General features: G+C 44.1%; 1 protein-coding gene across 1 annotated transcript; it reads right to left on the bottom strand.

Moving 5' to 3' along the window:
* Positions 1 to 50,651: 50,651 nt before the first annotated feature.
* On the bottom strand, positions 50,652 to 139,101 carry LOC122927566 (AP-3 complex subunit sigma-2). The gene is made up of 6 exons (XM_044279510.1): positions 138,916 to 139,101; positions 138,748 to 138,839; positions 111,159 to 111,270; positions 78,835 to 78,906; positions 68,739 to 68,846; positions 50,652 to 51,876 (listed from the first exon to the last, which is right to left on the bottom strand). Exons 1-6 carry the CDS (start codon positions 139,036 to 139,038, stop codon positions 51,748 to 51,750), a joined length of 636 nt encoding a protein of 211 aa, XP_044135445.1. The 5' UTR covers positions 139,039 to 139,101; the 3' UTR covers positions 50,652 to 51,747.
* Positions 139,102 to 144,179: the final 5,078 nt, after the last annotated feature.

Here is a 144,179-nt window from a genome sequence, read left to right as displayed (position 1 = left end):
TTTTATTTTTATTTTGGGAAAAAGGGTGATTAAAATTTTTATGTTTTTTTATTTTTAAAAACTTTTTTTTATAGTTCCCATAGAGAACTATAATATGCAATCATTATAATGCTATTATTATAGACTCCAAAGCACTTGCATTGGAATCTATAATGATTTTACTAGTTTCCTATGGAGCCCTATTACAGGCAAGGGCTCCATAGGAAAAATTATGCAGCAGCCTCCTGTCATTCACAAAGATAGGGGCTGCTGCATACACATTCCGGCTCCTCCGATTGCCACACGGGGGAGCCGCAGCGCGCACTTTCGGGTTTTCAGCTCGCACAGATGCCGTGGTCAGGAGTTAAATGTCCGCAATCAGCATTACTGCCGGTTGCGGACATGAGCCGCGGGTGTCTGCTATATAAGAAGCAGACGGCCACCTGTGGCTATGGCGCCTGCAGCGCTCAGGAGCAGGCACCATCTTTAAAGACCCCGCCAGTGCCGTACATGTATGTCGCTGGGCGTTAAGGGATTAAACTAATAGTGGTGTGCTGGGAATTTTGAGGTTCACTTGCTGTGCTCCAGGTCCTTACTTGGTTTATAGAGAATGGAGGGGTGGCTGCATATTTCCAAAAATAGCCATGAATGGAGACAGAATTGAAACCCGCACCTATTGGAGATTTATAGCATACTCTGCGAATAAGCCAAAAATGTCCAGATGGGAATTCCCCTTTAATTAGAGGTAATCTGTTAGCTCCAAAACAACCCCAAACTAGAGTAAGCGGGGTATAGTCTAAGTGACGGTGGGGCTGGTTATATAATTTTTATCTTCATACTCACTTGCATTCCGGCACTGTGCTTCAACAAACCAACAGTAAAATGCACATAATGGAGAGGACTTGAAGAGGAGTCCTCTCAATGGATTTTACAGCTGGTTTCTAGGACCAGTGTCGGAAAGCAAGTGAGTATGAAGATAAAAATTATATAACCAGACTCACCGTCACTTACACTATAACCCGCTTACTCTAGTTTGGGGCGTTGTTTTGGAGCTGAAAGTTTCCCTTTAATACTCATATTTGACACTGTATTAATATAATATTTTAACACATGTGATAGGTTTTGATATGTTGGTTTAGCAACAAAGTATCCCTGATAAACCTTGACCAATTTAAAAAAAAACTCAGAATAGTGCTAAATAATAAAATAATTCATACTCAGGTTACTGATCCCCCCACTGCACTCGGACAGATATTTCCTTGTCCCTCCAAACACAGAGGAATGACCGCATACCGCATAGCAAACACTGGCTATGGTACTGTACATCAGCACTGTGGTTAGTAATTGGCTGCGTGGTCATTTCCTATGAGTCAAGTGAGACCAGGAAGCATCAGAGCAGCTGTGGATTCGTAATGTGAATATGACTTTTGCGATTGTACACAGTTCTAAGCCTATAAAACATAATTATCACTTGGACAACTCCTTTAAAGGGGTTGTCCCGGTTCAGAGCTGAACCCGGACATATCCCCATCTTCACCCCTCCAGCCCCCCTGATATGAGCATCACAGCATGCGCTGAATTGCGTACCGGATTCTCCATAGGGACTGCTAGGCTGAGGCTTCTGCCCAGCAGTGAGCCCGGAGACATCACCGGCACTAATAGGCAGGCGCTAAAGCCTGCCCATCAGAGCCGGTGACGTCACCGGGAACACTGCTGGGGTGCAAGCCCTTGCCCTGTGTGATACAGCGCAGGGAAAGAGAGAGCATCGGAGCATGAAATACTCTGAAGCTCCTGTCAGGGGGGCCACATGTGTGAAAATGGGGATATGTCCGGGTTCAGCTCTGAACCCGGACAACCCCTTTACGGCTGAGGTCTTGGGCTCCAGATATTTTAAGACTTAGGCTACTTTCACACTTGCGCTTGATCGGATCCGTTCTGAACGGATCCGATCATATTAATGCAGACGGAGGCTCCGTTCAGTACGGATCCGTCTGCATTAATAACTTAGAAAAATTTCTAAGTGCGCAAGATGCCTGAGCGGATCCGTTCAGACTTTCAATGTAAAGTCAATGGGGGACGGATCCGCTTGAAGATTGAGCCATATGGTGTCATCTTCAAGCGGATCCGTTCCCATTGACTTACATTGTAAGTCTGAACGGATCCACTCGCCTCCGCACAGCTGAACGCTGCAAGCAGCGTTCAGCTGTCCGCCTGGCCGTGCGGAGGCGAGTGGAGCGGAGGCTGAACGCCGCCAGACTGATGCAGTCTGAGCGGATCCGCTCCATTCAGACTGCATCAGGGCTGGACGGAGGCGTTCGGGTCCGCTCGTGAGCTCCTTCAAACGGAGCTCACGAGCGGACCGACGAACGCAAGTGTGAAAGTAGCCTTAAACAAGAAACTGTTCAGAAAGGGGGGGGGGGGGGGGTAATGTTAGCAGAGCAGCTGATCATATAGAAGTAAAGTGTAGCAAAGCAGTGCCTAGCTTTATTGCCATAAAAAGCGCAGTTTCTCATGATTTTAGAATCATGTTTCCTAATGTAAATTAGTGTTGACAACTCTATAATAAAATGTTAAGCAACTGTATCAATTTCAAGATCCTGCTTTCTCAGGTAATAATAAAATGTTTAAGTTATGTTTCTGCACTGGTTTTTTAAGCAGTTTTTGAGGCCAAAGACAGGAGAGGATCATAAACTGAGGACACGTATAATGGAAAAAATTAGTTATCTCTTTTTGGATCAACTTCTGGCTTTAGCTTCAAAAACTGCAAAAAAAAAAAAAAAAAGGGTGACGGTACATGTTCAGGATTTGTTCAAATATTTTGAGGAAGTTTTGAAGCCAAAACCAGATGTGGGTTGTAAATGGAAACTATATAGAAAGATTCTACTTCCATTTCTTTTAGATTCAAAAACCCCAAAATATACTGGCAGCCCAATGCTAAACACAGACAAGAGAGTTCAGTGCTAGAGACTCTGCATGTGGCAGTGTTCCCATTCTGAACTCTGCTCCTCTGAAAAGAATCACATGGCATTACAATGATTTATAATGTGTCCCCCTGAGAGACCTGGAATCTTTTGAATTACACTGACAGAATTCCAAAATCACTAATGCTGTGCGATCTTTTTCTGAGGAGCTGAGTTCAAAACGGGAACTCACACTGCCACACACAGCGAGTTGTTTTTTTTTGCACTGAACTCACTTGTCTGTGCTTGGTATAAGTAGGTTAACATGTGTCCAGACCTGGACAGTACTCTGTGAGTTAAAGAGTAACTAAACTTTTGTACTAACTTTGAATATGTTGTCCCTAACCCCCTAAAAAAAATAATTCTAATATACTTTATTTATTAATTTTCGATTTTTACAGTACTTTTTCACCCTTCAAGCGCACCATTCACTGGTGCGCTAAAACTCAGTTCTCCTAACACCGCTGAGCTGTCAGCAGTGTATGGAGTACTAATTTTATAAATGGGGCCGCAGCATCGCCGGGAGTATCATTGCTGTTCCTGCCCGTGCTCCCTGGACTATTACTAACTGCTAGCATAGCACATGGGTACGCTGTACCCATCTATGTACTATGCCAGGATTAGCTGAGCGGGCTCCTGCTTCTGCCTGCTCCGCTCAGCTAAGAGAACTGCATGTCAGCGCTCTTAGCTTAGTGGAGCACGCAGAAGCCTGCTCCGCTCAGCTAATCCTGGCATAGTAGATGGGTACAGCGTACCCATGTGCTATACCAGCAGTTAGTAATAGTCCAGGCAGCAATGATGCGCTCCTGCCTGTACCCCCGGCGATGCTGCGGCCCCATTCATAAAATGAGTACTCTGTACACTGATGACAGCTCAGCGGTGTTAGGAGAACTGAGTTTTAGCGCACTAGTGAATGGTGCGCTTTAGGGGTGAAAAAGTACTGTAAAAATAGAAAATTAATAAATATAGTAATAAAGTATATTAGAAAATGATTTTTTGTGGGTTAGGGACAGCATATTAATAGTTAGTACAAAAGTTTAGTTACTCTTTAAACACAGGAGTGGCATAATATCTTTGTACACAGGTCACAGAATGGATTTTGCCTCTAAATGTAAGCTACTACCAGGCTATGGAATAACTATTAAATAGGTGGGGGTTTGACCACTTGGACCGCCACCAATAAGAAGAATGAGGGCCTATAATTTACCAGAGCCTCCTAAAACAGCATGCGCCATGCTGTTCTGTTCACTCTGTATGAGGCTGCCAGAAATAGTCGAATCCTGTACCCACCTGTCTGTCTCAGTACCATAGAGAATGAATACAGTGGAACAGTGCCTGCTCGACCAGCCACTCAATTGAGGGGCACTGTGGTGTATGTGGCCCACATTTTCATGATTGGTGGTGGTACCAGGGGTTGCACCCACACCTAATAGTTAACCACTCTCCTGTGGATAGTGGATAACTTAATATAACTGGAATGAATACCCCTTTAAAGGGGTTGTTCACCCCCAGGGGCCTTTTGGGCAGACCTCCATATGTGAGCAGAAGCATACTAACCTGCTCCCTGTCACAGAGTTCCGGCTCCATCGCTCCCCCACAGCCACCACTGCTCTCCATGTGTCAACATCTGTTTTAACACGGGTGATGTGGCACTACATCCAATAACTGGGCACCGTGGTGGTGTCCTCCATGCAATATGTAAATTGGTCATGTGACGCATGGTGTACACATCACCGCTATGGTCAGCCACTGGCTGCAGTGGCCATGTGATCTGTTTCAAACTGCATGTTGATACAGTGAGAGCAGGAGCAGCAGGAGTGGAGCAGATAAATATGCATCACTCGGCAATGTAGGGGGGTCTGCCTGAAAGGCCCCTTGGGGTGAACAACTCCTAGCAAAGATAAGGGAATCCAGACTTAGGCCTCTTGCACATGGCCGTAGTGCTCCCGTGGCCGTATTGCCGGCCACATACGGGCACAGGCCATGTGCATTCTGCTTCACGGATGCGGAACCATTCACATGAATGGGTCCGCAATTCCAGAGATGCGGTGCTGAACGGAAGGACGGATCGCGGAAGGACCATGGAAGCACTCCGTAGTGCTTCTGTGGGGTTCTGTGCTTCCGTTGCGCAAAAAAAATAGAACTTGTTCTATCTTTTTGTGGAACTGACGGATCGCGGACCCCATTCAAGTGAATGGGTCTGCGATCCGCATGCAGCTGCACCACCGCAATTTGCGGTCTGCAGCACGAGCACAGAGCCCTTACGTTCGTGGGCAAGAGGCCTTAATAGTATTTAAGAAAGCTGCACAATTCTCACTTTCACAAAGCTAAAGCTTTAGTGTAGAATCTCTTTATAGTTTAACATGGTGCTGAAATCGAGCATACCCAGTATTTGCACTGCCTTTTTCTTACTATTGTAGTGGAAATTTTATTATGCGGACATTTTATCTTAGGATGTGTGTGTGTTTTTATAGATTGTCATCTGTCTCCCTGTGTCGGATTTAGCCAAAGAACGCTCTAGCAGAGGGTACTTGGGTTGAATCGGGACCAGTGGTAAAACAGTCAGTATGAAATCCTTCTCATGGGCTTGGAGACGTGTTCTCAGTGTGTAAGGGGGTGTTTGCCGGTTTGTGAGCACTAAGTGCAATGCACTGGGCTTCTTCCCTTCAAATGTCTATACACATTACAGAAGTGAAGTCTGCATAACGAGAGATACATATTATACCTCTACTGCGGCTTCGCTATCCCTTTCTGGATACATATCTGCTTTTAGGACATGCATATCTGCCTTGTCGGTATACTCGTACTGTATACTGACAATAGCCGTAGCAATGTCTCGCAGATAATCTCAAACCTATAAGAACCAGTAGAATGATCTTCATTAGATACTGGTCACTTTTGAGCAGTATTAAATGAGGTACATGCTGACAGTGATGGGGGGTGGGCGGTCGTCACCTGGCTGGTCAGACAATGGACATGACTCATCCTTCCTTATACAGGGATGGGGTGTGTGCATTGTCTGTCCAGCCACATTGATTGCCCTTCCCTGTGCTTTGACAGGTCATCACTTCCTGTATGTCATCACTTCTTGTATCCTTGTCTTGGGCCAGCCCCTTTTACACCTTTTGTTAGTAAATAAAAGAAACAGACTGAGCAAGGAGGAGAGGGGTTGCTCAGAATTCAATCAAGATGGTAACACCTGGGTCTGTCTCTGACTGTGGTTGAAGGAAGAGAGATTTACCTATTTCTTTACACAAAGTTTGATGCGAGCAGATTACAACTATTAATATTTCTACAACAGTTGGCGAGCACAGTTAGGAAGATAATTTTTTCCCCCCATTATCAGCAGAACTTAAAGGAGACACAGCTTAATTTTCAAAAAGCAAAAAAGGCCGGCGTAAGGTAATGTTTTCTTGTGCAATGGAAAGTGTTTTGTTTTCTTGTGCAATGGAAAGTATTTTTAAAGAAGTTGCAAAGTTGAAGGACACGACAGCTATTCTTCAGGCTATGCAGGGATCTACTGATCCATGCCTTCAGGCTCAGAATTGTGTAGCAAACCTGATCGGTACCAAAAAATGGCGCAAAAGGAATGGCAAGTATGCTCTGATTTTTGCTGCTGGGTGGATAGCGGATAAATATCAGGAGTCTTGCAGGCTGAAGCTGAGTTTGGAACGAGAAGTGGAAGATTTTAAAGTGGAAATTGTTAAATTGAGAACTCTTGTCCAGCAGGCAGCTGAAGCTAGCGCTAATTATGAATGTACTGTGAGGTGTAATAATGAGCTGCGCAAGGAAAATGAATGTTTATCTCAAAGCCTGACGCATGCACAGGGTGCTGTAAGGGAATTTCCAGAGTTATTGAAACAACCGTTGGAGAGTAATGTGTCTGGGATTAGAGGCAATGTATGGGCTGTAAGCATGGATAAGTCTGAGGACTGTGGGTCGCATGGTGGATCTGAATCAGGGATGGAGATGGACACTGTGCCTGACCCTGGAGTTGGAAGTATTAACACAAGGCCAGAAGATTCCTCAGATGAGGCCGTGGTAAGTGGACTCAATACAGATAGTAGTGTGGGATCTAGTATGGTTAATGTTTTGCGCCAAGTCAAATCACCATGTGCCCAGACAAGGTATTGTGCAGGGAGACAAGCTATTTGTTGTTTTGCATGAAGGGAATACGGGCACATTGCACAATATTGTAACGTTGCTAATGGCAACAGACACAGGTATGTTAAGTACCCCAGAACCACACCTAGACGTAAAGTGGTTTATTCAGCAAGTTGGGGTAATGGTCCCAGACATGGTTCTTTGCAAAGGCAGAGAACCCAGGGACAGCCAAGGTCATTTATCAATGAAGCAAATTTTTAATCACAATGTGAACGGTTAAAATGTGAAAATGTGAAGCTCAGAGAGGAAAGAGATCGGTTCTTGGAATTCAGTAGAGTTTCTAATTTCTGTGTGCCAAAGAAGGGTACATTAAGGTCTTTGTAAACCATTTTAACTCTTAAGACCTAATTTAAATAGATTTTTCCCTTCCCCTAGGAAAAAACGTTTTTGGGACCTTGTAATGTTAAATCCTGCTTCTCTGGTAAAATTAATCTGAAGCTGTTTAGGGCTGGGCAAATTAACATTTCAATGACTGGGTGGGTAGAAATTCTCCTGTACGGTTTCCGGTGAACCCTCCAAGACATTGATTTGTTAATTCAGTCCTATACAGTTGAATGTGTTCCAGAGGGCTTTTGTTTTTGTATTTGGGTCTCAGTTTTAAGTAAACATTTGCATTTTACTTAATCTCAATGTATATAGCAGGACTGTCTGTAACTGAAATTTTCTATGTTTGTTTTTCTCGCCTGTTTACAGGTCTTCTTCTACTAATCCATTTTAATTTTTAGGTTTTTATTTATTAAATTTTTTTTCAGTTTTTCCTTATTTATCAACCCATTTTTATTTTTAGTCTATTATAAATTTTTTCCTTTTTAATATTTTATAATCTTTTTCGGTTTAATTTTCAGTTATTTTTGTCTATTTTTGTTTGGGTATTTCTTTGATTAATTTACATTTACATTTTTCTTCTTTTACTAACCCATTTTTATTTTTTAGGTTTTTATTGAAGTTTCTTTCAGTTTTTCCTTATTTACCAACCAATTTTTTATTTTTAGTCTATTATAAATTTTTTCCTTTTCCATATTTTGGCGCTTTTTTCTTTCTTTTTCTCTTTCTTTCCCTCTCTCTTCTCTGTAGATTTGGTTAGGAGTACTGGGGGTCTCATGATATTGTGTGGGAACTACTGTCTGAATTCAAAGGTTGCTGCTGAGCGAGAGGTTTTTGATCAGTCACTGCAAAAAGGGCTTTGTGTGCTGTTCAGATTGACTATATAGAATCATATCTGCAAAGGAAAGTGAGTTTATGAGCTTTTTTTTTAAGGAGACAAGGTGATATACAGTATATCACCCGGGCATACCAATAGCTGTGTGAGTAACCCCATTCCCCACAAGAGTACTGTGTGTTTGTTTCCTGTGCACCCCTCGTCCCCACAGAAGGTATTGGTGTTTTCTCTGTGCACCCCTTTTTCCACTCCAGGTCAATTGGAAGCCCTATCCTGTGGTCAGGTCACTATTCAGAGCCAAAACCGAGGCTGGTATATCTCATTAGGACACTCAGAGGGCTGCCGTGTGTCGGCGAGAGCCCTTTTCCTCACATTGATTACTCCCTTTCCTGAGATCTAACTAGGGTGAACGGAGTCTGTGTGTCGGTGCCAGAAACCCTAGGGCAACTCAGAGGTGAACGAAAGGGAGAAGCAGCCGTCCTTGCGTAGGTCGCGGGACACTGTAGGATGGACGCACCTACTTTTAGAAGGCTCGAGCATGGGTTTAGGGAAATTTAGGGAACAGAAGGGTACCACTTCTAACTATAGGACAGCCAAGCATTACATAGAATCCATCTATGGAGGAGGAGTTGTTAAGCCCCTCAAAGATTGGCACCAAGAGACTGTAGGTTCAAAGTGGACCATCCCCAAAGAAGGGACCTTTGAGGTCTGTATTGGGAAAAAGTTAGTCTGTAAATTCCCCACTAGACTCCAAAACCATGGTTCCCTCCAGAAAGCAGAACTGTGGCTGCACGAATCCTTCGATCTCCAGCAACAGGGCATTCAAAAGTCCCAGACAGTGCGAACTAACACGGTCATGTACTCCCGTCCCACTAAGACTGCAGAGTCCAAGAGAAGCACTTTCTCTCTCTCATCTCTCCATCTAACCTTGAGACGATGCACCATGTTTAATCCATCTTTTCTTCGTCCTGGTTTTAAGGACGATGAGAAGGGGGGGAAAGTGGTGCAGAAAACAATGATCTTCAAACTTTCTAACCTCTCAAATGTCAATAAATTTCTAACCTAGTAGGGAATTACGCTGAGAATCCAACTACTGAATCCTGTCTTCATCCGACAGTAAATTTTGACAGAATCTACTGATAATTATCAAATTTTAATCAAAAGATTAAAGTGACCTTCTGTTTTAGGGAAAAAAACAACAACACATGCACGTTATTTGGGTAATGCACACAACACTTTGTTCCCCTTTTCAGGTTTTTACCTGCATCTGCACAAATTACCTGGCCCCTCAGACTATCCTGTGCGCACTGCACATGGGTAGCCCAAGACTTCCTGCTGCCCTCAGATTGGCCAGTGTTGAGCATGTGAGCAGCGGTGGCCAAACATCTTGTCTGGCAGAATAGGATCCTTGGAACTGTCACATCTGCAGACTGAAGATGAAAACTGAGGACACTATGTAAGGGCTCATTCAGACGGACGCAAGTGTTTTGTGGTTCACAAAACACGGATACCGGCCGTGTGCATTTTGCAGACTGCACATGGCCGGCCCTATGATAGAAATGGCAATTGCAGACAAGAATGGATATGCTCTATCTTTCTAGCGGGGGAACTACACATGCAGCTAGCACACAGTGTGCTTTCCGCATCTTTAGCAGCCCCATTGAAATGAATGGGTCCGCTCCCATTCAAATGGACACTGTCCCATTCTTACGGTCGTCTGAATAAGCCCTACAGTAATTGTTGCGCTGTCATGTGCCTTTTTTTCTCTCATGCACACGACTGTATCTGTTTTGCAGTCTGAAAATCACAGATCTGCGAAACTATGGACACTGGCTGTGTGTGTTCCCCATTGTCCTGTTCCGCACATCCCGTATTATGTTAAAAACACTTATTCCTGTCCACAAATGGATATTTTATATATTTTATTTTTTGCAGGACAGCGGAATGGACATACAGATGCGAACAGCACATTTTTTGTGGCCCTATTGGAATTAATGTGTCTGTATCCAATCCACAAACGGATGCCTTAAGGGGGCCTTAAAGTGATATACAGAAGTTTTCTTCGTTTAGTTAATAGCAAGATACAGATGTTATAAAGTGAATTAAAAGAAAAGAGTATATAATTATCTTAGGAAAAAAAAAAAAAAAAAAACAGCACCTGACAATGATCTTTGACTTAGTACTGTAATTATCTTACACAATCTAACCAATATTCATAGTTTACATTTTCTGTAACTAAGTTAAGAAAACCTCAAAGAAATGACTAAGGGTTTTTTCTTTCATACAGTTAAAGCAAAAAAAAAATTACGCTAAAGAAAATGTTTTTCTTATTGAAACAAAGTTTAGCCCATCAGCAGTTCCATGCCTGAAAAATGTATAAGTGTCATTCAAGGTCAAGTTAAAAATTACAAAGGAAAAACTGGGCACTCACTGACACTGGAGAAAAATTAAGAGCAATTTATTTGAACAATAAACAATAAAGTAGTATGCAAGTTAAAATAAAGTACAATAGGTAGCAGCAGTCCTGTATAATGATGGAAAGGAGGGTCTCTAAATTGCAAAGTTGTTAGCAGCATACAACAATGCCCCAATTTTTTTTTATATAAAATAGAATAATACAGAGTCACATAAAATCAGTTGCTATAGAACAATTCGAAAGTCTGTGCAATGTACGGCAAACAACAATACGATGATAATCAGGGACGTTGTGTCTTCCCAATCACAAGGTGTAAAGCTGAGTACATTGAGAACATGTAGCTGAGTACACAAGAAAATATTCAAATCCTTTAAAAAAAAAAGTTCAAGAGTATTAATATATGGTTATAAATTTGTATGGTTAAGAATGGTTTGTATGAGTTTGCGGCGTCCGGCTACTCTAAGTACACAAGTGGCGTCCTGTTTTCCAGGTGCTCTATTTAGTAGATTCCATTTGCTGGTTTCATTCTCATGTAATATCGAAAACAGCATGCAATATATATTGTTCTCGTGAGAAATATATAACACTTCAATGCGCTCATTCAACTCACGATTTGGCGCCCTCGCTGCTTCTTTTTCCCACGCTCAGCTAGCACCGCACTCTGACCTTTTGTCTGTGTTCCGGTGCCAGTTCACCTAGGACCGAAGCTCTTTTGCACGTAGGTAGATCTGTATTGAAGTAGTAAGGAAGCTTTTTCGATGATTTTCCAATCACAAGGAGTCCTCAATGAACAAAACCAGCAATGCTTAAAGAGTGAGTCTTCTTAATCTTTCATGGATTATATCAAACGCGTTTCAGGTACAAAACGGGAAGGTACCTTCCTCAGCGGTAATTTCCTTCCTATGATGCCTCCTTATTTATAGGGAATTCAGTGATCCTCAAACCATGGAATGGATTCAATTTGTCAGAAATATTCTTTCAAAGAGCATTTGAGTGTGGGAAAAAGAAGTAGCGAGGACACCAAATCGTGAATTGAATGAGCGCATTGAAGTGTTATATATTTCTCACGAAACAATATATATCGCATGCTATTTTATTCAAGATTGTTTTCGATATTATACGAGAATGAAACCAGCAAATGGAATCTACTAAATAGAGCGGAATGCCGCCAACTCGTACAAACCATTTCTTAACCATATGAATATATGACTATGAAGGATGCCCTTTCTATGGTTGTCTGCATGTTTTCCTCTCCCTGCTTAAAGGAGACTTTTACTAACTTTTGAACCCTAGTCTAATTCGTGCCAGGTTGGGATGTGTTACATGTCTGTGTATTGTAAAGGGTGGGACATTGTATATTTGAGTAAGTGATGTCTGTCCTATTGTCTCCCCGTGTGTATTGGCGATTTCCCTTTGTCCTGAGAGATAATGGAATTACACCTCGGTTGTCTCCAGACAGAGGACATTGTGTATTGTCCTGCCTGGGATAATTATGTTAGTGCCCTTTCACACTTGCATTGTCCGGATCCGGCGTGTACTCCACTTGCCGAAATTACACGCCGGATCCGGAAAAATGCAAGTGTACTGAAAACATTTGAAGACGGAGCCGTCTTCAAAATGCGTTCAGTGTTACTATGGCACCCAGGACGCTATTAATGTCCTGGTTGCCATAGTAGGAGCGGGGAGCGGGGGAGTGGTATACTTACAGTCCGTGTGGCTCCCGGGGCGCTCCAGAATGACGTCAGAGCGCCCCGTGCGCATGGATGACGTGTTCCATGTGATCACGTGATCCATGCGCTCGGGGCGCCCTGACGTCACTCTGGAGCGCCCAGGGAGCCGCACGGACGGCGAGTATGCTGCTCCCCCGCTCCCCACTACACTTTACCATGGCTGCCAGGACTTTAGCGTCCCGGCAGCCATGGTAACCATTGAGAAAAAGCTAAACATCGTATCCGGCAATGCCTTTCAATGGGCATTAATTCCGGATCCGGCCTTGCGGCAAGTGTTCAGGATTTTTGGCCGGAGCAAAAAGCGCAGCATGCTGCGGTATTTTCTCCGGCCAAAAAACGCTCCATTCCGGAACTGAAGACCTCCTGAACGGATTTCTCTCCATTCAGAATGCATTAGGATAATCCTGATCAGGATTCTTCCGGCATAGAGCCCCGACGACGGAACTCTATGCCGGATCCGGACAACGCAAGTGTGAAAGGGCCCTAAACCATTGTACTATAATTATATCACAGGCAGACGGGAGGATGTTATGTGGGTTGTAACCTTTGTGTTGTGGGTTGATGTATATTTGTTGTGGGTGTCTCCCTTGCATGGGAGCAGGGTATAAGAGAGATTGTATTTTTGAATGTGGTGTGCTTCCAGTAAAGTCTTGTTCCAGTATCCAGCTTTGGCTCATATGTGGAATTATTCAGCGCTACCAGCGATTTCTTATTTGGCGAATGGGGGATTCTTCAACGAATTGGAATTAAGGAATTACAAGGCGGTGAGATACAGTCATACCGTCACAACTGGTTGGCAGCAGCGGGATTTTCCCTTTTTCTCTAAATGAAGAATCCAAAGGAAGCGGGGGTACAGCGAATGGAAAGCTGGTACACACAGCTCAAGCGCAGCACATTAAAGAAACTATTGGAAGTTTGTGGGAAAAGTGCAGGCGGCGAGGCTAAGCGGGTCATTATAGCCGAATTGATGGAGCTAGACCGAGGCATATTGGCTGAGGCAGTAACGATCGGTCAGGAAACCGAAATACCGGCCGTTCGGGAGATGGATATACCATCGGTTCGGGAAACTGAATCTCACATGAACCGGGAGATGCGAGAGAGACTGGCATGATTTGGACCGAACCCAACGTCGGAGATCATCATGCAGGTGATGAAAGTCATAGCGGAAGAAAATACGCAGAAAGCACAGCTGGAGCTACAGTTAATACTGGCAGAGACACAGCAAGCAGCCGTAAGTTCTCCAAGCGGAACCAGCAGCACTGGGGACTCCAGAAAGGTTCCCTTCAGTGCATTTAAAGCATTTGACGAAAAGGACTGTGAAACTGAATTGGGTACCTGGCACACTTTGAGCGCCAGTGTATCCTACATCGAGTACCAGCAGAAGACTGGGTTTCCATACTCGCAGGGAAGCTATCTGGCAAAGCAGCAGATGCCTTCCGAGCTGTACCCTGGGAGAACGTTCACAGCTATGCCCGGGTTAAGGAAGCACTCCTCACCTGGTATGCAATAACTCCAGAGGCATACCGGCGAAAATTCTGGGATTTATGGAAGATGGAAAAGTACTCTTACGCAGAATGGGCCTGTCACCTGCAACAATCAGCTACCCATTGGATCACCAGCTGCAAAGCTACAACCCTGGATGACGTCCTGCAGTTGGTACTACTGGAGCAGTTCTAAGACCACATCCAAGCAGAGGTGAAAGAGTGGGTAAGAGACCGCAAGCCCCTTTCCCTACCAGAGGCTGCCAAATTGGCAGACGAGTATGCAGATACTCGGAAAACTACAGCACCTACTCCAAGAACCCAACCTCCACGTCCCACAGTACCCACAGCTTCAGCGGCCCCCAGGTACCAACAGCCCAGCAGGCCGGTGACAGCTACACCTCGCTATTCCCGGCCACCCAACAACGACATCACTTGTCATCGGTGTCTGCAAGTGGGGCATATGCAGAAAAACTGTCCATTGGAGCCCTCAGAACCAGCTGGACCCGACCCGGTTTTCCTCAACCCCAGGCGGCCGTTCACTGCGTGGACTACCAAGTACCCTCTGTGTGGGATGCCAAAGAATTAAGCCGGGAAGAACCCCTGGGTAACTTGTATAAAGCCCTTAGTGTTCAATCCACCATCACTGACAACCGCAAACATCATTGTCAGCTGGTGATGATTAATGGGAAAACTGCCCGCGGACTACGAGACAGTGGCGCTACCATAACCCTGGTACAAAGGCACCTCATTGACAACAAAGAGACCAGGGAAATCGATTGCTTTGCGAGTGGCAGGGGGGGCAGTATACCGAATTCCTACTGCTCAGGTACATCTGGACTGGGGTGCCGGAGCAGGCAACGTACAGGTTGGGGTAATGAAAGTTGCCCGCCGAGGTAGTGTTGGGCAATGATATTGGCCCTTTGACTTCCGCTTTTGCAGCCACTTCTCCGCAAGAAGTACAAGCCATGACAACCCGAGCCCAAAGTTGTGCTACCGAGAGCCACCCACAACCAACCGAGACCCAGGTAAGCCAACTGATTATACCCTTGACTGTAGCCCCCCTTCCCTGGGATACTCCAGAGGATTTTGGGAAGGAAGTGGGGGGGGGGGATCCCACCCTCAGCCATTACAGGGAAAAAGCTAAGTGAGGACACGGGGGGGGGGGGGGGGGGGCAGAAAAGGAGCAGCTAGTATGGGAGGAAGGTTGCTTGTATCATTTTACTGAGACTCGGGTCAATGCACCCAGGCCCCAGCAAAAGCGCCAGCTGGTAATACCGAGCAAATACCGGCAAGAGCTATTGAGAGTAGCGCATGATGTCCCGTTAGCTGGGCATTTAGGAAGACGCAAGACGTTACACCGGATAACCCAGAAATTCTTTTGGCCTGGGGTATCCGACGACGTCCGGGCGTACTGTCAAATCTGTGAAATTGATTCCCCTTCCTATAATAGAGGAGCCCTTTGCGAGAGTTGCAGTGGACATTGTAGGACCCCTAGCGAAGCCTAGTCACTCCGGTAAGCACTATATACTTACAGTAGTAGACTACGCCACCCGTTATCCGTAGGCCGTAGCCCTCCCAAATATTCAGGACGAGACAGTGGCGGATGCCCTGGTCAAGATATTCTCTCAAGTGGGATTTCCCAAAGAGATTCTATCAGACCAGGGCACACAGTTCACTGCCGAGGTCACCCAACAACTATGGAAGTTGTGTGGGGTTAACTCGATAACCAGCTCCCCATACCACCCCCAGACTAATGGGCTCTGTGAGCGTTTCAACGGAACGTTGAAACAGATGTTGAAAGCGTTCATAGAAGCCTATAGGGACTGTTTGCCTACTGGGAGGTAGGATCACTGGGAAGGTCATACAGAAATAGAAGGGACCCCGATTGTACCATATATGTTGGAGCTGCGGGACCGCATGGAGGAGTTGACTCAGGCTGTCCAGAACAACCTCTGGGCGGCCCAACGGCGCCAGAAAGTATGGTACGACAGGAAGGCCAGGTACTGAAGCTTTCAAGTAGGACAGAAGGTGATGGTACTTAGACCCGTCCGTACCGAAAAGCTTCAGGCTGCCTGGCAGGGACCTTATAAGGTTATAGGACAGGTATGCGATACAAACTATACGGTAGCTAGCTGTGAGAATGAGGAGGTGAAACGGACGTTTCACATCAACATGCTCAAAGCATATCAGGAAAGAACGGAAGAGGTAACTGCCATCTGCGCCCCTGCCGGCGAGGACACAGAGGCACTACCATTACCCGACATGTTAGGGGGTATCCGAGAAACAAGAACGATAGAGTTAGTCCGGTTAGGGGAACAACTAGCACCCCATGAGAAAGCTCAGGCAGTCCACTTACTAGAGTTCAAAAGGGCCACATTCTCCCAAGAACCTGGGTACACTCCACTGACTGTCCACAAAGTGGAAACTCCAGGGCAGACGCCACTAATGCAACCCCCTTACCGCATCCCTGAAGCTGTCAGAGATGGGATGCGGAAAGAAATAGAAGAAATGCTCCGGCTAGGGGTAATAGAGCACTCAGAAAGTCCTTGAGCCTCCCCTGTAGTTCTAGTACCGAAGCGGGATGGTACAACCCACTTCTGTGTAGACTACAGGTGACTCAATGACAAGACGGTCACAGACGCTTATCCCATGCCTCGGATGGACGAATTACTGGACCGTATATCCACGGGGAGGTATCTGACCACGATTGATCTACAGGGAGTGCAGAATTATTAGGCAAATGAGTATTTTGACCACATCATCCTCTTTATGCATGTTGTCTTACTCCAAGCTGTATAGGCTCGAAAGCCTACTACCAATTAAGCATATTAGGTGATGTGCATCTCTGTAATGAGAAGGGGTGTGGTCTAATGACATCAACACCCTATATCAGGTGTGCATAATTATTAGGCAACTTCCTTTCCTTTGGCAAAATGGGTCAAAAGAAGGACTTGACAGACTCAGAAAAGTCAAAAATAGTGAGATATCTTGCAGAGGGATGCAGCACTCTTAAAATTGCAAAGCTTCTGAAGCGTGATCATCGAACAATCAAGCGTTTCATTCAAAATAGTCAACAGGGTCGCAAGAAGCGTGTGGAAAAACCAAGGCGCAAAATAACTGCCCATGAACTGAGAAAAGTCAAGCGTGCAGCTGCCAAGATGCCACTTGCCACCAGTTTGGCCATATTTCAGAGCTGCAACATCACTGGAGTGCCCAAAAGCACAAGGTGTGCAATACTCAGAGACATGGCCAAGGTAAGAAAGGCTGAAAGACGACCACCACTGAACAAGACACACAAGCTGAAACGTCAAGACTGGGCCAAGAAATATCTCAAGACTGATTTTTCTAAGGTTTCATGGACTGATGAAATGAGAGTGAGTCTTGATGGGCCAGATGGATGGGCCCGTGGCTGGATTGGTAAAGGGCAGAGAGCTCCAGTCCGACTCAGACGCCAGCAAGGTGGAGGTGGAGTACTGGTTTGGGCTGGTATCATCAAAGATGAGCTTGTGGGGCCGTTTCGGGTTGAGGATGGAGTCAAGCTCAACTCCCAGTCCTACTGCCAGTTTCTGGAAGACACCTTCTTCAAGCAGTGGTACAGGAAGAAGTCTGCATCCTTCAAGAAAAACATGATTTTCATGCAGGACAATGCTCCATCACACGCGTCCAAGTACTCCACAGTGTGGCTGGCAAGAAAGGGTATAAAATAAGAAAATCTAATGACATGGCCTCCTTGTTCACCTGATCTGAACCCCATTGAGAACCTGTGGTCCATCATCAAATGTGAGATTTACAAGGAGGGAAAACAGTACACCTCTCTGAACAGTGTCTGGGAGGCTGTGGTTGCTGCTGCACGCAATGTTGATGGTGAACAGATCAAAACACTGACAGAATCCATGGATGGCAGGCTTTTGAGTGTCCTTGCAAAGAAAGGTGGCTATATTGGTCACTGATTTGTTTTTGTTTTGTTTTTGAATGTCAGAAATGTATATTTGTGAATGTTGAGATGTTATATTGGTTTCACTGGTAAAAATAAATAATTGAAATGGGTATATATTTGTTTTTTAAGTTGCCTAATAATTATGCACAGTAATAGTCACCTGCACACACAGATATCCCCCTAAAATAGCTAAAACTAAAAACTACTTCCAAAAATATTCAGCTTTGATATTAATGAGTTTTTTGGGTTCATTGAGAACATGGTTGTTGTTCAATAATAAAATTAATACTCAAAAATACAACTTTCCTAATAATTCTGCACTCCCTGTATGTAAAAGGGTACTGGCTGATTCCTCTCACGGAGGATGCGATCCCCAAATTCGCTTTCATCACCCCGTTCGACTTATACCAATTCCGGGATGAAGAACGCCCTGGCCACATTCCAGCGGATAGTGGATCGCCTATTAGAGGGTCTCCAGGATTATGCATGTGCCTTCCTAGATGATATCGCCATCCATAGCGATACCTGGGAGGCACACTTAGAACATGTAGGGGAAGTATTGGATAGGAATAGGGGGGCCGGTTTAACCTTGAAGCCAGACAAGTGTCACTTCGGTATGGCGGAGGTACAATACTTGGGCCATCGAGTAGGTTGCGGTAAGTAACGTCCGGAACCGGCTAAAATCGAGGCCGTTGCTAATTGGCCCACCTCCCGTACCAAGACACAAGTCATGGCCTTCCTGGGGACAGCTGGCTACTACCGACGTTTTGTACCCGACTACAGCACCCTAGCCAAACCCCTGACTGACCTCACAAAAAAGAAATTACCCCAACATGTCTTGTGGTCCCCGGAGTGTGAGGTGGCTTTGAAAAATGCTCTAATTAATGCTCCTGTGTTGGCTGCCCCAGATCCTAACAAAAGGTTTATGGTTCACACAGATGCCTCAAGGTTTGGATTGGGGGCAGTATCAAGCCAGGTCGGCGAGGATGGAGGGGAGCACCCGGTGATCTACCCGAGTCGGAAATTGTTGCCAAGAGAAGTCAGTTATGCGGCCATTGAGAAAGAGTGCCTGGCGCTGGTCTGGGCCCTCAAAAAACTCACCCCCCATCTGTATGGCCGTGCCTTTACTCTCATGACTGACCACAACCCCTTGGTCTGGCTCAACCGGGTCTCTGGAGACAATGCTCGTTTATTACGGTGGAGCCTGGCCCTCCAACCCTATCATTTCACCATCCTTTACCGCCCTGGCAAGCAAAACGGCAACGCGGACGGGCTGCCAAGGCAAATTGACTTACTATCTGACTGAGCCTGAAGCACCGCCAGCCCCTACTAGACCAGGACAAGGTCTAACCGTGTCTGCAGGAGCAGGGAGAAAAAGGGGGGCCATTGTGAAGGATGCCCTTCTATGGTTGTCCGCATGTTTTCCTCTCCCTGCTTAACCGCCTCCGGTCCGCCTAACGCAGATGTGCGGTCCGGAGGTGGCAGCGCTGCGCAGAGTCACGCATATACGCGTCATCTCGCCGGCCCGCGCATGCGCAGTTCGGGCCGGCATTTCGTCAAGGGGGGTCGCGTCATCAGCTTGCCAGCCAATGATCGCGGCTGGCAAGCTGATGATTTTTAAAAATACCAATCAAGTCCCAGATAACAGATCATATTAGTAAATATGATCTGTTATATGGCTGCCCTGCTCCTCTGCTGGTCCTTTTCGTCGGTTGGATCAAGCAGAGGAGCAGGATTCACAGTGAGTAGTACCAACAGTACACACTAGCCCCAGATCACCCCCCTGCACCCCAATTAACCCTTTGATCACCCCTTTGATCGCCCCTGTCAATCACTAGTGAAAGGAAAAAAGTGATCAGTGCAAACTGTCACTTTTTTTTTTCACTGGTATTGACCGTTAGGTTTTAGGATAGTTTAGGCCCCTTGGTTAGGTAGTTTAGGGATCGGTTAGCGCCCAGCCCACCGCACCGAAGTCACTGATTCGCTGATTAGCGTATCGCTAATCAGCATTTGTACTTTTATAGTATCTGGAAGTGATCAAAACTGATCACGGTCAGATCTATAATAGTATTAGTGTCACTTTAGTTCGCCCTCCACCCAAAACGCAGTGTTTGCCCGATCAGGCCTGATCGGTCGCCCACACGTGCGTTCGCCCACACCAGCCCCACCGCAGTGACAATTTTTTTTTTTGATCACTGCACATTCACTTTACACGTGCTGCGGCAATAAGAAAATCAGTTTTGATATTTTTTATCAACCGCAGCGGCCTCCGGTACTTCGCTAGCTTCCCCTTTGTAAGACAGGCTTGCTTTTTTTCTTGGGTAGTCTCAGGGAATACCCCTAAATTTAGTTGCCCAAATGTCAATCAGGGGGTATTCTTCTGAAGAGGCCTACAGGCTTCTGACCCAGTCGGATGAGGAATGGGAACCCTCATCTGATGAATCTAGCGGGTCAGAATACGAACCTGTAGAAAGCAGTGGCAGTCTGACCCAAAGTTCGGTCGAGGAGGCTGAGGTCCCTGATAGCACCAGGCGTACCCGGCCCCGTGTCGCTAGACCACAGGTTGTGCAGGATCCGCTTCAAGAGCAGCAGAGTGGGGCTGGCGCTGTCGGATTACGTGGTGAGGCATACATCAGCAGCGCAGCCCTCCCTGGACCTAGTACCAACACTGCCGTATAACCTGGTGAAGTGGCGAGCACCAGAAGGGCAGTTGAAGCTGGTACGGTGGCACGAGCAGTAGTGACCCAGTCGCAGCCACCGCAAAGACGGGCCCGTAGAGCCCCTAGAATCCCAGAGGTGCTGGCAAACCCTGATTGGCAGTCCCCAACTTCAGCCGCACCTGTAGTTCCCCCTTTAACTGCCCAGTCTGGAGTTCGGGTTGAGACAGCTCAGATCGGTTCAGCCCTGGGATTTTTTGAGCTGTTCTTGACTGCGGAGCTCTTAGACATAGTCGTGGCCGAAACAAACAGGTATGCCACACAATTTATAACCGCCAACCCAGGAAGCTATTATGCCCAGCCTTTCCGGTGGAAACCAGTCCAAGTTTCCGAAATTATAACTTTTCTGGGCCTTCTCCTCAACATGGGTCTAACTAAAAAGCATGAATTGCGGTCATATTGGTCCACGAACCCAATTCATCACATGCCCATGTTCTCTGCTGCTATGTCCAGGGCACGTTTTGAGGCCATCCTGCGTTTCCTGCACTTTAGTGACAACACCGCCTCCCGTCCCAGAGGCCACCCTGCTTTTGACCGGCTCCACAAAATTCGGCCCCTCATTTTTCAACATGAAATTTGCAGATTTGTATACCCCAGAGCAAAACATCTGCGTAGACGAGTCCCTAATACATTTTACCGGGCGCCTTGGCTTCAAACAATACATCCCAAGCAAGCGCGCCCGGTATGGGGTCAAATTGTATAAGCTCTGTGAAAGGGCCACAGGCTATACCCACAAATTTCGGATCTATGAGGGAAAAGATCAGACCCTGGAGCCGGTCGGTTGCCCTGACTACCTGGGGAGCAGTGGGAAGACAGTCTGGGACTTGGTGTCACCCTTATTCGGCAAGGGGTACCATCTTTATGTGGACAATTTCTACACAAGTGTGGCCCTCTTTAGGCATTTGTTTCTAGAACAGATTGGCGCCTGTGGCACCGCGCGAACTAGTCGCGCGGGCTTCCCCCAACGGCTCGTTACCACCCGTCTTGCAAGGGCGCAGAGGGCTGCATTGTGTAACGAAGAACTGCTCACGGTGAAATGGAGACAAGTGTGACGTTTACATGCTCTCCTCCATTCACGCAGACACGACAATACAAATTGAGCGAGCAACCCGTGTCATTGAAAAGCCCCTCTCAGTCCACGACTATAACCTTCACATGGGAGGGGTGGACTTCAATGACCAGATGTTGTCTCCGTATTTAGTTTCCCGCAGAACCAGACGCTGGTATAAGAAGGTGTCTGTATATTTAATTCAATTGGCTCTGTATAATAGTTTTGTTCTCTAAAGTATGGCTGGGAGAACTGGATCCTTCCTCAAATTTCAGGAAGAGATCATCGAGAACCTCCTGTACCCAGGAGGTTCCGTGGCCCCATCCACCAGTGTAGTTAGCCGTCTACACGAGCGACATTTCCCCAATGTCGTTCCTGGTACCTCAACCCAACCGTCACCCCGAAAAAGATGTTGTGTCTGTAGCAGGTGTGGAATAAGGCGTGACACCCGCTGCTGCAAACGTCTCCTTTCACCTGGGACAAAGTGCATAACGCACTTCGCCACATCTTTGGGCGATTTGCGCTTTGCACATTGACCCATGGGGAAGGAGAGGTTTGTTCTATAAAAGGTAAAAAAAATAAAAATAAAAAAAAAACACCAGTAAGCAAAAAGGTTAATGTTTAGTTCAAAAAGTTAAAGTTTATATGTTCTGTTCCAAAGTTAATAAAATTATTGCGTTGCGGCCTGGTTTTTTCTTTTTCTTTTTTTTTACCTTCCAGGTGGACCAACCAATCGACTAGCTGCAGCACTGATGTGCATTCTGACAGAAGCATTGCGCTGCTGTCAGATTACACGCAAGTCGGTGTATGCGGCGCTGCAAGACGAGATTTCTACTCTGCAGTAAAAGATACGTTTGCCAAGGCATACGAGCTGAGGAGGAGGCGGCGTTCCTATGCTTTGGCAAACACTTTGTATATATAAAAAAAATAAAAGATCCCGGCAATGATTTATTCATCCACATCGATTGATGTGAATGGAGAAATCTGGTTTGCCAGGGCATACGAGCTAAGTGGGTATGGATGTTGGGCGGAGCTCCTATGTCCTGGCAGACGCCTTTCCCCTCATTTCTTTTTTTTGGGCAGAGATTTTTTCATCCACATTGATCGATGCGAATGAAGAAATCTGTGCCATTCATTTTTTTCTTTCAGCCCAGGGGCTGAACGGAAAAAAAAATCTCATTACCTGTATGCTCAATATAAGGAGAATAGCAGAAACTCCTAATGCTGGCCATACATGTAATGATTGCGGAGACCCTCAAATGCCAGGGCAGTACAAACACCCCAGAACTGACCCCATTTTGGAAAGAAGACACCCCAAGGTATTCGCTGAGGGGCATATTGAGTCCATGAAAGATTTAAATTTTTGTCCTAAGTTAGCGGAAAGTGAGACTTTGTGAGAAAAAACAAAAAAATTTATTTCCGCTAACTTATGCCCAAAAAAAAAATTTCTATGAACTTGCCAGGCCCCTCATTGAATACCTTGGGGTGTCTTCTTTCCAAAGTGGGGTCACATGTGGGGTATTTATACTGCCCTGGCTTTTTAGGGGCCCTAAAGCGTGAGAAGAAGTCTGGGATCCAAATGTCTAAAAATGCCCTCCTAAAAGGAATTTGGGCACCTTTGCGCATCTAGGCTGCAAAAAAGTGTCACACATGTGATATCGCCGTACTCAGGAGAGGCTGGGGAATGTGTTTTGGGGTGTCATTTTACATATAGCCATGCTGGGTGAGATAAATATCTTGGTCAAATGCCAACTTTGTATAAAAAAATGGGAAAAGTTGTCTTTTGCCAAGATATTTCTCTCACCCAGCATGGTTATATGTAAAATGACACCCCAAAACACATTCCCCAACTTCTCCTGAGTATGGCGATACCAGATGTGTGACACTTTTTTGCAGCCTAGGTGGGCAAAGGGACCCACATTCCAAAGTGCACCTTTCGGATTTCACCGGTCATTTTTTACAGATTTTGATTGCAAACTACTTCTCACACATCTGGGCCCCTAAATTGACAGGGCAGTATAACTACGCCACAAGTGACCCCATTTTGGAAAGAAGACACCCCAAGGTATTCCGTGAGCGGCATGGTGAGTTCCTAGAATTTTTTCATTTTTTGTCGCAAGTTAGTGGAATATGAGACTTTGTAAGGAAAAAAATAAAAAATAAAAAAAAATCATCATTTTCCGCTAACTTGTGACAAAAAATAGAAAATTCTAGGAACTCGCCGTGCCCCTCACGGAATACCTTGGGGTGTCTTCTTTCCAAAATGGGGTCACTTGTGGCGTAGTTATACTGCCCTGTCAATTTAGGGGCCCAGATGTGTGAGAAGTAGTTTGCAATCAAAATCTGTAAAAAATGACCGGTGAAATCCGAAAGGTGCACTTTGGAATGTGGGTCCCTTTGCCCACCTAGGCTGCAAAAAAGTGTCACACATCTGGTATCGCCATACTCAGGAGAAGTTGGGGAATGTGTTTTGGGGTGTCATTTTACATATAACCATGCTGGGTGAAAGAAATATCTTGGCAAAAGACAACTTTTCCAATTTTTTTATACAAAGTTGGCATTTGACCAAGATATTTTTCTCACCCAGCATGGGTATATGTAAAATGACACCCCAAAACACATTCCCCAACTTCTCCTGAGTATGGCGATACCAGATGTGTGACACTTTTTTGCAGCCTAGGTGGGCAAAGGGACCCACATTCCAAAGTGCACCTTTCGGATTTCACCGGTCATTTTTTACAGATTTTGATTGCAAACTACTTCTCACACATCTGGGCCCCTAAATTGACAGGGCAGTATAACTACGCCACAAGTGACCCCATTTTGGAAAGAAGACACCCCAAGGTATTCCGTGAGGGGCATGGCGAGTTCCTAGGATTTTTTATTTTTTGTCGCAAGTTAGTGGAATATGAGACTTTGTAAGAAAAAATAAATAAAATAAAATCATCATTTTCCGCTAACTTGTGACAAAAAATAAAAAGTTCTATGAACTCACTATACCTTAGGGTGTCTACTTTCCGAAATGGGGTCACTTGTGGGGGTTTTCTACTGTTTGGGCATTGTAGAACCTCAGGAAACATGACAGGTGCTCAGAAAGTCAGAGCTGCTTAAAAAAGCGGAAATTCACATTTTTGTACCATAGTTTGTAAACGCTATAACTTTTACCCAAACCATTTTTCTTTGCCCAAACATTTTTTTTTATCAAAGACATGTAGAACAATAAATTTAGCGAAAAATTTATATATGGATGTCGTTTTTTTTGCAAAATTTTACAGCTGAAAGTGAAAAATGTCATTTTTTTGCAAAAAAATCATTACATTTTGATTAATAACAAAAAAAGTAAAAATGTCACCAGCAATGAAATACCACCTAATGAAATCTCTATTAGTGAGAAGAAAAGGAGGTAAAATTCATTTGGGTGGTAAGTTGCATGACCGAGCGATAAACGTTGAAAGTAGTGTAGTGCAGAAGTGTAAAAAGTGGCCTGGTCATTAAGGGGGTTTCAGCTAGCGGGGTTGAAGTGGTTAAAGGAGACTTTTACTAACTTTTGAACCCTGGTCTAATTCGTGCCAGGTTGGGGTGTGTTACATGTCTATGTGTATTGTAAAGGGTGGGACATTGTATATTTGAGTAAGTGATGTCTGTCCTATTGTCTCCCTGTGTGTATTGGCAATTTCCCTTTGTCCTGAGAGACAATGGAATTACACCTCGGTTGTCTCCAGACAGAGGACATTGTGTATTGTCCTGCCTGGGATAATTATGTTAACCATTGTACCATAATTATAACACAGGCAGACGGGAGGATGTTATGTGGGTTGTAACCTTTGTGTTGTGTGTTGATGTATATTTGTTGTGGGTGTCTCCCTTGCATGGGAGCAGGGTATAAGAGAGATTGTATTTTTGAATGTGGTGTGCTTCCAGTAAAGTCTTGTTCCAGTATCCAGCTTTGGCTCATATGTGGAATTATTCAGCGCTACCAGCGATTTCTTATTTGGCAAATGGGGGATTCTTCAACTAATTGGAATTAAGGAATTACAAGGCGGTGAGATACAGTGATACCGTCACAATGACCATATATTAATACTCTTGAACATTGAAGATATTTTCATAAGAACTTTTTGAAAGGATTCAAATATTTTCTTGTGTACCCAGCTACATGTTCTCGATGTACTCAGCTTTACACCTTGTGATTGGGAAGACACAACGTCCCTGCTTATCATTGTATTGTTATTTGCAGTACATTGCACAGACTTTCGAATTGTGCTATAGCAACTGATTTTGTGTGACTCTGCATTATTCAATTTTATATAGATTTTTTGGGGGATTGTTGTATGCTGCTAACAACTTTGCACTTTAGAGACCCTCTTCTTCATCATTATACAGGACTGCTGCTACCTATTGTACTTTATTTTAACTTGCATACTACTTTATTGTTCAAATAAATTGCTCTTAATTTTTCTCCATTGTCAGTGAGTGCCCAGTTTTTCCTTTGTAATTTTTCACTTATGTAGAATGGGTGATTATATTTTGACTCTGAGCACAACGTCGTGATTCTTGACACATTGGTGCAGCTTTATACCTTGGTCAAGTTAAAAATGGTATGGTTTACACCACTGGGTAACAATGAATTTAAAGTGAAGGCTAACCCCTTCATACTGCATGTCTTTCTTTTTTACACTGACAGCATAACACAGTGCAATGCCACACTATCACCTGTTTAAGTCCCATAGTTGGACTATAAAAAAATGGTAGAAGGGAAAAAATTGTAAAAGTACCAAAAATAAACTCCCTTATTTCCCTTCATTAAAAAATACAACACAAAAACTACACAGCTGGTATATTTGTTAACAACCAGAGCTATAAAACTAGCATTTTATTTTTGCCATATGGTGGTGAACACCTTGAAGTGAGTATAATAAACAAATAATAATAAAAAAAAACAACCAAAACAAAAACACAAAGGCAGAAAAAAAAAAACTATCAAAACTGTTAATATCCCAAATGTATGTATGCATGTATATAAAAATGTTTGCATCTCAAAATAGTGCCAGTGAAACCCTCATCCTGCAAAAACAAGCCATCTAGGATATGCTACCAATGTCTGATAGGTTTGGGTCCCAGAGGTGGGACCTGCACCTATCTCTACAACAGAGCCTGCAAAGTGAATGAGAGCAGACAGCACATGCGTGGCTGCCCTCTATTCATTTTTGTGGCACTTCCATCATCCCCATAGAAGTGAATGGAGCGGTGGCCTCACTTGTTTGGTGGACTTCCACATTCATTTCTATGGGACTACCGAAAATAGTTGAGCGCGCTGTAGAGACAACACATGCTAAATATTACAGCTGCTTCATTCACTATATAGTTTCCAGCGCCCTGGCTGCCCTAAACAGATGACTGTTAGGGATGCCGCACAGTGTTGGACTCCCACCAATCTCATATTGACAACTTCGGGTCCATTCACGTCAGTAGTTTTCTTTTCCAGATTTCCGTTCTGTTTTTTGTGGATCTGTTTTTCTGCAAAAAAAACTTCTGTTTTTTACCAATTGTACATCCACATCTGTTCCGTTTTTCCACAAAAAAATCCGAAGGAGGAATATATTTTGCTAGGGTACTAAAAAACATATTTTTTTTATATTTCTAAACGGATCCGCAATTGCAGATGACATGCGGATGACATATTGATGCATTCCGTATGTCACCCGCATTTTTGCGGACCCATTGACTACAACGGGACCACGGACCGCATTTTGCAGACAATAGTAGGACAAGGTCTATTTTTTTTTTGCTGATCCGCATAATGGAACGGAACAACGGATGCGGACAGCACACTGAGTGCTGTCTGCATTTTTTGCGAGGCCATTGAAATGAATGATGCGGATTACAAAATACTGATGTGAAAATGGGCCTTTATCCTGAGAAAAGGCCATCGGTATCTGTTGCCTGCACAACCCCTTCAAGGGCAGTTGAAACCTATAGTAACGGGTTGGGTGGATTTTAACTTACATTTACTTCTATCAAAGGGCCTTGATAAAACAGACATTTTTAGGCCTCACTAAGCTTTAAGTGAGCACCTAAGTTTAACTGGTCTAACCGGTTTATGTTGATGACTGTCACTTTATTAAACAAGGATATTAGTCCTACTTATATAAGCATTACGCCCTTGTTAACTACTGAATATTTTTTCCATTATAGAGTGAGATCTAGGGTGTAATGTGCCTTCATTAAATAATTTAAAGAAGTAGCTTTCCAAATAGTCTTTATTAACCCCTTAAGGACCGGGTTCATTTTCACCTTTAGGACCAGGCAATGTTTTGCAAATCTGACCAGTGTCACTTTATGTGGCGATAACTTTAAAACACTTTGACTTATCCAGGCCATTCTGAGATAGTTTTTTCGTCACATATTGTACTTCGTGACACTAGTAAAATGGAGTAAAAAAAAAAAAACATTTTATTTATAAAAAAAATACCAAATTTGCCAAAAATTCTGAAAAATTTGCAAATTTCCAAGTTTCAATTTCTCTACTTCTATAATACATATTAATACCTATAAAAATTGTTATTACTTTACATTTCCCATATGTCTTCATGTTAGGATCATTTTGGGAATGACATTTTATTTTTGGGGGACGTTACAAGGCTTAGAAGTTTAGAAGTAAATCTTGAAATTTCTCAGAAATTTTCAAAAACCAACTTTTTAAGGACCAGTTCAAGTCTGAAGTCACTTTGTGAAGCTTACATGATAGAAACCACCCAAAAATGACCCCATTCTAGAAACTACACCCCTCAAGGTATTCAAAACTGATTTTACAAACGTTGTTAACCCTTTAGGTGTTCCACAAGAATTAATGGCAAATAGAGATACAATTTCAAAATTTCACTTTTTTGGCAGATTTTCCATTTTAATATTTTTTTCCAGTTATAAAGCAAGGGTTAACAGCCAAACAAAACTCATTATTTATGGCCCTGATTCTGTAGTTTACAGAAACACCCCATATGTGGTTGTTAACTGCTGTACAGGCACACGGCAGGGGGCAGAAGGAAAGGAATGCCATATGGTTTTTGGAAGGCAGATTTTGCTATACAGTTTTTTTGTACACCATGTCCCATTTGAAGCCCCCCGATGCACCCCTAGAGTAGAAACTCCATAAAAGTGACCCCATCTAAGAAACTACACCCCTCAAGGTATTCAAAACAGATTTTTACAAACGTTGTCAACCCTTTAGGTGTTCTACAAGAGTTACTGGCAAATAGAGATGACATTTCAGAATTTCAAATTTTTTGTAAATTTTCCATTTTAATCCATTTTTTACAGTAACAAAGCAACGGTTAACAGCCAAACAAAACTCAATATTTATGGCCCCGATTCTGTAGTTCTGTAGAAGGAAAGGAATGCCATACGGTTTTTGGAAGGCGGATTTTGATAGACTGTTTTTTTTACACCATGTCCCATTTGAAGCACCCCTAGAGTAGAAACTCCAAAAAAGTGACCCCATTTTAAAAACTACAGGATAGGGTGGAAGTTTTGTTGGTACTAGTTTAGGGTACATATGATTTTTTTGGTTGCTCTATATTACACTTTTTGTGAGGCAAGGGAACAAGAAATAGCTTTTTTGGCACAGTTTTTTTTTGTTATTTACAACATTCATCTGACAGGTTAGATCATGTGGTATTTTTATAGAGCAGGCTGTCACAGATGCGGCGATACCTAATATATATATATATATATATATATATATATACACATACAATTTTTTATTTATGTAAGATTTACACAATAATATTTTTGAAACAAAAAAAAAAAATCACGTTTTAGTGTTTCCATAGCCATAGTTTTTTCACTTTTTGGGCGATTATCTTAGGTAGGGTCTCATTTTCTGTGGGATGAGATGACGGTTTGATTGGCAGTATTTTGTGGTGCATACGACTTTTTGATCGCTTGCTATTACACTTTTTGTGATGTAAGATGACCAAAAATGGTTTATTTAGCACAGTTTTAATTTTTTACGGTGTTCATCTGAGGGGTTAGGTCATGTGATATGTTTATAGAGCTGGTCAATATGGACGTGACTATGCTCAATATGTCTATATGTCTTTTCCTTATTTTTTTAACTTTATTTTTGGAAAAGGATGTGCTTTATTTTTTTTACTTGAAACTTTTAAATTTTTTTGCAAAACTTTAATTTTATTAACTTTTTTTTCACTTTATTTTTTGTCCCACTATGGGACAGGGTCTGATCCTTGTGTCAATACAGCACAATACATCTGTATTGTGCTGTATTAAACTGTTAGTGTCTTACACTGTAAGACGCTAACAGTTGCCTAGGAGACCCAGCCTGGGGGCTGGGCCTCTTAGGCTTCCATACATGACAGGCCCCAAGCCTTGGGACTGCCATGGCAACCATCGAGTCCCCGCCACAGCAGTGCGGGGACCCAATGCATGAGGTGAGGGATCGCAAACCTCCCATATGCTGCGGTCAGCACTGACCGCGGCATATGAGGGGTTAATCCACCGGCATCGGAGCTATCGCCGATGCTGGTGGATGCAGCAGGGATCCGGCTGTCAGTAACCGACGGATCTCTGCTACTGATTTGGGGGACCGCACGCAGGGGGAGGAATGACTGTAGGACGAGAACACTCGTCCTCGAGCACTAAGTGCAGGCGATTGAAGACGAGCATTCTCGTTGTAAAGGGGGAAATATTAATCACCAATATTATGCGAATATCAGTAATTAATATTCATAAATAGGAAGAGCCGTCTAGTGAAGACTCCGCCTATTTATGCCTTTATATAACAATTACACAATATCTTCGCTATGCCTTACACTAATCACTATACTAGCTGCATGCGCCTTACTACCGCTAACAAGTACACACTACACAAAGGGTACAAGTAACACAGTATTTATTACAATACACTACGCACGCAATACTGACAACACAACACTAAATATACAGTACTCAACTACACTACACGTTCCCAAATTCCACCCACAAACTAACTATACAAGACACACATACAAGTATAACAACCCACCCGCCTAGCTCTATACTGTCCCTACGGGGTTACAAGAGGGTTATGCAGTTTGTTTGCAGAGCAGCTGCATGCTCAACAGAGCAGCAGAGCAGGGGTTAACCATGGGATGCAGGGGTTAACCAGCGGGGCTAACTGCAAGAGTTAACCAGGGATACAGCAAGGGTCCAGGGACACAGCAGGGCAGAGTAGGAGAAGGTGTGCAGAGTAGGAGAAGGCGGTTAACAGGGGACTGGCGCAGCAGGGGTTAATGGATAAGGGATATCAGGGGTTACAAGGGGCAGCATGGGGTCTGGGATACAAAGGGTTAGGATAGTGGTAGGGAAATAAGGGGGGTGAATATGGTTGGCACTGCAAGGGAGGTACAATGCCATGCCAGCGTATACTCAGCCATCTCCAGGGCCAAAATGGGCCTCTCTTCCTTCAGGCAGCAGTCCTCATGTTTCTCTGGTTCTAGTCTGGTTGCCAAAAGCTGTTCCTTTGTCTTGGACTGATATATAAGTCCCTCTCACCCCCCCCCCCCCCTTTCCAGGGTGTGACATCATCATGTGCGTGTGACGGAATGCATGCACTCAGATTGCAGCAGACAACTGGCTGGCCCCCTGAGGCTCACAGCACCACACGCCCAGCCATGTCACAAACACAAGGTGGGGCCGCATAGTAAATAGGCTGATAAACCTCAAATCAATTGCCTTTTAAGTCACCAGCCACCTGGAGACATATCCACCCCCTGCAGGAACTCGCTGAACGCTGGGGAAATTTAAGTATATATATATATATATATGTATATAGATACTTGGGGCGCATATATATACATATATATACTCATTAGAAACCTGGGGGCATACATGGGCAGTTATAGGCCCCATATATATATATATATATATATATATATATATATATATACATATACACACACACCTGGGGGAGAGCCATGGCAGATACACATATATGTCCTCCTGATAATATATATACACATATATAAGGGGCATAATGTATTCTAAGGGGGATTATAGATGGGGACGCAGTCATATATATAAGGGGGCACAAGCCCCTACATATATTATAAGGGGTCACATATTTCCCACAGGGGCCACCATGGGCCCCTGGGGATCACCATGGGCAGACGTGCGCAGATGCTGGGCACATCTGCGCACATCATCCCATGGTGCGTTGGTTAATGTATGCATATATACCATACATGCCCGCACGTGTTTGCGGGCATGCATGGATATATATGCATACGTCTCAACACTCGTCCTCGGTCGTTAAGGGGTTAAATAAGCCCCCTTGTGCATTCTTTTTTTATTATTGTGGTGTGTAGTACTCACCAGCAGAGCATTGGCAGTATGTGTAATTTTTCCTTTAACTTTGTCTGATGCCTGTTTTCGTCCCTTTTGTGATCAGAGAAGTCATGTGATTCATTTAGACTACATAGCAGTTACATAACTTGTCAGACTGAGGCTACATGCACATACATTTCAAATCGGCAAAAAATGCGGGCAGCACACTGTCTGATGTTTGCATCAGTATGTCCGCTCCGTAGCCCCACCAAAAATATAGAACATGTCCAATTTTTTTTTTTTTTGGGGGGGGGGGGGGGGGGGGAATACACAAAAAAAAAAATTTGAATGGATATCATAAAGATGTCATCCGTTTTTTTTTTGCAAATCTGCAATTTGCGGACCACAAAACACATACGGTCGTGTGCATGTAGCCTGAAGGTCAGTCTCATCCAAAGTATCAGAGATCTGGTGGACTTCAAGCTGATGTCTCTCACTGATCTTCTCAAGTCCTTGCCTCCTACTGAAATGCTACTCTAACTTGTAGGACACAAGGAGGGAGCAGAAAGTAGCACTGAAACATGTATTGTTTTATAAATTGCTATCTGGTCTAAGCTCTGAATGCAGAGACAGTAGGGATTAGTCCTACTGGTAATTGGTGCTGCTGAGGACTCCAATGCTTTCTTCAATAACCCGTCTGCTTTCCAATCCATCGGATCATTCAGTGGAGATGAGTGGTATTTTTTTTGCCACATTGGCGACATGGACATAAATTTTGGGGATCTCATCCCATAACTTTATCTCCTCTGGGGTCTATGAGAATATCAATCTAATGATTGCTAGTTATATTTCCCTATGGGAACTATAAAAAAAGTGCAAAAAAATCATAATTCAAATCACCCCTCTTTCCCCGAAATAAAAGAACAAAAAAAAAAATACACATCATGGGTATCGCCATGTGCGTAAACACCCATAGTATAAAAATATCTTCCCCATACGGAAAAAAAAATGTCAAAATGGCTAAATTGCCGTTTTTGGTTGCTTCATTTTCTACCAAAAAGAAAATCGAAATAAAAAGTGATCAAAAAGTCATAGACACCCCAGAATGGTATCAATGAAAAGTTCAGATCGCCCCGCAAAAAATAAACCCTCATACAGCTCCATACACATAATTATAAAAAAAAAGTAATAGCTGTCAAAATATGGCGAGGAAAAAATAAAACTGATTTTTTTTCATTATTTCATCACTATCAAGACGCAAGAAAAACTATACATACAGGGAGTGCAGAATTATTAGGCAAATGAGTATTTTGACCACATCATCCTCTTTATGCATGTTGTCTTACTCCAAGCTGTATAGGCTCGAAAGCCTACTACCAATTAAGCATATTAGGTGATGTGCATCTCTGTAATGAGAAGGGGTGTGGTCTAATGACATCAACACCCTATATCAGGTGTGCATAATTATTAGGCAACTTCCTTTCCTTTGGCAAAATGGGTCAAAAGAAGGATTTGACAGGCTCAGAAAAGACAAAAATAGTGAGATATCTTGCAGAGGGATGCAGCACTCTTAAAATTGCTAAGCTTCGGAAGCATGATCATCGAACAATCAAGCGTTTCATTCAAAATAGTCAACAGGGTCGCAAGAAGCGTGTGGAAAAACCAAGGCGCAAAATAACTGCCCATGAACTGAGAAAAGTCAAGCGTGCAGCTGCCAAGATGCCACTTTCCACCAGTTTGGCCATATTTCAGAGCTGCAACATCACTGGAGTGCCCAAAAGCACAAGGTGTGCAATACTCAGAGACATGGCCAAGGTAAGAAAGGCTGAAAGACGACCACCACTGAACAAGACATCAAGACTGGGCCAAGAAATATCTCAAGACTGATTTTTCTAAGGTTTTATGGACTGATGAAATGAGAGTGAGTCTTGATGGGCCAGATGGATGGGCCCGTGGCTGGATTGGTAAAGGGCAGAGAGCTCCAGTCCGACTCAGACGCCAGCAAGGTGGAGGTGGAGTACTGGTTTGGGCTGGTATCATCAAAGATGAGCTTGTGGGGCCTTTTCGGGTTGAGGATGGAGTCAAGCTCAACTCCCAGTCCTACTGCCAGTTTCTGGAAGACACCTTCTTCAAGCAGTGGTACAGGAAGAAGTCTGCATCCTTCAAGAAAAACATGATTTTCATGCAGGACAATGCTCCATCACACGCGTCCAAGTACTCCACAGCGTGGCTGGCAAGAAAGGGTATAAAAGAAGAAAATCTAATGACATGGCCTCCTTGTTCACCTGATCTGAACCCCATTGAGAACCTGTGGTCCATCATCAAATGTGAGATTTACAAGGAGGGAAAACAGTACACCTCTCTGAACAGTGTCTGGGAGGCTGTTGTTGCTGCTGCACGCAATGTTGATGGTGAACAGATCAAAAAACTGACAGAATCCATGGATGGCAGGCTTTGGAGTGTCCTTGCAAAGAAAGGTGGCTATATTGGTCACTGATTTGTTTTTGTTTTGTTTTTGAATGTCAGAAATGTATATTTGTGAATGTTGAGATGTTATATTGGTTTCACTGGTAAAAAATAAATAATTGAAATGGGTATATATTTGTTTTTTGTTAAGTTGCCTAATAATTATGCACAGTAATAGTCACCTGCACACACAGATATCCCCCTAAAATAGCTAAACCTAAAAACTACTTCCAAAAATATTCAACTTTGATATTAATGAGTTTTTTGGGTTCATTGAGAACATGGTTGTTGTTCAATAATAAAATTAATCCTCAAAAATACAACTTGCCTAATAATTCTGCACTCCCTGTATAAGGTATTGCTGGATTCGTACTGACCTGGCGGACTATGGCGGAATTTATTTTTATTTTTTTTATTTTTTATTTCACCCCATTTGGAATTTGTTTCCCACTCTCCACTACATCATATGCAATATTAAAGGGTGGCGTTGGAAAGTACAACTTGTCCCGCAAAAAACAATACGGTTATGTTAAGAAAAAAATTAAAAAAAGTTATGACTCTGGGAAGGCAGGGAGTGCAAAATAATAACGTAAAAACAAAAAAATGGGGTAGAAAGGGTCAACCACTTCACATCCGCCCATAGGATATAAACGTCCTATGGGCGGTTATTTATCTCTGAATGGATGTTCTGAAACGTCCATTCAGAGATGGCAGCTGCACCATGTGTCCCTGACTTCTAGATCGCTGTATACACATCAGGAAGCGTCCCAGCCCGGTGGTCATAAATTTTTTTAATAAAAACAGTGCCAAAGAAAAAAAATTGTCACCTAACATCACAAAGTGCAACACCAAGCGATCAAAAAGGCATATGCCCCCCCAAAATAGTAGCAACACCTCATCCTGCAAAAATTAGACCCTAACTAAGTAGTTTCTAGAATGGGGCATTTTTGGGAGGTTTCTATTATCTAAGCCCCACAATATGACTTCAAACTTGAACTGGATTTTGAAGATTTCGAAGCCTGATGCGGCTGTGCTGGGTCTCGGCGTCTCACGCCAATACTGAGCACAGCGTGAGACACAGAGACCCAGCACAGCCGCATCAACAGGCTGAAACTTCATGCTGAGACCATATTTCTCCACTTGCTAACATCGAATATACCACTACCATTTACAGCGTCAGGTAAGCCCACTAAAGTGGTACGCCACAATGGGCTGACCAACGGAACTGTAAGTAATATATTCAAGCGGGCATATAATATTGCAAATACCTACCCAAGGGACATATACTAGAATCAGAGCATAAGCTGCATCCCTTTTTATATATATAAACTCATCAGATTATTCCTGCAATTGAGGAAACATTGCGAAATCTACGAATCTACTGGGCTATTATGTGATTTTACAATATTTCAATATATCAGCAGCCAAGTATGCGTGGAGGAACTCATATATATGAACTCATCATATTATTCCTGCAATTGAGGAAACATTGCAAAATCTACGAATCTACTGGACTATTACGTGATTTTACAATATTGCAATATAACATCAGTATGCGTGGAGGTACATGATATGTACGGAGTGATTCTGCGACCAATATCACGCACCTAAAGCAAAAGCCCTCTTGGTACATACAGTTGCAAGAAAAAGTATGTGAACCCTTTGGAATGATATGGATTTCTGCACAAAGTGGTCATAAAATGTGATCTGATCTTCATCTAAGTCACAACAATAGACAATCACAGTCTGCTTAAACTAATAACACACAAATAATTAAATGTTACCATGTTTTTATTGAACACTCCATGTAAACATTCAGAGTGCAGGTCGGAAAAGTATGTGAACCCCTAGACTAACGACATCTCCAAGAGCTAATTGGAGTGAGGTGACAGCCAACTGGAGTCCAATCAATGAGATGAGATTGGAGGTGTTGGTTACAGCTGCCCTGTCCTATAAACACACACACACACACACAAGTTCTGGGTTTGCTTTTCACAAGAAGCATTGCCTGATGTGAATAATGCCTCGTACAAAAGAGCCCTCAGAAGACCTACGATTAAGACTTGTTGACTTGCATGAAGCTGGAAAGGGTTATAAAAAGTATCTCCAAAAGCCTTGCTGTTCATCAGTCCACGGTAAGACAAATGGTCTATAAATGGAGAAAGTTCAGCACTGCTGCTACTCTCCCTAGGAGTGGCCGTCCTGTAAAGATTACTGCAGGAGCACAGCGAAGACTGCTCAATGAGGTAAAGAAAAATCCTAGAGTGGCAGCTAGAGACTTACAAAAGTCTCTGGCATATGCTAACATCCCTGTTAGCGAATCTATGATGCGTAAAACACTAAACAAGAATGGATTTCATGGGAGGATACCACAGAGGAAGCCACTGCTGTCCCAAAAAAACATTGCTGCATGTTTAGAGTTTGCACAAGAGCACCTGGATGTTCCACAGCAGTACTGGCAAAATATTCTGTGGACAGATGAAACCAAAAGTTGAGTTGTTTGGAAGAAACACACAACACTATGTGTGGAGAAAAAGAAGCACAGCACACCAACATCAAAACCTCATCCAAACTGTGAAGTATGGTGGTGGGGGCATCATGGATTCGGGCTGCTTTGCTGCGTCAGGGCCTGGACCGATTGCTATCATCGAAGGAAAAATGAATTCCCAAGTTTATCAAGACATTTTGCAGGAGAACTTAAGGCCATCTGTCCACCAGCTGAAGCTGAACAGAAGATGAATGTTGCAACAGGACAATGACCCAAAGCATAGAAGTAAAATCAACAACAGAATGGCTTAAACAGAAGAAAATACGCCTTCTGGAGTGGCCCAGTCAGAGTCCTGACCTCAACCCGATTGAGATGCTGTGGCATGACCTCAAGAAAGTGATTCACACCAGACATCCCAAGAATATTGCTGAACTGAAACAGTTCTGTAAAGAGAAATGGTCAAAAATTACTCCGGACCGTTGTGCACGTCTGATCTGCAACTACAGGAAACGTTTGGTTGAAGTTATTGCTGCCAAAGGAGGTTCAACTAGTTATTAAATCCAAGGGTTTGCATACTTTTTCCACCTGCACTTTGAATGTTTACATGGTGTGTTAAATAAAAACATGGTAACATTTAATTTTTTGTGTGTTATTAGTTTAAGCAGACTGTGATTGTCTATTGTTGTGACTTAGATGAAGATCAGATCACATTTTATGACCAATTTGTGCAGAAATCCATATCATCCCAAAGGGTTCACATACTTTTTCTTGCAACTGTATAGCTATGTACATGTTTTTAGTCTGTACAATATTTTAGACATGTATTAGATTTTGAATGACCCCGATAAATATATTGTATATCTACAGTGTATCCATGTGAATTACCCATGTTAGAGTGCCAGTCCATCTTATAATATATGATCAGAGAACTGTATGTTAAAGTCGCCTAAGGAGACTTAAATGGAGGGTAAAAATAAATAAAAAATAAATAAAAATACAACAATTCAAATCACTTTTCCAAATATAAAAAATATATTATTTTTTCAATAACATTTTATTCAATTTTTGTAAGTATTCAAAATCACAAATTATTTGGACAGTAGTATAGGAACAGTGTTACATGTAATTCTAGTACACCAAGTATCGTCCAAGAATAAGAACATCGCATTTTTCAATCCCACAATAACTATGGAAACTTCCCCCCTCCCCCCATATACTGTTTGAATGAGTCTCCTCCCTCCTAGAAATCTTTCCGTGGTCATACCAAGAAAGAAAAAAACATATTTTCATCCATCCATACTTATGCCACTTTCAACTTTCCCAATGCTCCACTAATATCTTTTCGTAGGTACCATTCTGTGTGTTTAAAGTTACTCATAAGAGACTGTATTTCCTCTGTCGATAAATGTTTGGCAATAGAAGTTGACCATTTATTCAAAAACCCTGTTGAACTTTTATTATTATGCGATTCTGCGTCTAGTTGATCCATTAACAGAAAATGTCTCATTAGACCCAGAAATTCTGCAATTGTGGGAATCTGAGGCGCTAACCATTTTTGTAACAGGCATTTTAATGCTACCAGTAGCACCCCATCTATTAATTTGGGTATTCGCATTGTATCTGGGCATACATGAAACAAAACCACCTCTGGTTCACATTGTAGATTGATCTGCCATGTATCTTTAATACATGACAGTATCCACTCCCAATATTGTCTCGATTTGGGGCACAACCACACCCCATGATCTAAGTCCGCCATCAATAAACCACACTTTGAACATTTAGTCAATCTTGTATCACTACTACAGTGCTTGCAGGAGATATAGCTCTGTGTATCAGTTTCAGTTGTGTTTCTCTCCATCTCTTGCACGTCATTGCTTTTCTTGTCCTATTCCACCCCGCCATTATCCTACCTTTCCAGTCTGGGCTTACTAACAACTTACTCCACCCCCCAGTGCTTTTAGCAAAGGTTTTGCCATTTTCCCGGTCTCTTAATTGTTTATACATGTCCGAAAGTGCCCATTTATTCCCTATCTGCTTGAGTAATGAATCAAATCCATTCAACTTACATTCTTGGCTGACATCTTTCAGTCTGGACTTACAGAAATGCATTATTTGGGAATACTGCAGTTCTTGCCCTTTAGGAAGCTGATACTTATCATATAGCTCTGATAATGTCAAATATCTTTGTTCTTTATCATGTAATAAGTGTTGAAAATTGACAATGCCCACCCTTCTCCAGTGGTGGAACAGTTTGTTAGTACTTCCAACTTTGAAGTCTGGGTGTGACCATAATGACACTCACCTAAAGAATTATTAGGAACACCTGTTCTATTTCTCATTAATGCGATTATCTAGTCAACCAATCACATGGCAGTTGCTTCAATGCATGTAGGGTTGTGGTCCTGGTCAAGAAAACTCCTGAACTCCAAACTGAATGTCAGAATGGGAAAGAAAGGTGATTTAAGCAATTTTGAGCGTTGCATGGTTGTTGGTGCCAGACGGGCCGGTCTGAGTATTTCACAATCTGCTCAGTTACTGGGATTTTCACGCACAACCATTTCTAGTGTTTACAAAGAATGGTGTGAAAAGGGAAAAACATCTAGTATGCGGCAGTCCTGTGGGCGAAAATGCCTTGTTGATGCTAGAGGTCAGAGGAGAATGGGCCGACTGATTCAAGCTGATAGAAGAGCAACGTTGACTGAAATAACCACTCGTTACAACCGAGGTATGCAGCAAAGCATTTGTGAAGCCACAACACGCACAACCTTGAGGCAGATAGGCTACAACAGCAGAAGACCCCACTGGGTACCACTCATCTCCACTACAAATAGGAAAAAGAGGCTGCAATTTGCACGAGCTCACCAAAATTGGACTGTTGAAGACTGGAAAAATGTTGCCTGGTCTGATGAGTCTCGATTTCTGTTGAGACATTCAAATGGTAGAGTCTGAATTTGGCGTAAACATAATGAGAACATGTATCCATCATGCCTTGTTACCACTGTGCAGGCTGGTGGTGGTGGTGTAATGGTATGGGGGATGTTTTCTGGGCACACTTTAGGCCCCTTAGTGCCAATTGGCCATCGTTTAAATGCCACGGGCTACCTGAGCATTGTTTCTGACCATGTCCATCCCTTCATGACCACTATGTACCCATCCTTATTGAGGTTAAGGAGCTGACTTTCCTGGAGTTTACACACAGCAGACTGGTTAAGATAATGCACCAGGGATGGCTGGCTTGTCATAGTTTCTGATAATAATCTCAAAAAATCTCTAGAACTCTCAGGATTATTCTGACGATTTCCTTGAAGATCTAGCAGTGTCGGGATATATACCTGACCTCTTGGTCGCTTAGACAACCTTGCTAGCAACCTCCCGGATTTGTTCCCATATCAAAATTGTTTAGAGAGTCTTTCTGTGAGCGATACATCCCTTCCCATCTAGTATACCACAACTCATAGTTCTTTTTTGCTGTGACCCACTCTAATCTAAGCTGTTCTGTGAGGGATTGAAGAAAAGCTGTATAAGTTTTCCTAAGCAAATCTGTCATCTCTCCTAATTTTTTCTTGGTTTTTGCTTTTAGTGCATGTACATAGGACATTATTTTACCTCGCAGTACTGCCTTTTCAGTATCCCAAAAAAGAGTTGGATCATCCCTGTGTTGAGCGTTATCCTCAAGGAATTCCAAATGCCATCCCTTTAGCAAGTCTTTAAAGTTGTCTTTTTCCGTAGGGAAACGCCATATATAGTTAGTCCCTTTTAGTATTTGATCTTTTAGGTCAAGTTGCACTGGGGCGTGATCTGAGATGATCATGTCTAGTATTGTAGGATTGTCAATCATAGTGTGCATGGAGGCAGAGACTAAAAGATAGTCGATACAAGACCATGAATCATTAGGGGCAGAGTAGAAAGTGTAATCTCTTCCCTCTGGATTAACTATTCTCCATAGGGTCAATGAGGTCATTGTTTCGTTTCAACTGTTCTAGAACTTTTTCCCTCCCAGCAGATGCCTTTTTCGTTGCTCTGGCAGATTTACGGTCTTCACTGCTCAACATCACCGTGTTCATGTCACCCCCCATGACAATATTACGCTGCTGTAAAGTTACTAGGCGAGTGTTTAATGCATCAAAGAATTTTATATTGTCACCGTTAGGACCGTACACATTTATTAGAACTATTTCTCCCACTGGGGATTCTTTATTTACTGCCATCTACCAGCGTCATCTGTTTTATAATGCAATATTTTGTATTGCAGCTTCTTGTGAAATACCAACGTACCTCCCTTCTTATTTACTGATTCAGATCCTATAACTTTCCCCACCCACATCCTCTCCATGCAAGTGAATTCTTCTGCCCCCAAGTGAGTTTCCTGGAGCATTGCAATATCGGCTCTACACTTCTGCAAGTGTTTTATGACCATATTTATTTTAGCAGGGGAACGAAGTCCCTTTACATTACATGATATTACTCGCATTATATTAAGGCCTCATGCACACGACCGTTGTGTGCACCCGTGGCCGTTGTGCCGTTAGACGTTTTTTTCTGCGGCTCCATTGACTTTCAATGGGGCCGTTGAAAACTCGGCTTGTGCACCGTTTTTACACCGCGCCCGTGACCCGTGTTTCTAGGCCGTGAAAAAAATATGACCTGTCCTATTTTTTTCACGGCCAACGGTTCACGGGCCCATTCAAGTCAATGGGTCAGTGAAAATCACGGATGCACCCAAGATTGTCATCCGTGTCCGTGATCCGTGTCCGTTTTTTCCTATCATTTCAATGGCAAACTTGACTTAGAATTTTATTTCATTTTTCATGTCCGTGGATCCTGCAAAAATCACGGCAGACCCACGGAAGAAAAAACGGGCACGGATCACGGTACAACGGAACCACGTTTTGCGGGACGTTAAAAAATACGGTCGTGTGCATGAGGCCTAACACTGCATAAAGAGAATGTGGCCTAAGGATTTGAGTACGCATTCAGACAGTTAATATGACCCACCCCGCCTATAAATTCTTACATAACTGGAAATAACCTCCCCCAACATCATAACTGTATATAATCTTATAGGTTAACTTAAACCTCTGTTTACTGCTTGTCGACTTCACTTTTTTCCAACATGGTCAGTCTACCTCTGTGTGCGAGTTCAAACATAATAAGGCCTTGAGTGTTCATTGCCTTGTTCCGCAGAGATTATAAACTTATGGAGTCAAACAATATATTCAGCATAATGAACATGAAATTTGACGACATAGTCACCCGTTCAACGCGCCGGCAATTTCCGCGGTTCAACGATCATGTCAGTATGTGACGCAGCGGCTCCCACGCTGGTCTCTCCATTTTTGGCTTGATTCACTGGTAGCCTAGTGATCTCGGTGGCCTAGGTGGTTTCTCGCCTCCTCTGCCATTATATATGTAGATGTCGTGCCATCCGAATGAAATATTTTGAGAATAGGCGGGTACAAAAGCGCAAATCTGGTGTGTCTCTCGTATAGCTCAGAGCAAATCCCGGAAAACTCTCTCCTCCTCTTTTGTACATCTGCTGAGTAATCCCCGAATATAAGAACTTTCTGTCTCCGGATTTCAAGGGAGGACCCCTGGTGATTGTATTGGCGCAATATGGCTGACTTGAAAAGTCCAAATACTTCACTATAACAGGTCTTGGTCTTTGCTGTAAGGCAGAAGGGGCCTTTAAATTGCAGTCTGCTCCAGGTCTCAGGTCAGGGCCTATACGGTGGGCTCTTTCTACCTTGCATGGTTTTTCAAGCCCTAGAGCAGTCGGAATCTCATGTTCGCAAATTGCGATTAGCTCCTGATCAGGGATCCATTCTTTTAGCCCAAGTATGCGCAAATTGCTCCTTCGTGAGTGGTTTTCCAAATCATCCACCTTCATTTTTAGGGCCGCTGACTCATTTACTGCTTTATCCAGCAGTGTGCGCAGTTCGGAGCTCGATTCCTTCAGTATCTTTATTCTGTTCTCTAGAAGGCGTATTTTCTTCTGTTTAAGCCATTCTGTTGATTTACTTCTATGCTTTGGGTCGTTGTCCTGTTGCAACACCCATCTTCTGTTGAGCTTCAGCTGGTGGACAGATGGCCTTAAGTTTTCCTGCAAAATGTCTTGATAAACTTGGGAATTCATTTTTCTTTCGATAATAGAAATCGGTACAGGCCCTGACACAGCAAAGCAGCCCCAAACCATGATGCCCCCTACCACCATACTTCACAGTTGGGATGAGGTTTTGATGTTGGTGTGCTGTGCTTCTTTTTCTCCACACATAGTGTTGTGTGTTTCTTCCAAACAACTCAACTTTGGTTTCATCTGTCCTGGAACATCCAGGTGCTCTTGTGCAAACTCTAAACATGCAGCAATGTTATTTTTGGACAGCAGTGGCTTCCTCTGTGGTATCCTCCCATGAAATCCATTCTTGTTTAGTGTTTTACGTATCGTAGATTCGCTAACAGGGATGTTAGCATATGCCAGAGACTTTTGTAAGTCTCTAGCTGACACTCTAGGATTTTTCTTTACCTGATTGAGCAGTCTGCGCTGTGCTCTTGCAGTCATCTTTACAGGACAGCCACTCCTAGGGAGAGTAGCAGCAGTGCTGAACTTTCTCCATTTATAGACAATTTGACTTACCGTGGACTGATGAAGAGCAAGGCTTTTGGAGATACTTTTATAACCCTTTCCAGCTTTATGCAAGTCAACAATTCTTAAATCATAGGTCTTCTGAGAGCTCTTTTGTGCGAGGCATCATTCACATCAGGCAATGCTTCTTGTGAAAAGCAAACCCAGAACTGGTGTTTGTGTGTTTTTATAGGGCAGGGCAGCTGTAACCAACACCTCCAATCTCATCTCATTGATTGGACTCCAGTTGGCTGACACATCACTCCAATTAGCTCTTGGAGATGTCATTAGTCTAGGGGTTTACATACATTTTCCACCTACACTGCACCCACTACTTTTTCTTGCAACTGTATACAGTAAATTACAAAAAAAATGCACCCAAATAGAAATATCAGATTGCTGCAAAACTCAGCCGATATGTAAATGATTACAGGTGTGGTCTGTTAAGGCACCGGCTCTTGCCACAATTAAGGTGTAAAAGTACTTCCTCTACAACCCTATAAAAAGGCTCTCAGAAGCTACTTTTGGGTAGTGTACCTCTTGGTGAGAGATAGTAGACATGAATCTACAACACACTTTATAGCGCTCACATATTCCGTAGCGCTTTAAGACATTATCATTACTTGCTATCTCCAATGGAGCTCACAATCTAAGTTCCCTATCAATATGTCTTTGGAGTGTGAGAGAATATCGGAGTACCCAGAGGAAATCCACACAAACACGGGGAGAACATACAAACTGCATGCTGCAAGGCACCAGTGTTGACTACTTAGCTAGCATGCTGCCCTTAAGACATCTTGCATAGTTGATAGACTTTGAGAGGGGGTGAATCATTAGACTAAGGGAAGCAGAATGGTTGTTTAAATTAATTGCCTGCCATCTAGGCCTTCTGACCTTACTGTTAGGCCTCTTGCACACGACCGTATGGCTTTTTCAGTATTTTGCGGTTCGCAAAAACGGATCTGCCCAAAAATACGGATGACGTCCATGTGAATTCTATTTTTTGCAGAACGGAACAGCTGGCCCCTGATAGAACAGTACTATCCTTGTCCGTTATGCAGACAATAATAGGACATGTATCTTTGAACGGAAAAACGAAAATAAGGAAGACATTTTTTCTTGCGGATACATTACCAATCATTTAAATGTATACGGTCCGTATACGGAACAGAAAGAAAAAAAAATAACGTTCGTGTGCAAGAGGCCTTAGGATGTGTTGGGAACAAGTTTCAAATGGCCCAGACAGACCACCAGTAGAGAGGATCGTTTGATCCACTGACAAACACGAGCCGCACCCTTGATATGTGCAGGACATCCTGTAGCCACATGTGTTGCCTCTCATAGCAAGGCTTCCCAATGGCATTTTTCAACAGTATAAGGCTCCATTCAGACGTCCGTAGTGCATTGCGGATCCGCATTTTTCATCAGATGAGACCCAAAATGTTACTCAAATCCGCAATGTTAATTAGACCTCAGCTCCGACCCCTAAAAAGATCAGATGCCCAATATTATTCAGACCCTCAAAGTTAATGAGAACGCAAAGAGAACGCAGACCCTCAAAGTTAATGAGAATCAGGTGACCCAACGACGCACAGTGTGAGGTGACAGAGTGCACCTATGTCCTCACGCAGCATGCAGGTCACAGCACAGCATGCGGTACCAGCACAAGAAGAGCAGGGACCAGAGAGTACAGAGCCCACACAGAGAGCGCTGTATTTACTTCTCCCCAGTACTACTGTACTAATAGGCGCTTCCATAATAAGACGCACTGACACTTCTCCCTCACTTTTAGGAGAAAAAAACGGAATTAGTCTTACCGGTAATTCTGTTTCCATGAGATCATCACAACGGCATTTAAGGAGATTGACCCCTGACCTCTGTAGGGGCAGGAACAGAGAAAGGTTAAATACCCTCCTCCCACCACCAACACCAGTGTTTCCAAAATCACACAGAGCAACCCGGTGGTGGAAAATAGTGAAAAAAAGGCATTACTCCATACCTTCTAGAGACCCAGTAGGTCAAACGACTTAAATCATAGGGAGGGAATAACGTGCCGTCGTGATGATCTCATGGAAACAGAATTACCGGTAAGACTAATACCGGTTTTTCCATAGCATCATCACAACGGCATACAAGGAGATATAAAAAATATATCAGTTAAGGGGAGGCTACAGCCTGGAGGACTTTCCGCCCGAAGGACAGATCAGATGATCTGGAAAGATCCAGGCGATAGTGCTTTATAAAAGGTATGAATGCTGGACCAAGTGGCAGCACGACAGATTTCCTCCAGAGAAGCCCCAGCTCTCTCCGCCTGAGAGGAAGACATGGCCCGAGTGGAATGGGCCCTAATGTGGACTGGACATGTCAGATTTTGTATTTGGTAACAAAGACTAATGGCTTCTTTGAGCCATCTAGCTATAGAGGACAGGGAAGCGTTTTGGCCCTTAAATCTTCCTCCAAAGAGAACTAGTAAGTTGTCAGATTTCCTAAACTTTTCCGTCACAGCGATATAGTTTAGGACTGCCCGTCTAACGTCCAGAGAGTGAAATGCGGATTCTTTGTCATTAGAGGGATGTTGGCAAAAGGAAGGTAGGGTAACTTCCTGGCTCCGATGAAAATTGGATACAACTTTGGGGAGAAATCCAGGATCCAGACGGAGAATTATTCTATCATCTAGAATACGGAGGTAGGGTTCCCTGATTGACAGGGCTTGTAATTCTCCTACTCTGCGGGCCGAAGTTATTGCAATTAAGAAGGCCGTTTTCAAGGACCATAATTTTATTGGACAGTCAGACATGGGTTCAAAGGGTGGTAAAGTAAGGCCTGTAAGAACGATGTTCAGATCCCAGGAAGGGACACGGGCGGTGATCGTTGGGCGGAGCCTCGTCGCTGCCTTAATGAATCTTTTGATCCAACGATGGCCGGCTATATCTTGGTCAAAAAAACAACCCAGGGCTGAGATCTGGACCTTCAAGGTAGAGGGTCTAAGTCCCAGGTCTAGACCTTGCTGTAAGAAATCCAGTATTCTTTGGATGCTGGGTTTATGCAAATGTGGCGATTCGTCCCCACTCCAGGAACAAAAACGTTTCCAGATCTTAAGGTAGATAGCTGACGTTACCTTCTTTCTGGAGGCTTTCAGAGTAGCAATAACTTCGTCTGACAGGCCCTGAAGTTTCAGGGTTTGGGACTCAGGATCCAAGCTGCCAATTTTAGAAACTGCGGGTTTGGGTGTAGAACTGAACCCTGCTGGAGTAGATCCCCCCGCACAGGAAGGGGCCATGGATCCTGTAGAGAAAGTTTCTGGAGAGATGAGAACCAACTTTTCTTTGGCCACAGGGGAGCGATCACAATCACCGTGGCCTTGTCCTGGAGAATTTTTTGTACCACCTTTGGAATTAGAGGAAGTGGAGAGAAGGCATAGCACAGATTCCAATGCCAACGGATGGCGAAGGCGTCTAAGGCATGAGGTCTGTCCCTGGGGTTTAGGGAACAGAATGTTTCCACTTTTGAGTTTGCCCTGGTGGCAAATAGATCCACGTCGGGCATTCCCCATTTTCTTACTACTAGCCCGAATATTTCTGGACTTAGAGACCATTCTGTATGATCGATCCTGTGGCGTCTGAGAAAATCCGCTTCCTGATTTAGTATTCCCTTCAGGTGAACTGCTGATATAGAGGCCACCTTCTGTTCTGCCCAAGCAAAGATCTTTGTTGTCAGTGCCTGTAGGGTTACGGACCGAGTTCCCCCCTGATGGGAGAGGTAGGCAATGGCTGTAGTGTTGTCCGATAGCACTTTTATGTGATGATGACACAACATTTCCTCTGCTACCTTCAATGCTTCCCAGACTGCTCTCAGTTCCCTGAAATTTGATGACTGGGATCTGATCGAATCTGGTCAAGTGCCCTGGAATATACGATCCCCCACCTTTGCGCCCCAGCCGGACAGACTTGCATCTGTTATTACCTGAATCTGGGGAGTCTTCTGACAGGGATTTCCCCGGGATAAGTTCCCGTGGTTTTTCCACCAATTTAGGGACTGCAGAATCCGAGTTGGTGGACTTACTCGACGATCTAGAGAGGATTGGCACCTGTTCCAGACACTCAGGATCCAGGACTGAAGGGGTCTGAAGTGTATTTGACACCAGGGAACTGCCGGAATACAAGATGTTAGCAGGCCCAGCATACTCATCGCCTCTCTGATAGAGCAAGATCTTCTTCTCTGAAAGGACCTGATCTTTTGTTGGAGAACTGATATTTTGTCTCGAGGTAGGAATATCGCTTGCTTTCGGGAGTCTAGGATCATACCTAAGAATCGAATTTCCCTTGAGGGGGTGAGGACGGACTTTTCCTTGTTTACGATCCACCCCAGGTCGTCTAGGATGGAGAGAAAGAACCTCAGATTCGAATTGATTTGGCTGAGACTTTCGCTGATCAGAAGGAAATCGTCCAAATAGGGGATTATCATGAGTCCCTTTCTTCGGGCGAAGGCGACCATCTCTACCACTACTTTAGTAAATATTCTCCGGGCAGATGAAATCCCGAAGGGAAGGGCTCTGAACTGGTAGTGATGGACGTTCCCTGATATATCCTGGATTGCAAACCGGAGAAAACTCTGTGAGTTGGTGTGAATGGGAATGTGGTAATAAGCGTCTCGCAGGTCTACTGTGCACATGAAGACGTCTTTGCTTGGCAGAGGGATTGTAGATGTTAGGGTCTCCATCCTGAATTTCTGATAACGAATGAACCTGTTTAGTGGTTTCAGGTTTATGATCGTCCGAAAGGTACCTTCTTTTTTCCTGATTAGAAATAGAGTTGAATAGAAACCCTTGCCTCTTTCTAGAGGCGGGACCGGTGAGATTACGTTCATTTGATGAAGTTTCTGGACTCCTTGCCAAAGGTTCGTTTGGAACCGTGTCAGTGAAAATTTGTTTGGGGGTCTTGAAGACCACTCTATTTGATAGCCTGCACCAACTACCTTGGAAAATCCAGGGGTTCTGGGAGATAGATTCCCATGACCCCAGGAATTTTGAGAGTCTTCCCCCCCACTCCGGCGTCATTGCTTATCTGAAGATTTTTGATGGGAGAAGGATTGGCCTCTTCCTCTTCCCCCTTTTGGATAGCTCCAACGCCCTGATTTCCCTTTCCCCCTGTAGCTTTTTTCCTGACCCGAGGAGGGGCAAAAAGGATACCGGCGTTTGGAGGGGCGATCTTCCGGAAACCCCTTCTTCTTGTCCGCGGCCTTCTCTAGAATTTTATCTAGCACCGGGCCAAACACATATTCTCCAGAAAAGGGGATGGAACAAAGCTTTAACTTAGACGTCTTGTCCCCCGACCAGCACTTCATCCAGAGGGCTTTGGAGAGTGCCGCATCTCTGGTGGAGAATCGGACTGATTCGGCAGAGGCATCCGCCAGGAAAGCCGTGGACGATTTTAAAAGAGGGAGAGAATTAAGAATCTGCTCCCTAGACGCTTTAACTTTAATATGAGTTTCTAATTCTCCCAACCAAAGATACATGGATCTGGCGACTGAGGTAGCCGCAATATTGGTTTTAACATTAAACATGGACGCCTCCCAGGATTTCCTGAGAAGACTGTCCGCCTTACGATCCATCGAATCTTTAAGTTGGGAGGCATCCTCAAATGGAAGGGACGTTTTCTTGTTCACTTTGGCGACCTGTACATCGATCTTGGGAATTTCATTGAAAATTTTAGACTCCTCTGGATCAAATAGCAACCTATTTTTGAACACTGCCGGGACTCCCAGCCGTCTTTCTGGGTCTGCCCACTCATCAAGGATCATATCCCTAATACTTTCATTGATGGGAAACACACGGGTCTTCTTAACTCTTAGGCCCCCAAACATTTCTTCTTGTACCGAATGGGTACGTTGCACCTCCTCCACACCCATGGTCGACCTTACTGCCTTCAAAAGGTCGGACATTCCTTCCGTAGAAAAGTAATATCTACGTCCGTCGTCCACTGAGTCTGAGTCAGAGACTCTCTCCCCCTCCTCCCATGACCTGACGGAGTGAGCACTTTCATCCGCAATGACTTCTAGTTCAGAAGGGGGTGGAGATCTAGCCCGCTTCCTCTTTGGTTGCGGCAAATTGGGGGGATTAGTGGACAGGTGGGCCAGGGATGAACGGATCTCTTCCTGAATCATAGTTTTTAATTCCTCTTTTAGGGAGGGTGCCTCATCCCGTACGATATTTGAAATACAAAGTTTGCACAATTTTTTGGGGTAGCGGTCAGGGAGTCTACTATTGCAGGAGACACATTTGAGTGATTTCCCAATCTTTTTCGGGGCTTCTTTAGCCTAAAAGAGAGGAGACGGCAAAGTATAAGGGTATGGCCCAAAGAGGGGGGGGGGGGGGGGCGATGCAGAAGCAAGCTCCTTGCCGCAGCCGCTCGGAGCATGGAAACAAGTGCCTCACTCTCTCTCTCCCCCCTTCACCTTATTACCGTAGGAGAGGGGGATCAACAGACTCCCTGACCCGCTCATATAATACCCCCGAGGGGGACTCACGGTTAGAAGCGCTGCCGGCGGCTCAGCTCTAGGGGACCGCTCCGATACCGACATGGTCGTCCTCTTCTGCAGGCAAGGGTTCCGCACCAGTGGGGACCGATCCTGGGAGCGTTTGCCCGAGTTCAGGCCTCGGTTTTAAGCCAGGCCCCACGTTGCCGCCGCTAACGTCACTTCCGGGTCGCCGGCCGTGACGTCAAACATGCGTTGGCGCGCACCCAGCTGCCGCCTTAATAGGCCAGGAGGGAGTCTGCGCCAGGGAACAGGCCCCGGAAAACCGGGACGAGATAGAGCCCTGAACCCCTGCCCAGCGTTAGTACTGGACCGCGGGAGGGCAGGGGGACGCCATGCAGGATGCCGGCGATTTTCTAAGGTATCAACAGAAAGATTCCATTTCCTTAGCTTCATCTCCCTGCATACAGGGAGACCTTTCTCTGCCCTGTCCTCTGTAGGGACAGGAAACCCTGGTGTTGGTGGTGGGAGGAGGGTATTTAACCTCTCTCTGTTCCTGCCCCTACAGAGGTCAGGGGTCAATCTCCTTGTATGCCGTCGTGATGATGCTATGGAAAAAAAAGTATGTCTTATAGGGTGAAAAACATGGAACATATATCATCATTACATTCACACACAGAAAGTTTCTTTCAATTCCAACAACTGCTTGTAGATATTTAATTTTCAGGCAAATTTAGTTAATGCAATCAACTCGATGGTACATTTAATAGCATACTGTCTTTTAATTTTAACATTCTACAGGTCATTTATTAACAGAAAATACCAAACATCCACAGATGGAAAACAGATTTGACTATAATCATTATAAGAATATTTTCTAGCCTAACAAATGTCATTGTGTTTCAATAACAGTATATAGCAATAAAACATACAAATGTGTAACTTAAATCACCAGATAAGGTTACATTCCCTTTTTATTCATTTCCTAAGAAGATCAGTTTAGCAATAATAGGTGGAGATAGCTATATAAGCAAACCATTATTTTCTTTAGGGGTCATTGTGGTCCGCAAAACACTGATAGCGGCTATGTGCATTCCGCATTTTGCGGAACAGAACGACCGGCCCTAGGATAGAAATGCAATTGCAAACAAGAATATATCTTTTTTGGGGGCCACATAACAGAAGTATGTACACCGTGTGCTGTCCGCATCTTTTGCATCCCCATTGAAATCAATGGGTCTACATCCGTTCTGCAAAGTTATGGACACAAATATACGGAATCTAAAAGCCTTTGGAAAGGTCGTGAAGCTTACATTGTTACTAAAGGGTGAAATTTATTTTGTAGTCCGATCTAATAAGCAGGTATAAAACCATGAGCATTTATCCATGCTTTTGATTTAATGGCCAAGAGATTATTCCCTAAATAAAGTTGGGAATGGCTCTCAGATTCAAAATGTTGGGAGATACAATTGCCACCTGTGTCAAATGGCAAACACAGTGTCACAGAATGGGCAAGTACATCATCATTTATGTATTTTCTTATGAAAGTTGCCACTAACACTTCCTTTCTACATTCATAATTTGCTATTGTTGTGCAGTTCGCTAAACTGTTAGATTAAGCATAAAACAGTCTATCTACAAGTGTTATATATACCTGATTATGGGTTTTCTTATTCTATAACATGCCTACAACCAATTCCCCAAATGTAAATAATAATGAAACAGTCCGGAGTTTAATCTGGAGATGCAGGCAAGTACCAGTACAACTTGAGCCCAGCCTTTATTATACCAAGTGAGAAAGGTTAGGGACCTTGATGTTGAGGTCTCCAATATTTATATTTCGTGGTAGTTCTGGTAAGTTCATACTCTTCACTGCAGAAACTGCTCTGGCTGGAGCTGCAGAAAATCCAGTCTGAAGTAAAAACCATGAGGGAAAAAAACAAAACAAGGATGCTTAGACATTGCACAATGATCACGTTACAGCAGAAAAACCTTCTCAGGATGACCAAACTGTTCATCTGTGAAGACTATCCTATGCCATCAAATAATGTAGTTAGATATTGGGGCACTCAGAAATGGCACCTCAAATAAACTAAGATTAGTAGGATAGAGAGGGATTTGTGAATAAATCTGTCCTGTGGATGAAGGTTTACACCTGCAACATCTGATTGTTTACCTGGCACAATTTAGGTTACATAGGGAGAATGCCTTTTGGGAGCCACAGTAAACGCTAGCTGCAATTCATGAGCTTCAAGCATGGAAGTACTGAAGGCCGTCTGCCATAAACCACAGCAGTGCACACCTTGCAGAAATTTCCCACAAACTAGTAAAAGTTTAAAATAAAAGAATATTTCAGAAGTTTAATGTTACGTCTTTTGCCAGTTTCATATCCCTATTATCTCAAATGGCCCAAAAATAGTGCTGTTTAGCGAATAGGAGTGCTTAAAGAATACGGCAGATTCCTAGTTAGGAGTCTGCCGTATTCAAGAGGTGCATGCTCCCCCCACACCTCTCACCAGAGACTGACAGCTGCCACGTACATAACCAGATACACAGCAGCTCATAGAGCCGAGGGGAACAAATAGGAAACTATATGTGTCCCCCATACTTTGTTACTGGTCAGCATAATATACAGATAGATCTGATTAGAGCTCACTGTATTGGGAAGTATCAAGAGAAGATGGAACCTTGTTTTCTCTGCCGGACTGTATGAGAAACTTGCAGACTGACAAATTTTCCTATGATTTCCCCTACTTCTCTTCTAGGTTTAGATTTAGATCACAAGTATATCAATGGTCCAAATAGCGTACGCTCAGCTTCTAGCGTTGCTGCAACACTTTACAAGGAGAGATAAAACATTTCATCAATACTTACCAACACTTAGTCATCAGAAAACCAATCTAGATCTTTGATATATGGTGACTAGGGATGAGCGAACTTTGTATTTCAAGTTCGGCGTACAAGGTTCGGGTTATCTAAGAATTCAGTTATGGATTCGGCTACCACGGACCAGAAGTTATAGTAGGGGAATCCATAATGGAATTCTTAGATGACCTGAACCTTGTACGCCGAACTTGAAAACACAAAGTTTGCTTAAAGAGGACCTTTCACTAGAATAAAATATCTAAACTAACTATATAGACATGGAGAGCGGCGCCCAGGGATCTCCCTGCACTTAATGTTATACCTGGGCGCCGCTCCGTTCTCCCGGTATAGCCTCCGGTATCTTCATAGTTAGGCTCCACCCAGTTGAACCTGCCAGCGTCTCATTCTCCCATGCTGTAGCGCTGGCCTTTTTTTTCTCTCAGGCTATAAGCTGAGCGCTGCGATTGGCCAGCGCTACAGCATGGGAGAATGAGACGCCGGCAGGTTCCAGTGGGTGAAGCCTAACTATGAAGATACCGGAGGCTATACCGGGAGAACGGAGCGGCGCCCAGGTATAACAGTAAGTGCAGGGAGATCCCTGGGCTCCGCTCTCCATGTCTGTATAGTTAGTTTAGAATTTTTATTCTAGTGAAAGGTTCTCTTTAAGGCCTCATGCACACGACAGTTTATTTTCACGGTCCGCAAAAACGGGGTCCGTAGGTCCGTGATCGTTTTTTCGTCCGTGGGTCTTCCTTGATTTTTGGAGGATCCACGGACATGAAAAAAAAGTCGTTTTGGTGTCCGCCTGGCCGTGCGGAGCCAAACGGATCCGTCCTGAATTACAATGCAAGTCAATGGGGACGGATCCGTTTGACGTTGACACAATATGGTGCCATTTCAAACGGATCCGTCCCCATTGACTTTCAATGTAAAGTCTGGAGTTCTTTTATACCATCGGATTGGAGTTTTCTCCAATCCGATGGTATATTTTAACTTGAAGCGTCCCCATCACCATGGGAACGCCTCTATGTTAGAATATACTGTCGGATATGAGCTACATCGTGAAACTCAGATCCGACAGTATATTCTAACACAGAGGCGTTCCCATGGTGATGGGGACGCTTCAGGTTAGAATACACTACAAACTTTGTACAAGACTGCCCCCTGCTGCCTGGCAGCACCCGATCTCTTACAGGGGGATATGATAGCACAAATAACCCCTTCAGGTGCGGCACCTGAAGGGGTTAATTGTACTATCATATCCCCCTGTAAGAGATCAGGGCTGCCAGGCAGCAGGGGGCAGACCCCCCCCCTCCCCAGTTTGAATATCGTTGGTGGCACAGTGTGCGCTCCCCATCGGCCCCCCCGTCCTCCCTCTAGTGTAATAAATCGTTGGTGGCACAGTGTGCGCCCCCCATCGGACCCCCCTTCCTCCCTCTAGTGTAATAAATCGTTGGTGGCACAGTGTGTGCCCCCCATTCCTCCCTCTAGTTATAAATCGTTGGTGGCACAGTTTGCGCCCCCCATCGGGCCCCCCGTCCTCCCTCTAGTGTAATAAATCGTTGGTGGCACAGTGTGCGCCCCCCATCGGCCCCCCTCCCTCTATAGCAGTAACAACATTGGTGGCCAGTGTGCGGCCTCCCATCATTGGTGGCAGCGGAGTTCCGATCGGAGTCCCAGTTTAATCGCTGGGGCTCCGATCGGTAACCATGGCACACAGGACGCTACTGCAGTCCTGGTTGCCATGGTTACTTAGCAATAGTACAATAGTAGAAGATTCATAGTTACCTGCTTGCTGCTGCGATGTCTGTGTCCGGCCGGGAGCTCCACCTACTGGTAAGTGACAGGTCTGTGCGGCGCATTGCTAAAGAACTGTCACTTACCAGTAGGAGGAGCTCCCGGCCGGTCACAGACATCGCAGCAGCAAGCAGGTAAGTATGAATCTTCTACTGTTGTACTATTGCTAAGTAACCATGGCAACCAGGGCTGCAGTAGCTTCCTGGTTGCCATGGTTACCGATCGGAGCCCCAGCGATTAAACTGGGACTCCGATCGGAACTACGCTGCCACCAATGATCGGGGGGGGGGGGAGATGGGAGGCCGCACACTGCCACCAATGTTGTTACTGCTATAGAGGGAGGAAGGGGGGCGATGGTGGGCGCACACTGTGCCACCAACGATTTATAACAATAGAGGGAGGAAGGGGGGGGGGGGCGCACACTGTGCCACCAACGATTTATAACAATAGAGGGAGGAAGGGGGGGCCCGATGGGGGGCGCACACTGTGCCACCAACGATTTATTACACTAGAGGGAGGAAGGGGGGCCCGATGGGGGGCGCACACTGTGCCACCAACGATATTCAAACTGGGGGGGGGGGGTCTGCCCCCTGCTGCCTGGCAGCCCTGATCTCTTACAGGGGGATATAATAGTACAATTAACCCGTTCAGGTGCCGCACCTGAAGGGGTTAATTGTGCTATCATATCCCCCTGTAAGAGATCGGGTGCTGCCAGGCAGCAGTCTTGTACACAGTTTGTAGTGTATTCTAACTAGAAGCATCCATCACCATGGGAACGCCTCTGTGTTAGAATATACTGTCGGATATGAGTTTTCACGAAGTGAAAACTTAGATCTGAAAAAGCTTTTATGCAGACGGATCTTCGGATCCGTCTGTATGAAAGTAACCTACGGCCACGGATCACGGACACGGATGCCAATCTTGTGTGCATCCGTGTTCTTTCACGGACCCATTGACTTGAATGGGTCCGTGAACCGTTGTCCGTCAAAAAAATAGGACAGATCATATTTTTTTGACGGACAGGATACACGGATCACGGCCTCGGCTGCAAAACGGTGCATTTTCCGATTTTTCCATGGACCCATTGAAAGTCAATGGGTCCGCGAAAAAAAACTGAAAACGGCACAACGGCCACGGATGCACACAACGGTCGTGTGCATGAGGCCTAACACTAATGAAGACACCTTCCTATTTACAGCAAGTGGTCCTCAAAACTAGGGTACTTTTCACACTGAGTGGCAGAGTGCACCTAGGGAGAATGCATTTAAAAGATGCCACTAAGCACTAGCTCTCCCCCCATAGTCGTTTTACTCACTCTGTATGGAATAGCGCAGGCCGCTGTGCCATGCAGTAAAACAACAGCATCCCATACAGATACTCACTCAGAAGTATCCATCAGTATCATAGGGGACTAAGGCTCCATGTAACATATGTGCCAGGAACTTTTCTGACCCACATTGCAGGTGTAATGTGAAAAGACCCTTCCTAATGGAATCTATTAATCTGAATTTATAATATTCTTTGCTTATTATTCAGTAACACCCTATGTAACCTTTCCTACCAGGCTAGTCACAGAAATTTGTAAATGAGTCATAAAACTGGAAGATGATACGTATGTTACGGAAACAGAAAATTCTAACTTCTTGGTCTCTGCAATGTAATCCAGGTTACCAACATGTTGTGGAAAATAATACAGAGAGTCAAAGGTACCAAGTACTGACCCCAAAGTAATACAAGTAAACAATGACATGTATTGACCCTCTATTTTTCAGAATGGGTAAACAGACCACTATCAACCAGCACAGAAAGCAAGCTGAATTGTGAAATATGTAATGCAAGAGCAGACACAGGCCAAAATACCACAGAGAACAGTGCCAGCAATACTGAGCAGAAGAACAGGTCCTAGCAGCTCTTACTGGAAAATCATCTCGCTACAGCTATTTTTCACAATTCAATAAGGGATACAAACTGCCAGAAGGTCAAGTAAACCTATTCCTAGGGGCAACAGGAGTCAGTGTGATATTACAGTGACAGTTTAACCATGTAAGGCCACGTTCACATCTCTGGTGAACATTTCAGGCAGGCTGCTCAGGCAGAGAACAGCCTGCCAGAGATCATTGGATCCGCCATTACCGGACACACACGAGTTGAACACGCAGGTGTTGTCTTTGGTCTGATTTGAACCAGGACCCTAAAAGCTGCAAAACAACAGTGCTAATCACACCATTGTGTACTGAGGCCGGATACATTTTTGTCCATAAGCAGAAGTTATTCAGATACAGAACTAGATTAACATAGCTGATCAAATTATAGGTAGAGGAAAATTTATAAGGGTCCCACAGTCTGTACAAGCATTGTCCCCACATACTAGGTCGTCGAACTCAGAGCCCTCTCTGTGGGTATCTGCACCCTCGAAAAAGTCTATGGTGTACCAATATGCCTTAAACTTTTCCTGCCATTCATTAGCGCAGGGCGCACTATGAACAACACAGGCGGCGCACTGAATGTAGGCAGGCTATTATAGCTAAATGATAAAGTACATGGAAGATATACTATATTGGTATTCAGGTTCATTTGTCATGGCAATAAATATGTGGGTTTTGGGTTACAGTTTGGGCACTCATTGTGCTAGGGTATTCCTATATACTAAGGGGATAACCACCTGTAATGAAGGGCATTTGTGCACTTGTTCAGGTAATGTCTGGTACCAATTCATTAGCTAATTTCAAATTTAATCAACCACTGCTTCAGGTTTTAACAGATGTACTAAATCATTATTTGTTGTGTGTCACCAAAGAACCTGTCACCATGAAATGCAGTGCAATCAGCAGGCAGCATGGTATAGAGCAGGAGGAGCTGAGTAGATTTGTTTTATGGGAAAAGATTCAGGAAAAAAAACCTGTAGTTTATATAAATATTACAGGGCACCAGTCGGAGGACAGCGGAAGTCAGCTAGTGACCATGAAAAGGGGGTCAGTCAGCACATCCTGATGTGCAGGTGCATGCTGCCATGGCTAGAAACACAAAGAAAAAAACTATGGAGCAGCACTCTGCAAACCAAATAAAGTACAATAATGCCATAGTTATAGAAAATATTCTGGTGCTAATGCTACGCTTATTTCGTAAATTTGAGATTCTTCACAAATACATTTTGTACAAATATATTTGGGCCCCTGACATTTGGCAGATGGGCACTCTGCACGCCCTGAATTTTATTGTGGCCATTATGGCACATAATAGGTAAGATTTAGTGTTAGGTTCCCGTCTTATGGAGATGACCTTAACGTTCGGCAGACGGGCCCAAATAATTTTGTACAAAATGTATTTGCCAAGAATTTCAAATTTACAAAATAAGCATAGCATTATCACCAGAATATTTTCTATAACTATGGCATTATTGTACTTTATTTGGTTTGCAGAGTGCTGCTGCATTGCGTTTTTTTCTTCGCGCTAATGACCATGCCTTCTGAGGAGCTAGACTGCCAGGATTGGGGTTATCTCCCATACTGGCTGTTAAAGGAGGATGCCAGCTGTTCAATAAGGCTGGCAGCAGCAAGTGACGGCGCAGGCACAAGCTATTGCTGTATTGTACTATTATGGCATTGAACACACAACTTGGGCCCTTGCTAGGACCCTCAGAATAAATTACTGACAACAAATAAAACAGTCCTCTGACCAAAAATCCCTTTAGGGTCCATTCACACGTCCGTTTTTTCTTTCCTGATCTGTTCCGTTTTTTCAGGAACAGATCAGGACCAGATCTGGACCCATTCATTTTCAATGGGTCCTGGAAAAAATCGGACAGCACAATGTGTGCTGTCCGTTTCCGTTGTTCCGTTCCGCATGTCCGTTTAAATATAAAACATGTCCTATTCTTGTCCTGAAAAATCGGATCCTGGTACAATACAAAGTCAATGGATCCGCAAAAAACGGATGACATTCGGATGTCATTCCGTATGTCATCCGTTTTTTGCGGATTCCGTTCCTGGAAACACATAACAAATTTTTTTTTTTTTTTTTTTTTTTTTTTCAATTTTTTTTCAAAGAAATCCAAACAACTTTATTTGATTATTGAAATGTATACATGTTTCCGTTTTTTGCGGATCCGCAAAAAACGGATGACATACGGAAACATTTTCAGGAACAACGGATCCGCAAAAAACGGACCGTTTTTCAGGATGAAAAAAAACAGGACGTGTGAATGGACCCTTAGGGGTGCTAACTATATATGTATCTAAAACTCCATCTTTTATTATATTCACTTAAAACTGCTATTATAGAAAAGAAAAAAATGTGTATGATTAAAATTATCAGGACTAAGCAGAGGGTATCAGTTTTAACACCAGTATATGGCAGTACTAAGATATGTGCTTTTTGTTGTAACACTGTTTGATAATAATAAATGCTGCTTGTTGAAAACGTTGTTTTTTATTATTATAATATCAACACCTCTATATATAACCTTTTTGTATATTCACTTTTGCACCCTATATGGTATTGCGGTGTATAGTGTAATGTTCTGCTGGTAAACAGCAACAATATGTTCTAGGGGTGGTTATTGGCAGTGTGATTCTATCACCTACACATTTGTAATCCACTGCTATTTTAGTATAACAGTAGTCCGTTCAGTGCTTTATTTTATAGCACTATTTTGTTAATAAACAGTTTTCAAGGGTCGAACAGTGTGTTATATCAACACCCCAACATGTAGCCTATAATGTATTGACATTTGCAGCCTGTTTAGACTTGCAATGTATGACACGTTGTGCTATTGTGGTGAGAGACTCATAGTATAATGCTACTGTGTGGTATTCACCGCTAAGGCTACTTTCACACTAGCGTTCGATCGGATCCGTTCTGAACGGATCCGATCATAATAATGCAGACGGCGGCTCCGTTCAGAACGGATCCGTCTGCATTATTTTAGCATATAACAGCTAAGTGTGAAAATAGCCTCATACGGATCCGTCCAGACTTTCAATGTAAAGTCAATGGGGGACGGATCCGCCTGAAGATTGAGCCATATTGTGGCATCTTCAAACGGATCCGTCCCCATTGACTTACATTGTAAGTCTGGACGGATCCGTACGCCTCCGCACGGCCAGGTGGACACCCGAACGCTGCAAGCAGCGTTCAGCTGTCCGCCTGTCCGTGCGGAGGCGAGCGGAGCGGAGGCTGAACGCCGCCAGACTGATGCAGTCTGAGCGGATCCGCTCCATTCAGACTGCATCAGGGCTGGACGGCTGCGTTCGGGTCCGCTCGTGAGCCCCTTCAAACGGAGCTCACGAGCGGACCGACGAACGCTAGTGTGAAAGTAGCCTAAGTGTGCTATTACATGCGCACTGATTTTACACTCTGCTCGTTCACATATGCTATGTGGATTATGATTTCAAGCACCGAGCGGATTGGTCACATACACAGTTCACTACACACACAACACACTATCCATCAAAATTTTCCTATGAATTCCTATTGGTGCCCTCTGCTATTCCCTGTCTAAAATACAATAGCAAACACTACCCCTCCCGACATATTTCACCGCTGCTTGCAGCTTCGTCAGGGGAGTGGGGTAATAGCGTTTGCGCGCCCTATTAAATAGCCTACCTCCCCTCCCTCTTAGACATCCTCCTCCAATGTGCGCTCCCCATTGGTGTTAGATACAGGCCGCACGTCATCAATGCTCGCGCACCCTTTCTCCTCCCCCGTGTCACTCACCTCCTTTCCCCGCCTATCTCCTACCCTCTCAGCGGGCTGGACGCACCATATGTTCATGAGAGGGGAGAGAGATTGCGATCAAATGACCAAGCATGCTAAACACTTGCATTGTTGCCTGTATGCCCTATGTCATTAGATGCTTTATAACAGTTGGCCATGTCATTATCAATTGTATGAGGACATGGGGGGGGGGGGGGGGCACAGTCAGAGCTCAGCATCAGAGCCACTAGCCTCATAATAATATTAATAGGGGTAAATGAGAGAAAAATTTGGATTTTAACTCTGGTACCCAGACCATATGATTATGGTGGCATAAACCTAAAATACAACGTAAATATAATGGCATGATCCTAATATACAAATATAAATATCAACCAGTGAATTAAGATATACTATAAACATTATATCTAACTACTACATATGTGATTTGTGAGTAAAATTGGAATTTAATTTATATTACAGGCTACAATTTATGAAATTATGTGATTCTACAATATATATTTAATGACGTATGCGCATTGTGGATCATACAGTATATCGACTGTCGCAACTTCAATGCTGTCTGTGTTTAAGTGACACAAATATATATATGAGAGAGAGAGAGCATTATCCTAATTCCCTTACTATCTGTATATGTTTAAATGACTCAGCTGTTATATCACTATATGGAGGTCTAGAGGGTGTCAGAGGAGATTTGTTAGTTCCATTTGATGGGTTAAATACACAATATATTATATTAATCCATCAGTTTCTTAATGTTATCATCCATATAAACGTTCGGTTTGGACTGGCTGGTATATCAAATGAAGGCAGTATACAAAAAACCCTCATTCAGGCCCTTTGCGTTTAAGGTTTATAATCTATATATCCACCTGGCCTCCTCCTGAAGTAGTTTCTGGACCAAATTACCACTTTTGGGGGCCTAGTTTTATTTTTGAAAGACCCCAGAATTTTAGCACATCAAGATTGTTGTTGTGTACATGAGATATGTCTATACAGAGAAGTGTCCTTTTTCGTATTGATGGCACTTATATGTCCGGAAATAATAATTCTTAATTCCAGCACCGTTTTCCTCCCCACATACAGTTTCGGGCAGGTGCAGGATGCAACTATAGTTTAAAAAAAAAAAAAAAAAAAAAGTCCCTGATGACATATTCACGTTCGGCCACTGGATTTCTGAGTCTTCGGTAAGTATTTGGAGAAGTACAATTTCCACAGGGAAATGAACCAGTTACTTTTGGTTTCATCCATGGTTCGTTGTCCAACTGTGTGCTAGGGAGGAAGCCGTGAACTAATTGGTCCCTAAGATTTTGTCCCCTCCTATATGTCACACTTGGATAGGGGAGCAAGACATTGTTCAAATCCGAATCACTGGTGAATATTCTCTAATGCCTTCTGAGAATCTTCATTAAAAGTTGGTGGCTCCTATCGTACGTGGCAATACACCAGATTGTCTTGGTCTCGGGTGAGGAAGTATCTCTGTTTTTCTGTAAAAGGCGATCCTCTCTTTTTTGACTTTTTGCTCGATTGAAGGCCCTCTTTAAAGATTTTCTTGGGTAACCTCTCATCCTAAGGTGTTTATACAAGTCATCTGCCTCCCTCTTGAAGGCCTCCTCTGTAGCAGTTTCTTCTGGCCCTCAAATATTGTCAAACAGGTATTCCATTCTTCAATGCTGTTGGATGCCAGCTGGACCAATGGAGGAGGCCATTTGTAGAGGTGGGCTTATGAAATATATCCATCAGAATGCGTCTGTCCCTGTCCTTACAAATCTTTAAATCCAGGAAACAGATCTCACAAGGAAGGATCTCAATACGGTTGTCATTTAGTTTATTAACGAATTCAAGAAAGACTTGCTTGTCTCCTTTCCAAAACAGCAGGACATCATCGATAAATCTGCCCCAGAATGAAATATGCCTTGAGAATGATGAGAAAGTCTCTGAAAACACAATTTGGTCCTCCTAACAATAAATTAGCAAAGGTCGGTGTGCAAGGCGTGCCCATTGTGGTACCTTTCGTCTGATGATAAAAAGTACCATTACATAAAAAATAATTGTGCGTAAGTATAAATTTCAATAATTCCAAAACAAAAAGATTGTGTTTGTGAAAAGATGTGCTTTTTGTATCGAGGAAAAATTTGACTGCTCTAATACCCAATTCGTGTTCGATGTTACTATATAGAGCCTCCACATCGAGGCTAGCCAACGTGGACACCGTCAAAGTGATATCATTAATTTTCACAAGTACATCACTTGTATCTTTTATATAAGATGGCAACTATGTAACGAACGGTCTTAATAAAACATCCACGTATTCACTCTCAGATTGGGTTAGAGAGTCATTGTCTGAGACTATTGGTGTTTTGTTCTTGTGCACTTTTGGAAGTGCATAGAACGTCGCAATTATTGGATTCCTATTATATAGGAATTCAAACTCTTCCTTCGATATAAGACTCTGATCCTTTGCCTTCTTCAATATGTCATGTAGTTCAGTGAGGTACTTGTTTGTGGGATTTTCTGATAGGATCTCATATGTTTTATCATCCATTAGTAATCTCTCCACCATTTGATCATATTCTATCCTATTTTGGATCACAATATTCCCTCCTTTGTCACTAGCTTTTATGACAATGTTGTTTTTAATTCATCAAGTGCACATACCTCCTCAGATGTCAAGTTTGCTGGATTTGCATCTGTTTCTATTCTCAGGTTATTAATCTCCTGAGTCACCATATCCACAAATGTTTCAGTGTTTTTATATTGTAAGAAGGCTGGGGTCCATTTGGATCTCGGCTTAAGATCTGTTAGTGGAGGTTCAATCTCAGATACAAGGACCTCACTTTCTACATACAGACTCTCCAGAGTACTTTTTGTCTGTTGTTCCTTCTGGATCAGTTTATTAGTGTCATAGGTAGTGCTCAAAAACTGTTTGTGCAGTGCCAACTTCCGTGCAAATAAATTAATATCTTTTACGCAGGTAAACTTATCCAACTGTGGTACCGGTGTGAATGCGAGTCTTTTTTGTAATAATTTAATTTGTGTTTCCGTTAGTGACATTGTAGACAAGTTAATCACTTGAGCCATTTTGTATTCCTCAGCCAATATGTTTACAGCACTCACTCCTGTTTGGGGGGGGGGGGGGGGGGAGGGGTAATATCATCTTGCATGGTAGGGCCCCCTCTTCCTAGGGTAGGATAGACCCCCATATTCTCCTCTACTTGGCATTGAATCCCCATTTTTCTCGGTCCCTCAGTTGGACACCAATTTGTCCTAAAAAAGGGGAGCTATGGGTGGTGTTGCAAATAGGCTTGTATTTGTCTGTCCTGCCGCTGAATTTACCGATGAGCCTACTGCTGTTGCCAGGGTAGCCGGTACATTTGCTGCTGTCCTTACTGCTCCCTGGGTCGATGTTCCAGCATACCGTGGCAGCTGCGCTCCAGTAACAGAGGCACTGGAGGATGCAGAGCCATCTGGGGCTGAAAATTCCCCATTTTGTGCTAGACTGAAGCATTCTGATGGATTCCCCACTTTTTTGTGGTTGCGATATTTATGATATCTAACCTTTCTTCTTGTCCCACCTTTATTGGAACTTGTTACACTTGTTGCTTCTGTACTAGTCGGCTAAGATTCAGAATAATTTGTATATCTGGTATTTCTCACTGGAAAATTATTTTTATATTTCCAAGTATATACACGGTCTGTGTCAAAGTCCAATTTGTCACGAATATATTTACGATGTTTCCTTTTCTTTTATTTCCCCTTTTAGGTTGTCCAAGCTTTTCTGCAGCCTGGATTCCTGATTTTCAAAATCTGAATGTTGACTAAAGGTTCTAAGAGTATCTCTTATTTCCTGATTTTATTGTTCTGAAATGCGTTCAAAATATTGTTTCTCGTAATCGACCATGTATCTAATAAGTCTCAAAGAGCTCTCAGTGAGAGTCCTATCCCATCCCTTAATAAATTCCAAGTCATCAGTATGGGTGTTTTGTCTTAATGGGCTCCTCAGGCCCTTATACACTATCTCTTCACCAATGTAGGTTTCTAAACTGGCTATTTCTCACTATGAACGATAGTACTGTATCTGTACTGTAGGTTTTACTGAGGTTTTTAAAGCCCGTTTGTATATCTGTAATGTTTAATGGAATCGTCTGATTTGAGAATACTTGACTAGCTTCCAGTGATAAACAATCCTTATTAATTCCCTGTGCCAAAAAAACTGCCATCACATAACCATTAAGCAGGAGAATTTCCTTAAGGGCTAAAAATTTAAACAAACACACACTTGGGCCCTTTCTAGGACCTCAGGATAATTACTGACAACAAATAAGGGTACTTTCACACTAGCGTTCTTTTCCGGCATATAATGCCGTCAAAAGGGCTCTATGCCGGAAAAGAACTGATCAGGCATATCCCAATGCATTCTAAATGGATAGAAATCCCTTCAGTTTGCATCAGTATGCCTTCCGTTCAGTCACTGTCAGGCGTTTGGCCAAACATAATACTGAAGCATGCTGCGGTATTATGTCCGTCCAAAATGCCTGATCAGTCGCCAGAATGCCGGATCCAGCATTAATTCCCATTGACTTGCATTAGTGCTGGATCTGGCATTGCAAAACAACTGAAGGACGGATCCACAGACCGGGAAAACTGTGAAAAAGACTGCAAGACGGATCCGTCCATCCGCATGACAAGCGGAGAGACGGATCCGTTCTTGCAATGCATTTGAAGACAGATCCACACCCGGATCCGTCTACAAATGCTGTCAGTTGTCACACTGATCGGTGGATCCGGCAAGCAGCTCCGACGATGGAACTGCCTCCCGGATCAAGTGAAAGTAGCCTAAAACGGTCCTCTGAACAAAAAATCCTTTTAGGGGTCCTAACTATATATGTATCTAAAACTCCATCTTTTATTATATTCACTTAAAACTATTATAGAAAAGAAAAAATGTGTATGATTAAAATTATCAGAACTAAGCAGAGGGTATCCGTTTTAAAACCAGTATATGGCAGTACTAAGATATGTGCTTTTTGTTGTAATTCTATGTTTAATAATAATAAATTATGCTTATTGAAAACGGAGCGGTGTGTAGTTTTTTTATTATTATAATATCAACACCTCTATATATAACCTTTTCATATATTCACTTTTGCACCCTATATGGTATTGCGCTGTATAGTGTAATGTGCTGCTGGTAACAGCAACAATATGTTCTATATCGCATAATAATAACACACTGTTCATCCCTTGAAAACAGTGTTTATTAACAAAATAGTGCTATAAAATAAAGCACTGAACGGACTACTGTTCTACTAACATAGCAGTGGATTACAAATGTGTAGGTGATAGTACATCAACCGAGCAATATCGCTGTGGAATCACATTGCTAATAACCACCCCCATAATAACCACCCCTAGAACATATTGTTGCTGTTACCAGCAGCACATTACACTATACACCACAATACCATATAGGGTGCAAAAGTGAATATACAAAAAGGTTATATATGGAGGTGTTGATATTATAATAAAAAAACTACACACCGCTCCGTTTTCAACAAGCAGCATTTATTATCAAACACAGTGTTACAACAAAAAGCACATATCTTAGTACTGCCATATACTGGTGTTAAAATGGATAGCCAAATAGCAGTTTTAAGTGAATATAATAAAAGATGGAGTTTTAGATACATATATAGTTAGGACCCCTAAAGGGATTTTTTTTGGTCAGAGGACCGTTTTGTTGTCTTTATAGCATTGAGCATCAACTCACTGTACTCACTGATGTAATTGTACATGACAGGGTGCAAAGGGGTTAGTGACCATGATGAAGAGGAGGAGGGTCATTAATGAAGTAACAGTTTCTAAGCATAAACAAAACTACCAGGAATGGGGTAAAGTACACATTAATATAGAAATTACATTAACACACAACTGATAATGATATAATAAATATGTTTAAAACTAAAGCAAAGGTTGTTTAAAAGAGAAGTGAAGCCTGTGGACAAATGCCCTTCACTAAAAAGAGGCATTCATAAAAGTATATGACATAATAGGTTATAAAACCATCTGTGACACATGATCTAAGGAAGTGCTTTTATCTAGTAAGTTCATTAAAGATAATGGACAGTGGTAAATTCCAGCAGAGTCCAGATAGGGCAGGTGTATTTTCCTTCATAAACAGCGCCACTCTTATCCAGAGACTGGTACTGCCGCTCAGCCACACGTGAGGTGCTTTCTAACTTTGTACGATACTTGGGAATTACTCGAAGCAATAGTTGGCACGTGTACAGATCACCCAAGGAACGGGCAAACTGCTCATTCTTCAGGCTATATCACCGGTCATGTGGACACCTAAATATTAGTTTCAGGGCAGCAGATGGTGCAGTGTAAGGCCTCATACACATGACCGTATGTATTGTGCGGTCTGCAAAACGCAGATCTTCAAAAAAATATGGATGACGTCCGTGTGCATTCCGTATTTTGTGGAATGGAACAGCTGGCCCCTAAAAGAACAGTCCTATCCTTGTCTGTTATGCAGACAATAATAGGAAATGTTTTTTGTTTTTTTTTCCCCGGAAAGGAATTGCAGACGTACGGACATGGAATGCACATGGAGTAACTTCCGTTTTTTTTTTTTGCGGAGCCATTTAAATGAATGGTTCCGAATACGATCTGCAAAAAAATGGAACGGACACGGAAAGAAAATACATTTGTGTGCATGAGCCCTAAAGAGGGATGTGCTGCCCAGACACAATGAATCTGTATGGGGATTGCAGCAGCCATTGCTCGTCCCCACACAGTAGAGGTGATTACTTTACGTAACTGCAGCTCCCAACTACCCTGACGAGCAGGCAGTTATCAGGAAGGAATACAATAGCCATTATATTAAATACCTGTATGCTATTCTATGTCAAATTAATTAGATTGGCAATAATATAATAAAATAATATTAAAGTTGTAATTATGCAACGATGTACAAGTCGCATAATGGAAAAGTGACTTAGAAGAGAAGGTGAGACTAAGGGCAAATGACGCCTTAAATAATTGGTCATATATCTGCATGCATGGAGGTAGACCAAGCTGTAATGCATAGTGAGAAAAAAGGGGTTATCCTACAACAAACATATATCACCTATCCACAGGACAGATGATAAATCTATAATCACTGGGGCCCCCATCAATAACTAGAATGGGGTTCTGAGCCCTGTTCGAGGGTAGTTCAAACAGAGAGGTAAAGCACGTAGAAGATCTGGTCGGCATTCGGGCTTCTGGCGGTGCACATGGAAGGGATGTAGTGCAAGTGGAACAAGTTATCCCGGCAGTTGCTCTTCTTCAATATGCTTAATAAAGCAATACAGCATAAGAATATGCTTTTATTACGCTATATTGGTTTATTAAGCACACTGACAAACAACGAGTGCCGGGATAACTTGTTTTCTAAATGCACACAACCCATCCATTCAAAGTCTGTGAAACTTTTTAGAAAACAATGTAATCCTAGCACTTGCTCTTCTTCAATATCAGATGGGCGGGTCTAACACCCATCACACCTGACAATCAGCTGGTTGAAGGGAGGCCATGGGCCGTGCCATCGCAGCCTTCCCTTCATTGTTTACCTGCTTGCCTTTGACATCACAGCGGTGAGTAGGTGTAATTACAAGACGTCCCATTCACTTCAATAGGACGGCTCGTTCCTATACACTTGTAGATAAGTCATCAATAAAAATATCTTGGAAAACCCCTTTAATAAAGCAATATAGCATAATAAGATAGAGATAGCTAAGCACTGTACTCTGCAACCTCCGTCAGCCCCATAGAATGAAGTGGTAGCTCGAATGCATCACCACCGTTCCTTTCAAATTGCACCTTAACGGGGGTTTAGAACCCCATTCTAGTGATCATGTGGTGCCACTAGCCATCGTACATTTATCAACTATTCTCAGGTTAGGTGATTGTTTTTGATGCAGGCTTCCTCAGTTAAAGTGGCAAAAACAAAGAATAAATGGAGTTATGGTTCATCCCAGATAAATGACGCAGAGTAATGCAGCAGCAGATCTCATTGAAGGTCCCATTTTTGTACTAGACAAGCAACTTTACTCGTGTTTTACCCACAAGTGTTCAATGTGCATAGTGAAATGTAAAGAAAAAACCTCGGATTTTTTTAAATTCACTATTACTAAACACTAACCTGGCAAATGTACTGAAAACCTATTACTACAGGGCAATATGTTTATGCTGATAACACTGCTTTTTAGGGCCACATTCAATGGTTGTCAACATGTGGCCATAGCCAGTATAGTGTATCCTGTATACCAATGTGTATAGTGTATACCAAACATCTGTCACAGTTAGGCATCGGCTCTGATGCTGGTGATACGGTTTTTCATGGAAACTCACCTCAGATTTCTCAAGTTTGTTCTGAGCTTCTGCTTGAGCAACAACTTCATTCATATTTGTCTCCAGAACCATCCCACCCATCACCATTTCATGCAAAATATAATGTACCTGCAGGCAGAGGAGAAAACCATCACTGATTGTAAATCTACCATTATGTTTTCATCCTTTGAGGAAATGGTGACTTTGGAGACTTTTTTTATTTTTTTCCATTTACATATGAGGTCTGTTTTTTTTTGTGGGGCAATATGTACTTTCTTATGGCAGCTTTTACTTTTGCTTACAATGTAGAGAGAAGCTGAATTTTTTTCCAAATGGGGTGGAATTGAAAAGAAAAAAAAATGCAATTCTGCCACAGTTTTAGGGGTTTAATTTTTATGGTGTTTCCTATGCAGTAAAATTGACCGGTTTATACCTTTTATTCTCTGGGTACTTTGATATCATTTGTATAGTTATTCTACTGCACAGCTTAGTATCAGTCCCAATCAGAGATAATGGAGCACACCATGCTCTCATAAGCTGCCACACAGTGGAGAAGGAGGGAGAGTGTCTCCTCACTGTGACATGGCTGCCCACTGCCACCCATGAAATAACTAAGTGGCCCAATAGGGGAGTAGAGAGAGAAACTCACTGCAGTCCTTGCGGTGCTAGATGCTCACAGATTAAAGGACTTTTGATGACGTCATTGCCATGTGACCAGTAAGATGCACTTGTTACTGGTCACATGGTGATGACATCATCAGAGGCCCTTTAGCCTTCAACATCCAGAAGGATCTTGCTGCGGGAGAAGTTTCCTGCTATTTCTACAGGTATGTGCTTCATGCTATATGTCTGTATTAATGAGAGGCACGTGGTCTTATCACTTTACTAACTCCGTGTTCCTCACATTAATAGTAACAGTGAACGCATCATGTACCTCATATAATGGGCAACATGGGGTTAATGACGGTGTCACTATTAATACGAAGCACATGGAGGTTGAAAACTAATAACACCATATGTCTCACATTAATAGTAGCCCCCTCATATACCTCCTCACATAATGGCAACATGGGGTTAATGTGAGGTACATGATAGGGTTACTAACTATTAATGTGAGGCGCATAGATGTCCAAATTGATAAAACCATGTGCCTCACATTAACAGTAAGTACCTCCATCATGTAACTCATATTAACCCCATGTTGTCCATCATGTAAGGAGGGCAATCGATACTTTGAAGAAAAAAATAACACAGAAAATACATATTAGCTTCATATTGCTCAGCAACATGAGGTTAATGTGGGGGTATATTATGTGTTTTTTTCTTTGCATTGTATCGAATGGTATTAAGTATTGCAGTATTTTTTCTTGGTATCAAATCAAAATTTTGGTTGACAACTTCTACTGAGGGCACTATAGAGGACATAAATACTACTGAGGGTATTATGGTGAGCTGTATTACTACTGGGGGACTATGGGAAACATAATTACTAGTATAGGCACTATGGGGGACATATATACTTCTGGGACACAGTGGAGGACATTACTATTGGGGCACTATTACTACTAAGGGTACTCTGGAAGAGAATTATTACTATTGGTGGGACTTTGGGGAGCACTATTGCTATGGGCACCCTGGGACAATATCATCTTGGCACAATTATTTTTGGGAGGCACTGTATTTACAGCACTATTACTATCAAGTGCACTATTTGCTGTCTGCAATTATATTTTAGGGCGCTGGGTGACAAGTATTGAAGGAGGTACTATAGTATAGTAGTATAGTACTGGGGAGCACATCAGGCCCAGCATTGGGGGTGACAGGACAAGGTGTTGAGAAGGTGGGGGAGAATAATGAAAAAGTAGGAAACCAAGATGTCTGTATGTCAAACTCTGCAGAGACAAGACATGGCTTAAAGAAGTAATTATGGGGTTCTGGCCGAACGGAGAAGGTGAGGAAAGAACATCAGATGAGACAAGAGAACCTGTCACCGCTCCTGACATGCCTGCTTTAATAGCTACATGCATTCCCCATGTAATAACAATTCTGGAGCATCTATTCTTATGTCTCTATGTTGTGCCATTCCTTTATTATTTCTACTAGCAGTTTAACTGAATTGCTAGCAGTCTGCAGTAAGGGTACAGAGGGGAGGTAACCAGTTGAAGGGGGGGGCCTGCACAGTCTCACTTAATCCAGTCCGTGCTTCCATTCTCAGACTGTGCAGGTACACCCCCCCAACTGGTTACCTCCCCTCTGTACCCTTACTGCAGACTGCTAGCAATTCAGTTAAACTGCTAGTAGAAATAATAAAGGAATGGCACAACATAGAGTCATAAGGACAGATGTTCCAGAATTGGTATTACATAGGGAATGCAAGTAGCTATTAAAACAGGCATGTCAGGAGCGGTGACAGGTCCTTTTTAAGCCTGTGAATGGATAGTTGGCTGCCAGCATGGGTTAGCTTCTTCCATGCAGTGACTGAAGTTTATGAGCTACTTGCTTTTACCATATAGAGACTGTAGTCTATATCAATGGTTCTTAACCTTTTCACTTGTGACAAGAAGTTTGAACAGAGTACCCCCCAAGGAAGAAAAAAGTAAAATATTAACGTCAGTAAGTCTATTCACTTGTATTGGAGATACTGCGCTGAAGGACGAGTTTATTTTAAAGGGTCAGTGTTGTTGTATGGGTATTTGCAACTGGGTGCAGGCTGGCATGCGAAAGCGTGTCACTATACAGGTATTTTAGCTGGTTAGAAAACCGCTTACCTGTAGTGAAGACTTGAATTGGCGTGCTTTTGTCTGCGTCCCTGTAGTTTAGGTAAGGAGGCTTTTTTTCTCCTCCTTCCCCCTTATGTTCTTTGTACTTCTTTGTTGCTTTGTCGCTTCTGTTATTGGTTTGTATTTTCTTTCTTTATCTTTTTCTTTCTGTTTTTCTTTGTCTATCGATGCCTCAGATCAGGATATGATGAGATAATCCAGCTGTAGGATGGCCCGGCGTGCTGTCTCGTGTCCCGGCCGGTGGCACGCTGCAGCCGCAGGTGGAGGTGTGTGTAGGGGAGTGGTTGGCGCTCACTTGGAGTTAGTTAGTGACGTCACTGAAGCGGTCAACGCTTGACCGCTTCAGTGACGTCACTAACTAACTCCAAGTGAGCGCCAACCACTCCCCTACACACACCTCCACCTGCGGCTGCAGCGTGCCACCGGCCGGGACACGAGACAGCACGCCGGGCCATCCTACAGCTGGATTATCTCATCATATCCTGATCTGAGGCATCGATAGACAAAGAAAAACAGAAAGAAAAAGATAAAGAAAGAAAATACAAACCAATAACAGAAGCGACAAAGCAACAAAGAAGTACAAAGAACATAAGGGGGAAGGAGGAGAAAAAAAGCCTCCTTACCTAAACTACAGGGACGCAGACAAAAGCACGCCAATTCAAGTCTTCACTACAGGTAAGCGGTTTTCTAACCAGCTAAAATACCTGTATAGTGACACGCTTTCGCATGCCAGCCTGCACCCAGTTGCAAATACCCATACAACAACACTGACCCTTTAAAATAAACTCGTCCTTCAGCGCAGTATCTCCAATACACTTGACTACTTTTCCAGCGCGGCAGGTTTGTGTGGTCCCTGCCGCGATACTGCTGCTTCTGGCATACAGCTCCCACTGAGCGCCACCCCTGCAATTCTTTTATCCTACTTAAGTCTATTCACTTACTAATGTATTGTTATTATCCATATTGCTTCCTTTGCTGGCTGGATTTATTTTTCCATCACATTATACACGGCTCGTTTCCATGGTTACAACAACGCTGTAATCCAACAGCGATGGTCATGCTTGCAGACTATAGGAAAAAGTGCCTTCGCCTCTGGTGGCCGGGACTGTGGGAACTCACATCAGCTAGTGCTTTTTTCTATAGTGGGCAAGCACAGCCACCACTGATGGATTACAGGGTGGTTGTAACCATGGAAACAAGCCGTGTATAATGTGATGGAAAAATAAATATAGCCAGCCAAGGAAGCAATATGGACAATCACAATACATTAGAAAGTGCCTTATATTGACTTTCTGTACATGATAAATGCTATTTGCTGAAGTGACACAACCCCTTTAAAGGGGTATTCGGGTTATGTAAAATTAACCCCATTCACAGCATAGGCAAAAACTATTAGATTGGTGGGGGTCCTACTGCTGGGACTCCAACCGATCACAAGAACGAGGACCCGGTATGCTGTGGAGCCACCCAAAATGAATTGAGCAGACTGTTGGGCAAGTGAGCAGCCGCTTCATTCATTTCCATGGGAGTTTTAGCGATACCCGAGCACTGTATGCATAACAGACCGGCCGTTATGGGGTACTTAGTCCCCGTTCTCATGATCGTAGGAGGCCCCAGGGGTAGGACATATAATAGTTATCCGGTATTCTGTGGATAGGAGATAACTTTACATAACCCGAATACCCCTTTAGATGTTCGCGCTACAATCCACTAAATATAATTCCAAACATATTAACTTTATTGAGGCAATAATTCAGGCTGTTACAGTTCATAAAGCTATATTGTAAGGTCATGGGAGCAAAATTCTGTATTATGCAATTTTGTTTTTCAAGTGACAAGACAAAACGAATGTCAGCATTTTTTTTTATCTGAAGAGATAACAGAACTACAGGAACCATAAAAGCATCGCAACCTACAGTAATACACCGGCCTTATACCTGCTATTTCACTTCTAATTACTGCAGCATATATTATCTAATTCGTCTTCAATTACTTTATTGCCAGGTTATGGACAAATTACAGAGGTCTGTAATTACGTACAAAGGAAGGAATTTGTGCTATTGCTATGGTAATGCAATATTTGTGTGCTGAGCAGCGAGGCCAAAAACATTCACTGCCACAACTAGCAGGTGGACAAACAGCAAGACTCTTCTTACAAAAGAAAGTGAGTTTCAAGATGTATAAAGTACTTTACTCCTTCACACACTCAATTTTTCAGCACTTCTTAAAGGCTTGTAAAAAACTAAATAAAAAAAATAAATAAAAAAGAAACACCATGGCCCACATTGAGTGAGACACTGCATATTTGTCCTAAAAAATATGCAAAGAGGTATCTTTCGGAGAAAGAGAACCATTTTGCTAGCATGGCCTTTTGGAGGTGGTTCCTTATGAATTTGAAGAGCATCTGTCAGCATAACAGACCCCATCACACCAGTCGCCTCAGAGCCTGCGCAGTGGATCAGATGCGGCTTCCTGAGCTTAGGAAACAGCAGAAGACCCAATGCGCTTTGCCAAGTCACTGGGCCAAACTTGGCGATCGCTCGAGAGCACAGGGCTAGATGAGAGGTCTAACCCAGTCAATCAAAGGGAAAATGGAAGTACAGAGAGCAGGGGTGTTGCGCTAGCGGTCAGGGGCGTAACGATCGCGGTCGCAGGGAGTGCGACTGCGACCGGGCCCGGCGGGGGGAGGGGCCCGCTGTACTAACATGTAATGAAGCGCTGTGACGGGGCCCAGCATGAAGTACAGTGACAATGCCGGGCCCCCATCAGGGCGCTCCATTACATGTTTACATAGGCGTGCGCACGGGGTGTGCCGGGTGTGCCTGGGCACACCCTAATAGGTTCGTCACCTCCGTGCTCACTGCCCTAGTCCCCTGTCTGTTATGCTGGCTGCCGCCGCCCACCGCACATAAATTAATCTACAATACCTGGCTGTGAGCTGCCGGCGGGCGGCGGCTAGTATTCACATAGGGGGGCGGAGTCCTGGACCCAGCTGACGCAGAGAGGGAGCAGTACGGGTCATGCTGTGCGGCGCAGGAGGAGTTGACGTCACGTCACGCTGCATCTGTGTGCCTGAGCCTCGCGCGCCTGCTAGCTGGTGAGGTGAGGGCATATAAAAAATAAGTATGTTCCATTGTACCCCCCTGTCCCACAGTGCTATGCCTTCTCTATTGTCCCCTGTATTACCCTGATACCCCTCAGTTATATAATATATCTGAGTGGTATCAGGGTAAATTATACAGGGGGCAATATAACTAGGGTTATCAGGGTAACATGAGGGGTAATATAACTGAGGAGGGCTAGGCTACTATCAGGCATTATACAGGGGTAATATAACTTATCTTACCCCTCACCCCTGTATTATGTCTTGATAGCCCTCCTCAGTTATATTACCACTGTATAATGTACCCTGATAGCTACCCCTCAGTTATATTACCCCAGTATAATGTACCATGATACCCCTCAGTTATATAATATAACTGAGGGGTATCAGGTTAAATTATACATTATTATACAGGGGGAATATAACTAAGGGCTATCAGGGGACATTATACAGGGGGTAATATAACTGAGGGGTATCAGGGTAAATAATACAGGGGGTAATATAACTAAGGGGTATCAGGGGATATTATTATACACGGGTAATATAACTGAGGAGGGCTATCAGGGGACATTATACCTGTGTATAATCTCCTTGATAGCCCTCCTCAGTTATATTACCCCCTGTATTATTTACCCTGATACCCCTCAGTTATATTACCACCTGTATAATGTCCCCTGATAGCCCTTCTCAGTCATATATCATCAACAGGTCCTCCATAACAGTGTGTCATCCACAGATCCCCCATAACAGTGTGCCATCCACAGATCCCCCATAACAGTGTGCCATCCACAGATCCCCCATAACAGTGTGCCATCCACAGATCCCCCATAACAGTGCGCCATCCACAGATCCCCCCATAACAGTGCGTCATCCACAGATCCCCCCATAACAGTGCGTCATCCACAGATCCCCCCATAACAGTGCGTCATCCACAGATCCCCCCATAACAGTGCGTCATCCACAGATCCTCCCATAACAGTGCGTCATCCACAGATCCTCCCATAACAGTGCGTCATCCACAGATCCTCCCATAACAGTGCGTCATCCACAGATCCTCCCATAACAGTGCGTCATCCACAGATCCTCCCATAACAGTGCGTCATCCACAGATCCCCCCATAACAGTGCGTCATCCACAGATCCCCCCCATAACAGTGCGTCATCCACAGATCCCCCCCATAACAGTGCGTCATCCACAGATCCCCCCCATAACAGTGCGTCATCCACAGATCCCCCCCATAACAGTGCGTCATCCACAGATCCCCCCCATAACAGTGCGTCATCCACAGATCCCCCCCCATAACAGTGCGTCATCCACAGATCCCCCCATAACAGTGTGCCATCCACAGATCCCCCATAACAGTGCACCTGCGCACTGAGGAGAGACTGAAAGGAGGGGAAGATCCGCGGAAGGAAGCAGAGGACGGCGCAGCAGACGACTGAATAGCTTTTTTTGTAAGTAAATTATTTTATTATAGTGCTGAAACTGCTTTAAACTATAAAGAAAAGTTTTGGAGAGTGTTTCTCTCTTTCTCAGGTCTGAAGCAATACCGAGGAAGAAAGGAAAACTCTTGAAAGCTTGTCTTTTAAGTATTAGGTTGGTACAATAAAAAGGTATCTCTGCGTACAGCAATACTCGTATTTTGTAATCTTATTTATATATACTTATTTTGTTTTTTTCAGTGGTATGATTAAGTGGTGAAAATTATTAGTGCCCCCCCCCAGTTTTGACTGTGCCCCCTATATATTGTTCCTAGAGTCGCCACTGCGCAGAGGCGAGTCACAGCAACGCTAGGCTGAGGCCTGGCCTGTGTGTGTATGTATATAATATATATATATATATATATATATATATATATATATATATATATACACGGGCGTGTGTGTTTGTACTTTATGGTGCACACCCTAATGCAATAGGCTGCGCACGCCTATGCATGTTTAATATGAAGCAAGGTGGGGGAGGTTTGCGCAGAGGGGGGGAGGAGGAAGAGGGGGGACGCGCGCACTCACTCACTCACATACAGTCCGCCCGGCATTTCTTGTCACTGCCAGGCTGTATCCAGATCATCAGTGAAGCAGGCGCTGCTGGCTGTGGGAGGAGCTCTGAAGGCCCGGGAAACTGCCTTCAGCACAGCCAGCAGTGCCATGTGAGTGTGGCAGCGCAACACCAGGGAAGAGGGTAAGTATGTGTTTTTTTATTTTCTTTTCCTAACACTGCAGACTGGGGGCAAAGGGGAAGGGGGTTGATGGGCACAACTAGAGTGAGGGGGCACAAGTGGGCATCTCTACTGAGGGGGCACCTAATATGTCATAACTACTGTGAGGGGGGCACATATAAAGGCATAACTATGAGGGGGCACATATATCAACTACTGTGAGGGGGGCACATAATCTAGCATAACCACTGTGAGGGGCACATATGTGGGCATATTTAATGTGAGGGGCACATAATCTGGCATAACCACTGTAGGGGGGCACATATCTGGTCATAACTACTGTGAGGGGCACATAATCTGGCATAACTACTGTGAGGGGTAACATATCTGGCCATATCCACTGTGAGGGGCACATATCTGGGCATAACCACTGTGAGCGGGCACATATCTGGGCAAACCCCTGTGAGCGGGCACATATCTGGGCATATCCACTGTGAGGGGGAACTTATCTGGGCATAAATACCATGAGGGGGCACATATCTGGCATAAATACCATGAGGGGGCACATATTTGGCATAACTACTGTGAGGGGGCACATATTTGGCATAACTACTGTGAGGGGGCACATATTTGGCATAACTACTGTGAGGGACACATATCTGGGCATAACTACTGTGACAGGAACAAAGGTAGGCATAACTGCTGTGAGGGGCCACAAGAAGGACATAACTTTTGTGAAGGGACCACAAGGTGGGCTTAATTACTGTGAAAGGCCACAAGGTGGGCATTAGTACTGTGAGGGGCCACAATGTAGACATTAGTACTGTGTGGTTGCACTTAGGGGAAATGTCCTAAATTACCCTGCTATACATTGGCATAGCTCAGTCTACCAGGCCAGCACAGCGCCCCCTGCTGGTAGTTTCATAGGGGCAGTCACCATCCCTTCCTTATGTGATTATTCTTTTTTTCTCTATCACCACAGGAACCTTGTTCTGGATCCAGCGGACATCACGCCGACGCCAGAGACACCCTGGATGAGGTAGGACCAGATTTTATTAGGACTGGGTGAGTGTAGCCATGCATTGGGCTTAGGGCTCTTTAACACGAGCGGATCCCGTGTGGCTAAACTGCTGTGTGAAAGAAAGCCAAGCCCCGCTCCGGACAGCAGAGACACGGAGCAGTAACATGACTGATAATGCTCTTTGCCTCTCTGTGATCGTTTTGCTACAAAATCACGGTGACAACTTTATCTCATTGTGATTTTGTAGTAAAAAGGTCACAGAGAGGCACGGAGCTGTCTCTGCTGTCCGGAATGGGGCTTGGCTCTCATTCACGCAGCGGACTAGCCGCACGGGAAAGAGCCCTTAGTAAGAAATTCTGCCGCTTCTTTGTATAAATGGGGGGGGGGGGGGGGGGCCCCGATCCAAAGTTTGCACTGGGGCCCATAACACTCTAGTTACGCCACTGCTAGCGGTGCTCTTGCTACTAAGGCCAGTCCCTAGGCTTTTTGCATAAAAAAGTAATATCTCGACTATTGACCCTACAGAAATAAGAAATATACAATTTTTGTCAGCATGACCAATCCTACCAGGCATCATGTCTGATTTATTAGGGTTGATCATGTGGACAGATGCTCTTTAAAAGGTTTTTCTGAGATTTCAATACTAACAACCTATCCTCAGGATAGGAAATCAGTATCTGATCGGTGGGGGTCCGTCATCCAGCTGTTTGAGAAGGCACTGGCACTCCTGTGGGCGCTGCAGCCTTCTCACGGCTTACCAAGCACATCACTGTACATTGTATAGCGGCTGTGCTTGTTATCACGCTCACCCCTATTCACTTCTATGGGGCTAAGCTATGCCTAGGCCATGGTTGTGGCCGATGAATGTGTCGTCACTGGCCTAGGAAATGCTGTGAGAAGGCTGCTGATTGGTAGGGGTCCCGGTGTCAAAACACTAGTGTTGGAACCTGTAGAAACCCTTTAAGGATAAACAAGATTTTTACATGACACATTCTGTTGAAATGAAAAAAAAAAAGGACAAAATAATTGATTTTATGGGTGTCCTCATAACTTACCTTTTCCACATTAAATATCAGGTCAAGTTCACAAACATTTTCAAAGCATTTATCCAAAGTTTCAACAAAAACCTGCAAGTATAGAACAAACAAGTTAATAGCAACTTCTTAAATGTGAACAGATTTCACTGAGCGCCTTTCATAAGACATTTCCATTACACACATAAGAAGATCCCCTATAAGTAATAAGGAGAGATGACTCTTAGAGCCTGTTTGGATGTAATGCAAGTCAGTGATATACAATATTGCCATACACAGGTGGTCAGCATATGGCATCATTCAATTTGCACAATGGGAGGAATTTTTCAGTCTATGACACAAAACTAAAAAGACACCAATTCTGGCAAAAATGTAAGCAACAATTTGTGACATTTTGTGATTTTATACTGCTTTTCGAAGAATCACAGTTCTGACTAATAGCCTGTCAGAGGGCAAGGTCGACTGACGTGGTAAATAATAACTAGTGTATCACAGACTACCACCATTCAAAACATAGCCTTTAAAGAGGACCTTTCCTCAGTTTAGCCCTAGTCTAATTAAGGCCCCCACTGATGCCATGGTACTTTATTTTATTTTTTTCAAAGATTTGATTTCAGCACCTTATATTATAATGAGCCGACTCGGTTATACTAGGTGGAGACTCTCAGTTTTGCTGGGGACGGTTCTCTTCTCCCTGGCTGTGAGCGCATCCAATCAGAGCGCACCGCTCTTAGCCAGGGAGGAGCTCATTCTGCCTGGCTAAGAGTGGTGCGCTCTGATTGGATGCGCTCACAGCCAGGGAGAAGAGAACCGTCCCCAGCGAAACTGAGAGTCTCCGCCTAGTATAACAGAGTTGGCTCATTATTATATAAGGTGCCAAAATCAAATCTTTGACAAAAAAAAAAAAAAAAAGTACCATGGCATTAGTGGGAGCCATAATTAGACTAGGGCTAAACTGAGGAAAGGTCCTCTTTAAAGGCTATGTTTTAAATAGTGGTAGTCTGTGATACACTAGTTAATTATTTACCACGTCAGTCGACCTTGCCCTCTGACAGGCTATTAGTCAATTACTGAAATTATTCAATGAAGTCTAGCACGAGTTTGTGAATTACTTACAGGAGAACTTAAGGCCATCTGTCCACCAGCTGAAGCTCAACAGAAGATGGGTGTTGCAACAGGACAACGACCCAAAACATAGAAGTAAATCAACAACAGAATGGCTTAACCCCTTCCCGACCTATGACGTGTATACTCGTCATAAAACACTGCTAGTTAGTGCTCCATGACGAGTATATTCGTCATGGCATTAAACTGTCACCATGTCTGCAGACATGGTGACAGCGCTGAGTGCCGGCTGTTACACACAGCCAGGCACCCAGTGTCAATGCCGAGGGGGGTCCTGTGACCCCCCCTATCGGCGATTGCTTCAAACCGCAGGTCAATTCAGACCTGCGGCTTTTAGCGCTTTATGCCGTTTCTGATCCCTGCGGTCCCTGACCGCAGGGATCAGAAACTTTAAAATTACCAAAATCACGTTTTTTTACCCCCCCCTGCACCCCTGAATAGTATTATGTGGGCGGGTGGTGCAGGGGGAGGGTTGCGGGCGGTGCGGGCCGTGCGGGAGGCGGGCGGTGCGGCAGGCGGGATCGCGATCCCCCGCCCGCCTCCCCTTCAATAATCGCTGGTGTACAGTGGGTATACCAGGGTGCCAGCACATTGCTGGCACCCTGGTATAAACGGCTGACATCGTTGATGCGATGTCAGCCGTTTAACCCTTTCCATACAGCGGTCCGTACGGACCGCTGTATGGAAAAGGTTAACAGTAAGAGAGAGCTCCCTCCCTCTCCGATCGGGGGGCTGCTGTGCCTTTGCAGCCCCCGATGGGAGAGGGAGAGAGCCCCCAGAGAGCCCCCCGCCAGCCCCGTCCTCACCCTTCCCCGTCTGCGCAGTTGTGACAGACGGGGAAGGTTCCCATGGCAACAGGATGCCTTCTCAGGCATCCTGCTGTCCATGGTACTGAACAGATCTATGCTGAAAGCATAGGTCTGTTCAGGCAAACTGTAAGTAAAATACAGTGCAGTACTGTATAGTATATTGTACTGTACTGTATTATACAGACATCAGACCCACTGGATCTTCAAGAACCAAGTGGGTCTGGGTCAAAAAAATGTTAAAAAAAGTGAAAAAAGTAAAAGATAAAAAAAAAACATTTATCACTGAATAAAAATAAAATAAATAAAAAACGCTACACATATTAGGTATCGCCGCGTCCGTAACGACCTGATCTATAAAACAATCATGTTAATTTCCCCGCACGGTGAACGCCATAAAAATAAAAAAATAAAAACTATGAGGAAATAGAAATTTTGCCCACCTTACTTCCCAAAAAAGATAATAAAAGTGATCAAAAAAGTCACATGTACGCCAAAATAGTGCCAATCCAACCGTCACCTCATCCCGCAAAAAATGAGCCCCTACATGAGACAATCGCCTAAAAACTGAAAAAACTATGGCTCTCAGACTATGGAGACACTAAAACATGATTTTTTTTTGTTTCAAAAATGATATTATTGTGTAAAACCTAGATAAATTAAAAAAAGGTAGACATATTAGGTATTGCCACGTCCGTAAGAACCTGCTCTATAAAAATACCACATGACCTAACCCCTCAGGTGAACACTGTAAAAAAAATTAAATAAAAACGGTGTCAAAAAAGCCATTTTTTTGTTACCTTACATCACAAAAAGTGTAATAGCAAGCGATCAAAAAGTCATATGCACCCCAAAATAGTACCAATCTAACCGTCATCTCATCCCGCAAAAATGATACCCAACCTGAGACAATCGACTAAAAACTGAAAAAACTATGGCTCTCAGACTATAGAGACACTAAAACATGATTTTTTTTGTTTCAAAAATGATTTTATTGTGTAAAACCTAGATAAATTAAAAAAGGTAGACATATTAGGTATTGCCACGTCCGTAGGAACTTGCTCTATAACAATAGCACATAATCGTACCTGTCAGATGAACGTTGCAAATAATAAAAAATAAAAACTGTGCCAAAACACCTATTTTTTGGGAAATTTTCCATTTTAATCAATTTTTTCCCGTAACAAAGCAAGGGTTAACAGCCAAATAAAACTCAATATTTATTGGTCTGATTCTGTAGTTTATATAAATGCCCCATATGTGGTCGTAAACTGCTGTATGGCCACACGGCAGGGCACAGAAGGAAAGGAATGCCATATGGTTTTTGGAAGGCAGTTTTTGCTGGACTGGTATTTTTGACACCATGTCCCATTTGAAGCCCCCTGATGCACCCCTAGAGTAGAAACTCCAAAAAGTGACCCCATTTTGGAAACTACACCCCTCAAGATATTCAAAACTGATTTTACAAACTGTGTTAACCCTTTAAGTGTTCCACAAGAGTTAGTGGCAAATGGAGATGAAATTTCAGAATTTCTATTTTTTGTTACTTTGCCTCACAAAAAGTGTAATATAGAGCAACCAAAAATCATATATACCCTAAAATAGTACCAACAAAACTGCCACCTTATCCCATAGTTTCCAAAATGGGGTCACTCTTTTGGAGTTTCTAACCTAGGGGTGCATCAGGGGGGCTTCAAATGGGACATAGTGCCCAAAAAAACTGTCTAGCAAAATCTGCCTTCCAAAAACCATATGGCATCCCTTTCCTTCTGCGCCCTGCCGTGTGCCCATACAGCGGTTTGCGACCACATATGGGGTGTTTCTGTAAACTACAGAATCAGGGCCATAAATAATGAGTTTTGTTTGGCTGTTAAACTTTGCTTTGTAACTGGAAAAATTGCCCAAAAATTGAAATTCAGAAATTTCATCTCTATTTGCCAATAACTCTTGTGGAACACCTAAAGGGTTAACAACGTTTGTAAAATCAGTTTTGAATACCTTGAGGGGTGTAGTTTCTTAGATAGGGTCACTTTTATGTAGTTTCTACTCTAGGGGTGCATCAGGGGGCTTCAAATGGGACATGGTGTCAAAAAAACTGTCCAGCAAAATCTGGCTTCCAAAAACCATACGGCGCACCTTTCACTCTACGCCCCGCTGTGTGGCCGTACAGTAGTTTACGGCCACATATGGGGTGTTTCTGTAAACGGCAGAGTCAGAGCAATAAAGATACAGTCTTGTTTGGCTGTTAACCCTTGCTTTGTTAGTGGAAAAAATGGGTTAAAATGGAAAATTAGGCAAAAAAATGAAATTCTCAAATTTTATCTCTATTTGCCAATAACTCTTGTGCAACACCTAAAGGGTTAACGAAGTTTGTAAAATCAGTTTTGAATACCTTGAGGGGTGTAGTTTCTTAGATGGGGTCACTTTTATAGAGTTTCTACTCTAGGGGTGCATCAGGGGGCTTCAAATGGGACATGGTGTCAAAAAAACTGTCCAGCAAAATCTGGCTTCCAAAAACCATACGGCGCACCTTTCACTCTACGCCCCGCTGTGTGGCCGTACAGTAGTTTACGGCCACATATGGGGTGTTTCTGTAAACGGCAGAGTCAGAGCAATAAAGATACAGTCTTGTTTGGCTGTTAACCCTTGCTTTGTTAGTGGAAAAAATGGGTTAAAATGGAAAATTAGGCAAAAAAATGAAATTCTCAAATTTTATCTCTATTTGCCAATAACTCTTGTGCAACACCTAAAGGGTTAACCAAGTTTGTAAAATCAGTTTTGAATACCTTGAGGGGTGTAGTTTATAGAATGGGGTCATTTTTGGGTGGTTTCAATTATGTAAGCCTCACAAAGTGACTTCAGAGCTGTAGTGGTCCCTAAAAATTGGGTTTTGGAAATTTTCCGAAAAATGCTTCTAAACTTCTAAGCCTTGTAACGTCCCCAAAAAATAAAATGTAATTCCCAAAATGATCCAAACATGAAGTAGACATATGGGGAATGTAAAGTCATCACAATTTTTAGGGGTATTACTATGTATTACAGAAGTAGAGAAACTGAAACTTTGAAATTTGCTAATTTTTCCAAATTTTGGGTAAATTTGGTATTTTTTTGTGCAAAAAAAAATTTTTTTTTGACTTAATTTTACCAGTGTCATGAAGTACAATATGGGACGAAAAAACAATCTCAGAACGGCCTGGATAAGTAAAAGTGTTTTAAAGTTATTCACACATAAACTGACACTGGTCAGATTTGCAAAAAATAGCCTGGTCCTTAAGGTAAAAAATGGCTTGGTCCTGAAACGGTTAAACAGAAGAAAAATACGCCTTCTGGAGTGGCCCAGTCAGAGTCCTGACCTCAACCCGATTGAGATGCTGTGGCATGACCTCAAGAAAGTGATTCACACCAGACATCCCAAGAATATTGCTGAACTTAAACAGTTCTGTAAAGAGGAATGGTCAAGAATTACTCCTGACCGTTGTGCACGTCTGATCTGCAACTACAGGAAACGTTTGGTTGAAGTTATTACTGCAAAAGGAGGTTCAACCAGTTATTAAATCCAAGGGTTCACATACTTTTTCTACCTGCACTGTGAATGTTTTACATGGTGTGTTCAATAAACACATGGTAACATTTAATTATTTGTGTGTTATTAATTTAACACCTTAAGGACCCAGGACAAGATAGCTCGTCCTCAAACGCGGGCACTTAGCGCTCGAGGACGAGCTCTCTCGTTCTGGAGTCGTTCCTCCCCCCGGTCAGCAGCAGAGTTCTAGCGGTTACTGACCGCCGGATCCCTGCTGCATCCACCAGCATCGGCGATAACGCAGATGTCGGTGGATTAACCCCTCATATGCCGCGGTCAGCGCTGACCGCGGCATATGGGAGGTTTGCGCTCCTTCACCTGATGGATCGGGTCCCCGCTGTGCTGTGGCGGGGACTCGATCGTTGTCATGGCAGCCCCAAGCCCCAAGGCTGGGTCTCCTAGGCAACTCTTAAGACACTAACAGTTCAATACAGCACAATACAGATGTATTGTGCTGTATTGAAATAAGGATCAGACCCTGTAATGTTGAAGTCCCATAGTGGGACAAAAAATAAAGTGAAAAAAAAGTTAATAAAATTAAAGTTTTACAAAAATAATAAAAGTTTCAAGAAAAAAAAAAAACGTCAATTTCCAAAAATAAAGTAAAAAAAATAGGGAAAAGACATAGACATATTAGGTATCGTTGCGTCCGCATCGACCAGCTCTATAAACATATCAGATGACCTAACCGCTCAGATGAACACCGTAAAAAATAAAAACGGTGCTAAATAAACAATTTTTTTGTCACCTTACATCACAAAAAGTACAACAGCAAGCGATCAAAAAGGCGTACGCCCATCAAAATAGTACCAATCCAACCGTCACCTCATCCCGCAAAAAATGAGCCCCTACTTGAGACAATCGCCCAAAAAATAAAAAAAACTATGTCTCAGAATATGGAGACACTAAAACATAATTTCTTTTGTTTTAAAAAAGCTGTTATTGTGTAAAACTTACATAAATAAAAAAGGGTTACATATTAGGTTTCACCGCGTCCGTATCAACCGACTCTATAAAAATATCACATGACCTAACCCCTCAGATGAATACCGTAAAAAATTAAAAATAAATACTGTGCTAAATAAACCATTTTTGGTCATTTACATCACAAAAAGTGTAATAGCAAGCGATCAAAAAGTCATATGCACCCCAAAATAGTGCCAATCCATCCGTCATCTCATCCCTCAAAAAATTAGACCCTACCTTAGATAATCGCCCAAAAACTGAAAAAACGATGGCTCTCAGACTGGAGACACTAAAATATGATTTTTTTGTTTCAAAAATGATATCATAGTGTAAAACTTACATAAATAAAAAAAATTATACATATTAGGTATCGCCGCGTCCGTGACAACCTGCTCTATAAAAATACCACATGATCTAACCTGTCAGATGAATGTTGCAAATAACCCCAAAAAAAACGTGTGCCAAAAAAGCTATTTCTTGTTACCTTGCCTCACAAAAAGTGTAATAAAGAGCAACCAAAAATCATATGTACCATAAACTAGTACCAACAAAACTTCCACCCTATCCCGTACTTTCTAAAATGGGGTCACTTTTTAGGAGTTTCTACTCTAGGGGTGCATCAGGGGGGCTTCAAATGGGACATGATGTAAAAAAAACAGTCTAGAAAAATCTGCCTTCCAAAAACCTTATGGCATTCCTTTCATTCTGCGCCCTGCCGTGTGCCCGTACAGCGGTTTACCACCACATATGGGGTGTTTCTGTAAACTACAGAATCAGGGCCATAAATATTGAGTTTTGTTTGACTGTTAACCCTTGCTTTGTTACTGGTAAAAATGGATTAAAATGGAAAATTTGCCCAAAAATTTAAATTCAGAAATGTCATCTCTATTTGCCAATAACTCTTGTGGAACACCTAAAGGGTTAACAACATTTGTAAAATCAGTTTTGAATACCTTGAGGGGTGTAGTTTCTTAGATGGGGTGACTTTTATGGAGTTTCTACTCTAGGGGTGCATCAGGGGGGCTTCAAATGGGACATGGTGTCCAAAAAACCAGTCTAGCAAAAACCGTATGGCATTCTTTTCCTTCTGCGCCCTGCCGTGTGCTAGTACAGCAGTTTACGACCACATATGGGGTGATTCTGTAAACTACAGAATCAGGGCCATAAATAATGAGTTTTGTTTGGCTGTTAACCCTTGCTTTTTAACTGGAAAAAAAATATTAAAATGGAAAATCTGCCAGAAAAGTGAAATTTTGAAATTGTATCTCTATTTTTTATTAATTCTTGTGGAACACCTAAAGGGTTAACAACGTTTTTTAAAATCAGTTTTGAATACATTGAGGGGTATAGTTTCTAGAATGGGGTCATTTTGGGTGGTTTCTATCATGTAAGCTTCACAAAGTGACTTCAGACCTGAACTGGTCCGTAAAAAGTTGTTTTTTGAAAATTTCTGAGAAATTTCAAGATTTACTTCTAAACTTCTAAGCCTTGTAACATCCCCCAAAAAATTTAATATAATTCCCAAAATGATCCAAACACGAAGTAGACATATGGGGAATGTAAAGTAATAACTATTTTTGTAGGTATTACTATGTATTATAGAAGTAGAGAAATTGAAACTTAAACAATCTCAGAATGGCATGGATAAGTCAAAGCATTTTAAAGTTATCACCACATAAAATGTAATTTCAGTAATTGATCATTACAATACATTACTTCAGCTCATCGGAGCCCATACATTCTAATACTGTATGGAGACGAATCTCCATACAGTATTATAACAAATTATTTAGCGAAGCGACTTTGCTCATCTCTAGTGATTACTTGATATTTTTTTTTTTGAATCAGGCAATCCCTTATCTGCTATTTTAAAAAAAGCACAAGTTCAACATAACTTCCACAGGAAATCAGTGCATGTACAGCCCATCTGTATTAAATCAAGGAAAGAACTATTATAGACACCAAGCTATAAAATGATAGAGAAAAAAATGCAATGCTTGATACACATGCCTTTCAGAAGGCATTAATGAGAGGGTATCAGCTTGAAAGAATTACTACACTTAAAAGTTCTGAGTGCAGTTACTTCAAAAAACCAATCTCCTATACCCTTCCCCTTTAAACTACAGGTCCTTCTCAAAAAATTAGCATATTGTGATAAAGTTCATTATTTTCTGTAATGTACTGATAAACATTAGACTTTCATATATTTTAGATTCATTACACACCAACTGAAGTAGTTCAAGCCTTTTATTGTTTTAATATTGATGATTTTGGCATGCAGCTCATGAAAACCCAAATTTCCTATCTAAAAAAATTAGCATATTTCATCCGACCAATAAAAGAAAAGTGTTTTTAATACAAAAAAAGTCAACCTTCAAATAATTATGTTCAGTTATGCCCTCAATACTTGGTCGGGAATCCTTTTGCAGAAATGACTGCTTCAATGCGGCGTGGCATGGAGGCAATCAGCCTGTGGCACTGCTGAGGTTTAATGGAGGCCCAGGATGCTTCGATAGCGGCCTTAAGCTCATCCAGAGTGTTGGGTCTTGCGTCTCTCAACTTTCTCTTCCCAATATCCCACAGATTCTCTATGGGGTTCAGGTCAGGAGAGTTGGCAGGCCAACTGAGCACAGTAATACCATGGTCAGTAAACCATTTACCAGTGGTTTTGGCACTGTGAACAGGTGCCAGGTCGTGCTGAAAAATGAAATCTTCATCTCCATAAAGCTTTTCAGCAGATGGAAGCATGAAGTGCTCCAAAATCTCCTGATAGCTAGCTGCATTGACCCTGCCCTTGATAAAACACAGTGGACCAACACCAGCAGCTGACATGGCACCCCAGACCATCACTGACTGTGGGTACTCGACACTGGACTTCAGGAATTTTGGCATTTCCCTCTCCCCAGTCTTCCTCCAGACTCTGGCACCTTGATTTCCGAATGACATGCAACAGTCCAGTGCTGCTTCTCTGTAGCCCAGGTCAGGCGCTTCTGCCGCTGTTTCTGGTTCAAAAGTGGCTTGACCTGGGGAATGCGGCACCTGTAGCCCATTTCCTGCACACGCCTGTACACGGTGGCTCTATATGTTTCTACTCCAGACTCAGTCCACTGCTTCCGCAGGTCCCCCAAGGTCTGGAATTGGTCCTTCTCCACAATCTTCCTCAGGGTCCGGTCACCTCTTCTCGTTGTGCAGCGTTTTCTGCCACACTTTTTCCTTCCCACAGACTTCCCACGTAGGTGCCTTGATACAGCACTCTGGGAACAGCCTATTCGTTCAGAAATTTCTTTATGTGTCTTACCCTCTTGCTTAAGGGTGTCAATGATGGCCTTCTGGACAGCAGTCAGGTCGGCAGTCTTACCCATGATTGCAGTTTTGAGTAATGAACCAGGCTGGGAGTTTTTAAAAGCCTCAGGAATCTTTTGCAGGTGTTTAGAGTTAATTAGTTGATTCAGATTATTAGGTTAATAGCTCGTTTAGAGAACCTTTTCATGATATGCTAATTTTTTGAGATAGGAATTTTGGGTTTTTATGAGCTGTATGCCAAAATCATCAATATTAAAACAATAAAAGGCTTGAACTACTTCAGTTGGTGTGTAATGAATCTAAAATATATGAAAGTCTAATATTTATCAGTACATTACAGAAAATAATGAACTTTATCACAATATGCTAATTTTTTGAGAAGGACCTGTACATGAAAAGAAACCAGGATTCTGGGAGGATTATTGCTGTTTGCAAGGTGCTTGCTGTAAAAAATTGCTTTAACCCATACAAACCAGTCATTTTGCTGGATTTAGAAGTCAAAAATAGATTACAATGCATTTGGAAAGTCTTTAGACTCATTTTTTTTGCATACTTTGTTATGTTGCAACTTTGTGCTAAAAAAATAATAATAAATAAATATCAAGTTCTCGCCCATCAATCTGTACTCTATACCCCATAATAATAGAGTGAAAATAGAGTTTTAGAAATTTTTGCAAATTTATTAAAAAGGAAAAACTTAAAGTTTAACTGTCATTTTATTTTTATTTTATTTTTTGGAGTATTGGATTGTGGTGATTAATATCTCCCTGGTGGCCCTATTTCAACTTTTCACTGTGTATTCAATTTCCCTGTACTACCTATTTTTATCTGTGCTTAAAATCAGGTTGCTAGGCATGGTCCGTCTATATGTTGAAGGACGGAGGACGCAGAAGCACGCAGCCTGCAAGGTTACATTCCTGACAGCCAGGGACTGTAAGTAAATGATTAAAGCCAGGTCCTCCCCAGCAGCTGATAACAGTGCCTGGGCTGAGTGCACTTCTCCCTGTCCCTGTGCTTGGCAGACGCTCCCTCACTCAGCAGACTGGGACAATGCAGGGCCGAAGCAGCGCAGACCAGGGAAGGGAGATCTGCCATCTGCTCAGTGTATAAATGAAAGCAACATGTGGTAAGAGGACCCCTTTGTGCTGCAGGAGATTAACCCTTTAGGGGGGAGTGCTGTGGTTACTGACACTTTTGGGGGGCTATTGTTACTGGCTAGTGAGGGCCGGCGGGATTAGCCTCAGGGTGAGGGCAGTGGCGGCCATCTTAACTGAATAGTGAAATTGCCGTTTTATGCAGACTGGTTGCTAAGGGCTGAATCTTATTAAATATGGGGTAAGTCAGTCTAATAGCAACTGATTCTGGAATATCATGTTATTAGTAACTACATATATGAAAATTGAAATTAGGGTCTAAGTGTGACAGTTATCCTTTAAATTTTGCAGGAATGTAAGTATTCAGACCCTTTGCTAAGGCACTTGAAATGTAGCTCTGGGGTCTTCCATTTCTCTTGATCATCTTTGAGATGTTTCTACGCTTCAATTGGAGTCCACCTGTGGCAAATTCAGTAGATTTGGCAAAACACAACCCTGTCTATATAAGATCTCATAGCTGACAATGCATACTATAGCAAAAACAAAGTCATGAGGAGGAAAGAACTGCCTGTAGAGTGCAAGGACAGGATTGTGCGAGAGAAGCACAGAACTGGGAAAGGTTACAAAAAAAGGTCTACTTCACTGAAAGTTTCCAAGAGTACAGTGGCCTAATTCTTAAACAGAAGAAGTTTGTAACAACCAGGACTCCTCCTATTGCTGGCAGACCCAAGTAATTGGAAGAAAAAGAGCCTTGGCAAGATAGATAACCAAGAATCTAATGGTCACTCTGGCTGAGCTCCAAATATTATGTGTGCAGATTGGAAAAAACTCCCCGAGGACTGACCAACACTGCAGCACTCCACCAATCTAGGCTTTAGGGCAGAGTGGCCAGAAAGAAACCTGTCCTCAGTAAAAGACACATGCAAGTTTGCAACAAAAAAACGGCGCAAAGTACAGAGATATTCTTAATGAAAATCTGATTCAGAGTGCTCTGGACCTCAAGCTAGGCTGAACATTCACCTTCCAAGACAACGACCCTAAGCACACAGCCAAAACACAGGAGTGGCTTAAGGACAACACTATGAATGTCCCCGAGTGGTCAAGCCACAGCCCGGACTTGAACCCAATCGAACATCTCTGGAAAGACCTGAAAATGGTTGTCCACCAGTGGTCCCCTTCCAACCTGACAAAACTTGAGAGGATCTGCCAAGAAGAATGGCAGAAAATCCTCCAATCCAGGTTTGCAAACCCTGTGAAATTGGACCCAAGAAGACTGAAGGCTGTAATCATTGCCTTCAGGGTCTGAATGCTTATGTCAACGCAAGATTTCAGTTTTTCCTTTTCAACAAATTAGCAGAATGATGGGGACAAACTTAAAGTTTGAAGAAGTGAAAGGGTGTGAAGTTTTTCTGAATATATAATTTAAATCCACTGCCAAAAAGCACCATAGAGCTTATCTTACTGGAATTCTATGGATTCTCTCTGTTTCAGCTGTAGTGGCCTCCTGGTTGGATGCTACAGCCATCATCCAGAACAGAGAGGAGGGGCTGCAAAGCAATGCATTTCTCAGTGAAACTCTGCCTCCAGTGCACTTGCAGAAAAGGAATCTGGCAAAATAAAGTTCATAATCACAGTATTCCCAACAATAGGAGCTGTAAAAAAGGCATGTTTGCCCTGTTCTCCACAGCCCTAAACTATTTGTGTCAGCAGTTCAGAATGGTTAACAAACTCTTTATCGGAAGCTTCAAAGGGGTTATCCAAGACCCATATGCCCGGGCCCCTCACAATGAATATACTTTTCTGACTCCCCACACCGCCACTGCCGTTTCTCTCCCTGTTTGGATGAAGACATCTGATGTCGGGGTGGGGGAGCAGCCAATGGCAGGCGGGGACGAGCCTCCCTAGCATCGTGGGTGATGCTAGAGAGGCTTTTCCCCATCTGCCATTGGCTGCTCTCCCCCCCACCCCATATGGGGGAGCTTTTTAATCTCGGATAACCCCTTTAATCAATTTCAAGTGGAGTTTAGTGTCAATATTGAAGAAAGTCCTAAAAACAATAAATGTATACTTGCCAATATCCCTTTACTCCAGAGCCATCGTTCAATCCTGCCGACTTTAGTTTCATTTTCATTACTGCAGCAGTAAAGTGCCTGTATACCACGTGACCACTGCAGCCAATCACTGACCTCAGCAGTCTTGTGCCATATACCACTGCAACCAGTGATTGGCTGCAGCAGTCATGTGCGGTATACAGGCACATAACCACTGCAGCCAAGATCATAAGAAGTCATGGCCGCAACAAAGGGGAGCATGCCTGCAGGTAAGACATCATGTTCAATTTGACAGGTTTCTACATAGAAAAGGGTATTCTCGACCAAAGCAACTTGAATAAAGTCACTGATCACTCAACAAAAAGGAAGGCGACAGAAACAGAAAAAGTATACATGTAATGGTAGCATTCCCCATGCACTAACTGCAGAAGCAAACAGCAACATTACCTATATGATGGTTTATGCCCTGGTGGCTACTCAAATAAAAGTTCCATGTCAGAAAGGAGTGGTGCACTGTTTGGCACCATCTCTGGTATCCCTATATTCTGGCAGAGTAGGAATCTCCAGACCACTATGCAGCACTACAGAAAGTAGATGAGGAGTGCTGACCATATACGAGAGCAGCTACCTTCATTGTAGTTTAAACACTTGGATGTCTCAGCAGCTCTCATAAACTGCAAGCAGTAGAGCCAAATGCATGCCTTGCCTCTTCCATTCTGGAGTGCAAACCCATCATTCTCATGATAGGTGCAGGTTCCACTTCCAGGACTCCAACCTATCAGACATTTAACCCCTTAGTGACCAAGCCTGTTTGGGCCTTTATGACCCAGCGTTTTTCTTCCTTTTTTCATGGTCTCGTTCCAAGAGCTATAACTTTTTTATTTTTTCGTCTATATAGCTTTATGAGGGCTTGTTGTACACAGGACAAGTTGTAGTTTTTAATGGCACCATTTTGGGGTACACATAACTTTCTGAATAACTTTTATTAACTCTTTCTGGGAGGGAGATGGGGGAAAATAGCAATACTGCCACTGCGTTTTTACATTATAAATTTTACGGCGTTAATTGTTCGGTACAAATAACATAATATCTTTATTCTCTGGGTCAGTACGATTACAGTGATACTAAATACTTATAATTTTTTTTACGTTTTACTACTTTTTTTTCCAATAAAACCCCTTTTATTAACCCAAAAAATGATTTTGCATTGCCACTTCACAAGACCCATAACTTTTTTTTTTTTTTTCTATGGAGTTGTGTGAGGGCTTGATTTTTGAGGGACAACTTGTATTTTTCATTGGTATCATTTTGGAGTAAATGGCGCTTTTTGATCGCTTGTTATTACGTTTTTTTCGGTGGAAACTAAGAATAAATTAGAAATTCTGTCTTATTTTTATTTTTTACGGCGTTCACCATAGGGGATAATTTATGTAATATTTATGTAGTCCGGGTCGTTACGGACGCGGCAATACCAAACATATGGGGGATATTTTCTTTTTGCTATTTTTTTCATTGAAAAGCGTATTTTCAATGGAAAAAAAGCATATTTTTTTATTTTATGGAATTTTTTTATTTAATAAATGTGTATTTTTAAAAAAAACATTTACTACTTAAAAGTCCCACAAGGGGACTATAATATACAGTATTTTGATTGCTTTTAAAATGTAATGCATTATCTCTATAAATGCATTACATTTCAATAGCAATGCTATTCAAACCTTGACCAGCAGGCTGCGCCAGAGAGGCACAGCCTGCTGGAGATAACTGTAGACAGGCTCAGGGCCCTGATCGGAAGCAAGGTAAGCTTCCGAATACATCAGCACCCCGCGATCTCATTTTCGGGGTGCTGATGGGAGACAGAGGGAGTCCGCTCCCTCTGTCACCACTTTACATGCAGCGGGCGCCATCGCGCCCGGCATGTAAAGGGTTAAACAGCCCGGATCGGCACTCCTGCCGGTCTGGGCTGTTAGAGAAGGGTCCCGGCTCTCATGTGAGAGCCGGGTCCGTGCTCCCCGCTGCACTGGGGATCCGTGCAGCGCTTAGACCGGGCCGCCGTAAAAACGCGACGGCCCAGCCTAAGGCCCCTTAGTGACCGCCGTAAAAACACGTATGGGTGGTCACTAAGGGGTTAAGGAGTTTCAGAGGGGAAGGAAGCAAAATCCATGTGCTCCTTCTTCTTGGGCCTCAAGTTTAAGATCTGAGATGGCGGCGCGTGCACCACGCGAGGCCCAGCGTCTCCTCTGATTTTGCAAGTTAGAAGTGTTATTTTTGTACATTTCGGGTCTGTTCGTTCAGAGCAGCTTCGCTTTTACATCCTACATCCAACATAAGCTTTTGGATATAGGATTACACAACTCCGACTGTTTTATCAGCAACCTACGGCTCATCCCTGAATTAACAAGAACACCCGACCAGAAGTCGGCGCAGGGACCGTAAGTGCTACTCGGCCGACCATAAGTGCTCGAAGACGGCGCAGGGACCGTAAACAAAGGCGGATGAAGCACGGCGGGCTAACAGCTAAGGCCTCTTTCACACTTGCGTTGTCCGGATCCGGCGTGTACTCCACTTGCCGGAATTACACGCCGGATCCGGAAAAACGCAAGTGAACTGAAAGTATTTGAAGTCGGATCCGTCTTCAAAATGCGTTCAGTGTTACTATGGCAGCCAGGACGCTATTAAAGTCCTGGTTGCCATAGTAGGAGCGGGGAGTGGGGGAGCGGTATACTTACAGTCCGCGCGGCTCCCGGGGAGCTCCAGAATGACGTCAGAGCGCCCCATGCGCATGGATGACGTGCCATGCGATCACGTGATCCATGCGCTTGGGGCGCCCTGACATCACTCTGGAGCGCCCCGGGAGCCGCACGGATGGTAAGTATGCTGCTCCCCCGCTCCCCACTACACTTTACCATGGCAGCCAGGACTTTAGCATCCCGGCAGCCATGGTAACCATTGAGAAAAAGCTAAACGTCGGATCCGGCAATGCGCCGAAACGACGTTTAGCTTAAGGCCGGATCCGGATCAATGCCTTTCAATGGGCATTAATTCCGGATCCGGCCTTGCGGCAAGTCTTCAGGATTTTTGGCCGGAGCAAAAAGCGCAGCATGCTGCGGTATTTTCTCCGGCCAAAAAACGTTCCGGTCCGGAACTGAAGACATCCTGAACGGATTTCTATCCATTCAGAATGCATTAGGATAAAACTGATCAGGATTCTTCCGGCATAGAGCCCCGACTACGGAACTCTATGCTGGAAGAAAAGAACGCAGGTGTGAAAGAGCCCTTAGCTAAGGCTAACACTGTATCAGCTTTCTTTACCCAGCATTTTCCTTGCTAATGTGCGGTCCCTGGTAAACAAAATGGATGAGTTGCGACTGGATCACTGACAACAGGATACTTATGGATTGTAATGTCATGATACTCACGGAAACATGGCTACACAGCGGAATATCAGACAGTGCTGTCGAGCTGGTCGGACGCCATACTCTCCGGGCGGACAGAATAGCAGATGATTCCGGTAAGACAAGAGGCGGAGGACTGTGCATTTATGTTAACAAGGCTTGGTGTACGAACTCTGTCATTGTTGGAAAACACTGCTCAGCTGACCTGTAGTATCTCATGGTTAAGTGTAGACCATTCTATCTGCTGAGGGAGTTCACCTCCACTATAACAGCTGCATATATCCCACGGGATGCTAATGCCAAGCTTGCTATGAGCGAACGTCATGCGGTCATCAGCAAACAACAATGTGCACACCCTGAGGCTGCATTTATTGTAGCGGGTGACTTTAACCACTCCAACCTAAAGTCAGCGCTACCTAAATTTCATCAACATGTCTCCTGCCATACCAGAGGGGATAAAACCTTGGACCATGTCTATACAAACATTGTTGGAGCCTACAAGGCAACGCCCCCTCCCCCACTTGGGACAGCCTGATAACCTTTCTTTGTTACTCACCCCCAAGTATTCACCGCTTATCAACTGTGTGAAACCATCAGTGAAGATAATTAAAGTGTGGCCAGCAGGGGTAGATTCTGTACTCCAGGACAGGTTTAAAGACACTGACTGGAGCATGTTTGCCTCTCTGGCCACCTCTGGTTCTCACACTAACATCGACTCTTACACGTACTCAGTACTGGAGTACATCAACACCACAATTGACAATGTTACCACAGAAAAGCAGATCACAATGTACCCAAATCAGAAACCATGGATGAACAAGGAAGTGCGGCTTCTACTAAAGGCACGTAACATTTCCTTCAGATCAGGTGACGCTCAGGCCTTCAGTACGTCCAGGGCAGACCTGAAGAGGGGCATCAAGAAGGCCAAGCCCAGCTACAAGCTGAAGGTGGAGGAACACTTTATCAAACCCACTACGCATGTGTCTAGGCATTCAGGCCATTTCTGACTATAAGCTCAGCAATTCCCCACAGACAGCCATGACGTTGTCCTCCCTCAATGAACTAAATGATTTTTACGCTAGTTTTGACAAGGACAATAAGGAAAAGTTTGCCAAAACCCTACCCTCTGATGACTGCCATACCCTCACTCTCACCATCACAGATGTCCATAATGCACTGAGAAGTATCAACACTCGCAAGGCTGCTGGCTCTGACAGCATTCCTGGACATCTGCTTTAAGCATGTGCTGAGCAGCTTGCAGGGATCTTTACTGACATCTTCAACCGGTCGCTTGCCCGGGCAGTAGTACCAGCGTGTTTCAAGACCACCTCTATTGTGCCAGTGCCAAAACACTCATCACCAATGTGCCTGAACGACTATCGCCCTGTAGCATTCACGCCTATAGATATGAAGTGCTGGGTTCTCTCCAATTTGCCTATCAAAGTAATAGGAGTACAGAGGATGCTGTATCTATAGCGCTTCACTGTGTACTCTCACACCTGGACAACAAGAATACTTATGCAAGAATGCAGGTTTTTTTTATTTCAGCTCAGCATTTAATACAGTCATTCCCTCCAAGTTCATCACTAAACTTGTGGATCTTGGAATCAGCAACCCTATCTGTAACTGGATCATGGACTTTTTGACCAACAGATCCCAGCATGTTACGTCAGGAAATAACTGCTCCACCACCATCACACTCAATATTGGCACTCCACAGGGCTGTGTGCTGAGCCCGTTCCTCTACTACCTTTTCACCTATGACTGCAGGCCTAGGTATGGAGACAATTCCATCATTAAGTTTGCAGATGGCACCACGGTGATTGGTCTCATCACTGAAAACGATGAGTCTGACTATAGGGAAGAGGTAAAGCACCTAGCTGTGTGGTGTGCTGACAATAACCTGCTCCTGAACACCAGCAAGACAAAAGAGCTTAAGGTGGACTTCAGGAAGGAGAAGAGAGACACCCATGACCCCATCCACATAAATGGCACGGCTGTTGAACAGGTTTACAGCTTTAAGTTCCTGGGGACCTACATCTCTGACAATCTGTCCTGGTCCACCAACATCTCCAGCCTGGTGGGAAGATGGCACATCAGCTCCTCTTTTTTTTAGGACACTAAAGAAAACCCACCTGTCTGCTGACATACTGGGTAACTTCTATCGCTGTGCAATAGAGAGCATCCTGACCAGCTGTGTTACAGTTTGGTATGGGAATTGCTCTGTTGCTGACCATCAGGCACTGCAGAGGGCGGTGAAAACTGCACAACGCATTATAGGGACTCCACTTCCTGCTACTTCCTTCCAGAAGGCGCTACAGGACCCTTCAGACTAAAACCAGCAGGTTTAGCAACAGCTTCTTCCCCACAGCTGTCACCCTACTGAACTCAGTTCCCCGCTGAACCTTTACATCCACACTCACTCAACCCTCTACACTCCTGCCCCCCCATTCTCCCCAATGACCATGATCATGACTGTCATTCCATCTCAACATTCACTGTATGTTCACAGTGGTTACTGCTATAGTTGGGATTTTTTTGTGCTTTCGGGGTCACGGTAAATTGCGAGCCGTGCTGTGACCTGTTTAGTGGCTGCATGGGTGTTGCACCCAAGATTTCCATGTAGTCCCAGCCTTGGGCCTCATGCACACAGTCATATTTTCAGCCTGCATCCAGAAAAGGCAGATCAGGTGCGGTCCCATTTATTTCAATAGACCCACAATAGTTGCAGACAGCACTTCGTGCCAGTCTGCAAAGAGGTAGATCATTTCCTCTTCTTGTCAGTTTTACAGACAAGGATAGGACATTTCTACAAGAAGTAATAGAAACAAAAATGGTAGCGTGCACACTGCTGGGATCCATGTTTTGCAGACCGCACTTACGGTCGTGTGAATGAGGCCTTAGGTTTGGACTGATCCTGGGTTACAGCTTGCATTACCTTCCCCAGCTGGTATCAGAGTTCTGCAGACTTTAGAGCTGATATGTCTCAGCACCCTTTTGCTCACTCATCAGCAGCAGGGATACTGATCATGTACACTGCAATCTAAAAAGTGTAGTCTTGACATCAGGAACTGTATAGTAATCTATGCAAAAGTAAGCTAAGTTGTTCAGGGTATGGCTGACAACAGTTTTGTTATTGATAAGCAGCAGAATTGATGCAGCTATGAGTTACAACAGGAGATCAATAACCACTCTAACATGAGATCAGTATAAATGTAATGTGATGAAGGCATTTCCAAAATTACTCAACATTTATGGAGATTAGATTGATATGTAAGCTGTAAAGCAGGTTTCCATGTGGATATAACCTTTAGTTCCAAGGAGTTAGAGTGCAGTTCTCCAGAAAATTGTGAAAGTGCCGGTTTATAAAACATCCCACGGTTAGCTTTGCTTAAATGTGTGGCATTTACAATCCAAAGGGTGGGTCCGAAGATCACTCCCTCTCTTAGCCGGATACTTGAAAATCACTTTCCCATTTGTCAACATTACTCCATGGAGCCCACAACTAGAAACTTCTGAGACTACTGAGGTTATGTAACCACTCCAAGGCTGAGAACGTCTGATGTGGACTTTATCAACACTTGGGGATACCGATTGTCTTTATGAAGAGATGCACTAACTGCTCGTAGATAACTTTACAGTGCTAATAGCATTATCTTACATGCCTTGGTCATGAGATCATAGTAGATGATCTGGAAAGGCATTGTTAACCATCTATGATTGCTTTGGTACTGGTTACAGTGTAAAAAAAAAACACATGTATCCCTGGAGAAGAACAGTGTGTGCTTGCCTATGACAAAGTACTGTATAACAAAAAGTTACACAATTCCAGCTAATTAATCCATCAAGCTAAAGCATACTTAGAAGAAGTTCCACTTCATATAAATGAGGTTGGTACATGCTGCACACAATTATAACTGGGTTATTGTTGGCACAATGAAGTACCTCATTATATTTTAAAACAGATTGAAAGTTAAAAAGGGTTTTGCAAGATTTTGTTTGAGAAGGCAACGGCGATCCTATGACCGCCACAGCCTTTCCCCTGCTCACCAAGCACAGTGCCGTACATTGTATAGCAGCTGTGCTTGGTATCACACTCAGCCCCATTCACTTCTTTGTGGCTGAGATGAGTCTAGGCGACGTGACAGATGAAGGTGTCCTCACTCGGCCTAGGGAAAGTAGAGAGAAGGCCGCAGTGTTCACAGGAGCACCGCTACCTTCTCAAACAACTGATCAGTGGGGGCCCCTGATGTCAGACCTCCTTCATCACATAGGTCTGGATAGGTCATCAGTATAAAAAAAGGGCAATTTTGTTTCTTAAAGGCAAAACTGTCAGCATATATGGCTCTGTCTTCCAAATATGTGGAGGGGATTTTAATTTAGCAATTTTCTTCTAAAAGAAGGTGTATATTTTATTTTATTTTTTATTTATTTAATAAAACGTTAATCCTTTACTAGTTCCACAAAGGGGGTTTCATTCTTTTTTATGTTTTTAACACTACTAGGCAAAGGTTTCCGCCTAGCAGTGTTGCCGGCGACGTCACCGGCTCTGATAGGTGGTCTTTAGCGCTACCCTAGCAGTTTTAAATGCTAGGGCAGCACTAAAGCCCACCCATTAGTGCTGGTGACAGCTCCCCGGAAGCCTCTGCCTAGCTTTCCCCATGGAGAGCCAGGTACGTCACCGGATCTTCTAAAAAAGCCTTTTCCTTGCGTGATTAAGCACAGGGCAAAGGAGAGCATTGGAGCATGAAATGCTCCCATGCTTATATTAGGGGGATGCCTGGTTAAAAAATGGGAGTATGTCTGGGTTCAGCTCTGAACCTGAACAACCCCTTTAACCGGTTACAGCAGGAGTCCGGCTCTCATGTTTGGAGGCCCCTTAGTGACTGCTGTAAAAAGGCGCATTGGGGTTAAGGTTCTTTTTATTCATTGATGTTCAGGACATTTTCACTCTGTGGCTTCATGCACATAACAGGTCTGCAAAACATGGATCTTTTACGTGCATATTCACGTTTTTCTCACTCCTATCAATAGAAAGGGCTATTCTCATCTGCAAAATGAACAAGAGTAGGACCTGCTCTATAATTTGCAAACGGCCACGCGGATCAGCAATAAAAAAAATAAAAAAAGTGTTTATGACCCCCCTTCCCTTCATTGTTTACCTGCACGCTGTCAACATTGCAGTCCAATTCACATCTATGGGACGGCTCCTTCCTATTCAAGTGTATAGAAACGAGCAGTCCCATTGAAGTGAATGGGACGGCTTCTTACAATTACACATGCTGGCCACTGCGATGTCGACAGTGAGCTGGTAAACAATGAACAGCGCTCGCACAAGCACAGCCTTCTCTTCAAATAAGCTGATCAGTGGGGGTGCCGGGTGTCAGACCCCTGCCGATCTGATTTTGATGACCTGCCCTGAGGATAGGTCATCAAATTTAAAATCCTTGAAAACCCCTTTAACCCCTTAAGGACCGGGCTCATTTTCACCTTAAGGACCGGGCCATTTTTTGCAAATCTGACCAGTGTCACTTTAAGTGCTCATAACTTTAAAACGCTTTGACTTACCCAGGCCGTTCTGAGATTGTTTTTTCGTCACATATTGTACTTCATGACACTGCTAAAATTGGGTCAAAAAAGTTATTTTTTTTGCATAAAAAAATACATTTTTTACCAAAAATTTAGAAAAATTAGCAAATTTCAAAGTTTCAAAGTTTCAGTTTCTCTACTTCTGTAATACATAGTAATACCCCCAAAAATTGTGATGACTTTACATTCCCCATATGTCTACTTCATGTTTGTAGCATTTTGGGAATGATATTTTATTTTTTGGGGATGTTACAAGGCTTAGAAGTTTAGAAGCAAATTTTGAAATTTTTGAGAAATCTTCAAAATCCCACTTTTTATGGACCAGTTCAGGTTTGAAGTCATATTGTGAGGCTTAGATAATAGAAACCTCCCAAAAATGACCCCATTCTAGAAACTACACCCCTCAAGGTATTCAAAACTGTTTTTTCAAACTTTATTAACCCTTTAGGTCTTCCACAAGAGTTAATGGCAGATAGAGAAACAATTTTGAAATTTCTATTTTTTGGAAAATTTTCCAATATAATCAATTTTTTCCAGGAGTAAAACAAGGGTTAACTGCCAAACAACACTCAAAATGGGTTGCCCTGATTCTGTAGTTTGCAGAAACACCCCATATGTGGTCGTAAACTACTGTTTGGCCGAACGGTAGCACATAGAAGGAGGGGAACACCATATGGGTTTTGGAAGGCAGATTTTGCAGGACTGGTTTTGTTTATACCATGTCCCATTTGAAGCCCTCTGTTGCACCCCAAGAATAGAAATTTCAGAAAAGTGACTCCATCTAAGAAAGTACACCCCTCAAGGTATTCAAAACTGGGTTTACAAACTTTGTTAACCCTTTAGGTGTTCCACAAGAGTTAATGGCAGATGGAGAAACAATTTTGAAATTTCTATTTTTTGGAAAATTTTCCAATATAATCAATTTTTTCCAGGAGTAAAACAAGGGTTAACTGCCAAACACCACTCAAAATGGGTTGCCCTGATTCTGTAGTTTGCAAAAACACCCCATATGTGGTCGTAAACTACTGTTTGGCCGAACGGTAGCACATAGAAGGAGGGGAACACCATATGGGTTTTGGAAGGCAGATTTTGCAGGACTGGTTTTGTTTATACCATGTCCCATTTGAAGCCCCCTGTTGCACCCCTAGAATAGAAATTTCAGAAAAGTGACTCCATCTAAGAAAGTACACCCCTCAAGGTATTCAAAACTGGGTTTACAAACTTTGTTAACCCTTTAGGTGTTCCACAAGAGTTAATGGCAGATGGAGAAACAATTTAGAAATTTCTATTTTTGGGAAAATTTTACAATATAATCAATTTTTTCCAGGAGTAAAACAAGGGTTAACTGCCAAACAACACTCAAAATGGGTTGCCCTGATTCTGTAGTTTGCAGAAACACCCCATATGTGGTGGTAAACTACTGTTTGGCCGAACGGTAGCACATAGAAGGAGGGGAACACCATATGGGTTTTGGAAGGCAGATTTTGCAGGACTGGTTTTGTTTATACCATGTCCCATTTGAAGCCCCCTGTTGCACCCCTAGAATAGAAATTTCAGAAAAGTGACTCCATCTAAGAAAGTACACCCCTCAAGGTATTCAAAACTGGGTTTACAAACTTTGTTAACCCTTTAGGTGTTCCACAAGAGTTAATGGCAGATGGAGAAACAATTTAGAAATTTCTATTTTTTGGAAAATTTTCCAATATAATCAATTTTTTCCAGGAGTAAAACAAGGGTTAACTGCCAAACAACACTCAAAATGGGTTGCCCTGATTCTGTAGTTTGCAGAAACACCCCATATGTGGTCGTAAACTACTGTTTGGCCGAACGGTAGCACATAGAAGGAGGGGAACACCATATGGGTTTTGGAAGGCAGATTTTGCAGGACTGGTTTTGTTTATACCATGTCCCATTTGAAGCCCCCTGTTGCACCCCTAGAATAGAAATTTCAGAAAAGTGACTCCATCTAAGAAAGTACACCCCTCAAGGTATTCAAAACTGGGTTTACAAACTTTGTTAACCCTTTAGGTGTTCCACAAGAGTTAATGGCAGATGGAGAAACTATTTTGAAATTTCAATTTTTTGGAAAATTTTCCAATATAATCAATTTTTTCCAGGAGTAAAAGAAGGGTTAACTGCCAAACAACACTCAAAATGGGTTGCCCTGATTCTGTAGTTTGCAGAAACACCCCATATGTGGTGGTAAACTACTGTTTGGCTAAACGGCAGGACATAGAAGAAGGGGAACGCCATATGGTTTTTGGAAGGCAGATTTTGCTGGACTGGTTTATTTACACCATGTACCCTTTCAAGCCCCCTGATGCACCCCTAGAGTAGAAACTCCATAAAAGTGACCCCATCTAGGAAACTACGGGATAAGGTGGTTGTTGTTTTGGGACTATTTTAGGGGTAAATATGATTTTTGGTTGCTCTATATTACTCTTTTTTGAGGCAATGTAACAAAAAAATTAAATTCTAAAATTGTTTCTACATTCGCTATTTAGTTTTGTGGAACACCTAAAGGGTTAACATAGTTTGTAAAGTAACTTTTGAATACCTTGAGGGGTGTAGTTTCTTAGATGGGGTCACTTTTTTGGAGTTTCTAGTCTAGGCTACATCAGGGGGGGCTTCTAATGGGACATGGTGTCAAAAAAAAAACTGTCCATCAAAATCTGCCTTCCAGAAACCGTATGGCGTTCCCTTCGTTCTATGCCCTGCCGTGCGGCTATATAGCCATTTACGACCACATATGGGGTGTTTCTGCAAACTACAGAATCAGGGCCATAAATATTGAGTTTTGTTTGGCTGTTAACCCTTGCTTTATTACCGGCAAAATGGATTTAAATTGAAATTTTGCCCAAAAATAGGTGTTTTGGCACAGTTTTTATTTTATATTTTTAACACCGTTCATCCGAGGCGTTTGGTCAAAAGTTATTTTTATAGCGACGACTTTTACGCACGCGACGATGCCCAATATGTATGGCTCTCAGACTTTGGACACACTAAGCAGGCATCCTAAAACTGCGGCCCTCCAGATGTTGTAAAACTACAATTCCCACTATGCCCTGATGATGGCTGTAGGTTGTCTGGGCATGCTGGGAGTTATAGTTTTACAACATCTGGAGGGCCGCAGTTTGAGGATGCCTGCACTAAAACTAATATTTTTTGGGGAAAGAAAAATAGTTTTCGTGTCTCCAAAGTCTGAGAGCCATAGTGTTTTATGTTCTCTAGTGAACTGTTGGGGATTATAAAAATTTAGTACTCCATGGAAGTGTGATACTCCCTGAAGCAATTGATAATGCAGAGGCCCGGATGATCGGGGCACGTGTCACACTGAGTTGTGGTGTCCTTCCGTATCCCCCTCTTGTGACACACTCTGCACTTTTTTTGGGTTCGTCCCTTCTTTCCAGTATGGGGGACCACACCTGGAAAGTGTTGGCCAGGGACGATCCGGGCGCCTCCAGTTCCCGAGGTACTCCGGCCTGCTCTTTCCCGGTCCGAAAAGATCAGGTCCTTGAGGACTGCCTCATAGAATTGGAGGAATGTCCCTGTGCTGCCAGCGCTTCGGGATAGTACAAAAGAGTTGTACATGGCAACCTGCACCAAGTAGACCGCAACTTTTTTGTACCATGCCCGGGTTTTGCGCATGGCGTTATATGGCGTGAGGACTTGATCAGAGAGATCAACTCCTCCCATATACCGATTGTAGTCGACGATACAATCGGGCTTGAGGACCGTTGCCGCGGTACCTCGCACAGGGACTGGGGTGGTGCCGTTACCGTGGATTGTGGACAGCATAAGGACATCCCTCTTGTCCTTATACCTGACCAGCAACAGGTTTCCACTGGTAAGTGCACGGGTCTCACCCCTGGGGATAGGTACCTGGAGGGGGTAGGCAGGGAGGCCGCGCTGATTTTTCCGCACGGTCCCACAAGCGAACGTGGATCTGGCGGCAAGGGACCTGAACAAGGGAATGCTGGTATAAAAGTTATCCACGTACAAGTGGTAACCACTATCCAGCAGTGGGTACATAAGGTCCCACACGAGTTTCCCGCTAACACCCAGAGTGGGGGGACATTCTGGGGGTTGAATACGGGAATCTCGCCCCTCGTACACACGAAATTTGTAAGTGTACCCTGAGGTACTCTCACAAATTTTGTATAGCTTCACGCCATACCTCGCCCGCTTTGTGGGAATATATTGGCGGAAACTGAGTCTCCCCTTGAACGCAATGAGCGACTCATCAACCGCGACCTCCCTTCCAGGTACGTAGGCCTGCTGAAATGTGGCCCCAAAGTGATCGATGACCGGCCGTATCTTATACAGCCGGTCATAGGCAGGATCACCTCGGGGTGGACATGCTGCATTATCGGAATAATGCAGACATTTCCGGATGGCCTCAAACCGGTGACGTGTCATGACCATACTGTACAGTGGGGTCTGGTACAAGACGTCCCCACTCCAGTATTGTCTGACACTGGGTTTTTGGACTAGACCCATATGCAGCACGAGGCCCCAAAATGTCCTCATTTCGGCTGCACTGACCGGCGTCCAGCCACCGGGTCTAGCCAAAACTGAGCCTGGGTTTTGAGCGACGAACTGTTGGGCGTACAGATTCGTCTGCTCCACCATCAAATTCACCAGTGGGTTACTGAAAAAAAAACTAAAATAGTCTATTTCAGTAAACCCCACTGTGGGAATCTGGATTCCAGGATTGCCAGCGAAATCCGGAATCTCAGGCTCAAAGTCCACTGGGGGACACCAGCTAAGTTCATCGGCAGGGGTCTCCGGTGGACTTATTTGGTGGGCCGGGAAACCAGTACGAACCCCAGGGCGGCTCGTACTAGGGTGGGCCACAGGATCCCTAGCATGTGGGGCCCCTGGCTCCGCCTGGCGGCGTCTCCGCCGCCTTGGTGGCTCATCGTCATCCGATGATGATGAGGAGGATGCGGATGATAAGAGGAACGTGGGGTCATCCTCATCCTCACTGGGGCTCTCAGAGTCGGAGGCAATCTGGGCATATGCCTCCTCGGCCGAGAACACCCGGCGGGCCATGGGTGTGTGTGCGTGTAGGTGTGCGTGTGTGTAAAACTTTATTATATGTGCGTGTGTGTGTGGGCAACGGGTGTTCGCGTACTAAAAAAGGCAAAAAAAAAAGGGCAAGTGTTAGGAAAAAAAAAGTTAAAACTTGCTGATCAGCGGTACAACGGTGATCAGCGGTCGGTGGGGTGTGGGGCGGGCGATGCGCTAACAGTGGACGGACGCTAAAAAGTGCCGGCCAGTCAGCGCACGCAGAAAAAAAAAAGTGGTGGTGAGGAGGGGGGCTGGTGGGGGGTGGGGGGGCTGGTGGGGGGTGGGTGGGGTGGGGGGGGGGCTGGTGTGGGGTGGGGGGGCTGGTGGGGGGGGGGCAAGTGGCAGGGGGGGGTCTGGGTTAGGGTTAGATGGATAGATGGAAGTTTGGATAAGTTTTTTTTTTTTTTTTTTCCTAACTTACTTTTCCCTTCTTTCCCTGCCTAACGGTGCCTCTCCCTCACTGACCCTAACCTACCTGGGTGGCGATGGGTGCAGGAGGGTGATGGATGCCGATTAGGGGGACACAGGAGCTGGTGCTGGACGATGCTGCCGGGTGCTCGTGCAGAACAGGAAGAGGAGGGGAGAGAGGAGCGCAGGAAGTTTGAATCTCGCGCCTCTCTCCCCTGCACCAATCAGCACCCTGGACAGCAGTGTTCAGCACCAGGGCCAGCACCGCCTCCTCAAATCCTCGGACTGCGATTGGTGGTGTATAATTACGCCACCGATCGCAGTCTTTTTCCGGTTCATCGGGTCACAGGACACCCGAATGGACCGGAAACGCAGAAAACCGCAGGTCTGAATTGACATGCGGTTTTCTGCGATCGCCGATACGGGGGGGTCAAATGACCCCCCCCTGCGTTGTTACGGGATGCCGGCTGAATGATTTCAGCCGAAATCCCGTTCCGATTAACCCCCGCGGCGCCGGAGTTACGGTTTTAAGTCAGGACGTACCGGTACGTCCTCGGTCCTTAAGGACTCGGGAAATAGGGCGTACCGGTACGTCCTCGGTCCTTAAGGGGTTAAATTAATTTTATTGGGATTTTATGTGATAGTCCAAAACAAAGTAGCAAGTATGTGTGAAGTGAAAAGAAAATGATACATGTTTTCAAAATTTTTAATAAATAAAAATCTAAAAAATGTGGCGTGCATTTGTATTTAGCCCCTTTTATTCTGATATCCCTAAAAAAGTCTGACCAATTGCCTTCACACTTCAGTTATTTGGTCAGTGATTTCCATCAGTTACTGTGAGCCAAAACCAAGTGCGGCGCTAAACACAGAACATGTGCTGATCTATCCACTATACCTTATCTATGAGTAGACTTCACTGGTTTTGCCTCACAATAATTGATGGAAATAACTCACCAAATAACTGAAGTGTGAACTCGGCCTAATGCACACGACAGTATTTTTTCACGGTCCGCAAAACGGGGTTCCGTTGGTCCGTGACCGTTTTTTCATCCGTGGGTCTTCTTTGATTTTTGGAGGATCCGCGGACATGAAAGAAAAGTCGTTTTGGTGTCCGCCTGGCCGTGCGGAGCCAAATGAATCCGTCCTGAATTACAATGCAAGTCAATGGGGATGGATCCGTTTGACATAGACACAATATGGTGCAATTGCAAACTGATCCGTCCCCATTGACTTTCAATGTAAAGTCAGGAGTCCCATTTATACCATCGGATCGGAGTTTTCTCCAATCCGATGGTATATTTTAACTTGAAGCGTCCCCATCACCATGGGAACACCTCTATGTTAGAATATACCATCGGATTTGAGTTACATCGTGAAAACTCATATCCGACAGTATAATCTAACACAGAGGCGTTCCCATGGTGATGGGGACGCTTCTAGTTAGAATATACTACAAACTGTGCCGCACCTGAAGGGGTTAATTGTGAGTATCATATACCCCTGTAAGAGATCGGGTGCTGCCAGGCAGCAAAGGGCAGACCCCCCTCCCTCCCCAGTTTGAATATCATTGGTGACCAGTGTGGGAGCAATCATGGTACAGCCAATGTCTGGCCCTGACATTCAGATGGAGCTGGACTGGGTTGCTGAACGGAAAGATCTTTCATGCATACTGGATCATGGGAACTCCCTCCCAGCTAATTTGCATATTTTCAAAAACGAATTTCAGCACAAGGAAGAAATAGATTTATGCCTCATTCACACATTCAGTGTTTGTGATTTCCATCAGTGATTTTGAGCATATGGCCTCATGCACAAGACCGTTGTTTGGGTCCGCATCCGAGCCGCACTCTGCGTGCTGTTCGCATCCGTGGCTCCGTTCCGCGGCCCCGATAAAAAAAAGATAACATGTCCTATTCTCGTCCGCACTTTGCGGACTAGAATAGGCCTTTATATTGGCGGCGCCAGTTCCATTCAGCAAATTGCGGAAGACAACAGGGGCGGCTTCCGTTTTTTGCAGATCCACGGTTTGCAGACCGCAAAAAACGGCACGGTCGTGTACATGAGGCCTAAACCAGGTGCGGCTCTAAACACAGAACAGGAGCAGATCTTTCCCTTATACCTTTTGTCTGTGGAGGCTCCAGTCCTGGTTTTGGCTCAAAGTCACTGATGGAAATCACTGACCAAAACATTGATGTGTGAATGAGGCTTTAGGCCTCTTTCACACGAACCATACGGACTGGCTCAGGATGCGTTCAGTGAAACTTGCACCATTTTGCGATCAAGATTTAGTCAGTTTTGTCTGCGATTGCATTCAGCGTTTCAGGTTTTTCTGTGCGGGAGCAATCAGTTTTGCTGCGATTCTCACGCAATGCAAAACGAATCCTTGAATAAAACGCTCATGTACACAGACCCATTGAAATGAATGGGTCAGGATTCAGTGCAGGTGCTATGCGTTTGCTTCACACAGCTCACCCACATGGGAAAACTTGCTCGTGTGAAAGAGGCCTTAAAGGGAACCTGTCACCGGGATTTTGTGTATAGAGCTGAGGACATGGGTTGATAGATGGCCGCTAGCACATCCGCAATACCCAGTCCCCATAGCTCTGTGTGCTTTTATTGTGTAAAAAAAGATTTGAGATATATGCAAATTACCTGAGATGAGTCCTGTCCCTGATTCATCACACAGGACTCATATCAGGTTAATTTGCATATGTATAAAATAGATTTTTTGACACAATAAAAGCACACAGAGCTATGGGGACTGGGTATTGCGGATGTGCTAGCGGCCATCCACCAACCCATGTCCTCAGCTCTATACCCAAAATCCCGGTGACAGGTTCCCTTTAAAGAAAAGACGTAGTTTACTTCAAGTGAGCAAAGCCTATTTGTCCATGAGCTTGGTTTATTACACTTGCTGCTGCGGATGACTCCCTCTAAAATATAGATTTGCTACCACAATAAATCTTGGTTATAGCAGCTTAAAAAAAGGTAAATACACTAAAAGGCATTAAGTGACTGTCAGCAGGATGATTTTATTGCTTTATGGCAGCAGCAATAAGCATCTCTACTGTGGTTCAATTACCTCTAGAGGGCAAAAAGGAGTCTGTAAACTGGTCATAATCATCAAGCCTTAGAATAGGGGCAAAGTGACAACTGTGGTCGCCTAGTGACATCTTCCTCAGGCTACATGCACACGTTCAGGATTCATGTCCGGAGAATCCGCACTGAAATCCGCAGGTGTTCACAGGCAAATCCGTGCGGTCAATCCGCATTAATTGGTGCGGATTTGCATGCGGATTTGCGTGCGGATTTTCCGCATGCGGATTTCACTAAGTGAATTAAGAAAATCCGGTCAGGAAAAAAAAAATTAATTGACATGTCGCGGATTTTAAAATCCGCACCGCAGGTCAAAATCCGCGCGGAAAAAATCTGCATCGTGTGCATTGAGAATTTCAAATTCTCATAGAATACAATGTACATGACCTATGGTGCGGATTTTCCGCACGCAAATCCGCGCGGAAAATCCGCACGCAATCCTGATCGTGTGCAGGGGGCCTCACACTTCAGAAGCCAGCAGTCCCCATTTCCTATAATGAATACCCTCTTCAGTCCATATTAAAAAATAAAATTACTTATTACATCATACTGATGAAGAAAGCACATGGTGCGCTGTCTGCATCTTTTGCAGCCCCATGGAAATGAATGGGTTGGATGCGGACAAAAAAAAGACAATAGTGTGCATGGGGCCTAAAAGAAAGGGAAACTTATTTCTGGTTGAAAACACTAGTGTGAATGTGACTGCAGAGTACAGCGCTCTCCTGTTAAGTCCTGACTTGAATCCACTTGTGATACAATTCTAAGACGTTAAATGGACAGTTCAAGCTCGAAAACCCTCGACAGCGACGTGAAAGACACATCACAAGTTATCTTATACATTTGATTGCAGTTGTCGGCAGCAGGGGCAATTACTTTTTCACAGGGGTGATAGAGGCTTCGTGTTTACTTGGGTTGACGTTATCTTATATTAAAATTCGTCAGATTAATTGGCAAAAAAAATAAAGAAATTGCATGGAGTCAAATACTTCTTCACAGCATTGTACTACAGAGGCAGACCATCGGAGAGGGGAGAACCAGTCCTGGTTGGACCCATGCTGTGAAGGACTTGGTAGCAGGAACTATTTAAGACTCTGATCCCTGTTGGAACGACACTGTTAGCAAAGGGTATGGGAATAGGCACGAGGCAAACAACAGGTATTTCTGTTGTAAGTGTTAAAGCCTGGCTCCATAATGGGGGACCCCTCTCTTCTCTGCATACTACTGTGCGGGATACAGAACTTTCACTGGCTGAATTTTTTGCAGCATTAGGTCATCAAAAAAAAAAAAAGGAATGGTTCTAATTGTGTAAAAACCTTTCTTTAAGTGAGAGTTAAAGGGTGGAGTATGACAAAAGATTCAATTTTATCAAACATTAAACCGTTTATTGTGTAAGGGAATGCACGGTTATGAGGACCAATTTGATCACCTTCCACTAAAGCTAACGTCAAAAAAAAAAATTTGAGGTCAATGATTAAAGTATATCTAAGTTCTTATCAACAATAATAATAATAAAAGGGCCATAAACTAAATAGTCAACATTCTGGATCCATTCACACATGTTAAAGCACAATCTGGTTCTGCAGAGCAGGGAAAATGTGCTGGGAGCTAGAGAAACCCAACTTGATACTTGGTTATCATTATGGAACGGTCCCCCAGAACTAGGAATCTTAGTTTAAAAAGAAATACGAATAAATATAATAATCTCACCTAAACAATCCCATCTGTTCCTGCACCATTGGTCTCTACTAGCTTGTCCCTCTTGACCACTCAGCCCACCACCATCTGCAGGGGGGATCCACTTCAGCCAGTGACGGGCTGGGCAGCTTCATTTATCACCCTGTAAGTGACATATTTACCTGGATGAGATCAAGAATTCCCAGCTCACTCTCCGAGGAATCCACACAGAACACAAAGTAAAGGGTGGCATAATGGCGATAGATCAGTTTATAGTCAGATCCGCCAATTAAACTGCAAAAGAGAAGTAACAAAAGCAACGTGAATCACTGAGCAACAATGCGAACTTGTAAAATATTCTTAAACACATATCTCAAATTAAAAGGCTCCACTAATAGAGTCTTTAATCCTTTTTCAGTCATTGACTGTACACATGCAGAAGTACACTGTGTGTAACATTTTTGTACTTTTTTCCATAACAACATTCACTGTGTATGATAAATCTGGACTTATCAGATGCCGCAATAAGAATTATGCTTATTTGTTGTTTATTTTTATATTGGGATTATTGGGAAAGGGGGCAATTTGACGTTTTAATATTTGGGGGAAGGGGGGTTATATATATATATTTTTTTTTTTTTTTAATAACTCATTTATTATATTTGCTAGTTTATTAGAGCTAGGCATGTATACCTGAGTTAGTCTGTCAATGATTGTCAAAAGATCTGTAATAAACCGTATAATAAAAGCTTTCATTAATGTCCTCTGTCTCTTTCCACTGCTCCCTTAAAAGACCGTTGCTTTGGCTCATCTGTCTCCGGCTAGGAAGACAGAGGGGCGGTCCTTCACACTGCATGCCTGCATTAGGCTTCAGAGTGAGGAGGCGTGTCTCTCAGTAATCCAATCTGATTGGCTGGCAGGAAGCTGCTGGCTTCAGAAAGTGTGTATGTGACCTGAGGGAATGCAGTTTTGGCCTCAGAGAACTGGCAGGAGCCATCTTGAGAAGATCCTCATAATGTAGGATTAAAAACAGCCGTAACTAAGGGACTCAAGGAAAACAGTGATAAGTGAAGAAACTAAAGATTGCTTTATGCATAATGCTGCTGCAGCAGTAACATATGCAAAAATGTATTTTTTGATGAAAATATGACAGTAATCCTTTAACCACTTTCCGTCCGCCCATAGGATATAAACGTCCTATGGGTGGACCTCTATTTCTGAAAGCACGTTTTAAAACGTCCTTTCAGAAACAGCAGCTGCACGCTAATCGTGCAGCTGCTGATCGGGTTGCCCGCTGTCAGTGACAGCAGGGCAACCCAGAGATAAGGCAGGGACAGTTCCCAGGTGTCCCTGCCTTCCGGATCGCTGCAAACACAGCGCTCACCGAGCGCTGTGTATGCAGAGCAGGAAGCACTGTGCGCTTCCTGTTCCGGCCCGGCGGTCATGTGACCGCCGGGACCGGAGAGTGCAGGAGCTGTGTGAGGTCTTTCAGAGACCTCGATCAGCCCTGCTCTGAGGCTGTACAGCGCAGAATCATGCTGTACAGCCTCTCTGGGGGGTGCATTTCTTCTGTAACTGGGGCTACTATGTCAGCCTCAGTTACAGGAGAAATCAATAGTGAAAAAAAAAAAAGAAAAAGTGAAGCAAATGTCCCCCAGAGGTCTTGTATGACCTTATGGGGGATGAAAAGTGTAAAATAAAATAAATAAAATAAAGGGTTGAAAAAATAAAATAAAAAAGTTTCACATGTAAAAAAAAAAAAAAAGTCCCCAAGTAAAGAATAAAAAAATAAAATTAAAAATAGAAAAAATAAAATAGACATATTTGGTATTGCCGCGTCCGTAAAAACCAGCTCTATAACAATATCACATGACCTAACCCCTCGGGTGAACACCGTGAAAGAAAAAAAAAACTGTCAAAACAAGCAATTTTTGTCACCTTGCATCACAAAAGGTGCAACACCAAGTGATTGTGCTATTATTGTGTTAAAGTGAAACAAATAAAAAAAGTATACATATTAGGTATTGCCGTGTCCGGAAAAACCAGCTCTATAAAAATATCACATGAGCTAACCCCTCAGATGAACACTGTAAAAAAAAAAATGTGTCAAAACAAGCAATTTTTGTCACCTTGCATCACAAAAGGTGCAACACCAAGTGATCAAAAACGCGTATGTCCCACAAAATGGTACCAATAAAACCGTCACCTCATCCCGCAAAAAATGAGCCCCTACATAAGAAAATCTCTCAAAAAAATTAAAAACTATAGCTCTCAGAACATGGACACATTAAAACAATTTTTTTGTTTCAATTTTTTGTGTAAAACTTTAATAAATGAGAAAAAGTATACATAATAGGTATCGCCACGTCCGTAACAATCTGCTCTATAAAAATGTCACTTGACTGAACCCCTCAGGTGAACGCTGTAAAAATAAATAAATAGAAAACTGTGCTAAAACTAGGGCTGCAGCTAACGATTATTTGAATAATCGATTAGTTGCCGATTAATTTCTACGATTAATCGATTAATCGGGAAAAACGACAAAATTACAAAACAGAGAGGTTTATATGATCTTACTTGAAAAATTATGTTCAAAGGCCATATTAAAACAAATTGTGGACGACACTATTATGGGGGATCTGTGGACGACACTATTATGGGGGATCTGTGGACGACACTATTATGGGGGATCTGTGGACGACACTATTATGGGGGATCTGTGGACGACACTATTATGGGGGATCTGTGGACGACACTATTATGGGGGATCTGTGGACGACACTATTATGGGGGATCTGTGGACGACACTATTATGGGGGATCTGTGGACGACACTATTATGGGGGATCTGTGGACGACACTATTATGGGGGATCTGTGGACGACACTATTATGGGGGATCTGTGGACGACACTATTATGGGGGATCTGTGGACGACACTATTATGGGGGATCTGTGGACGACACTATTATGGGGATCTGTGGACGACACTATTATGGGGGATCTGTGGACGACACTATTATGGGGGATCTGTGGACGACACTATTATGGGGGATCTGTGGACGACACTATTATGGGGGATCTGTGGACGACACTATTATGGGGGATCTGTGGACGACACTATTATGGGGGATCTGTGGACGGCGTAGTTATGGGGGATCTGTGGACGGCGTAGTTATGGGGGATCTGTGGACGGCGTAGTTATGGGGGATCTGTGGACGGCGTAGTTATGGGGGATCTGTGGACGGCGTAGTTATGGAGAGGGGGATCTGTGGACGGCGTAGTTATGGAGAGGGGGATCTGTGGACGGCGTAGTTATGGAGAGGGGGATCTGTGGACGGCGTAGTTATGGAGAGGGGGATATGTGCACTGTTATGGGCATAACAGTGCACAGATCCCTTTCCTCATAACAGTGCACAGACCCCCCTTCCCATAGCAGTGCTATACACAGACCCCCCCTCCTCCCCATAGCAGTGCTATACACAGACCCCCCCTCCCCATAGCAGTGCCATAGACAGATCCTCCCCCCTCCCCATAGCAGTGCCATAGACAGATCCTCCCCCCTCCCCATAGCAGTGCTATACACAGACCCCCCTTCCCATAGCAGTGCCATAGACAGATCCCCCCTCCCCCTTCCCCCTAACAGCCCCGGCCCCGATGCTTGCATCTTTATTTTACCTTTTTACAATGACGCTCCCGCTCCTGTAACAGCCAGGCAGAGCGGACGGCGGCGTAACGTCACTCAATCACGTGACGCGCCTGCTCCGCCCACTTCATGAATGAAGGAGGCGGAGCAGGTGTGTCACGTGAGTGAGTGACGTTACGCCGCCGTCCGCTCTGCCTGGCTGTTACAGGAGCGGGAGCGTCATTGTAAAAAGGTAAAATAAAGATGCAGCGACCGCCCGCCCGCCCGAATAGCAACGAATCGGCGATTATTCGATAACTGGATTCGTCGACAACGAATCCAGTTATCGAATATAATCGATTACATCGATTAATCGTTGCAGTCCTAGCTAAAACAACCAATTTTTTGGTCACCTTGCCCCATAAAGTGTTATAATGATCAAAAAATCATATGTACCCAAAGATAGTACTAATAAAACTGGCACCTTATCCCCTAGTTTCCAAAATGGGGTCACTTCTTGGGAGTTTCTACTGTAAGGGTGCATCAGGGGGCTTCAAATGGGACATGGCATCTAAAAACCATGTGGAGTTCCTTTTCTTCTGCGCCCTGCCGTGTGCCCATACAGCAGTTTATGACCACATGTGGGGTGTTTCTGTAAACCGCAGAATCTGGGTAATAAATATTGAGTTTTGTTTGACTGTTAACCATCGATGTGTTAAAGAAAAAATTTGATTAAAATGGAAAATCTGCCAAAAAAGTGAAATTAAAAAATTTGATCTCCATTTTCCTTTAATTCTTGTGGAACGCATAATGGCAGGCTGTAGATGCGATTTTTTTAACCCTTAAAAGGTATATCAGACGCTGTTTTGTTAACAGCGTCTGATATACCTGCTACCTGGTCCTCTGGTGGTCCCTTTTGCTTGGATCGACCACCAGAGGACACAGGTAGCTCTGTAAGTAGCACCAATCACCACACCACACTACACCCCCCCCCCCCCCATCACCCCATATAGACTCCCTGATCACCCCCCTGTCACTGATCATCCCCCTGTAAGGCTCCATTCAGACGTCCGTATGTGTTTTGCGGATCCGCGGATCCACAAAACACAGACACAGCGGATCTGCAAAACATGGACACCGGCAATGTGCTTTCCGCATTTTGCGGATCCGCACATTGCCAGAACTATATACAAAATGCATTTTCTTGTCCGCAATTGCGGACAAGAATAGGGCATGTTCTATAGGCTCTACAAAAAACACAGTGTTCGTCCGATAAGGCCTGATCTTGTGCGCACACTTGCGTTCAGTCCGCCCCACCGCAGTGACAGAATTTTTATTTTTCTGATCACTGCAAAAACACCTTAAAATCGCTGCGACGCTATAAAGATCACTTTTGAGGGCCATGGTGAGTTCATAGAAGATTTTATTTTATTTTTTATTTTTTCTTACAAAGTCTCATATTCCACTAACTTGTGACAAAAAATAAAATCTCACATGAACTCACCATACCCCTCACGGAATCCAAATGCGTAAAATTTTTTAGACATTTCGATTCCAGACTTTTTCTTACGCTTTAGGTCTCCTAAAATGCCAGGGCAGTATAAATACCCGACAAGTGACCCCATTTTGGAAAGAAGACACCCCAAGGTATTTCGTGAGGGGCAACGAGTACCTTTAGGCTTTACAGGGTTGCTCACAATTTAGCCCTGCACAAAATGCCTGAAGGAGAAACAGGGAAGTCTCCTTCTCCCTGTACCGATGCTTAAATTAGCATACTAGGCAGGAGAAAACAATGGGGGCCACAGCGGGCGAACGGAGTGGCGCCCAGGAAAAATTGTAAGTGCAGTTAGATCCCTGCACTATGCCCCACATATCCTGATACTTAGTTTATAATGTTTGGACCCATGAAAGGTCCTCTTTAATGACCGGAATCTAAGTTATCTCCAATTCTGGTCTTTGTGTCTGAGTGTCAGCTGTATTAAACAGCCAGCACACCCATTTACACCCCTCCAGTACTTAGGACATAGTTACGCCCAGGTGCCTCAGCATTTTATTCTCCTGGATCGGTTCTATACTGCACATCCACCGTAGAATTCAGACTCCTGGCCCTGTCACTCAAAGGACTCGGGGGCATCATTTAAAGAGGACCTGTCACGTTTCCGGACATGTTTAAGTATTTGTATTTCCCATAAAATAACAATGAGGCATACTTTCTTATAAGGATGCTATGCGTATACATGACACATACATGAAAAACATATACAACCATGTGCAGGTCATGATACAACGTTAGAAATAGTACACACTACATATTGTTATAGTCTTCTAGCAGAAGGACCCAGCTTCCCACAAGTATATTTCATTTAATGTTTGTGTGTGTCATTAAAAGATGTCGACAGTATCCCCCATGACAGTGACCTCTACAGCACCCCGCCCCCTTAACAGTGAAATCCACAGTCCCCCACCCCTTAACACTGACCCCTCCACAGTGCCCTGCCACTTTAACATGGGACCTCCACAGCAGCCCGCCCCATTAACAGAGAGTTTCACAGCACCTCACTCCCTTGACAGTAACCTCCTCAGGGGCCCGTTCCACACTACCCCGTTGCCTTAACAGTGACCCTACAGTACCCTGCTGCCTTAATAGTGATCTCCACAGCAGTTGCCCCTTTAATAGTGGCCCCTGCCCCCTTAACAGTGACCTCCATAGAGCCCCACCCCTTTAACAGTGACCTCCACAGCGCCGCGCCCCTTTAACAGTGACCTCCACGGCGCCCCGCCTCTTTTAACAGTGACCTCCATGGCGCCCCACCCCTTTTAACAGTGACCTCCAAAGCGCCCAGCCCCTTTAACAGTGACCTCCACAGCGCCCCTCCCCTTTAATGCTAGGGCTACACGACGACATGTGTCACGCAACATTTTGTCTCAACTATTCTGATAATGATAGGCTATGGTGTCGCACTGCGACATGTGACATGCTGCGACTGCGACACGACAGTTGCAAAAAAATCCATCCAAGATCACATCGCATCACAGTCGCAACATGTTGCAGTGCAACACCATAGATTATCAAAAAAAATTGTCGCGCAACACATATATATCTCAGGAACGGTACGCCCTAGAGAGCTGTGACTCCCACAAGATTTCTTCCCAGGTAGCAAGGGATGTGTATACCAAGTTTCATTCAAATCAATGGTTGCGTTTTTTGAGTGATCGTGGAACATACACACACATACACTCACCTAAAGAATTATTAGGAACACCATACTAATATGGTGTTGGACCCCCTTTTGCCTTCAGAACTGCCTTAATTCTACGTGGCATTGATTCAACAAGATGCTGATAGCATTCTTTAGAAATGTTGGCCCATATTGATAGGATAGCATCTTGCAGTTGATGGAGATTTGAGGGATGCACATCCAGGGCACAAAGCTCCCGTTCCACCAAATCCCAAAGATGCTCTATTGGGTTGAGATCTGGTGACTGTGGGGGCCATTTTAGTACAGTAAACTCATTGTCATGTTCAAGAAACCAATTTGAAATGATTCGAGCTTTGTGACATGGTGCATTATCCTGCTGGAAGTAGCCATCAGATGATGGGTACATGGTGCCATGAAGGGATGGACATGGTCAGAAACAATGCTCAGGTAGCTCTTGGCATTTAAACGATGGCCAATAGGCACTAAGGTGCCTAAAGTGTGCCCAGAAAACATCCCCCACACCATTACACCACCACCACCACCAGCCTGCACAGTGGTAACAAGGCATGATGGATACATGTTCTCATTCTGTTTACGGCAAATTCGGACTCTACCATTTGAATGTCTCAACAGAAATCGAGACTCATCAGACCAGGCAACATTTTTCCAGTCTTCAACAGTCCAATTTTTGCGAGCTCGTGCAAATTGTAGCCTCTTTTTCCTATTTGTAGTGGAGATGGTACCCGGTGGGACCTTCTGCTGTTGTAGCCCATCCGCCTCAAGGCTGTGCGTGTTGTGGCTTCACAAATGCTTTGCTGCATACCTCGGTTGTAACGAGTGGTTATTTCAGTCAACGTTGCTCTTCTATCAGCTTGAATCAGTCGGCCCATTCTCCTCTGACCTCTATCAACAAGGCATTTTCGCCCACAGGACTGCCGCATACTGGATGTTTTTCCCTTTTCACACCATTCTTTGTAAACCCTAGAAATGGTTGTGCGTGAAAATCCCAGTAACTGAGCGCAGATTATGAAATACTCAAAGCGGCCCGTCTGGCACCAACAACCATGCCACGCTCAAAATTGCTTAACCCCTTAGGGACCCATGACGTACCGGTACGGCATGTTTCCCGAGTCCTTAAGGACCCATGATGTACCGGTACGTCATGAGTTTAAATTGAGATTGTGGCGCCCCAGGGGTTAATCCGCACAGGATGCCGGCTGAAATCATTCAGCCGGCATCCTGTCACAACGCCTGGGGGGGTCATGTGACCCCCCCCCCGTATCGGCGATCGCAGCAAACCGCAGGTCAATTCAGACCTGCGGTTTGTTGCTATTTCTGCTGTTTCTGATCGCCGCGGTCCCTGACCGCGGCGATCAGAAACTTTAGTGTGGCACAAATCTATAGTGATCACCCCCTCTGCACCCCTGCATGATTTTAGCCTGGTGGGAGGTGCAGGGGGGGGGTCTTGCGGGCGGTGTGGGCGGTGCGGGAGGCGGGCGGTGCGGCAGGCGGGATCGCGATCCCCGCCCGCCTCCCGCCGAATAATCGTTGGCTTCTAGTGGGTATACCAGGGTGCCAGCACATTGCTGGCACCCTGGTATAAACGGCTGACATCTGTGAATGGATGTCAGCCGTTTAACCCTTTCCATACAGCGGTCCGTGCGGACCGCTGTATGGAAAGAGTTAACAGTAAGATGCGGCTCCCTCCCTCTCCCATCGGGGGGCTGCTGTGCCTTTGCAGCCCCCCGATGGGAGAGGGAGAGAGCCCCCAGACAGCCCCCCGAAGCCCCAGTCCTTACCCTTCCCCGTCTGCGAAGTTGTGGCAGACGGGGAAGGTTCCCATGGCAACAGGACGCCTGCTCAGGCGTCCTGCTGTCCATGGTGCTGAACAGATCTGTGCTGAAAGCATAGATCTGTTCAGTGTAAGTAAAATACAGTACAGAAACATATATAGGTTCTGTACTGTATTATGCAGACTCCAGACCCACTGGATCTTCAAGAACCAAGTGGGTCTGGGTCAAAAAAAAAGTAAGAAAAAGTGGAAAAAAAAGTGAAAATCAAAAAACACATTTATCACTAATTAAAAATGAAAAAAATAAAATTCCCTACACATGTTTGGTATCGCCGCGTCCGTAACGACCTGATCTATAAAACGGTCATTTTACTTTCCCCGCACGATGAACGCCATAAAAATAAAAAAATAAAAATTATGAGAAAATTTTAATTTTGCCCACCTTACTTCCCAAAAAAGGTAATAAAAGTGATCAAAAAAGTCGCATGTACGCCAAAATAGTGCCAATCAAACCGGCATCTCATCCCGCAAAAAATGAGACCCTACCCAAGATTATCGCCCAAAAACTGAAAAAAACTATGGCTCTTAGACTATGGAAACACTAAAACATCATTTTTTTTGTTTAAAAAATTAAATCATTGTGTAAAACTTACATAAATAAAAAAAGTATACATATTAGGTATCTCCGCGTCCGTATCGACCGGCTCTATAAAAATATCACGAGTTAACCCCTCAGGTGACCACCGTAAAAAAATAAAAATAAAAACGGTTTAAAAAAAGCAATTTTTTGTCATCTTACGTCACAAAAAGTGCAATAGCAAGTGATCAAAAAGTCATATGCACCCCAAAATAGTGCCAATAAGACAGCCATCTCATCCCGCAAAAAATGAGACCCTACATAAGATAATCGCCCAAAAACTGAAAAAACTATGGCTCTTAGACTATGGAGAAACTAAAACTTTTTTTGTTTTAACAATGAAATCATTGTGTAAAACTTACATAAATAAAAAAAAAGTATACATATTAGGTATCGCCGCGTCCGTGAGAACCTGCTCTATAAAATTACCACATGATCTAACCTTTCAGATGAATGTTGTAAATAACAAAAAAAAAAAACGGTGCCAAAAAAGCTATTTCTTGTTACCTTGCCGCACTAAAAGTGTAATATAGAGCAACCAAAAATCATATGTACCCTAAACTAGTACCAAGAAAACTGCCACCTTATCCCGTAGTTTCTAAAATGGGGTCACTTTTTTGGAGTTTCTACTCTAGGGGTGCATCAGGGGGCTTCAAATGGGACATGGTGTCAAAAAACCAGTCCAGCAAAATCTGCCTTCCAAAAACCGTATGGCATTCCTTTCCTTCTGCGCCCTGCCGTGTGCCCGTACAGCAGTTTACGACCACATATGGGGTGTTTCTGTAAACTACAGAATTAGGGCCATAAATAATGAGTTTTGTTTGGCTGTTAACCCTTGCTTTGTTACTTGAAAAAATATATTAAAATGGAAAATCTGCCAAAAAAGTGAAATTTTGAAATTGTATCTCTATTTTCCATTATATCTTGTGCAACACCTAAAGGGTTAACAAAGTTTTTAAAATCAGTTTTGAATACCTTGAGGGGTGTAGTTTCTTAGATGGGGTCACTTTTATGGAGTTTCTACTCTAGGGGTGCATCAGGGGGCTTCAAATGGGACATGGTGTCAAAAAACCAGTCCAGCAAAATCTGCCTTCCAAAAACCGTATGGCATTCCTTTCCTTCTGCGCCCTGCCGTGTGCCCGTACAGCAGTTTACGACCACATATGGGGTGTTTCTGTAAACTACAGAATTAGGGCCATAAATAATGAGTTTTGTTTGGCTGTTAACCCTTGCTTTGTTACTTGAAAAAATATATTAAAATGGAAAATCTGCCAAAAAAGTGAAATTTTGAAATTGTATCTCTATTTTCCATTATATCTTGTGCAACACCTAAAGGGTTAACAAAGTTTTTAAAATCAGTTTTGAATACCTTGAGGGGTGTAGTTTCTTAGATGGGGTCACTTTTATGGAGTTTCTACTCTAGGGGTGCATCAGGGGGCTTCAAATGGGACATGGTGTCAAAAAACCAGTCCAGCAAAATTTGGCTTCCAAAAACCAAACGGCACACCTTTCACTCTACGCTCTGCTGTGTGGCCGTACAGTAGTTTACGGCCACATATGGGGTGTTTCTGTAAACGGCAGAGTCAGGGCAATAAAGATACAGTCTTGTTTGGCTGTTAACCCTTGCTTTGTTAGTGGAAAAAATGGGTTAAAATGGAAAATTAGGCAAAAAAATGAAATTCTCAAATTTCATCCCCATTTGCCAATAACTCTTGTGCAACACCTAAAGGGTTAACAAAGTTTGTAAAATCAGTTTTGAATACCTTGAGGGGTGTAGTTTATAGAATGGGGTCATTTTTGGGTGGTTTCTATTATGTAAGCCTCGCAAAGTGACTTCAGAGCTGTAGTGGTCCCTAAAAATTGGGTTTTTGTAAATTTCTGAAAAATTTCAATATTTGCTTCTAAAGTTCTAAACCTTGTAACATCCCCAAAAAATAAAATATCATTCCCAAAATAATTCCAACCTGAAGTAGACATATGGGGAATGTAAAGTCATCACAATTTTTGGGGGTATTCCTATGTATTACAGAAGTAGAGAAACAAACTTTGAAATTTGCAAATTTTTCCAAATTTTTTGTAAATTAGGTATTTTTTTATGCAAAAAAAATATTTTTTTTGACTTCATTTTACCAGTGTCATGAAGTACAATATGTGACGAAAAAACAATCTCAGAATGGCCTGGATAAGTCAAAGTGTTTTAAAGTTATGAGCACTTAAAGGGACACTGGTCAGATTTGCAAAAAATGGCCAAGTCCTTAAGGTGAAATAGGGCTGAGTCCTTAAGGGGTTAAATCACCTTTCTTTCCCATTCTGACATTCAGTTTAAAGCAACTGCCATGTGATTGGTTGACTAGATAATCGCATTAATGAGAAATAGAACAGGTGTCCCTAATAATTCTTTAGGTGAGTGTATATACGTCCTAAATATATTGTGGGGTTTCGCTCTGGTAGATAAGGTAAGCAGGCGCAGAACAGAGGCAAAATACAAGTTCTTAACTCATAACATCAGTGTTTATTCACACTTGAGGCAATTGCACAAAACAGCATGTAACTTTGCAGTCTTGGTGTTAATTCACACACAATGGAAAATTCATATAACACAAGTCATCTTGCTGGCAGTTCTGCCTCCAGTAGTGCACAGCAGGCTTTAGGGGGCCTGTTTCCCAAGCGTGCAGCTCTCAGCCCTCAAGCACGGTACAAAGCCTCAGATCCCAAAAACAGACATCTCTGCTGAGCCCAGTTGCCTATTTAAGGACAGCCAGGTGCTGCCAAAACCCAGACCGGTACTTAAACTCTAGTCCGGTATTTGACCTCACCTGGCTGGAAACCAGCCCAGCCACACATGCTGGGAGGAAAAATACCTGCATTGCCAGACACAATCCCTCACTGTGTCAAATATCCCACGGCTTTGTTCAACCCTGAGGGGGTGGATACAGGCCAGACAATGCACCCAGGACAGGGCATCCGCGTTTCCCTGCAACCGGCCTGCTCTCTGTTCTACGAGAACTTAAAGTTCTGCAAAGACATAAACGGTGACCCGGGAATTCCTGTCTTTGGCCTGGCTCATCCACTTGAGAGGAACTTTCTCCCCAAGATATAGTATCGGAGAGACTCGAGTGCCCACTTGATAGCCAGGCACTCTCTCTCCACTATACTTACTGTACCTGGTTTCAGCTGGGGTGAGCTTGCGGCTTGGGAAGACAACGGGATGCTCCTCCCCGTTGACTTCCTGAGACAGTACAGCACCGAGGCCTTCTTCGGAGGCATCTGTTTGTACCACGAATCCCCTCTTGAAGTCGGGCGTCTCCAAAAGCGGTGACCCACAAAGGGCCAACTTTAATTCATCCCAGCGAACCATCACTGATTTTCGTCCCTTCAAGAGCCCTGTCAAAGGCGCGGCTAGAGTAGCAAAGTGGGGAACAAACCTCATGTAATAGCCCGCCATTCCCAGGAATGACTATTTGCCTAGAGGTGACAGGTCAGGGCCAATTCCGTATCGCCTCTATTTTGTTCACTTAGGGTTTGATGACTCTGCATCCAATGATATACCCCAGGTACTTAGTCTCTTCCAAGCCTATCGCACATTTTTGGGTTTAGCGGTTAGGCCAGCTTTCCAAAGGGAGTCCACTACAGCCTGCACTTTGGGTAGGTGACTTTCCCAGTCGGTACTGTGGATGACGATGTGGATGCAGCACAATGTTTATTAGTCGATTAAAAGTGGTGGGACGCCATGAAGACCAAAAGGTAAGACCTTATATTGATACAGCCCCTCAGGCGTGATGAAGGCAGTTTTCTCTTTGGCAGCCTTCATTAAGGGCACCTGCCAGTACCCTTTTGTGATGTCCAAAAAGGAATAATACCGGGCTTGTCCTAACCTCATCCACCCGGGGCATGGGATACGCAAATTTGGAAAACTCGTTAAGTTTTTGAAAGTCGTTAAAAACCCGCAACGTCCCATCTGGCTTAGGTATCAATACTGTAGGACTGGCCTACTCACTTTTGATTCCTCAATGACGTCTAGCTGCAACATTAGCTGCACCTCCTCCGATATGGCTTGTCGCCGAGCCTCAGGTACCCGGCATGGTTTTAATCTGACTTTTGCCTGAGGCTCAGTTACAATGTCATGCTGGATTATGGAAGTGTGTCCAGGGAGGTCAAAGAACACATCCGTGTTCCGACTAACGAACTCCCTGGCCTTCCGAGTCTGTTTAGAGGAGAGGCTGTAAGCAATTTTTACTGTGGCAGCCGGTACCTGTCTCCTAGAAAACCCGGCCGCAGGCTGTTTTCTATACAGGTTTCCCTATCTTTCCACGGTTTGAGTAGATTCACATGGTAAACCTGCTCCGGCTTTCGCGTCCTGGCTGGTGTACCTTGTAGTTTACAATTTTCTCGAGTACCTCGCAGGGCCCCTGCCACCTAGCCAGGAACTTACTGTCCACGGTCGGCACCAGAACTAAAAACCGATCACCCGGGTTAAAGATCCAGACCCAAGCCTGCCGACCCCACTCTGGGCTCGCTGAGCTGCCTCCATATGCTCCCTAACAAGAGGCAACACCGTCTCTATCCGATTTTGCATCTGGGTAACCTACTCAATGACACTTATGTGGAGTGGGTTGTTGCTCCCACGCCTCTTTGGCCACATGCAAGAGACCGCGAGGGTGTCTGCCATATAGCAGTTCGAATGACGAGAACCCAGTAGAGATCTGGGGTACCTCTCGCACTGCGAACGTGAGATAGGGCCGAAGGAGGTCCCAGTCCTTTCCATCTTTAGACACTACCTTTTTCAACATATTTTTTAATGTTTGGTTAAACCGTTCTACCAGACCGTTCGTTTGCGGATGGTAAACGGACGTCCGTAGTTGTTTTATGTGCAGCAACTTAGAGTTCCCTCATCACCTTGGATATAAAAGGGGTCCCTTGGTCGGTCAGAACCTCTTTAGGTAGTCCGACTCGGGAAATCATCTATATTAACTCCTTAGCTATGAGTTTGGCCGAGGTATGTCACAGTGGCACCGCCTCCGGGTACCGAGTGGCGTAGTCTAGAATGACTAAGATGTGTTGATGCCCTCTGGTGAACTTCGGTACTGGGCCTATGAGGTCCATAGCTATTCGGTCAACCGGTACTTCGATAATCGGGAAAGGTACTTGAGGACTACGGAAATGTGGCTGTGGGCTAGTTATATGGCAGGTTGGGCAAGACTTTTTACACTTCTTTGAATATGCTGGGTCAGTAAAACCGCTGTAGAATACGATCCTGAGTTTTCTGCAGCCCCAGGTGACCCCCGAGAACGTGTTTGTGGGCTAGATCTAACAAAACTTGTGATAAGCCTTGGGGACCACCAACTGTTCCAATAGGCTCACCCCATAGTTGGTTTACCCGATACAAAATATCCTGATGAACCACAAAACAGGGAAACACTGACTCTGCCCCAGGTTGTTATGGTTCACCATCTACTATTAACACATTTTCCCAGGCGCGGGATAGGGTTGGGTCCCGACGTTGGGCGGTACAAAAATTATCCCCAGACATTGAGGTCTGCCAATTTAGGACCCGGCGGCAAGTCCTACACGTCTCTCACCATCACACTTAGCGGGGTTGTCTCCTCCTCTTCCACTGAAGTAACGGTCACCCCTACCGCTGGTCCTTCGGTCTCAGGCTCCCAGGGTTCTGTCACCCCCCTCTGAGACGGGCCACTCTCTAGGGTTACTCCTGTCTCATAGGTATCAGTCACTCTCATAGCAGGCAACAGTGCCGGGAAGTCTCTCCCTATTATAAGTTTGTAGTGTAAATTTGGGGCAACTGCCACCCCATTGTGGTTAGAGACACCAGGGTGGTGGGATAGTGTTTTAAGTCTCCATGGATGCACATGACCCTGACTTTCCAGCCAGTATCCTCCGCTGACCGTACCAGGGGAGCCCTTACTAGGGACACCAGACTCATGAGTCCAGTAGAGCCTCCGCTGGAGTGTCTCCTACCTCCACATGGCACACTTGGTTTAGAGTTTTTGCGGTACCTGCTGCACATAGCTTCCTGGCATATAGCGACTGACGGTAGCCATAGTGAGTATCCATGGGTTCCACCTGATGGGAACAGTCAGCTCTTACATGGCCCGGCTCCTAACACCGCCAGTAGACTATCGGGCCAGGTCCGTAGAGGGTACACTCCGGGTGGGTTTGGTTGGTACAAATCGCCAGGTCTGGGATGGAGATTTACGGGTTTGACTGCCCCTCCCAAAATAACCCCCTGTAACAGTCTTAGTAGCCTCGTAGCGCTCCACCTAGGTCCACCATTTCTAGGGCGTTGCCAGGAGACACCTGGCCGATCAAGTGCTGGTTTAATGTACGACATACAACCTTGCCTGAAAAATGCAGAAACCATAAATATCTGCGTTCACGCCAGCCTCACAGCTCTTGTCCATATCCTCCACCAATTGTGGGGTTTCGCTCTGGTAGGGTAAGTGGGCGCAGAACAGAGGCAAAATACAAGCTCTTAACTCAAAACGTCAGTGTTTATTCACACGGGGCAATTTCACAAAACAGCACGTAACTTTGGAGTCTTGGTGTTAATTCACACACAATGGAAAGTTCATATAACACAAGTCACCTTGCTGGCAGTTCTGCCTCCAGTAGTCGACAGCAGGCTCGCAGCCCTCCAGCATGGCACAAAGCCCAAAAACAGAGACCACTCTGCTGAGCCCAGCTGCCTATTTAAGGACAGCCAGGTGCTGCCAACACCCGGACCGGCACTTAAACTCCAGTACGATATTTGACCTCACCTGGCTGGAAATCAGCCCAGCTGCACATGCTGGGAGGAAAATACCTGCCTTGCAGACACAACCCCTCACCGTCTCACAATATATAGATAGATGCCTCACATGCAACACGTTTCAATATTTGTTTTTTTACAGCATTCAAACATATATGCTTGACGTGATGGAAAAACGAGACATGAACATCAGTAACTCTGTGCTGCTCCTGTTATTCCTTCCAGAAATGTATTAAATAAACTGACAGCTGGGGGTGACGGTATCAGACTGTGTAGAGACCCCTTTGACAAGAAGAATGGTAAAAGAGCTACCAAGTTACCAATTTCTATGAGGAATAACAATGCTAAGTTATAAGAAAAGATTATCCAGAGTTGTTATTTCTTGGGGAGTGTGCTAAAACAGACATGTCAGATGAGGTGACTGGTTTACTTTAAAGGGAGGTTTCTATATGAATACTGAGGAAGGGGTATAGTGGAAACCCCAAAACGCATTTGATTAGGACCTGCTGTATGTACGGATGAACAACAACATATTTGCCTTTATCCACCGTCTTCTTTGAAAAATCCAGATTGAAAGATATCCCTCTGGAACCCCACTGACTCCCTGGTGTTGCCGGACACTGGCTGCATTATACACCTTGAGATCCCTGTAATACTCACCACAAACCTGGTCAATTGAGAATTATATGAACGGGCCCGTTCACAAAGGACATTTACAGCAATAGAAGCCGTTCGGAAAGGTAAAAGGCGTTTTAGGCAGTGCGATATAGTGGGACGCCACACATACACCGCAAATCTTTCTGCCATATTGCCTATATTATGGTTGTTTTATAGATTAGATTACCTATGACCGCTTCATTTGTTACCAATCTGTCTTGGAATAGTGTGGGTATATTCCTACAGGTGGAGGAACACACCTGCCGATTAATCTATTAATGACACAGGCAAACTGAACTTGAGGTGTATACACACACTCACCATTATAACCTGAGTTGGATACACACACCAAACCTGCTGATTCTACTACTAAATGCATTTAACTACTTCATGTGAGAGGATCAAGTGAGATTATATTGCATTATATCATCACATTTATTTGGATCCATTTTATGCTGAATTTATCTTATGTCCGTAATTGCTATATGTCAGTTTTATATAGTTTTTTTATTGTGTATGCTTTGCAGAGAATAACTAATCTATGACCTTATACATGCAGTATTCCAGTATTTTAGTGCTCAGCCCAATTTTTTACTTTTTATGGAAACTGTCAACTACAGATAATTTGGGGGGGGGGGGGCAGAAAGCATAAGGGCAGACTTACACAAGCACAATAAGATCGAGCTGTCAAAGTAACCACAGCTCATCCATAAGTATAATCTTTCTATTTGCATAGAGGCCTATGGTTTCTCAGTTTTTATTTCCTGTAATCAGTGGGGAAGAACATAACCAAATGACCAGTGCCAATTCTGTGCCCTAGACCGAGTGTTTAGGGTATATAGCTTTAGGGTGCCTTGATACATGGTGTCCAGCCTGTCACACCCAAGCACGTCAGAGGGACTAGAATTTGTTCTAAACTCATCACTTGACATTCTTAATCCTCATCATAATCTCTGGCGGACTTACGTTTGATATATGATACAGTAGAGGATACACAGCCTTAGAGGAAAGCTCTTAATGTGCCCCAGACTTAACATACATCAAAAGCAGAATCCAACCAATGTGAAATTCCTTCCCTTGCATCTATAAGGGTTAACCTTTTAGGGAGGCTTGACTGAAGGTACATAAGTGTAAAATTAAGTATAATGCAGTCAGATTACGATCAAATTCCCCAGGGTCTATGTTTTATGGAGGTTATTGAGATAGCTACATCGAGGGAGTCAGAAATGAAACCTAAATAAGATAATGTATGTCACTCGGAGGAGTGACCGGTGATGATGATGTCAGAGGTTTAACCTGCCAATCTGCAATAAACAGTGAGATACTGGAAGATAATCTGAACCTTGAGTTAGTAGCGCTACAAAATCATAAGAGGCACAAACATGCAACTGGGTTATCTAATGCACAGCTAACAGCATACTGTGTTAATTTCAGCATAAATATATATATATATATATATATATATATATATATTTATTTATTTATTAGGGGTGCACCGAAATGAAAATTCTGGTCCGAAACCGAAAATTCAGGATGCCCTTGACCGAAAACTGAAACTGCCTTTTTGCCCAAATACTTTTAAAATACTTTTTTTAAGTAAAAAAAAAGGAAAGTGAATTAAAATATAAAGTTAAACAGATACATAGATATTATACACACAATGCCACCCAAAGTGGTTATTTAAAAAAAAAAAATTCACTCCCCCCCCTCCCTCCCTTGTCACTCTTATTCTACCCCCCTCCCTTGTCACTCTTATTCTACCCCCCTCCCTTGTCACTCTCATTCTACCCCCTCCCTTGTCACTCTCATTCCACCCCCCCTTGTCACTCTCATTTACACCCCCCCCCTTGTCACTCATTTTACACCCCCCCCCCTTGTCACTCATTTTACACCCCCCCCCCCTTGTCACTCATTTTACACCCCCCCCCCTTGTCACTCATTTTACACCCCCCCCTTGTCACTCATTTTACACCCCCCCCCCTTGTCACTCATTTTACACCCCCCCCCTTGTCACTCATTTTACACCCCCTACCCCCCCCTTGTCACTCATTTTACACCACCCCCCCTTGTCACTCATTTTACACCCCCCCCTTGTCACTCATTTTACACCCCCCCCTTGTCACTCATTTTACACACCCCCTTGTCACTCACTCATTTACACCCCCCCTTGTCACTCATTTTACACCCCCCCCCTTGTCACTCATTTTACACCCCCCCCTTGTCACTCATTTTACACCCCCCCTTGTCACTCATTTTACACCCCCCCCTTGTCACTCATTTTACACACCCCCTTGTCACTCATTTTACACACACCCTTGTCACTCACTCATTTTACACACACCCTTGTCACTCATTTTACCCCCCCCCCCCCGTGTCAACTCTAGTGTAGCCTGTGTAGCGTGGCCGAGCTCTGTTCGGTCCGCGGTACAGGAGCATTTGTTTCTTGTACCCGGCCGGACTGAAAGGAACGAACAGAGCTCGGCCATGCTACACTAACAACAGCAGTAGCACAGAGCAGACACAGCAGGCTGCGCAGCACTGAGCCGGAGATTCTTTAGAGCGGCAAGCGTTTAGGAAACACAGCATGAGGGGCGCCGCCGGCGGGCCGCCCGAACGTATATAGGCAACCATATTTTCTGCCGATATGTACCAATATCGGCCGAAATGGATTAGGCCCATTTTCGGCCGCTGGAATTTCGGTGCACCCCTAATAAATAAATATATATATATATATATATATATATATATATATATACAGACGTGGACAAAATTGTTGGTACCCTTTGGTCAATGAAAGAAAAAGTCACAATGGTCACAGAAATAACTTTAATCTGACAAAAGTAATAATAAATTAAAATTCTATAAATGTTAACCAATGAAAGTCAGACATTGTTTTTCAACCATGCTTCAACAGAATTATGTAAAAAAATAAACTCATGAAACAGGCATGGACAAAAATGATGGTACCCCTAGAAAACACAGAACATAATGTGACCAAAGGGACATGTTAATTCAAGGTGTGTCCACTAATTAGCATCACAGGTGTCTACAACCTTGTAATCAGCCATTGGGCCTATATATATGGCTCCAGGTAATCACTGTGTTGTTTGGTGATATGGTGTGTACCACACTCGACATGGACCAGAGGAAGCAAAGGAAAGAGCTGTCTCAAGAGATCAGAAAGAAAATTATAGACAAGCATGTTAAAGGTAAAGGCTATAAGACCATCTCCAAGCAACTAGATGTTCCTGTGAGTACAGTTGCACATATTATTCATAAGTTTAAGATCCATGGGACTGTAGCCAACCTCCCTGGACGTGGCCGCAGGAGGAAAATTGATGACAAATCTAAGAGACGGATAATCCGAATGGTAACAAAAGAGCCTAGAAAGACTTCTAAAGAGATTCAAGGTGAACTTCATGCTCAAGGAACATCAGTGTCAGATCGCACCATCCGTCGTTGTTTGAGCCAAAGTGGACTACATGGGAGACGACCAAGGAGGACACCATTGTTGAAAACGAATCATAAAAAAGCAAGACTGGAATATGCCAAACTACATGTTGACAAGCCACAAAGCTTCTGGGAGAATGTCCTGTGGACAGATGAGACAAAAATCGAAGTTTTTGCCAAGGCACATCAGCTGTATGTTCACAGACGAAAAAATGAAGCATATCAAGAAAAGAACACTGTCCCTACTGTGAAACATGGAGGAGGCTCTGTTATGTTCTGGGGCTGCTTTGCTGCGTCTGGCACAGGGTGTCTTGAATCTGTGCAGGGTACAATGAAATCTCAAGACTATCAAGGAATTCTAGAGAGAAATGTACTAGCCAGTGTCAGAAAGCTTGGTCTCAGTCGCAGGTCATGGGTCTTGCAACAGGACAATGACCCAAAACACACCGCTAAAAACACCCAAGAATGGCTAAGAGGAAAAAATTGGACTATTCTAAAGTGGCCTTCTATGAGCCCTGACCTCAATCCTATTGAGCATCTTTGGAAGGAGCTGAAACATGCAGTCTGGAAAAGGCACCCTTCAAACCGGACACAACTGGAGCAGTTTGCTCATGAGGAGTGGGCCAAAATACCTGCTGAGAGGTGCAGATGTCTCATTGACAGTTACAGGAAGCGTTTGATTGCAGTGATTGCCTCAAAAGGTTGCGCAACAAAATATTAAGTTAGGGGTACCATCATTTTTGTCCATGCCTGTTTCATGAGTTTATTTTTTTACATAATTCTGTTGAAGCATGGTTGAAAAACAATGTCTGACTTTCATTGGTTAACATTTATAGAATTTTAATTTATTATTACTTTTGTCAGATTAAAGTTATTTCTGTGACCATTGTGACTTTTTCTTTCATTGACCAAAGGGTACCAACAATTTTGTCCACGTCTGTATATATATATATATATACACATATATACATATAACACACACGTATATGGGAGACCCACCAGAATAATGTGTGGAATTAGTGGGCAGACATCTGAACCCATGACTTGTTTAAATTGTCACTAATTATTCACACAACATTGCATAAATCCATACAATATATGACCATAAGAAACTTTGTAATATATCTTATCAGAGAGAAAGGTCTGGTTCTCCTGTTATTAGTTCTCACTTCTCCTTCGCTCCCCTGCTAAATGCTTTTCTCGATGGACCAACTCTGTGATGGATTAAATTACTCATGAAGAAGTTAGGAAGCAGATTCTTCTCTACTTTCTGTGTACTGTGGACGGGAGCTAGTCTCCACCCACCATCTCTGAGAGAAGAGCAAACTAAAGATAAAGCATGCATATGAGAAATTTCCTAAAAAATGCAAGTGATATAATGACGAGAAATAGTACTATTCCTCATGGTACAGTCTGTACTACTGATTAATGCAAAGTTTGTTGAAAGGTTAGGTAGGCTTTAAAGGGGTTATCCAACCCCTAAAATGCCCCCCCCCCCCTATATGCCCGGGCCTCTCATACAGGTTGTACTGACCTTGCTCTCAGACACTCGCGTTGCTTCTGACGCCCCCACGGCCGCTGCTGCATCTCATCGTGCAGATGAAAACATGCAGTGTTGGGGTGGCAGCCAATAACAGACCGCGCTGGCAACGGGCCTCCCTAGCATCACTGGTGATGCTAGGGAGGCTCATCCCCGTCGCGGCCTGCTACTGGCTGCCACCTTCCGTTACCAGATGTTTTCATTTGCGTGACGGGGAGATGCAGCGGCGTCCCAAGCGAGGGGGGTGTCGGAGAGCATAGTAAGAACAATCAGTGCGAGGGGCTCAAGGCATATGGGGGGGCATTTTAGGGGTTGGATAACCCCTTTAACCAACTAATGACCAGCAACATTTTTTTGATTTTTGCATTTCAGCAGCCGTAACATTTTTCTTTTACATGGCTGTCAGATGCCCATGGCTGTCAGACATTTTTATTATTTATTTTGGCATTGTTCTGGGCACACAGAAATTACAGTGCAATTTATAGAATTTATTTTTACTGTGGAGATATAGAAAATAAAACTATTTTAGCCATTGTTTTTTTATACCGTGTTTCACACTAAACGTGATGAATTAATTCTTCAGACCATTATGGTTGCAAGGATACCTAATAGGTGCATTTTTTTTTATTGTGTGCACAATATATGCTAAATAATGGCTTCTTGGAAGTTTTTATTACATTACTTATAACTTTAAAGTCACAGAAAATAATGCACTATAGCAGGGATGCCCAACCTGGGGCCCTCCAGCTAGGGGTGGGCGATATAGGCGATATGAATTTGGGCCACGATATGGATTTTCGCCATATCGCCGGACCGCGATATGATCGCGCGCACCATGTTCTGAGCCGGCCGGCACAGCGGAGGGAGGAGGAAGGAGGAGGGAGTCCCTCCCTCCCCACTGTGCGCGGCTGCCGCTGAACACCAATGAGGACCGAGGAGGAGGAGGGGAGGGACTGTGGCCACTGCACTACCAATGAATGTGCCGGCCATATCCCTCAGGGTCCCCCTCCTCCCCCCCATCATTGGTGGCAGTTTGCAGTTCCGATCGGAGCCCCAGCAGTGTAATGCTGGGGCTCCGATCGGTTACCATGGCAGCCAGGAGTCACGCTGCTGAAGTCCTGGCTGCCATGGTATGTTAGTGAGCAGAGAGCAGCGCATTATACTCACGTGCGCTGTGGCCGGCGGTCGCTCCTTCTGTCTGTGCGGCGGATAGCTAATGCTTACAGCATTAGCAATGCGCCGCACAGACCTATGAGAAGAAGGAGCGACCGGCGGCCACAGCGCACGTGAGTATAATGCGCTGCTCTCTGCTCACTAACATACCATGGCAGCCAGGACTTCAGCAGCGTGACTCCTGGCTGCCATGGTAACCGATCGGAGCCCCAGCATTACACTGCTGGGGCTCCGATCGGAACTGCAAACTGCCACCAATGGGGGGGGGGGGGGACCCTGTGGCCACTGCCACCAATGATTAATACTGGCGAGGGAGGGAGGGGGGGTTTGCGTTACCAGAGGGGGCAGATCAGAGGTTGGGGAAGGGAGGCAGATCAGAGGCTGGGGAAGGGGGGCAGATCAGAGGCTGGGGAGAAGATCAGAGGCTGGGGAAGGGGGGCAGATCAGAGGCTGGGGAGAAGATCAGAGGCTGGGGAAGGGGGGCAGATCAGAGGCTGGGGAGAAGATCAGAGGCTGGGGGAAGGGGGGCAGATCAGAGGCTGGGGAGAAGATCAGAGGCTGGGGAAGGGGGGCAGATCAGAGGCTGGGGAGAAGATCAGAGGCTGGGGAAGGGGGGCAGATCAGAGGCTGGGGAGAAGATCAGAGGCTGGGGAAGGGGGGCAGATCAGAGGCTGGGGAGAAGATCAGAGGCTGGGGAAGGGGGGCAGATCAGAGGCTGGGAGAAGATCAGAGGCTGGGGAAGGGGGGCAGATCAGAGGCTGGGGAGAAGATCAGAGGCTGGGGAAGGGGGGCAGATCAGAGGCTGGGGGGGCAGATCAGAGGCTGGGGAAGGGGGGCAGATCAGAGGCTGGGGAGAAGATCAGAGGCTGGGGAAGGGGGGCAGATCAGAGGCTGGGGGGGGCAGATCAGAGGCTGGGGGGGGCAGATCAGAGGCTGGGGGGGGGGCAGATCAGAGGCTGGGGGGGGCAGATCAGAGGCTGGGGGGGGGCAGATCAGAGGCTGGGGGGGGGCAGATCAGAGGCTGGGGGGGGGGGCAGATCAGAGGCTGGGGGGGGCAGATCAGAGGCTGGGGGGGGCAGATTCAGAGGCTGGGGGGGGCAGATCAGAGGCTGGGGGGGGCAAGATCAGAGGCTGGGGGGCAGATCAGAGGCTGGGGGGGCAGATCAGAGGCTGGGGGGGGCAGATCAGAGGCTGGGGGGGGCAGATCAGAGGCTGGGGGGGGGCAGATCAGAGGCTGGGGGGGGGCAGATCAGAGGCTGGGGGGGCAGATCAGAGGCTGGGGGGGCAGATCAGAGGCTGCCGCCATGGTCAGCTCCCTGCTGTTGTGTGCACTATGCACAGGGCAGCAGGGAGAGTGTAAAGTCCTATTCACCCTAATAGAGCTCTATTAGGGTGAATATGACAAGGGTTCTAGCCCTTAAGGAGGCCAATAGTTCATAAATAAAAAGTAAAAAATAAATAAAATTTAAACACCCCCCCCCCCCCACTATAGAAAACAATATATCGCAATATATATCGCATATCGCACATGCTTAAAATTATATCGCAATATAGATTTTAGGCCATATCGCCCACCCCTACCTCCAGCTACAACTCCCAGCATGCCCGGACAGCCTACATCAGTGAATGATGGGAGTTGTAGTTTTATAGCAGCTGGAGGGCCGCAGGTTGAGCATCCCTGCACTATAGCAATAGATGCAAAGATAACATATGGACTAAGCACTCACTCTAATGATAAAATCTGAGACTCTTAGCCAATATATTTTGATCAAAACACATCTGTGCCCACCTACCCAGAGCCACGGTGGTCTCAGTCAGTCAAGTCTTGTTCTAAACCTACCTATGCCATTATGCATCTAAATTCAGGAGAGCACACCCTGCACATATAGTGTGTTGCTCCTAGTCACCTCTATTTGCATCAGCAACCAATTTCTTCCGTGATTTTTTTTTTGTCTTGAAGGAGTGGCACCTTCATTTGTGAATACGCTCCTATCTTGGGTGTAGCATTCATGTGCACTTTTGCCCCAGCTATCTAATAGGAGACCTTGATTAGGTGGTACATATAGGTGTGTGCTTGCTCTTCCTGCCACCGGTTGCTGCTGCACATGGAGATGACTAGGAGCAGCACACTATATGTGCGGGGTCTGCGCTCCTGAACATAAATGCATAACGGCATAGGCAGGTTTAGAGCAGGACCTGCCTCACTGAGATCACCATGGCGCAGCACTGGCTCGGCTACTTCCGTTGGCCCAAAAAATGAATGGGAGAGTTGGCTGCGCAAGCACGGTACACTCCAATTCACTACTATGGGGAGAGCGCTCGATGGTGGCTGGATCCAGGGTACTCCGGCTAACACATTCCCAGTTCCGTTCTCTGTGTAGGACCCAGACTCTGGGACCCACACCTATCGGAAAATGGGGGTATATCCTAGAGCAGGGATGGGCAAACTGCGGCTCTCCAGCTGTTGTAAAACTACAACTCCCAGTATGCCCAGTCTGCCTACAGCTATCCGCCTACAGCAGGGCATGACGGGATTTGTAGTTTTACAACAGCTGGAGAGCCGCAGTTTGCCCATCCCTGTCCTAGAGATATGCCCCCAGTGTCTCAGAGAGGACTACCCCTTTAAGTAGGGATCGACCGATTATCGGTTTTACCGATATTATCGGCTGATATTCAGGATTTTGACAGTTATCGGCATCTATTTTGCCGATATTCCGATAACGAATGGGGAACACAGATCGCGCTGCAGTCAGCGCTCTCCATGTTCCCTTAGAAGCACAGGGAAGAAGGAAGCAGTGTCTCCCTCCCCCTGTGCTGCTGCTGCCGCCAATGGAGGGACAGATGGGAAGAGGAGGTGAGGGGCTGTGGCCACTGCACCACCAATGAAGATAAATCTCTCATTCATTGATATACAGGAGGCGGGAGCTGGCAGCAGAATCACATAGCCGGCTCCCGACCTCTATGATTGGTAGCCGCGATCCTGAGGGGTTAACTACCGCAGATCGCAGCTACTTGTCATAGAGGTTGGGAGCCGGCTATGTGATTCTGCAGCCAGCTCCCGCCTCCTGTATATGAATAAATGTGATTTATCTTCATTGGTGGCGCAGTGTGCCCCCCACCCCCGTATTAAAAACATTGTTGGCGTTGTGCAACCCCCACCCCAGTATTAAAAACATTGGTGGCGCAGAGCGCTCCCCCAGTATTAATCATTGGTGGCAGTGGCCACAGGGTCCCCTCTCCCCTCCTCCGATCGGCACCCCAGCAGTGTAAGCCAGGATGCTATTGAAGCCCTGGCTGCCATGGTAAGTGCCATGCTGCTGTGTGCACAAAGCAGCAGGGACAGTGTGATGTCCTATTCACCCTGATAGAGTGATACAATAAACATATTCACTTTCAGCAGATGTGTGGGAATTTATTTTTTTTCAAAAATGAAAATTCACTGAATATCGGTATAAATTATCGGCCTGAAAGTTCAAAAATTATCGGTATCGGCCCTAAAAAAAAAAAATCAATATCGGTCGATCCCTACCTTTAAGGCCTGGTTATTATTTTAATGAATTGAACTACCACCCATCAGCTGTTTAAAGAGGTTCTGGCGGCCTCTTTCCAAGCCAGTGATGTCATGTTCATGGGTCCCATGCGGAGCTCAGTCCCATCCAAGTGAATAGGCCTGGATTGCCATACCAAGCACGGCCACTATATAATGTGCAGCGCTGTACATGGTGAGCTATCCTGAGGACAGGTCATCAGTACTCTACTCCTGGAATACACTTTTAACCTAAGGCTACTTTAACACTGACGTTTGGTGTGGATCCGCCATGGATCTGCGCAGACGGATCCGCACCGATAATACAACCGCATGCATCCATTCAGAACGGATCTGTTTGTATTATCTGTAACATAGCCAAAACGGGTCAGTCTTGAACACCATTGAAAGTCAGTGGAGGACGGATCCGGTTTCTACTGTGCCAGATTGCGTCATAGAAAACGGATCCATCCCTATTGACTTAGATTGTGTGTCAGAACAGATCCGTTTGGCTCAGTTTGGTCAGACGGACGTCAAAATGCTGCAAGCAGAACGGAGGCAAACTGATCCAGTCACAATGCATTAGGGCAAAACTGATCAGTTTTGGACCGCTTGTCAGAGCCCTGAACGGATCTCACAAACAGAAAGCCAAAACGCCAGTGTGAAAGTAGCCTTAACGAGTATTCCCACTGTGGGCATTTATGGCGCAGCCACACGATATAATATAAATGAGGGATGCTCTGCTGCCTCCGAAACTCCCATAGAAGTCAATGGAGAGAGCTGCGCATCTGCACAGCCAAGTCTCCATTCGCTGCCAGCCAGTAAGGGAGGGTTCACAACTTGTGTTGAGCGAACTTGTGTTTTAAGTTCAGCGTCTAAAGTTCGGGTTATCGAAGTATCCCGTTATGGATTCCGCTACCACGGACCATAACGGAATTTAGAATCCATAACGGGATACTTCGATAACCTGAACTCGAACTTTAGACGCCGAACTTAAAACACAAGTTCGCTCAACACTATTCACAACATGTTTTTCCTATCTAACGTAAACGTTAAACGGACGCCTCAGACTGATGCCATACAGTGGCATACCTTCACCTTAGAGTTCCAGTGTAAAAAAAAAGTATATATTTTTTTTACCGGACTGTGCAGGATACACGAACGTGGTGTGCTGCGTTTTTGTATCCTTTTTTTCCCCTAACGTATATGTCAAATGGAGGCATAAAACGTGATGTGAACCAGCCTTAGTGCTGGCCACCTCACCAGGTGAATCCATGCATGGTCCATGGTGGCAGTTCCCAGGAGAAGCAGTGACAGCTGTCACTGGGGAGTCAGGGCACACAGCAGTCTATGTGACGCCATTGTATGTCTGTGTGCTCATTGGGTGCTCTGTGCCTTCACTGTTACCTTCCTCCCTCCAGGAAGTTGCAGACATTGTCATCCCTCTTGGACACCAGGTGGAAGGTCTCCCTCACTATCTGCTGCTGCATGTCTTCCGGCTACAAGAGAGCACACAAGCTATTAGCCCCCTGACAGCCCGGGCCCCGGAGCACTACGTGGGGGAGGGGGACTCACAAAGTGCTGGTAGAAGCGCATGAAGCGCGGCTTCCCATGATTATTGAACACCAGAATGGCTTTTATCATCCTGACACCGCGGCTCTCACTCCAGAATCCCTGCTCCTGGCCCGGAAACAACATCCGGTCCCTCTCAATACAGCCCCCCCAGCGGAGCTACTTCCGGTCACGTGGGAGCGCGCGTTCTCCTCAGTTCACAGTCACTGTGGAGACAGCGGGCGGTACAAGAGATAGTCATCTATGAAAGTGACCAGTATAATGGAGAACGGCGGTGTAATGACTCTCCACAACACGGAAAGAGGGTCTCCATGTCCTCCCATGTCACCTGAAAGGACCGCAGACATTTCTGGACAGTCTGTAAATAAAAGGGACTTATTCAGGGAAAAAAAATACTTGTGTCACTGTGATTATTCTGGTGGTATTTATCCTCATTAACGTGCTGGTAATGAGTATTACTTAGAATCAGTGATGGCCAGCGAACACATGCGGGCTGCCATCTTTTCTCACAAGTTCGGCGATGCACAGGTAAGCCCTTACCTGTGCGTGAGTCGGTGTGAAATCAAATGCGGTCAACGGGAGCAGGCAGTTCTGAGTACAGCCCGATGAAGGCTCCCGTTGAGCGCATTTAATTTCACACCGGCTCGCGCACAGGTAAGGGCTTACCTGTGCATCGCCAGACTTGTGAGAAAAGATGGCAGCCCGCATGTGTTCGCTGGTAAACAACGCGAACTGGCCATTACTGCTTATAATTGTTATCACTCATTATTCTTTTCCAATTTGTCCGTAAAAAATGTCATTGTCCCTGATTTTGGGATAAGGCTACTTTCACACTAGCGTTGTTTAAATCCGGCGTTCAATTCCGACACCGGAACTGCCCGCCGGATCCGGAAAAACGTCTGAAAACGGATTACATTTGAATCCTGATCAGGATTTTGATCACAATGAAAAAATGCATTGGAAAAAACGGATCCGCCATTTATTTTAAAACCGGATCCGGTTTGACTGAACACACGGCGCCAAGTCAATGGGAAAAAGGCCTGATCCGGCGTTCAGTCAAAGTGTTCAGGATTTTTGGCCGGAGGTAAAACTATAACATGCTACGTTTTTCTGAAAAGACTGATCAGTCAAAAAGACTGAACCGAAGACATCCTGATGCATCCTGAACGGATTGCTCTCCATTCAGAATGCATGGGGATAAACCTGATCAGTTCTTTTCCGGATTTGAGCCCCTAGGACGGAACTCAGCGCTGGAAAAGAAAAACGCTAGTGTAAAAGTACCCTTAGTTGTCAGAAAAAGAGTACTTCTGGTTGGCAGCCCTGTGCAAGATCCAGGCTCTGGCCATGTCGTAATGTCGCTGTGGACGTCGCAGTGAGCAGGTCACCGTACAGGACAGCAGGGACGACCAGAATCTGCAGCCAAAAAACCTTAACCCCTTGGTGCCATAAACCTTTCTTTTTTTTTCCTCCCGCCATCCATGAGCTGTAACTGTTTACCATTCACAGAGCCGGATGAGGCTTATTTCTGTGGGACAAGTTGTATTTTTTTTATTATGGAACCATTTAAATTACCACGTATAGCCACCTTCCGACGAGCGTATTGACATCTGTCCATATTCTGGCTCTGGATGACGCACAGATTCCTGATGATATACCTTCAGTATTGCATCAGGATTTCCACTCATGTTCCTTCCTCCCTGCATACTTGATGCACTCCCATAGACTGTAATGTGCGGATTTGGAAACAAATGTGCATAAAACCCGGACTTCAAATACTGCCGGAAATTATAAGCCCCTGTGAATAGCTCTATTCCTTAACATCAGCAGCAGATTCCGGTAACAAAAAAAATCTGGGCCATATACGCACTGCAAATACGCTCATGTGAAAGCGGCCGACATTGGAAAATAAATCTTTGCAGGGTTGGAAATTTTGGGGGAGAATGCAATAACGCTATTGTTTGCAGCTTTTGTCTTTACAGCGTCCACTGTGCGCTGAATTGGACATGACAGCCTCATTCTCTGGCTCAGCGTGATTACAGCGATACGTTTATATAGGTTTTCTTATGCGTTACTACTTTTGAAAATTAAAGGGGTTCTGCACGATCTATACTCTGGATAGATCATCAGTATCTGATCGGCGGGGGCCCGACACCCGGGACCCCTGCCGATCAGCTGTTTGAGAAGGCAGCGGCGCGGGCGGTAGCGCAGCAGCCTTTTCACCGTTTACCGCAGGCCCAGTGACGTCACAACTAGTATCACTGGCCTGGGTGCAGCTAAGCTCCATTCAAGTGAACAGAGCTTAGCCGCGCCCAGGCCATTGATACTAGTCGTGACGTCGCTGGGCCTGCAGTTAACAGCGAGAAGGCTGCGTTGCTACTGCCAGGTACCGGATGTCGGACCCCCGCCGATCAGATGCTGATGATCTATTCAGAGGACAGATCATTAGTTTAAAAAAACTGCAGAACCCCTTTAAGAACTCCGAAAAGATCATTTGCTTTGTGTCACCATCTTCTGACACCCGGAATTTGTTTTTTTATATTTCCATGTACAGTCATGGATGTTAAAAAATGTCAAGGAAGAGAAAGAGAAATCAAAAAGCTACACAGTAGTAGGTTTCATCACATCCTATTGCCTCATAGCTAACATCTGGTTTCAGCGTTTTTACTGCAAAAATCTCAAACAAAAGAGTTAAAAAAGAAAAAAGCGTGGAACCACGGACCAGAACAACGGAAATGCAAGTGCTGATGTGAACCCGGCCTTATCCCTACAATTTATAAGGAAAAAAATACATGACTTTCTACTGCAGCCAGTATGTAGATGACGCCATCTAGTGGGCAGTAGGTTAAATAACCAAAAGGAATGCTTTACATATTGCCCTGTGGGATTACATCAAGAGAGTCCATTCCACATACATTTAGCTGGAAACAGTGTACATTTATTTGTATATTACCCTTAGGTTTTAACCCTTTAATTGCTTGAATTCTTTATTTGCTCAAGTGGCCAGGAAGATTTTTTTTACCCATCATTTCAACACTATAAGGGAATGTATTATCGGCTGCGCGCCAGAGCATCCTACTCCAGCTCACTTTGGCTAACACCGGCACATGAAATGCACTCAGCAAATACCCCTGTATATGTAGGTGACATCTTCTGGTTAATATTATTACGTTGGTTTCACACATAGTATTTTGTGGCTTTTTTTCCTTGAATAGTTTTTTTTATACCAAAGATGGTACGGCCAGATAATTCTATTCTCTTTTTTGCTTGTGTCACTTTTAAGGCTTTTGTTGCATTTTTCAGGTCAGTGGTGTTTTTGCCAGAACATTGTGGGGTAGATTTATCAAAACTGGTGTAAAAGAAAATCTGGCTTAGTTGTCTATAGCAACCAATCAGATTCCACATTTCATTTTCCAAAGGAGCTCTGAAAAACCTGATTAGTTGCTATGGGGAACTAAGACTTTTCTTTACACCAAAAAAAATGTAAAAAATTACTTGGTCACTAAGGCCCCAAAACAGGCTGTTCACTTAAAGGGAACCTGTCACCTGGATTTGGGGTATAGAGCTGAGGACATGGGTTGCTAGATCGCCACTAGCACCTCCGCAATATCCATTCCCCATAGCTCTGTGTGCTTTTATTGTGTTAAAAAAACGATTTGATGCATATCCAAATTAACCTGAGATGAGTCCTGTCTCCTCCATGCTTGAGAGATGAGTCCAGCGTTCTCTGACTCTGAGCCCAGCACCTCCCCGCATCCTCCGAATCTCCTCCTTGCTACCCGACGTCACAAAGCCAGAGCGCCGTAATCTTGCAGTACGCGAGCTAGCGCATGCGCAGTTTGTTCCTTAAGGTTGATGTCGGCACAGGGAAGGAACACTGCGCCGACACTGCACATGCGCTAGCTTTGTGACATCGAGGAGCAAGGAGGAGATTCGGAGTATGTGGGGCGGTGCGGGGCTCCTTCACAGTGGGTGCGGCTTGGCTCCGGAAACGTTAGTAACAGCTCCTTGGGCTTCTTACTTGCCTCATTTACATGCAGTTGCAAGAAAAAGTATGTGAACCCTTTGGAATGATATGGATTTCTGCACAAATTGGTCATAAAATGTGATCTGATCTTCATCTAATTCACAACAATAGACAATCACAGTCTGCTTACACTAATAACACACAAAGAATTAAATGTTACCATGTTTTTATTGAACACACCATGTAAACATTCACAGTGCAGGTGGAAAAAGTATGTGAACCCCTTGACTAACAACATCTCCAAGAGCTAATTGAAGTGAGGTGTCAGCCATCTGGAGTCCAATCAATTAGATGAGATTGGAGGTGTTGGTTACAGCTGCCCTGCCCTATAAAAAACACACCAGTTCTGGGTTTGCTTTTCACAAGAAGAATGATGCCTCGCACAAAAGAGCTCTCAGAAGACCTACGATTAAGAATTGTTGGCTTGCATAAAGCTGGAAAGGGTTATAAAAGTATCTCCAAAAGCCTTGCTGTTCATCAGTCCACGGTAAGACAAATGGTCTATAAATGGAGAAAGTTCAGCACTGCTGCTACTCTCCCTAGGAGTGGCCGTCCTGTAAAGATGACTGCAAGAGCACAGCACCGACTGCTCAATGAGGTGAAGAAGAATCCTAGAGTGTCAGCTAAAGACTTACAAAAGTCTCTGGCATATGCTAACATCCATGTCAGTGAATCTACGATACGTAAAATAGTAAACAAGAATGGATTTCATGGGAGGATACCACAGAGAAAGCCACTGCTGTCCCAAAAAAAAAAAAAAAAAAAACATTGCTGCTTACAGTTTGCACAAGAGCACCTGGATGTTCCACAGCAGTACTGGCAAAATATTCTGTGGACAGATGAAACCAAAGTTGAGTTGTTTGGAAAAAAACACACAACACTATGTGTGGAGAAAAAGAGGCACAGCACACCAACATCAAAACCTCATCCCAACTGTGAAGTATGGTGGTGGGGGCATCATGGTTTTGGGCTGCTTTGCTGCATCAGGGCCTGGACGGATTCCTGTCATCGAAGGAAAAATGAATTCCCAAGTTTATCAAGACATTTTGCAGGAGACCTTAGGCCATCTGTCCACCAGCTGAAGCTCAACAGAAAATGGGTGCTGGAACAGGACAACAACCCAAAGCATAGAAGTAAATCAACAACAGAATGGCTTAAACAGAAGAAAATAGTCCTTCTGGAGTGGCCCAGTCAGAGTCCTGACCTCAACCCGATTGAGATGCTGTGGCATGACCTCAAGAAA

This window comes from Bufo gargarizans, chromosome 2 (assembly GCF_014858855.1).
Source record: "Bufo gargarizans isolate SCDJY-AF-19 chromosome 2, ASM1485885v1, whole genome shotgun sequence".
Lineage (NCBI taxonomy): Eukaryota > Metazoa > Chordata > Amphibia > Anura > Bufonidae > Bufo > Bufo gargarizans.
The sequence above is the reverse complement of the archived record's forward strand: the minus strand, read 5'-3'. Positions and strand labels throughout refer to the sequence as shown.

Bases quoted from the DNA above. Each gene is read 5' to 3' on its own strand.
- LOC122927566 (XM_044279510.1), bottom strand. From the start codon at position 139,038: ATGTTGTTTCCGGGCCAGGAGCAGGGATTCTGGAGTGAGAGCCGCGGT. The intron at 111,271-138,747 runs GTAACAGTGAAG...TCTCTTTTGCAG, and splicing joins AACTTCCTGGAGGGAGGAAG to TTTAATTGGCGGATCTGACT. The intron at 78,907-111,158 runs GTAAATATGTCA...CTATACTTGCAG, and splicing joins GAATTCTTGATCTCATCCAG to GTTTTTGTTGAAACTTTGGA.